Source organism: Melopsittacus undulatus, chromosome 3, assembly GCF_012275295.1.
Source record: "Melopsittacus undulatus isolate bMelUnd1 chromosome 3, bMelUnd1.mat.Z, whole genome shotgun sequence".
Taxonomy (NCBI): domain Eukaryota; kingdom Metazoa; phylum Chordata; class Aves; order Psittaciformes; family Psittaculidae; genus Melopsittacus; species Melopsittacus undulatus.
Genome location: NC_047529.1, coordinates 117229972 through 117374150, shown reverse-complemented (window position 1 = coordinate 117374150; position 144179 = coordinate 117229972). Strand labels below are relative to the sequence as shown.

Here is a 144179-nt window from a genome sequence, read left to right as displayed (position 1 = left end):
CGGGAGGTTAACGTTTTTAGCCACTTTAAAACTTAAGTCTCTGAAAGTAACAAAGTTATGTAAAATAATGCCTATTGTAATGTAGTTCAGCACAAGTGGATAACACATTTGAATGCACAAACATCACGTACAGCCCTGTTTTCAATCAGCCTTTTCAAACTTGTAGACACTATCATTTAATTATTATTAATGACAAGCACTCAGACTTCACCACATCAGCAAAACCCTTATTAAAGGGGGTGAGAGGCAGAAGAAACTCACCCTGAAGACAGGTTTTCCAGCAACACTTATCTCAGTGACTTGGGAAACCTTTGCTGGCATGGATGGTGCTGGCCTCTGTGAGACAGGGCACGGGACTGGGCTGGATACCTCTGGATACCTCAGTCTGACCAGTTTCCACTCCCCAGAGCACAGGTTGCAATGGTTACACTACAGCATCCCTTTTTGATGGCTAAAGGTGGGGAAAGTGAAAACACGTAAGATGATGTATCCTCCATCTCCTGCTTTTATCAAGCCAGCTTTGGGGAACTTTTACACTCCTACATGAGGATTTAACAGGAATTCTTGTGTTTTCCGTTAGGATTTCCCTTTTTCCATGTTGGGTTTCAAAAGGTTTCCATCTTCGCATGAAAATAAGGGAGGGTTTAAACCAGCCAGATCATGTGAATGATCTGACAGGGGCCATTCAAACCAACCCAGAAGACTTTGGTGTCCTCAGTGGAGGCAGGACAGATCCCTGGCAATCCAGGATTAAATTAAACAGAACACAGTGTATTCCAGTTGGATTTGAACCCAAGAAAACCCTCCTGACTGTAATGGCACAGCTACAGTTCTATTTCCCTTTCTCCCTTTCATTCCTTAGTTCCCCATGCCAGCAACTCCCCACCTTGCCCTCCAACACACAATGCTCTTTCTCCACCTCAGCCTCAGTCACACAAGTTGCTCTGAAAGGCAGGATCCCCAGGCTCACATGAAGCTCCTGCTGAAGTTAACAAGGTCTGGCACAAGATCTACCTATAGAGAATGATTTCCAAGAGCAACACCTTATTTACTATGGGAGACAACACAAAAATCACTTCTCCACTGACAGTTTCCATCCTCAGCTCTAATTTTTACCCCGGTTAGGAATACTTTTTGCTTTCCATCCGACTTGACAGTTATTAATACTATTGTGAGTACATCCCACCTGACTTTATATGATTTGGAAAGGGGAGAGAGAGCAAAGATAACAGTTTCATTATAAGCTTTAAGTGCCCATAAATCTTCCTACATCAAGCCATTCCTGATCTCCCAAGAGGGACTCTCCAAACACTGCAGCCATGCCTGTTTGGCAAGGCCTACAGACAGGGATTTCATTTTAGCCTCCTTCATCTCTACAGAGGGCAAAAGTCTTGGATAGAAAACGTTGGTCCTTTTTCTTTCCCTGCAGCAGTTGGAGGCACAGGGATAGTTTTAATGGAGCTCTCTAATGACCCTATTGCTACTTTTTATGGCTATTCCTTGCAGTCATAAAGCAGCAGAGGCAGCAGTACTGAATCCCTAACTTTTCTGCACTGAAGAAGCCAGTGTAATGACTCCATAAAGTTATTCTCATTCAAAGCCCAGTGCCCAACACATTCCAAGCTCCTGCAGAACACAGAGGCAAAAACCCCTTCTCACTTGTGTGCTCTTCCAGTTAACATCAATGGGTGAGCTCGCGCTGTGCAGCTACTTGGGGGGTAACTTCACTTCTGTTCTGTGATACCCCAGTGACTGTTCCTTATAGAAGTGCAGACTGAGACTGGAAGACCCATTCAGCAGCTGGGAGGTAAAACACAAGTTCCACGGAAGGGAACAGAGACAGCAATGACTGGAATTCCACTCCCACTTATGCTCCAATGGCCAGATTTATTAACAGGAGACACCCCAATCTAGTCAGTAGAAAACTTAGTAACTTTACAAGAGTGTATCTAGAATCACTATCCCAACCAACCACATCTGAACACACGTACATCATTAACCAAAACCAAATGGGTTTTCCTCTACAGTTCAGTTCTTGCTGCAGCTGTAGCTGTGACATGGCTCTGTGCTATGCTGTACTCTAGGCAAGGCATGGCAAAAATGCAAACTGAAGGGTAAAATCATTTCATTCCCAAATACAGAAGTGCCTTGAGCCAATACCAGTACACAAAGAGCAGGTATTTCCAATTGAGGGACCCGCAGGGAATTGGTTCCTCACAAAGCTTCAATTAGCTTTCAAATTATCTCCCTCACAATGTGTACAAATACCCCTAACCAAACCTCACTGAAAACTGGATTCTCCATGCTCTTATTTACCTAATAGTTAATGCAAGGATAACAACACACATGCAAATGTAAAACAAAAACATATGCGGGGACTTTTTGCCCCAGATAAGAATTCGAACCAGATGTGCTCTTTTAACTGTATTTCTTCACCCAATGCTTTTCTCTTCACTGTTTGTGTTTTCAATGTCTTTCTTCTTTTCCAAAGGTACATAATAATTTATTCCCCCCTTTTATCTGACAAGTGTGGCTTTCAGATAACATATTCTATCTCTACTTCTGGCTGGTGTAATTCCTATCACCCTGTGTTTTGCATACAGGGAGGTGACTGCACTTCAACTATAAGCAGGGAGACCATTTTCATTAGAACTGTATTCAAAAGTCACCATAACTGCTCCCAGCTCCATGAATTCAACAGATTATTGAAGACATCAAGAGAGATCTCAACCAGGAAACAGCAACTTGAATCCCTGCAACAAAACATCTTTGGGGTTTCTTTTATAACAAGTAATACAACAAGTAAGGAGTGACAGCACTGGGCTGGTGACCCCAGCCTGCTTTGTCACCTCACTGGGGGGACTGGGAGGCTGCGTTGAGACCAGGAAGGAAGAGGAGTGTGACTAACATCAAGCCTGGGGAAAGGGGATGAAAGCTGCTTCCCTGAGTATTGAATTGCCTTTTTCCCCTCAATATATCAATAATCCAAAGTTTATGTCAATTGGCAGTAAATGAAACTCCCCAAACCAAGATGCTTTTGGCCAGGATAAACTTAACATTTAGGAGAATCCATATCTGCCCTTTCCAGTGTTTTCCTGTGTATTCCTTATGGCAGGCTCTTCAGCTGCCCAGCTGTAGGACACCTTTACCACCAACCACTGCCACATCCACCACAAGTGATTTAACCACCAGTGATGAGAAAATGTCCACATATGACAAGGAACTTTTCCTTCTTCTTTACCATTCTTACTCCGAATCGTATGGAAATCAGAACTGGGAATTGCCTTGTTAACATCTTCAGTGTAATAGCTTCAAAGCACAATATCCAAAAGCATTTACCACGTGGCAGCAAAGAAGAAATCACTTTGGTAACAGCTGAGCGAGCCAGAAAGTTGCAACACCCAAGCAATGGAAATGCTTCACATAATTCATGCTTTACAAGCTCAAACATTAATGAAAAATAGATTTGAATTCTGATTTCTGAAAAGAAGTGATAATTTCATCAAATAAGGTCAGGGGCTTTTATGGCGGATGCCAAAAGACACATTTCTGGCCCACATACTGACACCTCTGGCTTTGTCAGGCCTCTGATTCAAAGCATGTGGCTACAAATACTCGGTTTTAATCCTTTTAATACTTAGCAGTTAAAACAGAATTGAAAGCGTCTATTTCTTCCCTTTGCATTACTCTGAAGGATGCTAGAATAGAATGCTGGGGTATTTTCTGTCCAAGGAAACACATTCTGCTTGATGCAGACACCTTATTTAAACCTAACAGTTACAGTCTGGCAAAGCTGAAGTGACTGAAATAGGGTCTTATTTCATAGGGTCTTACAAGAATAGCTTTATGGAAATGGATAGAAGAGGAAGGCAAATTTAGTAACAGGGGAACTTAGTAGGACCAGGATTAATTTGGATACCAAAGAGTAAATTGGAATGTTTTAGGAGCTTTAGCATCCTTGAAGAAGCAGAGTTTCACAACAATCATATAGAAGGGGGAAAAACAGGGCCATCTTGCAGAGCTGGCACATCTCACTGAAGGTTCCCAATAGGAAACCAAGCTGCAAGGGCCCTCATCACAAAACCCTATAAAGCCTGAGGCTGGGAGATGGCACTATAAAAACCATAATCAGATGCAGGAACCAGGCTGAGTGAATTACGTGTTGGCCTTTGAGCCAGCAGAGAAATCCAAGCAGCAATTGAGCGTTGACCATTGGAAACGAAGAGCACCAGCAATGCACTGAGTTCTTACAGTGAACTCGAGGCAAGGCAGTAAAACACAGCAATTGTTACCATCCCACCATAACTACAGGTTTAATAATGGCTCATAAACGGGAAGCATTCGGAATTCCCATGCTTTCGGTTTGCAACACACCCATTTTCACACTCACAGGCAGCAGGAAAGCAGATGAGGGTTTATTTTTCTTCTGATAAAGAAGTTAGGCAGATTCTGGCAGTTTGCCACCCATCTGACCCCATCTCCCACCTTCCCAAACGCTATCAATTCATCTTACACTGGTTGAGGGTTAAAAACCCCACCACTGAAACTCTTCCAACACACAAGCCCTTTGGCTGAACCTCTCAGGGGCATACCCCATGGTGACAACCTTCAGTCTTGACTATCTCAGCTGGCCCCTTCGCCACAACTATGCCTACAGAGCACACTTCTCCCTTTAACTCCAGTTCCATTTGCTCTTGATATTACCATCAACCACAACCTGGACTAGCTGCTGGGCTTCACACAGACACAGCTGCAGAGTAACTTTGCTCAGCTGAAGTCACTCCACGTTTCCAACTATGAAACCTCAGAGCCTACAAAGTTAGTCCCACAGATTAGCAATTAAATCCAGGGCTTAGGCAGGGAGGAAAGAGTTTCAGTTGGGTTTGAAGGCAAGGCAAATTAGATGAAGATTTCTATAACATGTTTGCATAGAAATGAATATACAAACAGTGAACAAACAACTCAAGGGGACTCCTACTTTACACACAACATAGAAGTGCAATGCACAAAGGTTATCCTAGGCCAGATACTGATACCCCAATCTTTCTCCTGAAGGTTTAACCATTTCTCTTCTTATCATGATTCTGCAGCAGTTTCCTCCAATGCTAAATCTCCACTTTCCTCACTTAGATCCCAACATGATTTTTCAGGACAGCCTGAAAATGGAGGTAAGTTCCAGCGTTTCCATGGAAGTCTGATTTTGGGGGAACAAAAAGCTGGTTGTTCCATCACTCCATGGAAAAATGTTTACATTGGCTCTCGCTTTAAGGTTACAGTTCTCAGGTCCTGCAAGTGGCAGGAAACATGCAGAATCTAATCAGGAGATAGTCCACGAGGCTTGTGAAACGAAACGTTAAATAAAGACCTGTTATGAAAACAAAAAGATGCAGCTCAGGAAATGAACTTGGTCATCTCACAACTCTCTGCTGTTCCCCAGCCAAGCATTGGCTAACATCAGATGAGCATGATAAACAGCACACGGGGGGAACTGCATTCAGGATTTACCCCTAGAAGTAAATCTGAAGAGCACCAAAGTGACTTATGAGCCTCAGCCTTCTTTTCAGATCTGTCTCAAAAGACTAACTCAGGTCTTAGTGAAAACCAGGGGATGTCAGCTTCAAAGTAACGCACTTTTGAAACGCTCACCTGAAATCTAGAGTACAGTTTCAGGCGCGAGCCAGAAACACCTGCAAGAAAATGTATTTACAAAATGGGACCTCATATCCACGAACCTGTTTTCCCATGGAAGAGGCTTTCTTTGAGGAGGAAACTGGCCTTATTTTTCAATGCAGAAGGTCAGTGTTAGGAGGAAATAAATAACATGAAAGAGGCGGAAGGGGACAGGGTGAAATGGCTCTGTAGAAGCAAAACAAAGGACACCGGTCACAAACTCCTCATGAACTCCTGAACTACCAAGTTACCCAAGGTAAACTATTGCTGTCCTCCGTATTTGTTGTCCAGCCCTTCTTCCCTTGCATTGTCCTCACTGCTGTGGCTTTTGCACATCTGTAAGGGTGAACTCTGCATTAGCACAGTGGATGTGATCTCTGAGTTACCAGTGTGGTTCTCAAACCGGTCCCCATCAGTTTCAGAGCAAGCATTCCTTCACATCACACAAGTGCAACAGCAGTGCCTTATATGAAGATTGTTGCCTCTGGTTTTATTTGACAGCATGATTGCATTTACATTTGGGGGAAAGCCTGTACAAAGGGATGGCTTTTGATCCTGGCTCCTGTATGCGCTCCTAGCTCCTAACAGGGTGAAATTAATAGCTATTTTTATGTCATCTGGCAGGGAGCTTTGCAGCCAATGTAGGATTGCATCTCCTGTGACCACAGGGTTTCTCAGATTTCCCAGCAGTTTAATTGCTCTATGCTACGTGAGGCTGCATTCTCAGAGAGAGCAGGAGCTATCTCGTGCAGCCAGAGCTCTGCAAACCAGGCAGCATTCTTGAAACCCTGTTCTGTGACGAGCAGGGAAAGCAAATGAGAAATGTTTCATGGGATAAAGGGCCTAATAAAGAGCTTATGCTTAGGAATTCCTATCCATCAGCCTGATAAAATTAACCAAGGAAGTGAAGTTTAAAGCAAAACCTGACGTTTTCAGTGAAAACTTGACTGCGATGGAATGATCTGTTTAAGTGTCTTCACTATCCTTCTTGCTGACATTAAAATTCCATAACCCCTTAATTTCTACAAGGGGAAAGGAGAGAAAGGGGAAAGGAGAGAAAGAAAAAGGCAACCAAGTGGGTTGGTTGCCTGGACAATCAAGGAAACCTGGACAATGAAGGAAAACAAATACTTGGTTTGTTTTTACTTTCCTCTCTTCCTGAATGAATTAATGAAACTGCTGAACTTTGGCCTCTTCTTCAGGCTAGGGCAGCAAGGGGACGGGCCCACTTCATATCCCCCCCAGCAATGCTGATGGAAGATTCTAATGGGAGAACTCTGTGTGCTCCTTTGGCATTGCATTCCCTGGAGAGAACCTGGTAGACTGAGTAGAGATTAAACTTAGCTATAATTGGACATTAAGAAACACATACTTGTTGCCTCGGTAGTGAAGAGTAAGGGAGGTCACTCTATACTCGGTTTCCTTTGTAGGTTTATGATGCCTTCGCTTTTCTCACTTCTTTATTTCCTTTTTATGGCATAATTGTTGCATAGACAACCATTTTGTCTTTCTCAGTGATGCCAGTTAGACAACATAGGAAGTCAGTGTCAGGAAAACAGACCTCTCTGAAGCACTCCTGAAGTCCTTTCAGCATGCCTCATAATTGAGTTCAAGTGCCTGATGACAAGCCAGGCCCTGCGACACAACCTTCCTTCGGCTTCAAAATCAGATGAAGAAGAATTGCTGCCATAGGGAAAATCACAACTTCAGCTCTTGGGTGTTTCTTTTTGGACATGGAATGCCACTATTCAGAGGTATCCTCAGGCATTGCACCAGCTAATAACAACACAAAGAGAGTGAGCTGCAGCCCCTCTTTGCAGACAATGAGAAGGCTCGCTGTTATAGTGCGGTGCCAACAGCAGTTTCAGGTCACTTCCCAACTGCCTTTTCCTGTCTGGTTTCAGAGTTTTGGCTCTGTTGACAGTGCAGGTTAAATGAAACAAGAAATCCAAACAGAAGCCACAAAACTCAGCAACTCGGCCTTTTTGATCTACCTAAGTGGTTTTAAGCCTGCTCATCACCATGGGATCTAAGTGCCCTCTTTCACATTTCCATGTTTCCAAAAGGGTCAAGCCATGATGAGACCACAACGCTTGAGTGGTTGCTGCAAGAGAAGACTGCTTTAGGGAAGAAACAGGTCCTCTGCTCCAGAAATAAGCCTGAACATGACAAATTAAGGGTGGAATAGGACAGAAAGGAAAGGATTGTTTCTCCCTGGCAAAAAGATCAGTAGAGTTGGCAGCATATGGAAGCAGAGCTGTAAAGAGTTGGAAGAAAATGCTTTCCTCTAACCTTCAAAGGCAGAGAGGTCACAGTTCTTTCAAAGGGCTTCCCTTGGGATAACGTGAATATGGAGCATCCCATACTTCTCAGATTGAATAACCATCTGAAAGTACAATAATTGGAGATAAACTGAGATTAGTTCCTTGCATTGACATCTGCTTCGAACATCTAGCACGAGGGTCATTTGGCTTGCTACGTTAATGATAACACTGCCAGCATCCAGTACCAAAACAATGAGTAATTTGTAAAGATTTGGCATATTACATCCTGCTTAATAAATTCAAAGTTTTGAACATGACAGCATATTGTAACGTAGTAACCTAATAGTGTATGTTCACAGAGCCAGGTTCAACCCCTAAGCAGGCCCAGAGCTGATTTCAATGTACATACTCCAAACTGAATGAATACCCTGAACACAGACTTGGCTGAATAAACCCTAACCCCACTATATAAGCAATGAAAACAATTTATGCTCCTTCTTTCTAGTCATTTTATATAGTCATGCAATAACTGTACTGTTTCCATACATATCTTCATCTACATTTCAGCAATGAGAACAGTATACATTTAAATGCAAGGCAAGATAATTGGTCTTTGAAGACGTGGCAGGCACACTTTAAGTTAACAGAAGCACAGGGAAGGCATTCGTTATAAAAAGGCACAGTGGCTTTGGGGTGAAGGGAAAGGAGTCAAATGAAAGGCAAGACCTGCTTGAGTCACCCAGTATAGCCAAATAATAATGGAGAGTACAGACTGGTCCAGGGGACAATGGAGAGGACAGGGTAACCAGTTATCAACATCAGCACAGGAACAAACAGGTTAGTATCAATTGCTTGATTTCCTCTAGCAGGTTTCTAGCCTGACCACCCACTAGAGAGCCTAAAAACCATCTCTCTGTCCATCTTACACTGTTATTTTGGGATTCCTGACTCTGGGAGTCCCATTGGCAAGATTTTACCATACATCTTTGCAGCAAGAGGGAAGTTTTCCATTATCAGAGATGAAGGCATTTCTGATGGGACAGGCTAACCACCACTGTCATCTCCTTCCTACAGAACACCTGATGAGCTCATGGTCAGAGTGGGAACTCAGGTGGAACGGCTGCCAAGTGGGAATAACACCAGATAATCCCTATGCTTCACAAGATACATATAGAGAGGCACAAAAGAAATGGCCATAGATACACAAATCCTGTTAAAAGAGGTTAATTTGCTGCATGAAGAGTGAAGGTTTCCTCTAGTAAAGTGCTAGTAAAGTGGTAGTAAAAGTGCTCCAATGCTATTTTACTATCCAAGACCCAAGTGTGCCTCTTTGGCCACGTAGAGAGAGCAGAGGGGGAAGCTGGGCAGGGAGGAGAGACAGCCCCATTAATCCTGGGAAGAGAAAAAGTGTTTCATGTCACTCAACAGCATCTCCACAGGGCAGTTATGGGAGAAGCGCTGACAGCCTCTGAAAGGAATCACATCCAGTCATCCTCCAGCAGGAAGAGGTTGGCTCTGACACGATGCTTATAGGGTGGGTGAGATGAAAGAGGGGGGAAGGGACCTCTGAGCTCCATGCAGGATTTCACCTTCCTCCGCCCCATGAGGAGACAGAAGAGGAATGCATTAGCAGTGCCGACTGCTTTCAGCTAGCCTGTCCTTTCTGACCCCTTCACCAAGCAGGTCAGTATCTCTCTCATTCCCCACCTTTCAAAAGCTAAACTCACCCCACTGCCAAAAACACAGACAGAAATAACATTAGGCTTGAAAGCAATTTCAACGTAAGGAAGAGCTGCAGACACCGAGCAGGGATTCTTGCCATGGAGTACATCCCAGACCGCAACACACGCTGATAAGTGTGTTTTGCAACCAATTTTACACACTCATCCTGCTTTTCCTTAGAACACATTTAGTCTGGTCCTTTCAATCGTGGGGCACTCAAATGATTTTCAGCAGTACAAGAAGTAGATAAGTGTAGGCAAGGAGGTGAAACATCTATAGAAAGGATGAAGGCAGCCAAGCCATCACAGGGCTAATACACCTAAATCATATAATAAATGTCTCTGTTGGTGCAGTTACCCTCTCAGAAAGCACACAAATGATGCTCTACCTAAGGGCAACAGCTCTTTACTGGGTGAATGGGATCCACCATCCCCACCACCAGAGCACCTAAATCCTCCCCAGAAGACACTTGCAGTCATGTTTTTAAAACACAGAGGTGTCCAGGGTTACAGATGGGCATCTGGGTTTTTACACTAGGTATGCTTAACTGTGTAGGAGGTTTATACAGTGTCTTTACTGCCATTCCCTCTGTGGCAACAGCCACACATCCCTCCCAGAGACCCTTGTCTTTCTCTTCCAGACCCCAGAAACCCCTCTAAAGAGGCAATAACTGTGAAAGTGAAAATGTCTTACTCCTGATGCTGAATGACACCACAGAGAGCAGCCACACACCATCAGTGGGGAATAAACTCCAGAAGTTTGGCTGCTCCTTTGCTTCAACATCCCATGTTTCCCCCTTTGGTGGATTAAAGCTGAAAGGCTTTGGAGGAGCCACGTCTGTTACAGTAATGTAAACAATAAATAATAATAGCAAAGAGAGAGACTGATTTATTGAAGGCTATTCACGTCTATAAAGTAAATAACACAACTTTCAATTTAAGAGGACATTTTTACTACCCAATAAATCTCCTTGCACAGATATGAGAGGAGCAGAGACTTCACGTAGTACATGGAACAAAAAAAGCTAGAGACATCCAGATAGTGCAAGTGAGCACATAGAGCCAAGCACTTTATGGATACTACTGGTTTACACCAACCTCGGATGTTTATCTCTTCATCTGCCATTGAATGCTAATATTCCAGTGAATAGAACAGAGACCTGAGTTTCTTATCTCTCTGAGAAACATTCAGGCCAGAACCTGGGTTCTCCTCTTTACTACTCAGCTGATTTGTGCTCTGCAGTTTCCATACAGTGCCGGTGGTTGCAATAACACCATTTCCTCAGTCTACATCAATCTATGGCTTAGAGAGAGGGAACTTAAAACCTACCCCCTGAATCTTCACCAGCCCCACTCTCTTAAACTGTCCTTTTCCAATGAACCAAAGCTGGTTTCTTTTGATCTCATCTCCCAAAAGGTCAAAGCACAGCTGATACTCCTTGAAGTAGCATAACAGAGATTGTGTTTCTTCTACTGATTTCCTTGGGTTCCATTTACTTCAAACACTTAACTTGGAGGCTTCTTCTGCTTGTTGCCTTAAAATCAGTAGTCCTTGCTTTAACAGTGAAGAGCTGGTTGAAATTAGTCTTTATCCAGGTACAAATACAATGGGTCTTTTTTATTCTTGGCTGACCTATTCAAGAGCTCTCCCTATTTTGGGACCACAAACAACAAACCCACTTTCCTGTAGCCAAACTAGAACTCTTCTCTAGGCTTAGAGCAGGCTTTGAAGTCAGAGAGTCAGAGTGGCTAAATTAAAATGCAATAGGACATTAGTTCACTGAGTTCATGTACCAGCAAAAATCTGTTTAAAGATTGGAAACTGAAGTTAAAAGCACAATAAAGATCCAAATTCCTGCTAATCTGAACCTTTCTCTTTCTCACCTTGTCATAAAAGCCCTTTGTGCCTGTAACCACAGCCCCTTATCTACCCTCCAGACTCTGCCAAAAGGAAGCTGACACCTCATCAGAAGATATCTGGGGGGAATGGTACTGCTTGAATCCTGCCTCTATCTTCGGAATGACATTTTAGTCTTCAAGGGATGGCAAGGGATTTCCAAGGGCAGATGGATCAGCAGAATAAGTAACCCCACAGCTCATAAACAACATGTCCTCCTCATAACCAGCTAGTCGGTTTTCTGTTTCATGGTCTTACTGTCAAGAACTCAGCTGTGACTGTATCCTTGCCCAATACCTGTGAATTTCATTTCTTTAACTGTTACCCTGGAATTAGAACTGATTTAATAATTGCTGTACATGAAAACAGGGTTTCCCTTCACTCCCAATATGGTAGATGCATAACTTTACAGTATTCAATGTTAGCCACCCCACTTAGCAGAAACTAAGCACTAGAGTTGCTCTAAGAGATCAGAGTAGGCAAAGTCAGTCACTGCTGGGTGCAAGAGTTAAGCCCACTTAGGCATCGAGTGGTAGAAACCTGTACTGCCTGTAGGACCTTGCAGGGTAAGGCCTGGCAGAAATCAGTCTCTTTTTACTGTTTCCTCATTCTTTAGCTATATCCCATTTTCCCAAGTGTTCACATAGCATCTCCCAAAACCAAACTTGGGCTTTAAAGACTTTTGCTCAGTCATTGCCTTTGCCTGTTACATCAAAAAGCAACTTCTCATTGATGCCCCTTGACTACAGGTTTTGCCTCAAGACAAACAGTTCAGCAGGGGTAACACCGAGTACAGAATAATGGGAAATGAACAGTAACGATCTTTATTCAAAACTACCTCTTATTGTGCCTGGTGTAGTCATTAAAAATACTGTTCTCCTAAAGACTGAGGAAAAATGAGACTCGGAATTAACAAACCATTCAAGCATGTGCTTACCTTTAAGCCTGTACAAAGCCTTACAAACGTTAAGTGGAGTAGTCATGTGCTTGGAGATAAGCATGCTTAGAAATACTTCACTGGACTCAGAGCCAAAAGCTGCTTGCATTATGGTTTGGGAATAGCCAGAGACAGAGAGCAAAAGGAACAGCTATTCAGAATTTGGACAAATAGCTGTAAATAGGTTTTGGGTATTATTGAGCCGATATTGGCTCTGCTCAGAACACACTGACTGAACAGTCCTAACAATCCCGGCTGAAAAACACAGCCCATGGACGTTTATTGGTTTAGACAAGATCACTCCTCACAGGAGAGTGAGCCTCTAGTTTTACAGACCTTTTAATTCCCTGTACACCATTCCTTTCCCTTTTACAAATCTCCTGCTGTGAAACTAATGCACTCTTGAGACACCAGAAATCATGGAACTAACTCCGTAAGTTGTGCATCAGCCAAAAGAGGAAGCAGCTCCCAAGACCAAGGAGCTTAGCTGTCCTTATCCAAGCTTTTGTCCAAGGAATAAAGCAACAGTCACTATGTACGCATAGAAACCAAAATGCTGTTGCAACAGAGGTAATAGCTGCATATTGCTGTTGTTTCTAATGGTGTTCTTTAGCCAGCTCCCACCACCCAGAAAAGGTACTTAGTATCTGGTGTGTCTACTGGCCAAAACCTCATTTCTCATTTGAAGCCAATCCAACATTGCACTCAAATGGAAGTAATTCCTGCAGTACAAGAAAGTCCTTTCAGGAAACACTGGACTGACTGGTATTATGGGAAAGTGGAATTACTAGAGTGATATAACAAACAAAACAACTCTGGAAATAAAAGCCATCCAATGCAATGCACACTCAGTAAAAGGTATAAGCAAGATTACCACACATCCCCTATCTAACCCAGAAATGCCTCTTTGCAAACGCTTGAGGATCAGGAGTATAGCAACAGCCTGCACAAAACACCCATGCCTACACTTCATGAGCTCACCAAAAGGGCCAGTTTAATCCCTAAACACGGGCTTTGCTAGCACAAACCTCATCTATCAGTCAAGCCCCACGCAAGCCTGAAGCAGAGACCTCTCTCTGGCCCTTCTCTTCATGCTGAATTTCACCTCTGAGCACCATGTGCCCCTGGTTTTGAAGGCAGACCGTCAAGGCCACAGGGCCAACTCATTAACCTACCCCCCAGCAGCCCCATCTGGATGGGGGGATCTGGAGGAATGCAGGCGTTCATTTATTTTTGTAACCACCGTTTGTGACAGAGGTTCTTAAAAAGCAGACTCATGACTTATGATTAGCACATGGGCAGGTCAGAGCACGGGTTTATTTGCTGTTAACCAACATCCTACCATGCTGCGTTTAAAATGTCCAAAGGGACTATGAATAGGTTGTAAAAGTAGGAGGTTGAATTCCTGAAGGTAAGAGCTTGCGATGGGACCACTGTCAAAGTGAGTCATATGTTGCCCTGATAACCCACGGAAACTGCTGTGCAAGACAAGGCTTTCATACACATGTGAGTTCCTGCCAATTCCCTGTTTTAAAGGTGCTTTGATGGCTGGTCTGTAATACTTCAGCTGCGCCACTTAGGGACAATGGGAAAATAAGCAAGCCTTAAACTTGGATCGATCCAGTAAAGGTAAGAGACAGGGAGAAGCTGAGGTCAGCAGAGAGAGGAAGGGAAAGAGGAAAGAGGGAAAGGAATATTCCCACAAAAGCATAGGCAGCAGAATTCCTGCAGGCTATTAGGGAGAATAAACACTTCCATCACTGTTGTCAGGGGCAAGCCCCAAGCACAGGGATGTGACCTGCAGGATAGTGGTGGGAATGCTTGGCAGATCCCATTTCCTACCCAGGATGTCTATCAGATCCTAGGCTATTCAGAGCTCACACTCACCAAAGTACCTGCATTGACTTCTTGTGGACATCCATTGCCTGCACACAGCTGGACACCACATCCTAGGAAACTGTTCCTAATGGAAGCAAAAATACAGCATCACCTCCAGAAAAGATTATGCACTCGCTTGCTTTCATCTTGTGCAGAGCACTGAAAAGCCTGGAAAGAGATAAATCTCCCATGTACAGGGATTTACACATTTCAGCCAGACTATTGCCTTAGATCTCCAGCACGAGGCCAGAATTGATCATTTATCAAGTTAATCTCCATGATGCCTCTAACCATAACACCTTCAATTGCTTTCACAGTCTGCAGAGCACCTGCTAAGAATCAGTATGCAGTAGACTGTAGTAACAAATGCTGGCCCTGATCCTGCAGATGCTGAGCACCGGTGTGAATGAAGCTCCAGCTGGCTGCCTTAGTGGTCTGATGATTGTCTGTTTCAAGCAAGGACCACCTTCTTCGTTCATGCAGAGGCACGCAGAAGGATTAAGTGCTCACTGTGGTCCTCCATTTCATTTATCCGAATGAAAGGAAGGAGCAGTGAAGGTAACCTGATTACAGCATTAGCTTCAGTTGTTAGGATATCCAGCAGCTTCCTTTCACCACTAGTACCTTGATGTTTAATCATCACTAGGGATCTTCTGTTCCCATTGTCGCTATTTATCACACTGCTGCCAAAAGCAACTATTGATACCAAGATCACAGCTCAGACATCCCTCCAGCCCCCATATACAAGTCAACTTTTTACATCATAAGCTATTCCAGCTAGTGCAGAGTCAGAACCTTATTTGACCATCTTTAAAGCTAAATCAGCCATTTCCCAAAGCTCTGCACCTTAAACTTCAAAACTAAGCATTTTTAATAACTTTTCTTCCTGCTAAACAAAAGTACAAATACCAGAAAAAAGACTCAAAACTCTATTTTGGGCTCAGAACACAAATCCTGCTGACTTCCCAGAAAAATGACGTTCCTCAATCTCATATTTTCAGAGCTTTGCCTGTTTTGTAACTGACACTGTCAAACATTAACATTTGCTTTGCTTTTCCAGCTCTCCTTCCTGTATATTTCATCTACTTTCTTTTTCACTGGCTCTGAACTGGGTAAAACATTCCTTCTTAAAAGCAAAGGGTCCTGTCTCTGCCATCCTAAGTCTAGGAGGGTGGACCTACAGGCCAGCTTCTTGGCCGGCTGTAACCACCCCACATCAATAGGTGCTGACTTACAACAGCACTCCATGCTGAGGGGAAAAATGACCCCTTAGCTCTCTAATTAAATCAGCATCTTCCCCCCTGTCATTTGATGCCCACTTCCATACCAGAGGGAGGAGGGGTAGTGTTCAACCGCTACAGGGGGTCAAGCACAGGAATGAAGAAGGCTCCTTGGGTTATTTTCCAGCCCACATGTCACATGAGGTGATTCTTCATATTGATTTTGTACAACACCTTGACAGCACAGAACGCTGCTTAGAGACAGGTTTCCTGTGACATAGGAATTCCATTAACAGACTCGGAGGCCACTGGGGTTATCCTTGGGCATCACTATGTGAACAGTTGGTGTGCTGTAGCTCTACAGTCACACATCCAGAGTAGTACAACTGTTTCCATTGCAGATGTCAAAGATTGAGGTTCATACATTGAACAACTGTAATGAGGGTTTTAATTACCCAAATGAATGAGACGATCACATTCAAAATCATTGCTGCATGCGGTGTCTAAGCTGTTCTTAAACACACATTTCGCTTTCAGTTCTGTAAGCCCAAGCATAGACCATAAACGTGTGGAAGTCAGAAACTACAGGGGGACCAAACCTGTACATCTTCACTTGTGTTTTTTTTAACTCTCTGGGGTTAGTTCATTACCTCCAAATAAAGAAAAAAGAAGGAAAATCATGAAGTCAGGCTGAAAACACACACATCTGGGTAGGGGGAGACAGTGCTAGTTTACCCCTTTATACCCCAGAATGGGCTTTCCTTCAAAATGGGGAAAACCCCTTTAGGATCAGTATTAATTACTAGCAGTTTGACCAATAGCCAGAAGCACAAGGCAGGCTATGCAAGGCAGATGAAAGCTACTTTGGCCTGACTTTTGCTTTCTTTCCTGAACTGCTGCTTCACTAAGTGGCAAGCAGCAGAGGTCAGAGGCCAACCGAAAAGGATAAGCGTCAATGGGAGGCCCTGTGGTGTGACACAAGTGCATAGTGGTAGATTGTCCACAGCCCATGAAGAACTTGTCAACAGCTCAGTGAGGATCCCTCAAAGGAGCGTCTATGGTTTCATTGCATCCTGCTCCCCGGAGGCGGTGGCAGATACCCGAGGAAGGAACAGCTATATAAGCAAGATGGCTCTCCAGGAGCTCTGCTGCCTTCTAGGATCTGGGTTTATTTGCCAGCATAAAGATTACCAGTAGGAAAAGCTTCCAAATACATGGAAAGGTCTCTACAAGCAAGAGTGGACAGAACCGGGTTAGACTAACAGTTCTGCCTTAGAAAGCTAGATGTGAAAAGTAAATCCAGACCATATTTGCTAAACTGGCTCACGTTACATTAAGCCCCTGCAAAATCTTCTTGTGACATCCCAGTGTCTGGTCTTTCATTCTCATGTAAAACCTGGATTTACCTATGCAGCAGAGCAGACTTAGATGGAGCACAATTTCCCACAAGGGAAATAGTTACTAAGACATAATGTCCCTTTTGGGAAGAACTGATTATCAAGTTACCCTCTGAAATGCAACCTGTTGCAACAGGTCAGCTCCCATTTCATTTGTTCCCATCAATGAGGTTATCAAGGCCAGCACGGAGAGCATCTACTGTTATATGGTAATGGTCAGACTTTGCAATCCCTATATACAGCTAATGGAGTTGAGCAGAAGAGAATTTGTCTCACTGTTAAGGAAAATCCCTGCCTTTCTAGAATAACCAGTCCAAAAGTATGTAATACACACACACACATTGCCTTTGTTCTGGTTTTACACAGCTCCTGGAACAAGAGGAAGAGCCCAGGCTCTGAGGTCTAACATAATGCAAGTAATAAATCCTCATCCCTATTCTGTTCTGAAAGGAAACCAGGAAATGAAATAAAGAACCTTGACTTGTGTCTGTAAGTGTGAAGAGGTTCATCAGGGAATGAGATCAGGGGAAATTAAGCAGCATCTGGCAGGGGGGCTGGAAGTAGGTGATCTTAAGGTCCTTTCCAACCCTAACTATTCTATGATCCTATGGACATGCAGCCAGGTTTACTCCTACAGAAACAACAGGACTCATCAGAAACTGAAAGTATGAGGGGAAAAAAGCAAAATGAAGGAATATTTTGTTCTCTTGGCAGTAGATTTTAAGAAGCCACAGCTTGTGTTTCTATCACCTCTATTACTCCAGATCAGCTCTCTTGAAATAAATGGGACTAAGGCAGCATGAACTGAAACACCAAAGTGAACCAGACCCTTGCACTGTAAATGTGATGCCACTTGTGGGATGCAGTGTTGCATGTTCCCATCCACTGCTCCCAAGGCCAGAAGAGCTCAGGCTCTCCCACTGAGCACCAAGGGTTTGGAGAAGTGACTGGCAAGGAACCAAACCATAACTCATAGACACTATGAGATGGGTTGTGCTGCTCTGAGTAAAATACTGCCCGGGTTATATGTAGTAAGATACACACCTTATGATTGTTGACAACAACAGTAATGTACAGCTGTTTAAACATCTGGGGGATCTTAAAAACACTGGCAAATACCAGTCAGCCAAGGCTGACAGTATCCTATACCTTCAAGAGACAGGCATAGACACTAGAAGCAACATTTTCAACCACCCACTTGAAACCAAGAGCATCCAACTCGGATCAAGTCCTGCTATTCAGCAGTAAGGCCACCTGCATCTCCTGCAGATTCCAGCAGGAACTGTGACTGCTTCCAATCGATGGAATTAGGGTTTCACACCCAGCCCAAAAGCTGTCTTTGGCTCACACCTCCTCTGCTCCAAGCAAGATACGGGCATGCTTATGTCAGAGCTGAGATGCTCCTGCATTGACAGGCTATTATTCCTCAGTCTTTGGCGCCTGCTACAACTAAATGTACAACTTCGTGTTAGAAGCACTCAAAAACCCTTGGCACAGTTATCATGAAGTCCCACTCTTTACACTAAGCTAGCCTAAAACCAAGCAGAGACTAGAGAGCAGCTGCCTGCTGAGAGCTGCTCACCCAAAGAGAAGCACAGGCTAGCACTCAGCCATGCTGCTGCCTTGGGAAAGCAACTGAATTGGGGTGCATGTGGAGCATATTGTGTTCTCTGCACAAAGCCCCACTTTGATCAGCTCCCTTAAGAAACCCAGAGGAAGCCCCTTTTAAATACAGTATTTGAACACTAGGTAATAGGAAGGTTTTTGTCTGAAGGTTTCCCAGTAGGATCCAAACGCTTGGGAAATCACAACTATACTCATCCTTGGAGGCCACATTTACCATTCTTGTCTTGTGAGCCCAGTTCCCATTAACATCAACAGGAGACAGACATGGAAGCTGAAGACCTTAAGGGATCACACCACTTTCCATACCTTACTGCTTGAACCCTTAATAAAAAGGGTACCTAAATGAACCAGACACAGCAAATCTACCTGCAAAACTGACTTTGGTCCTGTTCCTCCCCTCTTCAGGGCCAGAAGTGGTCCCATTGTGCCTGGCTGCAGTGACACAGCAGCACACCATCATTTCTTACAGGCTGTGGCATTCAGAGTGTTAATGGAAGAAAGGAGGAGGAAAGCAATAGAAACGGTCATTCACAAACCTCAGCAACTGGTACGGGATCACAATAAGGAAACAAGAAACTCTTTGTGGAAATGGGTGGATTTCTCTATGGAAAACGGACAAGAATGGCCTTTAGAACAAAAGGATCATTATCCAACAGAGAAAGTTGGCTGACATGAGGGAAGACCCACACAGCTTAGAAGCACATGCTAAACTTCTGCTTCTCTGCCCAACCAATGCTACCCAGCAAAGAGCTGACCCTGCATCACTGAAGGCAACCTGACTTTGTTGGACGATGGGTATGATAAGGAGATGCAGAAGGGAGAGTGGCAAAACTGCCCTGAGCTTTACTCATAGACCTGCTAGTCCCTGGACAACCGCAGTGTGGGAAACCAGCCTACCCCACTGAGCCCTACAGATGAGAACCGTGTTGAAAGGACTGAATGTCACTGTGAGATTGAAAGATAAACAGCATCTTTCCCTTCAATGGCACCAGTACCGTGTGACTCGTAATAAACTATGTGAAAAGAGATTTACAGGCTCATACCCTAAACTTATTCCTGCTTTGATAAGAAAACATGCAAACAGAATGATCTGGAGAAGAAAATTAAATTCCCAGGACTGGATCATGTTCAGAACAGAAACAAAGAGGTTCTTCAAAAGCTAATCTCTCAGAAGTCTCAGTACAACATGATACCCTCCCAAGGTGCAGATTTCTTTACCTTGCTGCTTAAGTCTGCTTTACTATGCAGAGCATAACAATAAAGGGCATTCCTTTTAATTTAGTTAAAAGGTAACAAACTATCCTAAATAACAAAAGAAGAGAAACAAGCCTCTGGAGCATGAAATTAGAAGTGGTAGGGATCAGATTCTCAGATAAATACAGCGATGTCACTCTGATGATTGGCTATTAGATATCTTTAGCTATTAGACATCTATATTTTCATATAGATGAATATCTAGCAGTGTTTTCTCTATCAGCTACTGCGCCAGACATTCCTGAATGAATACATTCAGACAGCCAAAGCAACCCCTCCAATGGAAGGAAGTGAACTTCATTATTCCCCTGACCTGTAAACAAAGCCAGTGCCAAGGGTGCTGCAGGGAGCATCACCCTCATGAAACCAGAGCTGGCAGTCACCTTCCTGCTGATTTCCCAAGACCCAGAATAACATGAGCTGTCCCATAGGATGTACAGACCCTGCCTCTCCACTCACACCCTTGCACTCTGCTTTCAGCTGGACAAACCATTTCTGCTACCCATAAACTGCTACAGGTGGAAGCAGTGTAAAAGCCAGTGTAAAAGCTTCCTCAGGTAAGAGCCTGGCACAGATCCTGGCAGAACAGGACACCACATTCCAACTGATAGCTCCTTCCCTGCTGTGGACCATACTCCTTCAGAATCACTGCCCAACCACAACTCCAGGCAGCTCAAAGAAGAGCAAGGAAAGAGCGGATGTGGTGCATATTGACTATACCTTTCCTGTGATCTTTGGTGTGGAAATTGTGCCTCCTCTACCTTTTACTATCAGGTGTCATAGTGAAGGACCAGTCCTATGAAGTGCTGAGATTATCAAATGCCTTTTGACTTGGTTCTTCAGGCATTCACAGAGTAAAGAGTCTGCCCTGGAAACCTCTTGACACAAGATCTATATGTTAAACCCATGGTTTATTGCCCTTCCTGCAGTGTTGCTTTCCATCCTCCAACATTATCACAAGAAGGTTAAAAGGAAGCTTTAAAAGTATGAAAATCATCATAAAAGATTAAATACCCAGTTCCCAGACTAGCTGCTTCCTACAGATTTACATGTGGAGCAATCCCAATCTCCAATTCACTGAGGGTGACTTACATAGGCATATCTTGCATTCTGGAGGCATCAGGCCAAGTACATAGCATCACACAATACTTTGGGTTGGAAGGGACTTTCAAAGCTCATCTAATCCAATCCCTCTGCAACACCAGGGACATCTTCAACTAGATCAGGATGCTAAGGAGCATCCAGTTCTGACTGATCTTAACCCAGCTGGTTACTTTAGACCAGTTACAAAAACACAAACAAAATCCACTTGAATAAGTACAAAATGGCAGTGTTTATAGATTAGAAACGTACATCTTTAACACACTCAAACCTTCTTCCATTGGGCCTTCGGAAAAGTTAGGGTATGTAAAATATCTGCAGGCTGACATCCCAAATAGGCCACACACCTGCTTTTTACACACAGATTGTTCTTCAGGAGGCAGCCACTAAATATTGAACACTCATAGTACTAAAAACTGGGTAATTGGGTAAATGTATGAATCCAGAAACACTGAATTCCTGTTATTTCTATATGTATGGGGCTACAAGGAGGAAACTTGGGGCGTTTTATTATCTTCAGTTGGACTTGATGATCTCTAAGGTCTTTTCCAACCCTGTTGATTCTATGACTCTCTCACATCAAGTCTCTTATATGTACATGTACCAAAAGCTCCTCTGTTCTGGCACACACTTCAAAACTTCACCTTCAAAAGATAAAACTGGTTTTTGACATTTCCTTATTTATCTAGTGCATTTATGAGGCATAAGCCCACATTGTTCTAAGGCATTTCCCAACTAATGAAACATGACTGGAGAGGCAACTAATACCACTTGTATCGGTTCAAAGATAGCAGAGCACACACATGATGCAGAAAAATACATTAAGTAATCCAGTGTAAGCTGGATAACCATTTCAAATGCACACTCTGAACCCCAAATGTGTCAGCCCACAAGCCCACTTCCTATGGGTTTCTATCTGCAAGATCTGCAAGTAATTTCTTCTTGTTTTCACAGTGCAAAGACATTCCATTTGTTTACACTAGAGACAAATTTCACTCAATTGATGCAATTCCATTGATTAAATAATGGCTTTCTTCCTCATCTGGGGCAATTCCAGCCTTATATCATGACATGAAAGAGGTAAGTGATTGTCATCTGCACTCACATTATGTGACGGGCAGATTATCAGCTCTGAGCCTTACTGCCTAATGACAGCACCTTTCCAAGGACTGATTGGAGTCTGAATGCTCATAGGCTGCTCTGAAAACCAGGCAGAAGATTAAATACGTGAACAAAAGGGCAACTGTGAACCAACTACAGGTGATGTAACTGGGGGGACCTCTAGCAGGTCTAGTGAAATAAAACAGATAGCATTTGTCCGACTTATGCATTAAAAAGCACTGGTGAAAACCAGTTTCTGTTTATCTGCCATCTTCATCACAACCCATCTTTAACAAGATTATTGGGCATTCAGGTCCTTTTACAGATCTCTGAAAGGGAAAAAGCATATAAATGGCTGCATGTTCCCTATGAGCATGGAGTTTTGTCCTAGAATAAACCCCACACACTCTTCAAAACCTTAACATGGAGCACAGGCTCATTTTCTGGTCTTAACCAGGAGACAGGCCAACATGGGATGTCTGAGGAGAGGCAGAACAAGCCATAGAACAAGAGCAGCGCTGAGGGATACAAGCACAAGTGATGATGCTCACCTGTATAGCTGGTTATCATCTCTGGTAGGGATGATACACAGGTATACATACATATATACCTGGACCATATATACAAGGAGCTACCAGAAAAGGCTTTTTAAACCTTATTTCAGTGAAGTGCCACTGACATCTAGTGGACAGCTCTTCTCCAGTGGTGCATCCCATGGGGCAAACCTGGGTAACTTTCCTATTTCTTTGAGGGAGGTTCAAACGGAGATTGGGAGATTTAAAGGTTTTCCAAGTCCATGTCCCTGCTCTAATGCAGAATCAACTATGTCCGTGTCGTTCCCAACAAACACTAGCAAAAATGGATCTTGGCAACCTTCTGTGATAGGGCCACAGCTTCCTCCTGAGCAATCCAGCAACAGGTTAGTGAATTACTTGCTGCATTGTACACCCCATCTTTCCCCTTCTTGTCCTGCTGATGACAGGCGATATCTTATTCCAACAGGAAAAGCACAATCCCCCATTTCCCAACCATTTTCAGCCATAGTTTCACAAACAGCCTAATCAAAGTGCTCTGCTCACACTGAAGCTTTTAGCTCCAAAAGCAGACATGCGCAACAGTAGCAGGGGTTTTATAAGGGACAATACTAGGCAGTTGTACTTCTAAGTACACCTTACCTGCATCTGCCTGTATATAACGTATCAGCAGCTAATCCTTTCCCAAACAACACTGCTCAAACGATACTTCATTTCTCAAGCCACAGTACGGACTTGTAAGGTTTCAGCAGTAATTCCCAACACTAAAACGACCTAAAAGCCGTAAAACCAACAGTAATTTATTTCCTGCATAAGATTCCACATGGGCACTTTCTGGACACTCCCGAAACCTGCTGGAATAACACAGGATCCAGCATCCAGCCCCGGGTGGTTTGCACTGCTGCGTGTGCTTCACACCACACAGCACCATCTGCTAGCAGTTAATCCCGAAAATGGGAGACTGTCACCACAAAACACAGACCTTTTCAAATAAACACCAGGAAAATACTACCAAGCACAACTCAAAGGGCACAATAAATACAAGTGGGTGGTAGCGAGAGGGCTTTGTAACACAGCAAACAAATCACTGCTCCGGGACTGCCCACCACAGTGCTGCTTGCAAGGGGCTGCTGTTGTCAGGCAGAGCTGGACCTCGCTCTCATCCTGCCTTTGCTGTTCCTTCCCATGTAAGAAGTCCTGGTTATCTATTTATTTCCATAGGATTCTAATAGCAACAATATGAACCTCAAAACCTAAACTTCCAATGGACTCTGTCAGCAAGAGGAGCTTGGTCTTTCTTCTGTATGAACTCCAGCTATAAAGGAGCAGAGAGTACAATCCCTCCCAATATGAGATGAAATCTGGCTGGAGTGCTACCTAAACAGTAATAATAATGCTATCTATATAGTACTAATAATAATGCTATGTAAAAAGTCATACTATTATTATTAATAATAATATTACCACCAGCTGAAATAAGCTAATTATCAGTTAGTAATAAAACCAGCTGAAATCATTGAAGACAACATCCCTGCTGCAGCCTTAATCCCCTCTACCACTGGTTTGGGCCATAGTAAAGCTGAGCACATGGATTTAGAAGTCTCAGATAACTTCAAGATCATCACCATAGAGAAATCAGCACAAAGAGAGATCTTTACATATCAAGGCTACTTTGGAAGCATACAGGACCCAAAAGCTGGCAAGAAAACATGGAATAATAAAGTGAGATGCAGAATAACTGTTCATTCATTCAGGGAGTGCTATCCATCCTGTGCGAGGCTGAGCTGCCCTCAAAGGTGCAAGCTACACATGAGCAAAGAGAGCCTATTCTGCAGTGGAAACAGGCTTTTCACACAGTCTCAAGCCCTCTGAGTTCTCTGGCCCCTTGGGTCTAGCAGGAGCTACAGGACATATTATTCCCTACAGCAAAAAGTTGGCTTTTGCAGGCAATTGAATGCACTGCAACTGATAGTACCCGGGTCAGATGTCAAAGGACTGGTGCCAGAAGGGTGATATATGGCTGGCATGAAACGGCTTGGGGCGTCACCATCACCTTGCATCTGAGGATATCAAAGACACAGCCGGACATGAACAGATAACATCCACTCACACTTGGAGAAACAGGAATTCCAGTGCTTCCAAATATTTCTATCCCCAAGGTAGTCCCGATGGATTAACCCCTGTAGAACTGGGAAGAACACAAGTATATTTGGTCAGGAAGCTAGAAACAGGAAAGAGCAAAGGAAGATTCTCAATGAGGAATGTCACTGTCGGATCTGATGAGGTATATTAGCCTAAAGGTCCTCTTCCTTCAGTAGGAGCAGATCTAGAGGACACAACTCTCTCTTATGGGGAACGAAAGCTGCTCCTGCCATTCCTCCCTGCCTCTAGGCCGTCTCTATACCCCAGACAGCCCTTGATGAGCCAAGCCTGGGTTAACCATGTTAGACCTATGCTGTTTCTCTGCTTCTGTTCTTCTGCTGCTCACCTATCTGCATCCTTTTGCTCCCAGGTAAGGCAAGGTCAGAGCATAACATCCCCCTTGGGCCACAAAGGCACTGGAAATGCTTCCAGGTAGGAAGCTGCTGTCAGACCAAAGGGGACATGCAAGAAGCATGTGAAGTGCTGTAACTGACATAGCCCGTGTTGAAACTGGCAGGCAGTGATGGAGACACACACACAAGTCAGTGGAGCTGTTGCTGTTCAGCTTCCAGAGCTGGTTTTTATGTGTGTCACAGGGTGTCTGTCATCACTTGGCTTCAGAAGCCCAGCAGGGCATCCCAAACAATACCAGCCTTGCAATGGGGAAGGAGGCTCCTTTCTTCCCAAGGTTTTAGTGGCAAAATCTCCAACAACAGAGCGAAAAACACTGTGTTGCAGAGCCCCAGATGGAGCAATACAATAACTAACACATAAACCTACCCACCCATCCATAAACCAGCTTTTCCATCCCCCTCTTTGCCGTGAACCCAAACTCTCCCTGGTTTATGGCAAGCACCGTGGAAAACATAAGATTCTTCCAAATTAAAAGACCATATGTCCCAACCACAGCTCCTTTCCAGAGAAAGTCACAGCAAACCCTCCTGCGTTCCATGATTCCTGAGTCTATGATATCTCATAGTGATTCCTTTGCAGTGACTTGAGGCTGGCTCAGCAAAGCCTCTTCATCAGGAAGACTGAGGAGCATCATATTCATCTGTGGGCTCCTAATCCCTTCAGACTAAAGACTACTTTCAAGAGGTTGGTCAAATCACTTCCAACTTCTCTGGTTAGGTCTTGAATGCACAGAAGATCTTATCTGAAGCCCAGCATGCAGTGACCCTGTTGCTTCATCTCATCACTGGTTTTGGGGTCACGTTATTAGGGATAATACTGGGAATTACAGGATTATCTCAGGCTTCCAAATACATTTCACATTGACTAATTTATTCTGTCTTCCCTTTCATTAATGCAATATAGAAGACAGAGTTTATAAGACTCTAAAGGTATTAAGCATTCACCTAATGACTATGGTTTGAGGTCCGATGGAAACTCAGCCTGCTCTGCAGCTGGGTATTACTGGTGTCTGACCCCAGCCATGTGATGGTACATTAAGAGTGCTAGTAAAGTGTCTGCTTAGCAGCTTCGTGAAGGGAAAGTTAATGAGCTAGTACTATACGTATGGTGCTGTGTAAGCGCTATCTGGCTGCCATGTGTGCCCAGAAGCAGCTCTGTCTCACAGCATGCTGAAAAGCTCTGTCACCACAAGTCAGGCGCACCCTTGATGCTTTTCATAAGGCTCCAGAGGAAATTAATGTTGGTTCTTCCAGGTTATAGCTTTTGTATGATAAAACACCAGCTGTATCATATGGAAACCAGAAACAGATCACAACAGAGACAGGTAACATAACCCACATGCAACTGATAATTCAAGCACAGGTCTGATGTTCAGCATTTGACAGAATGATAAATGAGGGTTTACCTCCTTCAAACATCCAATAGCAGTGGGAGGAATGAAAGCAACACATAAAAACCTGCAGCCTGATCATGACTGAAGGCGAACTGTAAAAAGGGAATAATTGTTATTAAAGGTGACCTTTCAATCTGTAGTAAAGTCCTTGCTTATTGCAGTGGGATTTACGCTAGGACATACGTGACCAGCCTGCAGGTATCAAGACACTTTCTGTGTATCACCAGGCTCTGAATGATCTGGTCCTGAAGCTGCAGTGGTCAGACAACAGCAACACACACCCTACCCATATCAGAGCTGCCAGCTTTATGCACAGGACTGAAGGAGGATGCTCAATCAATACCTCAGTGAGACATAGAAGTAAGCAGCCTGGAGGTCACCCCATGGTGTTACATGGATATGAAACTGGGGTGATGCAGCACTGAGCCAAACCTAGGGCATAGAGACCAACTAACGTGAGGGCTCCTTTCCTGACATGCTGCACATGAGCCTGGTGAGAGCATCAAAGTGGCCCCTGCAGACAGGATTTGGGGTGAATCATCCCTTCTACCTTTTAGTTACTCACTCGCAGCCCCTTTCTGTGGAGTAAGGTAAGACAGGTTGTACCTACAGACACAGCTGTGATTTATGGGAATGGAGGAGCTGTGCTGACACTGAAACCCATCCTATGCCCAAAATGCAGCACCAGATTCTTCAGTGATTGTCTGCACCAGTAGTTTTAAATGCACCCCTTGGATCTTAAGTTAAATGGTACAAATATCCAGGTACAGCTGTACAGAGTTTGTCATCGTCCACACAAAAATTCCTCTTCAGGATCCATCATTTCCCCTTAATTTGCTGTTTTTGTTACCTCTGGGTTTGCCCCATCAGAAGAATTCTTCTTTTAACCTGGTTTCACATCAAAGCAAGCTCTGTCTTCATTGGCACACAATTTATCACAGAGAGAATGAAGATTTACAGCATCTTGTCTGCCCCAAACCAGGGAACACTCAACCAGCACAGCTCAGGGTGTCTGCAACTGCAAACCCCCTGACACTGGTGGTCCTATAGAATCACAGATGTAGTATGTAGGATTAAAGTGTTTGGCCTCAAAAAGGAAGAGGAAGCACATCCGAATGAAACCTTGTATGGAACAGTCAGTGCTGTCCTTCCCTGCTTAGCAGTCTGACAATGCTGCTCCAGCTTTAGCTGCTTTCTCAACTTGAGCTGCACTATGACCCCAGATGCCCCAGACTGCTATGAGCATCTGATCCAGTCCTAAACAACCAGGGTCATTTTCAGTCAGTGCTAAATCCAACCTGACCTAGATAGGAAAGCCCTTACATCCCATTGCTAATCCCTTTGGATCTGCCCAAGCAGTGCAGCCTGTGAGCAAACACAGCACAGGGACTTGAAGGAAAGCAGGAAAACAAACCCTGTTCCACAGAAAGCTGAGTGCTCAGGGTTCTGGAGATCACCCCAATAGCAGCCTCTAGAAGCACACATCTCTGCATGTGAATGCCTGTGATGGAAAGCAGATTCCATCTTCCTTTGGTGCCTGCCTCTCTGGGACCAGACTGCAGCAACAATCCATTCATTATCTCTTTCTGCCCTTCTAAAAAGGGCCATTTTGCATGAATCCCTCTAGAACTTACAATAAAAGAGTTACAATGGTAAAATATTCCACATTCCAGGCATTCCACTTTGCATTTTTCCCTTAAAATCGCGATTCTCCACCACAGCCACTTCATCAGTACAGAAATAGCTGCTTTTCCCAGGACAACAAACCTGCACTGAGATGGTTCCATTTCATTGGAGCCAGCACCTACTGAGCAATGTGGTTTAGGTTGCTCTAAAGCACCAAGGAATGTTTCTCACTATGATGGCATCACAATCAAAGCCTCTGCATCCAACCCTCCACCTCCAGATCCAGTGCCAATAGCGGATGGATTGGAATTGGAATACACAACACAGAAGCAGCTTCAGCCTTTCCCCAAAATGTCAACCCAATTACCTCTGTAGCAACACATTCCCCACCTGCATCAACCGGTCCCTGCCTTCCACATCCCTTTCCAAACATTACATGGAGAGAAAGAGGGAAAGACGGATCTCTTGACTACAGTCAGCACTGAAATTGTTCCTTAATTACAAACAGGACCCCCTTAAGCCAAGAACTGAAGAGAAGGGCAATCTATATGACCTTTCCCCATCATTTTGCTTTGAAATATGGGGTAGGCAGAACCAATTGATGTGAACAGATTTAGTAAGATAAACACCAGTGGCAACTCTCTGTATTTAACAACACCAGGCCTTCTGCAGGACAAAGAATGAGAGTACTTGTTATGTATGTGTCCTCTTGCAGGCTGGGTATTGAAAAAGAAAATGTTTGCTTATCACTTTTGCGGCTGTATAATGTCAAGCATACAGCAGCTACATGGTATTTTAACCCTACCCCCAAGCTACAAGGAAGTTGAGAAGAAAGCTGGTTTTCTAGTGTCTTAAAGTACCTAATTTGAATGAGCTTTAGGATATACCACCATAGTTACTGGCCTTATGATCACACACCACAGTTAATGTAACCCTATTTCCCATAGAGACCGAGAGACCCAGCACATCCTGCACACATTTTAGCCACTGTGCTGGTGACAAAGGGATGCACAGGGGCACTGCAGTGACCCAGTCCCTGTCCCCAGCCACACTCCAAAGCTGTCCCGACACCTCTCCCATGTCCCATCTCAATGCAGCACCATTCACAAGGACACAGGGTTGGGATTCATGGGATAGAACATCACGAGCCTCCTTCCACCATCATCTTGAGCCAAAGCCTGTGCTACACTTCCAACAAACAATAGCAAATGGATGTTGGGGTGGGAAGATCTCACAGTTAATGGAGGTGTAAGTGCCAATTTGAATATTAATCTGATATTCCCCTATTGTCAACTCGTGATACTGTAGTTTTGCCTTCAGATGTGATGAAATCCCATTTAACTGAAGGTTTGGGTGCCCCCCCTGACTTCCGTCAGCTCAGGGTTTATTGTGCACCAGTCACTTCCCTCACATCCAGCACAGAGTGCCCGTAAATCTCAGGTTGATTAACTCACATCTGGTTTTGCACAAGCAGAAATACCAAGTGCTGCAGCCAACTGCTCGTACTGGCTAAAGGGCTTTGTGCTCTCGCTTGTTTGGGGATGAAACCAGGGCATCCTTGATTCAAACTCTGTATTCCTCAAGCCTGATGCCCTGTTAGGAGGCCAAGGGTTATTAATTTCACAAACAGAAGGGAGAGTTGAATGAATAATGAATAGCAGCTGTTGGAAACAAATCTTTGTAGCCCTGGGACCCTCTTTCCCTATGTTACAATTACACTTTGATTGACCTCAACAATAACCAGCAAGCATGCCCAGCTGGATCATAAACCAAGTACATACTGTGTCCAGATAGGGTGTAAAGTTTCACATCGCTGTCAGTCTGACTTTGGCCCATCATATGTCAATCAGACTTACAAATAAACTGATTAGAGCCAGGACATGCATTTACCTAGGGGAAAATAGAGCTCTTTAACTAGCAATGGGGACACAGTTCAGAAAGCCCACGAGTGCCTAAGGGTGGCTCTTCCTTCCATCCTGACAGACCTGTGGGGTTTGTTCACTGTGTGGATGTAGAAGGGCTTTAAGGAGAGGCAGTTTTCCAGGTTGCCTAAGCCAGTTATAGCCCCATAGCTGAGAACACAGCAGAACATTCCATTTGGGCTGATGGAGCATCTGCCATATCTTCTCTATGAAGGAATGTGCTGCAATGGGGTTGGTGCTTTGGGGGGGCCTGGAATCCACTGGGGGTTCAGTGCCAATCTGCTGCAAACAGAGCAACACCTGAAGTGGGATCTGCCTAAAGATATGGGACTAAAAATGCAGGGACAAGCTGCTCGTACAGGCAAACCCAAGGAAAACCGGTTTGTGCTGTTGGGTGATGGATTACTCACAGTTCTACATCCTGTCTTATCAGACAGGAACCTTGGGCAACAGCCAAACAACATTAGGGATGAGCCACAAGTGAATAAAATACTCCAGCATCAGGATTTATATATACTCTATAAGACCTTATCCTCCCTCTCCTGACAGTTCCAGGTGAAACAGAGAAGCAACAGCTCTTTCTGTCATCAAGTCACTGGATTTCTCCAAGGCTTCCCATTTAAAACAGCCAGGCCTTATTATTTATTCCTGTTGTTAAACACAAGAAACCCATTTGCCACCATATCTTCCTGTCCATGGAATGCACTATTCCAAACCCCAAATAGTTATACAGGCACTTTCTTAAAGGGCAGAGCACAGCCAATCAAAATCCCTGCAATGCCCAAATACCCCAGGTCTGGTCTTCCATGTCTTGGCATGTCAAATCCTGTTATCAGAGCTTCCCAATCTCATCCGTCTTTACATAGAACTTCCTTATAGATTCTTATCTGATGGCAAAGCTTTGCTCAGGGGAACAAAACCTAGTACCAAGGAATGAGTTGTGTATTCCCATTGATTTCAATGGAATCAGAAACACAATTAACATGCAGCTGGCAGCACAGTATCATTTCTAAAGCAATAGTGTTCTCCCTAGCCTTTTGACAGAGCCCAGCCCAGGTGGATGGATTCGGAATGTGAATTCCAAAGCCGAGGGCAAGAGTCTCTGCCTGATCCCAAGAGCCATAGGAAGGGAAGCAGCCTCCTGGGTAACCATATGGGGCTTTATAGGTTCAAACTAACACCTTGAGTTCTGCCCAGGAACTCATTAACAACCAGCAGAGCTGATGTGAAGTGTTCTTGGCACGAAGCTCCACATTGTGCACCAGCTCCAGTTTCCAAAGGTCTCAGCACACGGTCCCATAAGGCCAGAACATAACACAGCACCAAGATGTCAAAGGCATGGATAACTGCCACAGGGCTCCTCCATTGGGCAGGAATGGCAACACAAGGGAGGAAAGTCATGGATATGCTGTCAGAGGCTTTCCTTTTATGCCCTGGACACCACTAATGGTGGAGCCCTTATAAAGGCTCCATTATGGAGTTTCCTGAGCTCACCCTGATGGAATGAAGCCATCTGGGTGTGAAAGCAGCATGGGGGGTCCCACCAGCCCCAAAACTCCTCAGGTGGGAAGATTACCTGGGATCTATGGGGGAATTTCAGTGGATGAAATGTCCTGAGCTTGCTTGGGCCATGCCCCATTGAAGGCTTATGGAGGTCAGGTCACTCTTCCCTGTTCCCAGTTCAGGACTGAGCTGTACAGAGGTTGGAAACCTATTTAAAATCCATAGAGCTGAGCTGAATTTCTCCACATTTCTTCTTTTGATACCTTCTTTCTGACTGCAATTATACAAACAATTCAGATTACTTTAGGACCAGAGAGGAATCCAACGTGAGGCCTCATCCTGCTCTAACAGATTGGCTAGACCAAAAGCAGACACGAGCAAATACTGGAGATTCCTCTATATGTAAAAGCAATCTGAGTCTCAGATAGTCCAAATGAACAGCACAAAGTTGAGGACATGAGCTCTGGCACATGCAGACTGTGTTACTGATTTACGGGTCATGATATGCAGCAGGGATGCAAACTAGTCAATGAACTGAAGTTATCAGATAGCAAAGGATGATCTTAGTTTATTCTCCAGTCACATTTCCTCTATGATTGAACTGATCTGTGTAACTAGGGGGCTATGAGCTGAGTTACCAGGAATGCACCAGGTAGTTGCAGTTCAGCATCTCCTTCCTAAGTGATGAGTCAATAACATAAGGCCAAAGTATCAAAGCTGGCCACAAAAACAGGCATCAAAAGAGCACTTCAGATAAAAAGCTTCCTAAGAGAAAGGGGTCAGAGGAGACAGAAGGAGGGAGTGACAGATCCTGAGTGGGAATATCATAACCAGGGGCATGAAGGAGAACTGGAGCATCCTGGTACAAAACTAAAGGACTATTTCTGAAGCAAAAGGATTTGAAAGCAAACATATCTTCAAACATGCATGTCTGCTTTAAAACCCATTTACTGTGCACCACTTGGCTAGAAGAGAACTTCAGGTCTTCCTCCTGCTCTTGAAAGGAAGCACAATGAAGGGCCAGAGTTTGGAATCATTCCACAGAAATGGCTGCACTTAGAGTTGAAGACCCTTCAAGAGGGGAATGCTTTTACTAAAGGTGAAGGTTGTACTAAAGCGAGCTCCAACTACAATGAGGATTATGGCTAAATCACTGAAGAACCTCACAGAGCTCACCATCACCCACTCTCAACTGCATGGAGGTGACTGTTCCTTTGGCCTTCACTCCAATAAGAGACAAACCACTTTGGGTATTATCTGAAGGCCCTGAGCCTGTAGAAAGGCAAAGTCTTTCTCCTGTTGCTGTTTATCACCTAACCAGAACAGCCACAGATATTAGGAAAGGAGAGATGCCTCCATACACCACAACCAAACCATACAGAACACCCATGGAATTTACACTAAATACACCTGTGAATCTCAATGTCCTTACCATAAGATTTATCCCACTCCTATCCTGACAGGCAAGTGCTTGCTCCTAAGTCAATTAGTACTTTTGGTTTATTTCAATAAGTAAAATCCTGTCTTCATCAACAAATACTGAGACAATCCAAACACAAAACCTATACATCCTAACGTGTAAGCTGTACTAGCTGCATCAAACCCTGTTGAGATGCACCTTACAGATACAGCCGCAATAGGAATGCACACAAGGTTCGTGTTGTAGTTACAGCTCCACTGCAGAAGGACCTTGGTTCTGACTGTGACTGAAGGAAGCCCAGAGCAGAGAGGTGTAGGAAATACTTACCATGAAGTTGGAATCTTGCCTCCATGGACAGCAGTAAACTTCTGTACATTAAGTCACCCATTTAGACTGTCTGGGGACCAAACCAGAATGAGTTCTTCTTCCATGGAGATACTAATAACTGCTCTTCAAACTGCATCCAAAGAGTTTGAGGAGGGGGTTTCACTATGCAAGGACTTCCCTACAATAAAGGTCCATTTACTCCAGTCACTAGAATAAACCACTAAGTGCAGGAAATGCTACATCACAGCATGGAAAGCATCCCAAGCTACCTCCACATGAAAAGAAACCAGAGGTCAGATATGAATCTACAGAACAGCGAGTTAATAAAGCATCCTCCTCCGAGCTTCCAGAAGAAGGGAAAACAGAAGGGGGTGTTAAATCTTTGCATAAATCCCCAGTAAAGACAGCCAGGAATGATGCTGCCCTCGGCCACATGAAAGGGAATAGGAGGATTTCTCTTTTTAACTTGCTCTTTACTGTGTGCTTTGTAAACCGTCCCTGCATATGGTATTTATTAGGGTGAAATCTTCTTCCTGCTCCAGCCTCTCACTTGCATTTGGTGCTTTCTGTTTATTTATTATCCCATCTCTCCATCCCATCCTAAAGCCATCTTCTCACAGCTAGGATGGGAACTGGAGCCTGCAAGGTTCCCCCTGTGCCTCTGTACTTCACTACTCATACTCCTTACTGTAAAGCCCAGAACCATCCCATTAGGAACTATTTCAGCTCTCCTACAACTGGCCAAGCCCTTTCCGAGCCAACCAAACAGGCAAAGCCAAGTCACAAGTGACACCAATTCACCTCCCCACCGAGGCCATGAATCACATCCCAGGAAGCCCAAAGGAGGATAAACACATTCCTCACATTCTCTTGTTCCTCTTGGAAACTGACCCACGTTTGGTTTGAATTAAAGACTCCTCACACTGAAACAAACGACTAAATGGAGAGATACGAGGCCCTTTGAAGAGCCTTAAATCAGATTTGGGTGATAATTAGCAGCAGACAGTTGAACCCTGCTGTTTATTTGCACAGAACCTGATGTTACTGAAGCACAGCTTGAATTCGGGTCCATTGTGAACCCCATCAATGAGGTTTCAGGAATCCATTTAACAGTTTAATAGCTGAGGTAGAAACAACCATGCTTTTAACACAACGAGACAGATGTACATGTGCTCAGAGCCGTTATTCCAGCTACTGTGCCCTACTGTACAACCAGGAATTCTCCCCCCCCCAAATGGGAGAGTGATGCACAGGGATGCCATAATTGGGAAGGAGAAGAGCCGCTCGCAGTGCAGTTCTAATGAAGCATCACCTCCAACGTCTGCCCAGCCTCATCCCTGCTTGTTTAACTTGGTTTGCCAGGAGCATAAATACATGTGTCAGTGGCTTCATGCCTGGCAAAGCAGCAGCAATCCCTCTGGATGGGTTTGGCCACAGGAAGCACAGTTCTGCAGCACAAGGAAAGAGGAGACAAATGGCTCTGCAGTACAGAGTGGATGAGAGCAGCAGCTCCCAGGAGGTGGATTTGGCCAGGGCACTGCAGGGAAGCTTTGGTGCATTTATAGGTTTATCTGGGGGGTCACCAGCAAACAGAAGAAGGCCTCATAGAGATTTAAAACCTATTGCAGGTGATGGCATCTTCGGGATGAAGGCAACCAGCAATTGGGATAATGAACTATACAGGGCAAACAATGCTGTTGTAAGCTTTGAGACACAGATCTTCCTGGAGCACGAGAATGGTCCCAGTCTGAGCCACTAAACCCATCACTCCAAAAGGAGGGACAGTGTTCACAGAGTCACAGAATGGTTTGGGTTGGAAGGGACCTCAAAGCTCCTCCAGCTCCAACCCCTGCCAGGGGCAGGGACCCCTTCCACTGGAGCAGCTGCTCCAAGCCCCTGTGTCCAACCTGGCCTTGAGCACTGCCAGGGATGGGGCAGCCACAGCTTCTCTGGGCACCCTGTGCCAGCGTGTAGGGTACATGGGAGCATTGCCCAACTTGAGTCCCTTGCCAGTAGTGAAACAGCCTCTAGAGAGGAATTGGGGCTTGGTCATCAGACTGATGTACTGCACTAACAACATCACCATCAATCAGCTCAGTCTTCAGTAACAAACCCTATCCTTTCAGCTGTCACAGAGCCCAGCAAAGCTTGACTCCTAGAAACCTCTTTCAGTGTGGTTTATATTAGGGTTATTTAGTTTGTCACAAGCAAACACATGGAAGGGAACAGAGACCAAACCTCACTTGAAGTAGAGCTGCCATATCCAAGCTGCTAGAAACTTCACAAGCTGGATGAGTTATATCACAGGGAACAGCAACCAGAATCAAGAAGGAATTACAGCCCCAGCTGGCAAGGCTATGCTAGAAGCAGCACAATTGTGTATTGTGGCAAAACCAACCTGTATATTAAGGAACTAGCATAAGTAATGCAAGTAAAGGGAAAATCAAAAGAAAGCATCACCTAAACCTATCCCCATCTACCCTTGCCCCATAAGTAAAGGCTTTGGGGCACTGTAGAATGGAACACCCTCCTTTATCTGTTTAAAAAGCAGTTTACGGGTATGTTCCCTGTTTCCCCTTGTTTGTCAAATCTGCCCCTTCCTCACCTCCTGCTTCTTCCATACCTCACAGTGCTCATAGGACACAGCAACAAGCAGCTCACAGAGCTACCCTTTTGTGTAAGCAAACAGGCCAAATCCAACACAGGCACAGTGCATCCCTTAGCTCCTCAACACTCCTTTCCAGCCTTCCTTCCAAGCAGTTTACTATCAGCCTTCAGTTCTACCCCTGTGTTCACTCACTCTAAATGACCTTATAATATCATTGTTCACTCATTGTAAATGACCTTATCATACCCTATTCCAACGGCACTTTATCCTGACACACCAAGTTAGCTTTGTGCACCTCAGAAACCACCTTAGCACCGCTGAAACACATGAATGCCTTGAAAAACAGCTAACACGAGGCGCCCCAAGAGGACCATAGGAACAGAAGCAGGTTCTGCCATGTGCAGATGAGCAGTAACAACAATCTCTTTCCTTTCCAGCTGAATTGAACACTAAAACCACCCAACACTTCGGGCTGTGACACTTTCCACGCAGGCAAAACCCCAAATCAATTGGACAATGGGGTTTAAGGCAAGGGAAGGAAACTGCACATTACGTTGGGCTCGGTTTTAGCTGCAAGGACTGAAAACACAAGACGCAGACACAACAAGCTCGACGCTGACTGTGCGAGGTTAAGTCCTTCAAACCCCACCACGGGCAACAGTGAGCCTGGAGCTCGGTGTAAGTCACACTCTTAACCCCAAGCACCAACCTTTATTTGTCCTACTTGTATTTCACCCATAAAGAACACCGGGTTTGCAGTGAATTGGTCCCTAGGGGTGAACCCGCAGCACCGAGAGCCGGGGGTTCCCCCCAGCCCAGCCACGCACCGCATGCTTCCCTACGGGATGCAGCCCTTCCTATGGGAAAGCCTTTGGGATCACGGAGGAGCCCCGACCCTCAAACCCCGTTATCACTGCTCAAACCGAACGAACCCTTCAGTACCTGGTCCTGCAGCCTCCTCCCATGCGGGCAGACACGCGGCGCAGCCCCAGCACAAAGCGGAGTCCTCCACCTCGTGGAGAGCCACGAAAGTGATGCTCAGAGCGCAGGCACCGATGGGCATCGAGCACAGGCGGTCGGGATGCAGGGAATGCCCCGTGCGCAGCTCAGATCCTGTTCTCCTGCAGTTCATGGTTATATGGAGCTCTCTGATGCACCGGTTGTGTCAGCTCCTGTTGTGTCCGGTTCCCTTTCACTTGATACCTTTGTAAATGGACGGAGACATGTCCCAGTTACCCCTCTCTCAACCCTCTTTGCTATGGGTTCAGCAAAACAGAAATTAACACTTCATTACAATTAATTTAAGCAGAAGTACAAGATTACCGGCTTTTCTTGGCTTATTCCTGCTTCCATAGCCCCAGACTTTGTCCTTTGGCTGCCCCTTATCTTAAAGGGATGTTTTGATTGAAGTGTCCATATTGACACCCAGCCTGACACTAAGCATGGCACCAAACAGCTGAGCTAAGGGAATGTATTAACTGGGTGTTAATTGCCCAGCAAGCAGCAGTGAAATTGGGGTTTAAAACCAACACTCCATTAAGGCAGCTGGGAGGAATTCACACTTTGCAGCTATTGTGTCTGTGTGCTCACAGCATCCACACGAGCCGGTTCTTTCCAAAGAGAACTCAAAATGACCACTGCTCCTCCTCCTGTCGCTGGGCACCACTGGAAAGAGTCTGGCACCATCCTCCTGACACCTCCTTTGGGATCTGTATTGATGGGATCCCCTTTTAGGCGGCTGTTCTCTGCACTAAGCAGGCTCAGTGCAGGCTGCATCCCAAAGCAAGGCAGGCTCCAATGAGGGCTGCAAGGACCCTGACCGCAGAAGGGGGAACAGGAATGTGCATCAGGGTTTTGCATGAGCCTGTACGTGCAGCTGCACTGTTCCCATTAGCAGGGCTCAGTAAGGGTTTCACCACCACCTCTGCAGGCAGCATCCCACTGGTTGGATTTACCCTGTACCTGCATCCCTGGATGGCAGATTGCTCTCTGGCTGGATCCATTACAGCTCATAGGCATTAAGTAAAGAACACATTTTGCTCACAGGGACTGAATGCACAAAAAGCAGAAGCTCAAATGCCCATTCCCAAGCTTCCATCTGTGCTTGGAGAGCAGTTGCCAGCATTGCTTTCACCACGAGCTGAAGGAAGAGATGCAGACTGTTCTCAAGGGGAACTACTGCAGTAGTAGATAACAGACTAGATAACAGAGGCTGTGGATGAGGTTGGACATCAAACACTTTCAACACTGGAAACAGGCAAGCCTGTTAAAATGAAGAGCACTGGCTCCATCCGCAGACGCTTTGGGAATGCCTGCCTGGAGTTAGGTAGGAGCTGCAGCATGCAGCAGGCTGCCCATCCTTGCAACAGTAAGACACGCAAATACACATGCAAGTCTAATATTCCCCAGGCTAAATTCATTCTATTCTATTCATACCATCTATTTTCACAGAGGTGCAATGGGGAAAACACACAGTATGTTTAAGGATCTAACACAGAAATGGACATGTGCAACTCCCTGTGTTTAAATACATCCCACGCTTCCAAAACCAAGTTTAGTCATTCAAATCTCAAAGGTTCCCATAAAACCCATCCTACACAAGCCTACTTACCCTCCTGCTCGTGCCTTCCAAAGCCTGGAGCCTTGTTTCCTTCAGCTTCATCTGCATGCCCTGCTCCATACCCAATGGTTTCTGAGCATGCCACATCCAGCTCTTCTCAGACACAACAGACTAGGCTTTTATTTGCCCCTGTTAATAGGAGCCTTCCAAACACCTGATTAATTTCACCTTGAAAACAAGGTGAAACTGAGTAGTTCAACCTCAGTAATATTAACTACATGGATGTTTCTTCTGTTTGCCATTCATCAGCCTCAGGCACACCCAGCACAATCGAGCTGTGAAATGAACCACAGCAGGTTTCCAACAGGGTCTCTGTGGGTTGTGTTTTGGAATGAGGCTTTGGAAGTTCTGAGATGGAATCGCCTTCAGATGGAGCTGTAATCAGTAATAGTGTGGCACTATTCTTGCTTGCATCAGTTCAAGCACTCTAGAGAGATCAAAGCAGGCATTTATAGATGTATTTTGTCACTGCTGGCCCAGGGGCTGATGCTACTGGGTAAGAAAGGCATCTCAAGACCTTGACTTCCCACAATAACCACTGAAGCCAGAGTCTGAGGTCTCTATGCAGACAAGTACACGATGCAAGCAGAAGAGAGTAAAGCTTTGAATTCTCAGGACAGAGCAGGAATAGTCAGTTTATAATGTTCAGAGGGAAGAATAAACCAGCAGCCTGCTTGTATGAAACCATTTTATTCCATCACCACCCCAGGTAACACCATTAACTCAGTAATACTACCTTACCTAAGCGCCGAGATGGTCACTGCTGGCCAATCGGAGTCCTTGCATCGCCTTCCACCCCAGGGTACTGCATCAATTCAGTTTCAAGCATTTTTAATCTCTATTTTCTATACAGAAGCATTACCACCATCATCTTGAACTGAAATTACCTTCCCACTCGTTCAACAGACTGGGGAACAGGCCTTATGTGACATGTGTCTAGAAAGGAACATCAGAGTTAAGTCTATGTTGCTTCCAACTCACTGGTGAGCAGACAGTGAAGCTCCATCAGGGCAAGCCTTTTTGGGTATATTCATCAGAATGAAACATGTAGTAAGTGTGTGACAGTGAGCAACTCCCACAGCCAAGGGTTCAGGGTAATGTTGAAAACGTGGCTTCTGGTATGACTGTGTCTTTTCCAACCCCAACTATTCTATGATCCTAAGATAATTTACCTCAAGAATACCTCATTTGACTCTGCAGCTTAACCGTTGGACTCAATGATCTCAAGGGTCTTTTCCAACCATAATGATCCTGTGATTCCCAAGAAAACAAACAGAGCTGGAAAAAATTCCTCAACAAAGCCCTGAAGAGCAAAAGCAGCGATGAAGACTGAGCACTACATTCCAGAAAGCAGGAAAAAGCAGGGTTTTAGGCTCAGCACACAACAGGGCAACTTCAGAGGCTTTTACTTGTACACTAGAACCATGTTCTGTCCTTTTACCTTTTTCTTCCCTAGTGCAGCAAGCTTCTGCTTATTATTATCCATAATCATGTGTTGTGATAGGTAACAAGAAGCTCCCTGCTTGCTGCGATGCATGATTATGGATGATGTTATTCCAATTTCCAGTACAATGACTGGTTGCAAGACCAGGAGCACAAACACCAACCCATCCATTGCGAACAAGTCATTCAGAACACCCACCACTCCTGCACTGAGATCTGTGTGCAGTGGATTGTATGTGCCCCAGAGCGTGCTGCTTTGCAGACCTTCACCACATCATGCTCATGTTCTGAAGCCCTGCCCTGGATGTTGGAATAAACCTAGCAATCCCAACCATCAAAATGCTATGGAAAGGCAACACACCATCTTCTTGTCATGGAATGATATTCCCAAGTGAAGACAGCTGCATGGTAAACTGAACATCAAATGTTTCCCAACCCAGAAAGTTTGCCTGCTAATTCTACAGGGATAGGAGAAAGAGTAAAACCAATCCAAGCTGTTCAGCCATCCTAACCCAGACAGAGACCACAATAATACAGGACTGCTTTTATTGTGTTGCTGTCTGAATCCGTGTGGGAAGTATTCAAAAGGCATGTTTATTTTATAGTCTCATTGACAAAATAAATACTAACTATGAAGTTTTCTACCTTTCAACACTGCAGGCCCTAATCCCAGTGGAGAGGCAGCGCGCTTCAAGCCTTCATTCTCATAGCTTCCAAAAGTAAAGTGTTGCTGTGCCGGCCATAAGAGCTTTACTACAGCAGAACCTCTGCATGCTGTCTGAAAAAGTCAATCAGAGCAAGAAAAGGGTCATCACCCCTCACAAGCAGGAAGCAGCATTATATCCCCAGCAACTGTCATCTCTTCCCACAGCCAAACAAGGAAGGAATCTTGCGAACGCAGGGATCTATAACCAAATACAAGGGGCACAGCTCTAAAGCTTGCAGCATGGATCAGGTGGCTGGGTGACTAACACAGCCCCTCCTGTTTCTCCCATCTTCCCAGGGTATCAGGAACGCCTGTACCTTGTGGAAACGGGCTACAGGAGGAGAGTGTGTCACAGCAACCTCACCGTGGCAAGATTCCTGATGGCAAAGGGGCAGGACCACTGGCAATCTTGTCACCTGGAGATCAGCGTTACTAGATGTAGTTACAACACCACGTGAACTGAATCCTAAGAGGGTATGTTCAGGGAGATTCATGAAGCATACGAGAAGTTGGCCTATTCAGTGTTTTATAACAGGGCTGCCATTAGTAAAAGCACAAGAGGAAGAATGTTTTGCAACCATATAACTTCACCTGAGAACAAACCTCCTTTGGACGTGTAAATATTCCCCTTGGTTAAATCAAGACAACCACAGATAGACATGTTTTTCCCAAATCTTTGGCTGTATTGCAATGGTTGTTTCAATTTGTCATCTCCAACTAAACATTTCCTATCCATGGATTAACAATATATTTACCGACTTGTGTCTTTTAACAGTATTTCTCCAACATAACAAAATAAACTGCAATTTGTTATACTTCTTTTTTTACAAAACATTTTATAAATATTTTTACAAAATGTATACAAAGCAATTTCAAGTGAGACATACTTTACAAATGAAGGTATTGAAGCAAATAAAGTCCATACCACACTGACAATAAGTGACACATCCTCTTGAAGTGAAGTCAGTCTGTAAGGCCTCCCTAATCTAACAGATAAATTATCCTCAAATCTTCAAAATGAACAGAGTTTTCTTAATCGCCAGTTGAAAATTTGTCTTCCTATTAGGCAGTATTAAATAACATGGAAATCACAATGCGGATCCAGCAAAATAATGACAACATGTTGGAAATCATGCACATTCACAGGACTTTGCTGGACGTGAGCCCATGATTTATAAATCCGTATTTTTCTCTTTGTAAAGCACCACAAAAATACACTTCTTTCATTTACTGCTTCACCACGTACCGGGATTCCCTTGGAACTGCATCCAAAGGAGCGAACAACAGCACACTAACAAATCTAACATGAATCTTGCTCGGATTGTTCAATGGGTTCCTCTCAGACGTAGTTCAGAGAAATGTGTCTGACCAAATCAACCACGATCACTACCTGTAATTTAACATTGTCCCCCATCCCCAAATGAGATCCAACAGAAGACACATAGCCTGAGACTGCAATGATGTATTTGCTGTCGAGAGGCTGGAAACCCCACGTACCCATCTGGGGGTGGTACAAAAAGCAAGTGGATCGATCCATGTGCAACTTGACTCTTTTTTGCCTTTTCCCTGTAAAAAGAGAACTGGAACTAGCTCACACAGAGCTGTGTAACCTCCTGTTTGCTTTCCTAGACAGTTTAGAACAGATCAGCTTCCAGAATGACCAAATAAAACACACATCAGATACACAGCCATGAGCATATGTTAGAACTAAAAAGGCAACAGGTGAGACTTCTATGGTCAGTTTTGCCAATAAGAAAAGAACTCTATGCCCAAGAGCCTATTCTATGGACATCTAACTAAAATTTTAAAACTGGCAATACTTATGTTTCCTTGAATAGTTCATACAACACTTGGGAATGTTGGGTACTTAAAAATTGGCACATTCTTTTTTAAATGGCAATCAGTAACACACAAACCCAGTATTCCCATTCACGTTGAAGGGCAAACGGATTTGAAGGAAGTTCCTCTTTCTCACATTGCTTTTGAGATCTGGTTTCCTTCAGTGGCCTCACAGCGGAGTGCAGCTCCATACTGAGCTGCACTGTAATCTTCTCCTGCCACAGGGATCTAATCCTGCTTCCTCCCACGCTATTCAGCTGGACTGAATCACACAGCAGCGAAACCTTTGTTTCCTTTCCTGGCAATCTGACTGACAACCACAGCTTGTCAATGAGCCTCTCTAACAGGAAAGGTGTGATCAGCAAGTCTGGAAAGTGGCTGGTAATTCTTCTAGGGAACTGTGGAGGCGATCTGGGGGAGAACGTGAGCATACCTTAGAAACCACAAGAGCTAGATCCTCCTGAGCAGACACATGTATGACACGCACGTGACTAGCGTCAGTGCACAAAAGCACTCGTGACCAAAGTAAACGAGGAAAAAGCAGCATGGGCAGCAAAAAGTCATAGATTAAAATAAATAAATAAAATAGTAAGGTTCTATCTTCACAACATGACAGCAAGCCAAATCCAAACCACGCAATGGTCTCCCTTGGCTCTACAGATCTGAGTGAGTCACGACACACTCGGCGATATGTTTCAACACTGGGATTGCTGATGGACTTTGGTCTGTACAGCTCTTGATCGTGATGACTGCTACGGTGGATGGGTTAACATTCTCTGACAGCAAAAAAGCAGAGAAATAAAACACTGGCCTTCAAATTGAATCAGAGTAAGGCTAATGTCCTCTTCAAACAGAAGCTACAAATATCAGAACAGTTCTCAAAGAAAAGTGCTTTTGACACTTGGTCTAAAATAAAACAAACGACAAACAAAAAAGAACAGTTATACCACTTCAGAAAGACTCGAGGCTGACTACATCCAATGATAAAACGCAAAGTCTTTTCCCCAAGAGTTAACATATATATGTATTATATATATAAATTCATGGCTCTAGCATGGCCTCATCCTGTACACTTCGCCATTGCCTGGCTTCCATTCTACCTTCCTTAGTCAAGCATTTATTAATTCATATCATGCCACTGTGACTAAGATCATATAATACCATCCCACAGACTAAAGATACCTACTACAAATATATCAAGTACTAGTTTCTGCTCAGAAAGCAATAGAAAAGCACTTTAACTTATGAAGCCTTGTAAACACACTGGCGATACCCTTCCGACTGAAGAATCCTTTAATGCAGATTCACCAACAAAGCAAATCTTCTGATAGAGGTACAGTGGGTTTCCAGAATAACTAAAACTGGATGACATGTGGAAGAGAAGGGCAGGGGAGAATTGTTGCTTCCATCACTTTTTAGAAACACTTGCTTAATAAATATATCCTTTCAAACGACTGTGATTGTCAGTATACTACCATGTTACCTAGGGCCGAACGACCTGCAACCTTCTGACGTTGCAGTACTGCACGATTACCAAAAGCACTAGCATCATAATACTTGAAAGAGTAAGGCCCTAACAGACTGCATTCTACCAAGGATTAACTTGACTTGGATCTCTCACTGTAACCACAATGAGTATTGCTCTCAAACACCAAACAGAATCTAGTTTAGAAAGGTTAACCTTAAATGCATGTCAGGCTGTACTTGTGGTGTCATTCACATTTGCTTCTGCTAAGAGAAACATCGCTTGTCCATGGTACTGGAACTATTAACACTCTAAGATACTATTTACAGCGGCTTCTAAAATAGAGTCAGTTTCTACAACACCTTCACTGTGGTCTGGAATAAACTTTTCCAGGCAGTTTTCCTGCGATGCAATAGGTGAAAAATTGGGGAATTCTAATTCAACTGAGCCACTACTCGTCGCCTCGTTCTGCGGCTGTCTCCCACCTCTTTTAAGTTCCAAGATGTTCTTAAATGTCGTTTCTAAACTCTTACTGAGCAGTAAGTCTTGCTGGGGGTCACCAGAGCCTTTCCTGTGATCAGGATGTAAAACCTCATTCTTTGGAGAGCTCCTCAGAGTTTTGTCTTGGAGGGAGTTATTACACGTTACCTTTGAGAAAGACTGAACTGTGTTCCTTGTTACTTTGTTGTGTGTTCCAGGACTGGCTCGTGACACGCTTTTGGACAAGTCTTCAGAACCCAAAGAATCCTCAGTGGACTTGGCAAGATCCTTCCCAGCCAGCTTCTCTTCAGAGAGGGCCACGTACTGGCTCTCAGAAGAACAATTAGCTTTCTCAAACTTTAAAGCTTTAGTGAGGCTCTCCGATCTCTTAGTAGGAGCTACTCCTTCTTGTGGTGTCACAACGTTGTTAGGCACTAGAGGAAGTTTACTGTGGTTTGTGGACTCTGCTGAGCTGGGTTTTGGTCGGTCTCTGGCTTGGGTTTTGGTAGTCTGACTTCGAGAAGGTAATGTTTTGCTAGGCTGATGGTCGCTTTTACTGGACTGTGCTTCTTCCACTGCTTTGTCAAATTGTTTGGCAGAACAACAAAAATCAGCCTGGTAACCATCTGAAAAGCAAGCAGCAACAGTAAATTACCTACACATCAAAATAGCAGGCACTCTGGTGTAGCTTCTGAGTATTAAATTCAAGTAACACCCAGGACCTACAGATTCATGCCTTTAAGAGATGTAACACATGCTTAAGTATTCTGCTGCATCCAGCGGATACTATCATCAAATTAACCAGCACACTATACACATAAAACCTGACTAAGGGCACTTCCCTGCATTCTAAACACGCAAATAAGGCATCTAGAAGGCTAATCCTTTCTTCAATCTGAATAGCTTTTCAAATATGCAGAATACGCAGAACATTTAAGTACCTGTTATCTTACACGAAGAATGTGTTTCTAGTTGCTGCGTTCAACAACAGCCTGGTTAAAAACGCTGCCATTTAAGTGGCTATGCCATTCCAAAAGCAACTCTGTTAAGATGAGCAAGAGCATTCATGCTTCAGACAGGGGTGCTCTTTCTGCCTGCCAGCAAACTGACAGCTTCTTCCTTACTGGAACTGAGACCATGCAGGAGTCGTGACTATTGGCAAAAGAAACTCAGGAATATTTCTCTGCTGAACAGGCCAAATGTATGTTTTCCCCCAAATAAATCCCTTCAATTTTACAGTGTCTATAAGCTATTGCATCAGGCAGCTGTTAAAATCTCACTTGCAACTGCTTATGTGGTATTTCAGCTACTGGAATCCTTAGCAGTCAGTGCCTCGCTGTAGCCACAACTATTTGTAAGCACCCCATACTCAGGCTGCTTTTGTGTTGTTCAGAAGGGAACCCTTGCTTACCAGGATCCACATGTGCAAGACGCTTCTCCCGGGTCAGAGATGCCCTTTCTTCCTGGTTAAACATCCTGTCAATCATAACCATTTCTGCAGAGGGATTTATCCGCTGCAGAGAAGGGGATAAATCTGTAGTCACTCATATGTCAGTATCAAATCAAAACCGTTATAGTTTAGTTGCTTCTTCAGAGAAAAACAGATGTTCTGTCATTAAAGAGATGAGGGGAATGTTCACAGTTCCACAGCATCCTCAACAACCCTGACTGCGACCCCAACCACTACAGAAACTCAACCCTAAATGACTATTCCCATTTCATGGCACACTGTATTTGTTGAAAGATTGTAAGCCAGGGAATTATTGTTCCAGTTTTAAGAACTGTACCTTTGCAGGACCAAGTATGTTCACCACCACGCACCACAGTTTCTTACACCATACAGTACCTTTCTCTTTTAGAGAGAAAACCTTGCAATGGGACCACCCTATCATCTTGTTTCTTCTCTGCACTTTTTCTTCCATCATTTGAACTAGTTAGTACTGAGCTGCATTTTGCCTTCAAACCAGGTGAATCCATTAATCACAAAGTTCACTGGCTATGAACTCAGGCAACTAGATCCAAACCTGAACGCACTGTGACAGAACCTCCTCAAAATGACCAAAGGGGATTTACCATACAAAATACCAGATGCTAAAAGAACAGATTTTAACCTCCATCCCTGCTTTACACCTGCAACTATCTGCAAGTATTTAATGGTATCTTTTAATGGCACTGCTAGATTCCAAACCAATATTAATTCTAACACTTGTATTATGTGTTCGTGTCTCTAAAGCAGAGTGATTTAAATGTCTATTATAATCTAATTCAAAAATGTTCCAGGCTTGAAAAGTAACATGTCTAAAGCCACAATGGTATTTCCTGATCCTTGAAAATGTATTCTTACAGTAGCTTCTGTCAGTTTTGGTTTCACCTCATGCCTGGGATTGTGAAAGTGCTTTAAACCAGATGCATTCCTTATAAAACCTGTAGGCTCCACCTAGCTCCTAAGCAGAAGTAATGACTGCCTAAACTGTAATATGATTTAGCTCCAATTAGAATATGGCTGCAGGCATCTGAATGGAGATTTTCAACATTCTTCCAGGGTCTGTCACCTACAGAAATACAGGGAAATCACCTGCCTCACTACCAGAAGCTGTTAAGTGCAAGGGGAAAGGGTAAGCAACCAAGAAGTTTATGTGCCTTCAACATCTATGCGACTTATATGTAACAGCATCCTTCCTAGGGCAGCATGTGAAATACAAACTCAACCCATTTCATCAATTTTAAGATGTGTTCACACACTTCAAAACACAGCTTGGCCACTGACATTGCTGGTGCAATTGACAAGTACACTGGCTATATATAAATATATATATATATATATATATATATACAAACTTTCTGCATATTCATCACCTTCCTAAGGTGATAAATAGTAACAACAACATGACTTGTAATGCTAGCTTTCACCTTCCTTTAGATGTATTCTTTTTAACACACCGAATCGCACCCTATAAACACAATGTACCTGGGTTACACCACTTACCATTGCATCTTCTATAAGCAAACACCTGTATTTGTTCAGCATAGCCTGTGTCCTCTTCAGAAGCTGTGTAGCTACAGTTTCAAACTCACTGTCCACTAGAAAGACAAGAATACACTTTCAACCACTGCTCTTCAGCAGCCTGCACAGAATTCAGCCTGTGCCCTTTCTCATCCCTTCAACTGACACTAAGAATTCTGTCCACAGACTGCTTACAAACCTAGCACCTGTTTTTAGGGGAAAAAATTACCTTTTCTCAAGTCTTCCTCTGTTGGCAGCGATCCCTGGCACACATGGTATGAAAGGAGTCTCTGAACTGCATCATTTAATGATCTGAATGGGCTTTTATCTGGTGTCACAGCATGCATCTGATCCTTCTGTAACTGCTGGAGGATACTAGAAGGAAAATTAATGATACACAATTAATTAACACATACTCTGACGGGAGTCTATACATTGACAAAAACTAACACGAAATTCAGGTTAGAGGAAGCATCTGCAATAAAATCACTTACAAAGCGCCTTTAGTTAACTGCTTAGCAGCAGGCCTTTTCTGTCCAACCAAATGACCGTCCACCTGTATTCAAAACAAAAGACAAATTACAACGTATCCCCTCCTTTGCAAAGCCCAAGTTTCAGCATGGATTTTGCCAGTGATCACCAGTAACAAACTGTAACAACCACAGAAGCATAAACACTTTCGACTATCTCCTATTTCTCTAGGGCACTGTATCAATGCAATAGGGAAGCCACTTCTCTTCCACAAATCACAAGTCTGTAATGTTGTTTGTAGGCAGACCCATATCATCTTCTCCTTTCCTCAGACGTTTATGAAGCCAAGGTTTTTCAAAGGTACACTGTCCTAAGAGGTGAGGCCTCTAAAATGGTAAAGGCTTATGTTCCTACTGTATGAGAGGCATTACTGCTATCCAAGTACTCTGGAACAAAGAGTCTTTGGCTAATACAAAGCTGTTGGGGTCTTTTTTAGTCAAAGCTAGTCTTATCAATGAAACAGGTCACAATGCTACTTAGGATTTAAAAGACAACTGCATGAAAGCTCTTTTGAACACAGTTACGAGCAACAAAAAGGCTTTATGGCACAGAGCATCCTTCTTAGCAAAGCAGGACAGCATGGAGCAGACACACTGTAATGGTGCTTGCTGGCCCCAAAGTCTTGAGCTTCACAGTGTAAAACATATTCACTACCACAGGAGAATGAACACCTAACCAACAACTACAAACCAGGCTGAACTCTGAACTGAGTACTACTTTATCTTCTGCCCTACTTGTTTGCTAGTAAGAAAACATTCATGTCAAACTACATCGACCAAGATATTTATACCCCTTCCCACCCCTTCCCAACAGCTCGAGTACAACCATGTTGTAAGCAGTCGTAAGAGCAGGTCTAACTTCTGCCCAACTTAATGAAGAATTACTCCAGCACACAAACATCTCTTCAGAAGCAGGGCAGTCAGAATCCACTGGCTGAATTACATCTCAAAGCAGTATGCACAGTATCAATCTGCACAATACTCAATGTTCATCAGATCAAGGGAGAACGTCACAAGCTTGGGTGATTTCATGTACTCTGAACAACTGCAAGGACTCCTAGATGGACTTGAAACATCCCTAACAGCACTAGAGTTTTAAGGCAAAGGAAAGCATATAAATAGAAGTATTCTCTACCTGTATGCTCTGTTGAACTGATGATGATCCTATTACTTTTTCTTGGGGCTGTGCTGTTCCTAGAGGCTGCTGCACCATTTTTCCTCCAGAGTCCTGTCCTATAAAAGATATGTTAAAAAGACTCTGTCACCCTAAGCAGGAACACAGTCATTTCATGTACCTATCCTGATCATTTTACCTGAGTTTTAGGAGAAAGAGACATGTTTTGTGCTTAAAAGAGTTCGTGTAACTACCCTGGAGAGAAACTGGCTCCTAAAAATGAAACAGGACTGGTATTTTCTGCTGCAAACTACAAAAATCCTCACATACAAATCATCCCCATCCACAGTACTGCAATGTAAGAAGCAATTCAGGTACCATAAGTAGAGCATCCCAATGATATACTGAAAACCATACAGTGCATTTCATCAAGCTTTTCAATACTAACCCTCCCTCAAGCATACAAACCCAGTTTTTCCAGGGCTTTTTGGGAGGTTGGGGTTTTTTACCTCTAGATTTTCTAGATGGCCAGACTTCCTCTAACTGCCTTACACAGGAATTCAAACAGCATCTTACCAGCTATGCCATGTCACAACCAACACAACACTTCTTTGCCCCCAAAAACCCCATACTGTGCTCATTGTAGAGAACTGCCTTGACAGCTTACACAGGCAGTACAGAATGAAAGATAAAGATGATGGGACCTTGAAAGAATGTGCAATTTGGGATTTGATACAGGGGAAAATGATTGCTTGTAAAAATTCAGCCTTTCACTGTACAAAATGGAAGGGCCCTGGTAGGGAAAAAAGAAAAGCATGCATTCAATACAGAAAAACGCAGTTTAAAAAGGAAACGTAGCCTAAAAAGGAAGTTGGGATACCCTCTAGGACCCTGCCAGCATGACCAGCAATGCAAGTGTGACACACTGAAGAACCACCTATTTCTGTTGCTGGGGAAGAGTAAAGAAAATGATTTTAAAAAGACCTTAGTTGACCTGATAGTGTGTTGCTCAGGAGACTTGTGAGCTGAGGCTGTCTCAGATTCTCCTGTGTCTTCGATGCAGAAACCGGTGACGTCTGGTTCAGAGATTTCTTCTGTGCCACATGCATTAGGGGAAAAAAAGAAGTCGGATATTTACTAAAAGCTTTAATAAAGAGAGGAAAAGGCAAAAAGGCAACCGACATTCAGCTCTGTGCATGCTTGTGTAACCTCAGACTCCATTTCAGGCATCCCATTCCCTTTTCTGTTCAAGAATTTGATGAAGTGAATCAGGGAGGAACATAAATGCCACTGAAAGTACAAATCTGCACCAGTTCTAGCCCAGAAGATCCGTGAATTACCACTACACATTGGTAAAAGCTCAGCTTTTGAGGTTCTCAGAGCTGCAAGGTGACTAAATAACCTGTCGCCCAACTGAAAATACACAGTGGCACCAGCCACCCAGTGTTTAGGGAATAAATGATACACGGCTTATGTACAATAGTGTAACATTTAAAGTGCAAGTACAGACTAAAATGGTTTTGGTTAACAGTAGAAATTGTACTCTCTGGTTCCCATTTTCAGCTGGTCTTTTACAGCAGTAAGAAACAGTTTGCTTTTGTAACTGCTAGAACTCACTGACCCAGCACATAACCTATAGATAGGAAGGTGCAGACACATGAAGAGAAAGTCAGATGGGCCTGAAATAACTCACGTGCAAACAGAACATTACAACTTGCACTAGCAGTCTGGGCCAGGAATAAAAATGTGGTTCTACAACATGTTCTAAATACACTTCATTTCCTAAGACATGTTTGGTCTTGGTTAAAAAAGTCAGTTAGAGCTTTGGGAAAACAGAAAAACCCAAGATAATCAGTGCAAATGCATTCTGAGACAGTTCTTATCAGTATTTTATAATGACAGTGAGGGGAAAAAAGGCAGAAAAAGGACAGAAATGGAGTAACTGTGTGATAAGTCAACCTGGGTGAACATACAGCTGCATCCACTGGAGGAAAATAGCCCAGTTCTCCCCTTTAGAGTACATTCACGAAGCTTTGTCCATTATTACTAAGTAAATCTCTTCTTAGAGAAAGTATTTTTTAACTGGTATGCTTTTACAAACTGCTTTAAAAGCTATTTCCTTTTAGGGATTCTAAGGAACAGATCTCAAAAAGCACAGTTTTTAGTGAGGCCAAAAGACTTCTAAGTACTCAGAATGTATTTAAGCCTTCACATCGAGCTCTCCAGTTAAGATTTTCAGGGGAGCTCACAGTGAAATATTAGAGCATCCATTCCTTTAAATGGAAGCAGTCTGAAAATATGACTATAAATCCTCAGCAAAATCTTCTGCACTAATGGAAGTGACAGACTCATTCACTCAGTAACTAGGAAATACTGAGTGAAATCATGACTCTGGCTCATGGTAACGTTCAGCAGTTCCACAGTAACACCACAAACTAGCAGAAGTCATGTTCTCTGAGTTAATACCAAGTTGGATCCTTATTTAGCACAGCTTAGAAGCATTTCTTTGGCTACATTCTCAAGCATCTTTCATACCTGACCAAAAGCAAACTGCTGTTGCGCTGCCGTGTGACTGAAGGTGCTGACAGATTTGGAAGAGGACGCTGGAAGACGATGTGATGCACTGATGGGAACTTGAGTTCTGCTCTGCGGGAGCTGATCTCCAGTGAAGTTTCCTCCCGATGCCACAGACTGAACTGATGGTCCCAAGCTGGGATGGACTGACCCAGAAGAACTTGCCACAGCAAAGCGGTTTGGAGCTGACATGTTGGAGACCGCAGACTGCCCGGGGGACATGGTGGTAAAACTCGATCTACCTTGATTAGCTTGACTGGGTGACAGATGCAACACGGTTGGTGATGCCTGCTGCAGGGGTACCTGTCCACCCACAATCTGTGAGGTTCCATGATTGACTATGACTTGGTTTCCAGGAGCTGTGAATGTCTGGCCGGAAACAAGCTGAACAGCCGTGTTCTGGTTATTCAGTATCTGCCCTGAATACGGCTGGTTGCCTCTTAGCATGTTTGTAGAGTTCCTGTTGAGCATGACGTGCTCAGCAGACACTTGGCTAGGAACCAGCTGGGAAGGCTGAGTCTGAAGAAGTTGTCCATTTATGGCCTGGACGTGATGAACTGAATTAGAATTAACAGACAGACTTGTGGGTATGAGAAACTGGTTCTGAGGTGCATGAGGCTGTCCCATAGGAGAATGGATAACGATACTACCTCCAGCATTGCTGACTGTCTGAGGTGTCACTGATTTCCTCGTGTTCTGTTGGTTAACAATATTAACGGACATATGAGGACCGACTACTGAACTCTGAGGTGAGTTTGCAGAAGCAAACGGAATCCCTTGTTGCACGTGATGCTGCTGTATTCCCAAGTTATTCACATTGTAAGCAGTCTGCTGACCCATTTGGACAGGCTTTGGTTGGATATTAACAGGTACTTTGTTGGAGTTTGGTGCCAAACCCCTTTGAATGATGATATTATGGACAGGCAACGATGTCTGAAAATTTGTGCTGTTAAACGGAACAGTTACAGGTTGTGCTACGGGACTGGAATTTGAGTTCCCAAACAGCGAATTACCATTTGGGGTTTGTCTATGAACCAAGAGGCCACTACTCATGTTTGCAGGTGTTTGCTGACCATTGCCTTTCAGTATGATCTGCGATCCATCAAGGTTATTAATGGTCATCATGGAAGGCTGATTACTGAATGAACCAATTAGCTGGATCTGCCCAGAACCACTGATCTGGCTGCTATTAGACAAATGCTGGCTGGGAACACTAATTCCAACGTGTTGCATAAAGCCATGTTGCACACCGACTGTATTGCTTGCAAAAGATGCTCCAACAGGTTGCTGTACCACCTGAGTAACTCCTATAGGTTGCAACGTCTGACCTGAGTAATTAGAAACATTAGAAGCCTGAGTAAAGGATGCTGATGAAGAAGGATGAAGCTGAGCTTGTGCAAACTGTTGGCTAGAACCTACGCTGGCATCCAAATATGCCTCTTCTGCCAAAGTCTGTTCAGTAATATTGGCCTCCTGCAAGGACTTCTGAAGAATATCAAAAGGCTGATCCTCAGTAAGGTCAGGTAAAGGAGAAGATACAAGTTCATCTTCAAGAAACTGAAGGCTACTGGACAGCTGCAGTCCATCACTAGGCCCCTCTCCAAGCTGACTGCTTACACTTTTCACAGACGACTTAGGATCAGTGTTCTGAAATGCAAAACAAGAAACACATCATTGCAGCTCTACCCAAGCTCTACCCTGTTTCTTCATTAAGCTTTTTCATGCAAACCTCCTTCTTTGTGTAGTATGTACACAAGATGACGTTCACCCTAGACACTGGGCCAGCATAACCATGTGTGTCACATCCCACCCATGCCCTCATATCAGACTGCTGGGGACCCCTTCCACTGGAGCAGCTGCTCCAAGCCCCTGTGTCCAACCTGGCCTTGAGCACTGCCAGGGATGGGGCAGCCACAGCTTCTCTGGGCACCCTGTGCCAGCGCCTCAGCACCCTCACAGGGAACAGCTTCTGCCTAAGGGCTCATCTGTATCCACCCTCTGTTTAAAACCATTACCTTTTTCACCTCATGCAAACAGTGTGAAGATGCTGCAAGCTGTAATCATCCCATGCAATCACATCCCCCCACTTTCAGTTCTCAAACATATTTATTCAGTATTTTACCCCAGTCTGTTTCGGAATCATCCTATGTGTTTTTAAATGAAGCTTCACTCACATTTTAAATGATTAAGATACACTTCTTAAAATTAAATATTTTCAAAATGTAATTAAAAATTACAATAAAACTTTTTACATTTTGTTAACAGAAGGAATTAAAACTGGAACTGAAATGTCTCAATGTGTGCACGTCACCATCCATAATCACAGATCAGGTTCTCAACTGTCCCTAGCTACCATGAGGCAGAGTAAAAAGAAATCCCTCCCTAGGGCTCTGTTAGGACTCACAACTGTCAGGTTCCTGTGCAGAACTCCCTACCGCATCTGTAACTTGTCTCCAGTGACAATGACCAATCTGGAATCTTTCACAGCTGTGTAATTTAGTGGGTTCCATTTAACACTATTCCAGCTAGTACCAACAATACAATTATTACTACTAACAGTCATTGTAATAATATATAGGATAACATGCAATCAAGATTGTTTGAAACTCTCCCACTGGAATGACGAATCCCATGTTTCACTCCCTGCTCCCAGGACTGTTTAACATCCAAAACCAATTTTATGAGCACCAACTGGAAGCAGGGACCTTCCAAGTCTGATCTGCATCCCTGCTGCCCCATTCACAACAGCCACCCACAACACCAGACTGGTTTCAACAAGAAATGAGTGCTCTGCAACTTCATGTACCTGCTTACCAAGAAGAGTCTTATTTGTGCTGACTCCATACTCTGCTCTTTCAACCTGTAGTACTACAATAGGAAGGTGGAAGCAGTCACCAAGTACAGCTGGGTAACAGGGCAACAGATATGGAAACCTCCCATGAGTGCCCAAGGAAACAAGCCTGGAATCACTAGAGGAGGTAAACAATCACTCAGTTTGGGGAGGTTGGGATCAGTGCAAGAGAGGAAGAGCAGACACTGCTTTCTTGTCCTTCAGCCAGCAGCAACTTCACCTTGTGCACAGAGTATTTTCACTGCTGAGCAAGCTGCTTTACAGATTGACACAGCCCAATAACGCAGCATCTTTCAATTAATTCCCCACTGAAAGCCCAATGAGATACTTCCACATCAACAGCAGGAGATGGTTCTGTGCTAGAATTCAGATTTACATATGAAAAAGGTCAAAATCCACATCTAAATCATGCAGTTTCCTAAAGCCAAGTAAAGCCATACAAGAAACCTGCAATCTCAAGACAAGTATTATTTATCTCCTGAGCACTTACATTGGAGTTGGCAAAAATGGAATTTGAGTTGGCTACAGAATATTCTGCATTAGTCAAGTCTTCATTGCTCTGGTAAAAAAAAAGACAAAAGGCATGGTTAGGAGTCATATACTCACTGAAGCTTACGTAGGTCTAACAACAGGAATGCTACTTACAGATTTACTGCTAGGCCCATGGAGGAAGTAATTCAGTGCCTGTGGGTCCCTTAAGGGGAGAAAAAACAACAAAGTAAAAGTTACCACTTTTAGGTAGCTGTATTCTAGGCATGAGGCTAGTTTAACCAAAGTACTATATCCAGATAGATGGGGTTAATGGTAAAAACACTGTGCACTGACTGCAACACAAAGCTGTATCACGGGAGGATCTGTGTTTCTGTATCAGCACAGTTGGCAGATGCTGACCTGATTCGCATTTCAAGCGATAAGCTATGTCCAACATAAAATTTTAGTTCCTTTCTACTTTATTTCTCTCTATGAGTGTATTCCTCATATTCTCTTCAAACACAGAGTATGAACACATAGAGCACAAAACCTAAGGAAAAGACTACCACCAAATAACATGAGAACTAAACCAGGTACCTTCTCTTCTACAGAGATGAACCAGAATGCCTTTTCAGCTACTAAGTCAATAGCGTATTTACAGACCTGACGCTTTTAACATGTTTTCTGCCACCCTCAGTGTAAGTTAACAAGCTTAAATCAGCCATAAAAATAACTGATTAAATATTGGGAAATACAATTCAAGGCCAGGTTGGACACAGGGGCTTGGAGCAGCTGCTCCAGTGGAAGGGGTTTGAACTGGATGAGCTTTAAGGTCCCTTCGAACACAAACCAGCCTGGGATTCTCTGATTCTATGCTTACAAGCTTTATCAATAAAATAACCAAGCTGTTTAATATTAATCACACTCACTGGCTTTAGATAATGAAAACTGCCATTAAAACTGAAGAACATTTCTTCACCTTAAATACTGTCTTTAGTAAGGAAAGAATTTTGGAAGGCACTCACCACAACCAAAGATCAGGTGTAAAAGAAAATGCTGGTTTCCATTTCTCTCCATACTTAAGACAGTAACTGCTGCCAGCAGCAGGCAGAACACTGTGATTTCTCACACAAACACTCGCCTCTACAGAGAGCACTTAATTTTCTGGACCACCTGTGAACTTGTACCAGGATCCTCATGATTCATGCTCATGACGGAGCACTTCATTGTCCCATGCAGTCAATTATCACCTTTATGTTCCAAGCAGGATGTGGTTTTCACATAGCTACAATCAGTGATCTTGCACAGTCCATCTCTGAGAACAGAACTGTGAGCCATAATTGGCAAGGCTTTGCTAACAGCATCCACTGAGCAACTCCATACGACAGCAGCCACTGTTGTGATACTTGGGGTTTTCTGAAGTGAAAGCTCTCACTGGTTTCGCTGTAAGCTTTGACTGCATGAGGAAGGTAAAGACCTATTTATTTACTACATTTAAGACTGTAAAATATGCTTATATAAAACCAAGATGATCTTTTAGCAGTTGCTCCAAGACTGATGTCAAACCCATTTCTGGCAGAGCTTGAATGAACTATCATATATGAAGTGTTCCATTTTCTCCTGATGTTTTTAATGCATTATAGCATATTATCTGTTCTTGAATATTGACACCAGTGTTAGCCAAAGGAAGGGAACTTGTCACACATAATTCACCCATATTTTGCTCATGTTTTAGCAATCCTCATCATTTTTAAGGTTCCCAAAAGGAATTATAAACCTCTAAAGAAATCTGTTCTGGAAACAACGAAACAAGAAACACACACACCCCCAACAAGCCAGGACCAGTTAAAATCCCTAACTGCTGATGAATCCAACCTCCATGCTCATTCCCCAGCCCCTCCTCATGAGGATGCCTGCAAGTGGATTGTCAGCTAGTTAGCACAGACTGGGACTGAAGGCTCTGTGATACTCACATCTCCACATGGAGTTAAAGCATAGCTGTTTATGTGATTTGCAGGACAGCCACTCTTGAGACAATACTGAGACAGATTCACCTTCTGCTTTTCCCCACTTGTTTGGAAGAACTGCTTAAGGAAAACTTACCCAATAAGATCAAGGAGACAGGATTCATCGTCGTCATCATCCATGACAACTAGAACAAGAAGGGAGAAGAGGGATATTTGATACATATTGATCACCTTTAGCAACAAAACCAATTCACACCAAGTATTTACTGAACTATTTCTGAAGTTGACAGGTCTCTCCTACTGGTGAAGTTCTTAAACCTTCTGCAGAGGTGCACTGATGAATCTCAAAGTCAATTCCATGGAACAGTACACAAAATCCCATGCAATGCTTTACCATTGAGGGCTATTTACAGATTTCAAACTGGAGAAAGGCAAATGCTTAAACCGTACTGGTTAAACAGAGCTTCTGTGACTCAAAGGAAGCAGTAAAATAATCACCACTGAATGTCATCCCAAGACTCCAATCAAAATACTCCTACAGGAAGGTACTCCCAGCTAATCCCAGTGAAGGAATAACCAAACACTACACAACCTACAAAGACTGCTGCAAATGAATGGCTACAATATTTTCCAGCCAAAAAGGTGAACAAACTTAGGTAAGCATCATAACCTAAATGGTATAGGCTAGAACCAGAACTGCAGCCAAGTCATCACAAAGCATTCAAATGAGCACTATTCCTAGCAGACCTTTCCTAGCTATTGCGATGCCCAATGGTGGGCTTCATCTGCATTAGCCAAGCTGAGCATCAGCAGCCATTCACTAGGTGCAGAACAACCTTAGCCTCACAGTAGCATGAAAACCAACACTTTAACACGCTGCATACTCCATCAGGTGCTGCCTGTGCAAACACATTCCATCACTGTCCTTTCAAAGTTTCCATTTGCACATCCTGGTTCTCCTGTTCCCTTTAACTCTCACAATGTCATCTGAGTCTCTATCTTCTCCCTTTTCTCTGTCAGTAAGTGTCAGATTCTCTGTCAGTGACTCTCGGGACCACTTTGTCCTCCCTTATTCTTTCTGTAAAGATGCCACCTAACCCACCAGTTCATTTAAGAACTGCTGCTAGCATTTCCTAAACCTTTTGGTACCCTGTCTTCTATTGAGTTATCCAGTTTCATCTTCAGAGTATCTTCTAATCACATGAAATTGGCCACTGTGCATTCCATGCTTGGGTGTTTCCTCAATTTCCCTTTAACAGTCTGCTATCACATTTATCCCTTAAACTTACTAACATAGTTTGAGCTTTAATTCAGTCTGTACTGTCTCTTACTTCTTGCAAAACAGAAACTTACTCTCCCTGACCAGATCTACAAGGGCCATTCTCCAGGTTCTCCCGCATACACATCTCCAGTGTGATTAAGGCAATGAAGGGACTGGAGCATCGGTTATACAAGAGGCTGAGAGCACCACTCACTGTAAGGATGCCTCAGTATGACCCCTGTGGGAAAGCACAAACGTAAAGCACAGCTACAATGAACCACCTCAGATCTCAATAAAATCAGTTTTCAGGAGGTGATCAAACATCCTAAGGAGATTATTCTGCCATGAGTCAGTATTACATCTGCTCACTGCTGGATACAGCCACCAGCAAGAGCACTGATCGTACAACCTTACGCTAAGCAAGTAACAACATTCTATGTCACAACATCTAAATGTGCAACAGGAAGAGCAAATGAGTAAGTGCTTAGCATGAAGCCACAAGCACTCTGCTTTAACTGCACTGTTAGCACAGCTTCCAGAAAGCTGTGATCTCCTCTAACAGCTAAGCAGCACACCCACCTCCAGAGCAAGGTTACAGACTCCAACCTAACCAGAAGGAAAAATCAGCTCTATAGAAAGTGAACATGATCTTCATTCTCGTGCTGCAAGCCTACTGTTGAAAATCCCATCCCATGTGTCTATGGCACTACTAACATTATGACTCAAAATTAACACATCTTTGCTTTCCCAAACCAAATATTCACTGTGATTATACCACAATAAGGGTTCAACATTACCCAAAGTGAGCAAACAGGATTCTGTTCAATCGCTACTCATGTGGCTATTAAAACTACCAATTCAAAGCAGACACATTTGGTACATTCACTGAGTTCTTTAAAACCTGTGTGTACAGAAAACAAATTGCACAAACACACCAAGAAGACACAGCCTTGATGGTAACACATAACACATAAGCTGAATGCACAGCTGGCTTTATTACAAGCAAACTCATTTGTTGTGTCTTACCATTTCACAAACATGATACAAGACAAAACTACTCAGCCCACTGCAAGCACCTGCCAGATTACAACAGATAATAAAACCCAAACACAACACACACCAAGAATCACAGCCAGGCCATTCCACAAGTGCATCTTCCCATAGCTTTAGCAACATTCTTGCCATCGCTAGCAGAGTCTCCCTCTCTGGAGCTATCCCTGTGTGCCCTGCTCTGGGTGGCCCTGGCTTAGCAGGGGTTGGACTGGATGAGCTCCAGAGGGCTCTTCCAACACCAACCATTCTGTGATAACCACACAACCACATGCTGGTTCAACCCAGCAGGCAGCTGAGCATCACACAGCCATCCACTCACTTCCCACACCCTCAGTGGAACAGGGAGAGAGGAAGAAATAAAGGTAAAACTCATGGGTTGAGATAAAGACACTGTAAGAGGCCAGAAAAGGAGGGGAAAACAGTAATAACTGTGAAAGAACACAAGTGATGCACAACACCATTGCTCACCACTGCAACGCCCAGCCAGTGTCCAAGCAACAGGCAACTGCCCCAGCTTCACTGCTCAGCATGACATCACATGGGATGGAACGCTCCTGGGGTCCCCTATTCCAACTGTGTCCCCTATTCCAACTGTGTCCCCTCCGGGCTTCCAGTGTACCCTCAGCCTGGGGTGGTGTGAGAGATGGGTTGTCCTTGCTGCTGTATAAGCTCTGCTCAGCAACAACTGAAACATGGGTGTGTTACCAGCATTAACCTCAGACTAAAGCCAACCACGGCACTGCACCAGATGCTCTCAAGCAGAATTAACCATGTCCCACCTGAAACCAGGGCAATCTTTTCAACTGATCCTGATTTTCAGTGAGGATTTGTCACCTTCAGAACAGAACAGAGGTGCACAACCAGACTGAGCCCATGCACACCCAGGAGCAACAACTCCTTAAGTCTGTTTAGAAAAGAAACTCCAGCAACACGAGACATTGACAGAGATGATCCCTAACAGGTTTCGTAGAGCACAGCTGCCAAATGAGACTGATGCTTTTCTTGCTGTCTCTTCAGGTTTTCTATACCGAAGTTGTGCAAATTCTGTCCTGCTCACTGTTAACACAGAGTAAGCCAAATCAATGACTGATGTATAAAATCAATATAAACCGTATTAAAGCCAAGACAGCTTGAAAATACAACTCAAAACAGTGCATAGAATTAAAGGATTAGTTACACAGCCTAGACCAGTGATCTCAAAGTCTGCAAGATAATGAGATACTGGGGTGAGGGAAGAAGATCCCAGAACTTCAGTAGTACATACATGTAACTGGGAAATGAACACACACATAGCAGGGGTGTACACCCCAAAGCCTTTTAGTACCACTGGCCTAGACCCACTTCAGCATGCAGATCAGCTAACAGGGCCTCCAGTCTGTTGGAAGAGGTGTTGGTGAGGTCTGTCCCATTCATAAGGACCCATCCCTGCAGCCAGGGCCCTGCCATAAGCCCACACTAGAAATAGCTGAGGGAAAGCAAGTATCTAGTTACCATCAATACTACCTACCCTACAGTGTAACCATGTTCTCCAAAGTAGGCCACACTCAGCCCTGCCAGTGCATCCCATTACCCTACAAAGGGCAATCCTTACTCATTAGTCACAGCCCAGCACGGATATTCCCTGTTACTTGTTATTAGCAAACATCTACCCTTTTATTTCATACCCCTGCTACTACACCGGTGAAGCCTTAAAGCCCCTGCCTCCCTTACAACACTCTCAACTACTATACAGTGACCAACAAAAGGAGAAGAGAGCAGTGCTGTGCCCCCCTCATCCATGATGCCTGAGTCAGCCCAAGGCTTTGAACAGTCAGAAAACTGATCTGACAAAATACACTTCTCTGTTTCAACTTGCATTAGCTTCCTCATGTGGTTCTGGCCTGCCATGAGGCTACAAAAGAGCTGCTAGTACCAGCACAACAGAGGGAGCAGGGTGGTTAAGTACAGGGGAAGCAGCAGTGCTTGAGGCAGCTTAAAGCAGCTGTCAGACTGTAGCTGCATATGCACAGCTCACTTTAGCTGCTGTGCAGGCAGCAGGTCGATGGCAGTGATTACTCCCATGTACTCAGCACTTGTGAGCTCCCGTCTGAAATACTGTGTCCAGTTTGCCACACACAAACACACCCTCAATACAGAAAAACCCAAGAATCCTGCAAGTACATGACACTGAGTTCCTAAAGCCTGAGGGAACCTCATTTCTTCAGGCTGGACAAAAAGCAGCTAACCCAGGTACTACCTGCAGTCCACCACTAGCTAAAACAGGTACTGAGATGAGCAGAGCCTCTTCCCATCAATGCGAAGCAAGACACAAGGCAACAGCCAGAACACGTAGCCCAGAAAATCCAGCCATACAGATGGAAAAAAGAAGCTCACAAAGCAAAATGCTCAAGCAAAAGGGTGGAATCACCAAATGGTGTCAGTACCAAATGGTGCTGACAAACCTGTCCTAACTTCAAAGCCAGTTCCGCTTAGAGCAGGGCCAGATAACCTCCAGCAGTCCTTACCAGCCTGCGTCTTTAATCACTATGCCACACAATCCGCAGTATCATGTAATACACATAGGGTCACCTGCACAGTCATTACAACTGGATGTGTCCAGACACAGTCCAGCTGTTCATACACTGAATGTGAGTTTTATAACTTAAAAAAAGGAAGTATTCAAAGCCACTGTAAATCCTGGATTTTAAATTCAAATTCTATTCAAGCTTGTCACAAAAGAATTATTTCACTTTCTCATTTATCATTTCATACAACCTTAATACATAACTTGAGATACACTGCAGTAAAATATGATTCCCACCTTTGTAAAAAGCCTTAGAAAGAAGCTAGTTTAGAAAAGCAACATTTAAAGCCAGAAGTGTGACACCATCAATGCAAAAGCTTGGGAAGCCACAAGTAAATACATTTATCTGCAAACTGCTGGAAAAATCTAGGCTGGTAACTTGCATGCAGCTACATGGGATCAGCTCCTGAGTGGCAGCATGACTTCAGAGGGTGAACACTGACCTTTGGAAATCAGTGTCTTAAAGCCAGGCAATGACTGCTATAGTTACAGCTCTACAGTGGGAGATAATCAAACCCGCACACAGTAGCATATACACCACCTGAAGCAACTACTTCAACGGTCATGAGCAAAGAGATGCCCACTAACCCTCCAGACAGTCCCAACTCTTTGTAACGGATCTGAGCAATCACGTCTGTACCTCTGCTGCTCTACACCATTCTCCAGACTTTCCATCTATGATCCCAACATTAGCAGGAACCTCCTATGGAACAGCTGAAGAAATACATTGTCACTGTACCAATAATGATCAGAACAACAAAAATGGAAGCAAGCTACTGGAAGTCACTGTAGAGAATGAAACTTTTGTGAACATCAAACAGATGCCATTTTTATCCCTTATATCCTTTTTCAATGCAGATGTAAGAGAACTCCACTAACACACCACAAGCATCCATCCCTTGTTCCATTACACCCAAGGATCACAGATTGCAGAGGCACAACACCCAGTGAAGCCCTTCCCTCACACACATTGCCACCACGACTCCCATTCATTTTGGCAGTGCTAACATTCTGCTCAGTGTGCTTCTGAACTAAGGGAATCTTAAAAAAGGCTATTTTAACATGAATTAGGTAACACATGTAACTTAAGCAGTACACACTTCCAGTTGCTACGGTGCTGTTAACTACTGCCTTATGCTGGCACTTATGTTTCAGGCTCCTAACAAAGCAGCAGCCTTGGATTCACTGAAGGAACCTCACCTACGCAGGAACTAGTAGACCCCATTTGCATTCTCTGTCACACAGGAGCATAAGAAAGGAGTACAAACTCAGACCCTTACTACCATATATTGTGTTCTTACATTTCAAGTCCATTCTACTTGTGAACAATCACAGTGGTCAATTTCAGATGCTTGTAACTAACCAAGCATGTGGTCTATGATCAGCTTCAGAGCTGCTCATCCCCTCAAGCCTTTTATCATCAAGAAGCTGATTTTTACAGAGCTGGAACATAAAAGCCTAGCATTAAAAGGTATTTCCACGTCTCCCATCATCAAAAATGAGGTGCTGTGGTACAATGACATGGTATTCAATGGAAGAGAGGTAAGCACTGAAAGACTCGCCTGCAAGTTAAAATCTCACTCTCCATTTTCACTCAGGCAAAAATACCAAAGGCATCATTATCAATGAGTTGTCATCTCAGGGCACCAGGGGTAAGGAAGCAAAGTCTATTTTAAAAGCATACTTTGTGAAACACAAGGATTTAACTACTCACTTTTAAACCATGTTGTGCTCATATTCTACAACGTGCGATTGCTCCATATGAGTATTTCCTGCTCCAGACTGATCCACAAAAAGCAACTACTATACTGTTGCAAAACCTAGCAGGAACTGCACTCGAAAAAAGAGCTAAACTAGTAAGAAATTTGGGATTCCAACCTAGTAACACATAACGGAGTGCAATACGCAAGTGTGAGCTTTCTGTATGTATGAGAATGTGTTTTCATCCCAAGATTCTACAGCTGAGTAGTACTTCGAAGATGAATTTTGAGTTTGGCAAATGTGGAAACTCAGCAAAAACTTGAGTAATTCCCAAAAACTACACTGATATTTTAATATATTAAGGAAAAAATGGGAATGTGTAGTTGAATTGTTAACAGTCTCTACAACAGGAAAGGTTAACCCAGCTACAGTCAAGCATACCAAGTGCCTGTGTGGCCCCACAACGCAGCTCCCTAAAGCTTCACTCAGACACATGAATTCAGCATCAGCTTTCTAAGTTATTTAATACATTGTTCTTCCTACTGCAGGCAGAGCTGCTTTGGGTAACACCTGTACTTTGACCAGACTTTCACCTGGGCACAGAACTCTTTAAAGCACACAGTGAAACTGGCAGCCTGGAAGTCACGATGCTTACCTACCACATGGGATTCACTCGGCTTGGTCCATTTTCCCAGCAGGGACTATCCTCATTACTATGCTTATGGCCTATTTTTGGCTCCGTCTGCATACACCAAAATCCTTCGGGAATCTCAGTATTCATAAACCAGGTCCTGGTTCCATCCCAAAACAGGAAAAGGAGGAGGCATCATCTCAACAGTTCCTTAGGAAAGAAGTATTTGCCTGCCTGAAGGAATTAGATGCTCTGAAGTAGTGCTAGTAACCAGTGTATGCAGTAACATATTAGCAGATGTCATTTGTGCAACAGGATCTTCAACAAATGTTGAGTCACTCCAAGAAACGTTGAGTCATCTGAGTTCTTCAGATGTTCCTATTAGAGGGTACCTGTGTTATTGTGCTTCTTGTCCTGGGCAGATCAGTTCCAAAGATCCTGAAAGCTCACTTCTGCAGTCTGAGAATGTAACTTCCTTATGAACTTATAATCATTTCTCAATGAATTCTGAACCAATGCCCAATTAACCCCTTTTCATTGCCACTCTAGTCCATAACAGTTTAAATGGAAGATAAAATGGTAATAAAAAGGTTACCTTGCCACAGTTATGGTTCCCACAAGTTAGTCATCAGCTAACAACTGCCAGTAAGTAAAGCTGGACAGAGGTTTATACTCCTTTTGGTTGCTGTGTTTGGGAAATCAACTGGAATTTGAACAGAATGAACTGACACAGGTGTAAGTAATTCAGCAGCGCAGTCCAGATCAACCACCCCAAAACCAGGCTGAAAATCCTCCCCACTGCCCATCCCATCCTTGCTGAAGGAGATAATGCCACCTACTTCACTGGGGGCCAAGATCTCTTCTGTAGCTGACACACCTTCAGCACGCAACACTGGAAATCCACATTCGGATGAAGTTCACACACAGCAAAACTACTGCAAGTTCTACCTGAGACAAGATCAGCCCTCAGATTTCCTCTGTTCCTTGCAGCAGAGTTAAAGCCTTCGCCCTGGACTCCCCCCTCTTCACCACCATTTAATACCTGTGATGAAGGAAAGGCTATTCTATTGACAGTGGTTTGCTCACTTACTTACTTGCTCTTTTGTTAAGCATTCTCTTACTCAAAGTAACGTGAGAAATGGCTCTGGAACATTTTAATAGTAGTGCAAGAAAAAGAAAGCAATAAAAAACCATTATCTGTTGATCATGTCAGTTTTTATTTTGTGTAAAACCTCAGTGATTCTCAAAGCAAAAACAACACACACCCAGTAGCTGGTTTTCCAACAATGAAAGCAGGGGCAAGGGAACATTTTAAAGCATCGTTTATCTACATGTGCCTTTCAAGCACAGATGCAGAACTACTGGAAGTAATGATGCCAGCTTTCTGAGCAGGATGAGCTACATTATCAAAGCGGCTCTTCTGCCTGGACTGCATCTGTTACTTAGGTTTGACACACTTTCACACTCTCACTGCTTATACATATGCTAAAAAGCATCAGCCATTAGACTTCTCACAAGCCTAATGCAGCATGAAAAGGCACAATGGTTGTCCATTACATATGCAGATAAACTTTGCTGGGAACTCTGAAGATACACCCAAGAGTACAATGAATGCCCAAGGAGCTGATCAACACATATGTGCCTGCAAAGCTCTTCAGCTCTAGACTACGGACTTAAACCTCTGTCGCCAGACTTTATGGAGGCCACACATATCCTGAGAGTATTATCAACTCAGTAATACAGGTGTAAGATACAAGGCAACAACAGAAACCTTTAAGCTCAGAATGGCCGAAGAACAACGTCTAAAAAGAGCTAGTGTATTTAAATATTACCCATCAAATACCTCAATGCAAGAGGAGGATATGGTTTGTTTTGATGCAAGCAGGTCAGAGAGGATACCCACTCATTTGGCAAGTATTAAGCCCTGGGAGAACATAAAGTGGTCTGTTTAATCCCATTTTTGTCATTTCTTCATTATTTTCATGAATTAATTAAAAAAATCCATGCTCTGCCAGACATTAGTGCATAATAATTTTACTGTATAAAACTACAGCACCGTTTTGATCCCAAGACTACCGTTAACCAATATGTGAAATAATAGCTTCAAGAAGGAGCAAATACGTTGTAATAACATCTCTAAAGTGCGTGAACAAATACTCTGCTCCACACTCAACAGATGTTTAACAATTGGAGCTTCAGCAGATGTATTGTTTAAAACCCTACCGTGTTAACAAGGTTGTCCCCATTAAAGTCTTTTGAAACGCCAGTTTGCATCCAAACAAGCAATAACAGTGTGTATTTCCTAAATAGTCGTTTTAAACCCCTCAGTTCCAACACGCAAGGAATTGAAAGGGTCTTAGAACTAATCCCAAATTTGAGGAAGCCTCCTGCTTCCTTCAGGAATGAGCACAGGGCATGGGGAATCCCTGCTCTCATCCCAGCATGAGCAATGGAATGAGCATCCCACATCCTCGGTGGGCACTGGTCCGACAGCATACTGGCTATGCCTCAATCCAGATGTTGATGGTGTGAAACCCGGACCTCAGGAGCATTGATCAGATGATGCACAAATGGAGAAACAAAGCAAGAAAGGGGAAGTTTTGATCACAAAATAGGAGACCATTTTCAACACTCTCCCTGTAAAACCAGCACCAAAACAAAGCACATCGGCAGAGCTGCCAAAATGGGATTATTTGGGAAAAGGATATAAAGGAGCGAGAAAACCCTGAAACAATGTGAAAGCAACAGCAAAAAAACCAGCCATTTACACACGCACCAAAAAGTTTCTTACATCTTTATTTCTGCCAGCACTTCTAAGGGTATTGGAAGCTCTGTAATGACCATGACTTTGCCCTATCTGCTCCATTACAGCATCTTATCTTTGTTGAATGACACTGTATTTCCCACCGAGCAGCAGATGATGCTCTCTCAAGCCCTTTTCCTTCCCATGTCAAGAAACTGACATGAAATACACCGCAGGAAACAACCCAAGCCGGGAGGTGTCATTCACACCGTTTAAACCGGGCCCACCTCACCGGACCAAGCCCCGTATTACCGGGGGTAAGCCTAAGACGGGGCCCCCTTCCCAACAGCCCCATCCCACAGCGCACACCGCCGTTAACCCCTGACGGCAAACACAGGAGGCAATGGGGAGGAACCCGACACCCAAAACGCTTCCGAGCCGCCCCAAACCCGAACGGGGCCCGACGGCACCGCCCCGTGCGGCGGCGGCTGAAAGGACCCTAAGATGGCGCCCGTGGGGGAGGAGAGACGGAGCGAACTGCGCAACAAACGCTGGCCGGGAGCCAGGCACCGCCATCTTCCCCCCGTTCCCTTGCTCCCTGCTCGGCTCGGCCATGGCCGGTGACCGGCTCCTCCGCTCCTCCTCAGGCGGCCGGTGCCGAGCAGCGAGGAACGGGAAGGCCTCCGTGTCCCGGTCCGGTCCCAGGGATTAGGAACCGGTTGTGGGTAAACACTATGGAAGTCCTTTAATTCGGCCCCACTTTCTGCCGTCAGTTTTGCAATTAATAGCAAAAATGACAATTTAAAGCGCTGACGCCCCACAGTAACCCGATAAACTGGGAGGAATTGGGGAAAAAATCCCCTCCACAACCACCTCCCGGTTTAAGACGTAAATAAAACCGACTATTTCTAACGCATTGTTTCTTGTACGGAAACTCATCCCAGCAGCACAAAGGATGCGCATCCACTCCACAGCAAAGCCAAGCGGGTTACTCCAGAAAGAGACGGTTTATTGGTATGGTTTAAAAAGGCGTTACAATAAAAACACATCTCCAAAAGAAGGGAAAAAATATAAAAAATATAAAAAACACAAAAAAGCGTTAAAATCGTTCCGAAAAGGAAGGGGACAAAGCACATCAGCCCCAAACCTACCGCGCACCCCCAAAAAGCAGCCCCGGTCCCATCGCTCGGAGCGGCCCCGAGGAGCCGGCCAAGGAAGGCTCAAGCGAACCGCATCAGGATGTGAAGCGGCGGCCCGAAAACGAGGAAAAGCGAAGAAATAGATCCGCAGAAGGCAGGAATGGGAGAAGGAAACGGCGAGGTGAGGGTGGTGGTGAGCGGATGGGGGAAAGGGGTGAAAAACAGAGCCGGGAATGGGGGAAAAAAGGGGGGAAAAAGGCAAGAAAAGCTCGTTCCCCGGCGTGCGGCCGGGAGAGGGACGGAGCGTCTCCATCTTCCCGACGAGGAGGATGAAGGAGTGCTTCCCAGAGCGGTAGAGGAAAGCGAAGAACCGAGGGGGGAAAAAAGAGGGAGGAGATTGGAAAAGATTATTTTTCTTTCTCCCTCACACACTCTCTCTATCCCCCTCTCTCACTCTCTCACACACACACTCCCTCCTCTCCTCATTCCATCCCTCTCCTGATGGCCGTCAAGGGGGCGGAAAACGGAGGGGGGGGGGGAAGACAACAACAACAACTAATTTTAAACCGGCTCAATCAATGAGTCATTAGAAGAGATTTTTCCTTCCCTCCTCTCCTCAATTTGCATGGCATCAGCGAGAAGGGGGAAAGAAACCCACACAACCCACCCCAAACCTCTCCCCTCTCTGCAGCTATCAGCCTGGACCTGAAACCTTATCTCTCTATACACACACCCCCCATCCGCCTTTATTTTAAGAAACTACTTTTTCCTACGTGCCCTCAGCAGCCACCACCACCAACCTCGCGGAAGAATAAATATCTATATGGATATAGTTCATTGCCATGTGAAGCCACATCTGCCCAAACAACAGCCGCCCACAAAACATCCCTCTTCTTCTTCCTCCTCGTCTCCCCTCTCGCTCTCTCTCTCTCTCTCTCTAGATATATATTTATATACATAGCCCCAGAGCCAATAGCTCTCTGGGCTGAAACCTAATATCCTGGTTTTGGCAACTCCTGGTTGTTAATTTGCTCCCTCTTTCTCCTCTGCCTGCCTGGAGAGACATTTCCCTCTCCCCCCACCCCCTTCTCCGAAGGAAGGAGCTTGTGTGGGTTTTTTTCGCCTTGAAATTTTTATCACAAAATTATAATACACTCAAAGGGAAACTCACCGTCATGAAAAAGCAGTGCCTTGTCAACGGGGTTTCTTCGCCATCACATCAGGGGCTGGCAGGGGAAGAGAGAGAGAGGCAGAGCGGCAGAGCGAGGAGGGAGGGGGGAAGAGAGCGAGAGCGGCGCGGCGCGGCACCGCGGCACGGCACAGCGCGGCCCCGCTCCGCTCCGCACCGCACCGCAGACATCCCCATTGAAGTTTACCTCTTATTGTCCCCTTTTTACCTATCCCCTCCCGTTTGGGACCCGGCCGAGAGTGTTGGGAATCGGGCTGGTTTGGGGTGGGAAAGTGAAAATACAACCGGCTCTTTGCGTGTCTTCCCCCCACGGAAAACAGCGTGAATTCCAACTACCCGGCTGGTTTCCTGCGTGTTAAAGTTGTAAACTGCGACTGGCTTTGAGAAGGGGACGCAAAATGCAAGGTCACCTTGATAGAAAAGTTGCCGGGTTTGGGATGGTTTTTAGACGCATTCTTACCGCTGCGTGGAAACAAATGACACCGGTTTCAGCCGCTTAAAGAGAGCTGGGGGTAACCTGAAATGCTCCTTTGCAGAACGAGCACTTCAGGTTAAAATGCTCAGTCGGAGGCAAAGCTCACAGCACTGCGAGTTCATTAATACAGTTGGACAGTTTACTGTGGCTAAACGCGTGGATACGAGAGTTTTGGTCAAAGCTCTTGGGTTCTACAAAACTAACTCAAAATACTTTATTCCTTAAATACATCACTAAAACAGTCTCCGCTCAGCTGATTCAGACAAGCCTAGTTTCTTAAACAACATTTTGATTGAAAACAGAGTTTCTTAGCAGGTAGAGGTGTATATATATATATATATGTATATATATATATATATATATATATATAGTAATGCTTTTAAAACAAGAAATCTCTTTGAGACCTTTTCCCCCTAGTAATTCCCAAGGACTTACGCACAGCAACCTTCTCTGGTTTTCACAAAAAGTAACTTAAAGAACTCCCTAGAGCCCAGGATTTGAAGCCTCTGTGTAGTAGCTCATGCTTCATTAGCTTTACAGTTCAAAAAGCACTTGAGGGTTTGAGTTTTTAAAGGACAACCAAACGGGTACAGGCAATGTACTAAGTGGACCTTACTGAAGGAGTGGACCAGACTTTCTATGTTTAAAGCAAGTCAGCACCTCAGCATTGTTTTCAGTTAGAATCCAGTTATAATACTGAAGTAATCAACCAACTCACATTAATATATGGGAAACAAAAGTTAAAAGCCTGATTCCAAACCTTTGCCAAAGCCAAGACCTGCAGTTGTTGTTTACACGTATTCCCATAGTAAAGTTTCAAATCATTCCCTAAATGGAAGGGTTGGGCTTTAGCATGAGCACAAGAGATCCTCAGTGCAGCGCAGACACAGCAAACACAAGCATGGTGCTGCCTACCCCATCATCTGAAATACTAACTACACTTCTCATAAATACAGTATGAACCTGACTTAGCCAACAACACGGACAGAAACACCACCTGCCAAAGAGCTCCACATCCTAATGACTCTTACAGCCCGTAATACTCCCAACAGTAGCATTAGAAAATGGAAAAGGCCACACTTAAAGGTCCCTAACTTCAGCAGATGCTTCCGGGGACCAAACATTGCCCTGGATTAAAGCTCACTCAGCATCACTGCACTGCTGAGAACTAGAGAACGTTGCTAAAGTAGGAACTTGTGAGCTGCAGGGCCACCACAAGCATTGTTCTGATTGAGTTAACAGGAAGGAACTTTGTTTCAGAGGTTACAAGGCAGGACATCTGATCGGTGTGTTATTATTAGTCTCCCAGTCCTGCAAAAACCACAATGGGAAGTAAGCAAGACCGAGAAGGAATAGGAGGAAAGAGGACAAGTGATTTTCAGTAGCTTCCCTTCCTATAAGCAACATGAGCAAGCCCAACTAAATCGTCCATGACTGCACCGTAATTTATACTGACTTTCCCTGAAGGATGTTTTAAAGGCAATAACCTGACTAAGAAGGAACAGTACAAAAAGGGAAGGAGAGCCAACACCTAATAAAGTGCCCTGACACCACTAGATTTCTCCAGATCTACACAAAAGGGTGAGTTTAAGAATGAAAACCCTTTACATGGCCACTGAGTGAACAAAACCATGCCAGAACACACTGTACTCTCTGCAGAATATGCATGTATTTCTACCTTTGGTTCAGAAACAAAACTGGCTCAGGTAGAAATGGGTGGATGTGATTTTATAGGTCAGACCGAAGGACACGCTTAATGTTCAATGCTAAAAAGCGTGGCTGCAGTCTTCACTTGTGGCGTTCCCACTTTCTGGTGTACTACAGCATTTTCCAGACCACATTTATAAAGAAACACTGCTTTTTCCTATGAGGAAAAATGCTTATTTTTAAAGGGGATCGCATGGTGTTTCTGAAGTCAATGTCACTCCCCCGGAGGCTGCCCCTCTTCTCTCTGCCTAACAGCATTAACACCAAAACACCAACCCATCCAAATTCATCTACCCCCAGGTCACCTGCCCAGAGCTGCTGCCCTCAGCCAAAGTCCTGGTCTCTGACTTGTGTACAATGCACATTCAGCTCCTGTCTCTCTTTGGCTTCCTCGATCACATTAAGTTGTGTTCTCATTCATTTTCCCACAGTTGCTTTGGAAGGAGTAAGGGGAAATAAGCATGAGAAGAAAGGCCAGACCAATGTCAAAAAGGAATAGGAGAAACCTTTAGAAAACAGCCATTGGCATCATAATTCTCAAGCAGAGCTACAGGGAACATCATGTGCACCCAGCACACAATACACCAGTCTGCTGCGTTCTGACATCAGCTGTCAAACTGTGACCATGCTGTTTAACAACTACTGCTCTCATAGGTGTGGAAAGACACCAAGTGACATTTGGAGCGAGCCAAGGCACATGGCCCTGAAATGACAGAAGATTGTGCAGAACTAAAAACTGGGCTTAGATACTGAGAGGGAGAAAATAAGGGGGTATTAAGCATTCTCTTCATTCTGCCTCCAGGTTTCTCTCAGATCAAGGGACTTTACTATTACTCAGCCCATTCCTCCAGGTTTGTATCACAAGCATTCCAGTCCTTGTGCAACCATAAATTAATACTGCAGAAGATCAAGGACAGCAGATTCATAAAAAAGAATTTACAGACTGGCCTATTTGCATTAAAGGAATAAATTCCACAGTATCCCAAGATTCTGCTTGAATAGCTGCTTTGTAACCTCAATTCACTGCATCCTCTCTGCGGTATATCAGATGGAAAAGAGCTGTTTACTGCTGCCTTGCTTCCCCAGACGGAGTGCTTCAGCTCTACGGATGGCACTTCTTTATCTCTCCATCACTTAACCTGTTTCTTGTGTCAGCTCATCACCAGACACTATTTATCCAACTACATACCGCTTTATTAATTACTGATTTAAATAAGAATAAATAACTCTAAGCTTGAAGGCACAAATAGGTCATCATTGAAAGGCAACAGCAATAGAAAAGAAGGAGTCACAACACTTGAAAGGTAATGCACTCAAATACAGTGGCATGAAGGGAGACAAAGACTTTAATTTGGAATATAAATGCAACATACACATGAAAAATTCAGTTCAATATGTGTATCAGTATCAATACAGACACCAGTATCAGGACCCTCTCAGTAAGAATTTCCTAAACATGACAAATTTCAGCTTGCACAAAACTACTTACAAAACCAGGCTTGTAATTGCATGATGTAACCTCCAAAGCTGTATGACTCCAGTATCAATCTCATACCAAACACAGGACTATCTAACCAATACGTATCTTAAAGGATGGTTGGTTATGATACAGGTAGTAAGAGGAGGTAACAAAGAGTGAGCCTCAGAACAAGAGACTTACACCAGTACCAGGAGACAGACAGGTTTCTATGACTGGAGATTGTGTGAATGCCGACAGGGCTGTTCTGTGATGAATATGAAGAACAGCTTTTGCAGAACTGTGCTGCTGTGAGGTGTGGATTTGATGTATGGAAGACAAGTAAAACCAGCGAAGATGTGGTGACTGGGCCTCCCATCAAAACGAATGACAATGCAAAATTACTACTGAAACAGATCAAAAATAACTTTCATGCTGTAGGTTATTTAAATAGAGTTGTATTCTTAGAGTACGTTAAAAAGGAGAATTGAGTTTGAAAGATGAACAGCGCTCACTTCCAATTTAGAATAGTCTTAAGATAGTAAGCCACTGAAATGTATTGGGGAAAAACCACCTCTGCAGACAGAACCTTACTACGGTGTCTGGAGAAATACTCTTCAATAACTTACACCGCCAAGGTTTATATAAGCAATTTAAACTAAGAATTATGGCAGAAATTGGGAAAAGCCCCTATAATATTCAGAGATGAATGGGGGAAAAAGCCCAGGTAAGTCAGGCTATAGAAATACATTGGTAAGTTACAAGGAGATACACAAGAGTTTGCTGTGTTTGTTTTTTAAAGCAAAAAGAGTAATAACAAAGTAATTCAAAGCAGCAGGTGGGCCTTGAAACTAACAAAAGGACCATTCCTAATACAACCGAGGGGCTGCAGATGACTTAAAAGGCAATAAATAAAACCAGAAGGAACTTAGACAAAAGATAGAGACCTAAAACATGAAATGAGGCATTAGAGGGGAAATAGAAACAGTGGAATAGCAGGTTATACCAAAACCTACAAACATGCTAAGCTATACTTGTACAAGGACAAGACAAAATGAGCATTATGAATGAAGCACCATCTAATTCCCAGCTTTTGAGAAAGAATGGTTTCACTTGGGTATTTCCAGGACCCTACTAGCAACCAGCTGGGTAAGATTTGGGTATGAATAAAGATTGCTGAAAGATAAGTCTTAATATTACCACTGGAAAGTGTATTGCCACGAATGGAATTTATTCTCAGACTGAGCCTGAACAATAAATGCTAATAACAAGAGGAGGCAGTCCTCCTTCACAAGGAGAGCTGACAGATACTGCTCATGAGATGAATAAAAGGTAGAGTAAGGTTCTTAGTATTCTTAGCTTGGTTACCTAAAGAATATACTACAGGAGAGCTAACAGGAAACCAGGAAGCTTGGCTATAATGACTTCAAGTTATTTCTATATAAATTATTCAGGGGGAAAAAACAACTGAATACATTTACAATTAGGATCCACAGTTCCCAAACAGGAAATTCTCTTAGGAGCTCCAGGACTAATAGAATTATTACTTCAAAGGAAGAGTACGTAAGACAGCATCTGCAGCTTACACACTTGGGCTTCGCAATTTAACTGCCAGTTAGGAAGTTTAGGGTTCTAAATACCCATTACAACAGGGCCTGGGCCAAACCTAAGTGCTCTTCTGCTCTTGAGCTTTTGTGATCTGTGTATTCCTGTCTTGATTTGTTCATCTTGAGGTGCCCCTTGTCATAAAAGGTTATGCTTTAAAGTCTGTCCCTGCTTTTGGAGGGGAGCTCATTTTCCTAGAAACGAGTTTGTTTCTTCACCTCTGGCATTGGGAATACCGAGTTCTCGGAAGGGACCTGCTCAGACTCGTTTCCCAACAAGTGCACCTTGCCTGGTTGGCATATAATTAGTATCTTAAGCTTTCCCAAGGATTACATTTCAAAGCTTGTGCATTACTCACAGCAATTAAGATGCACCGAGTAAGTTTCACAGTTGTAGCTCTAACTCTCTAATTAGTGATTTAGAACACACACATTTTACATTGTCTTGCCTTTCCATATGGCCAAATACATAAAGCACTACATTTTAGTCCAAACCAGTATGTCAAATGTAATGGTAAAGAAACTCATCTTCTTTTTCCAGGAGAACAGCAGTGCAGTGACTTGACAGTCACTTTTACTGCAGCCCCATTCCACCGTGAAAAATGTAGTGCCCAGTATCTTAAATGGTTCATACTACAGCTTACATCTTTAATGCCTGATCACAGTGCCAGAGGAGTTCAAAGAGCCCTTGCTAAAACCAGCAGTAGAATGCCATGCTGGTTATACAAGCCACTGAAGTACCTGCTTTGCAGCCAGAAGTAATTATGTTCATGTGCTAATCTCTTCTGGAGAATCTCAATGTAACAGCAGAGATCCCATCTCTATCAGATAAGAAAGAGCTCTATGCAAGACAAAGGGCTGGTGCTTGTCTTGAAAACACAGCTAAAAGGCAGACCAGCAGTTTGTGTGTGACAGCACAAGGTACATGCATTCCACCCTTTGGAACTGAAAACGTCAGTGCTGGGAACACAGATTGATGATAAGGAATAACTGCATCTACTTCCTTTGCTTGAGAGAGCACAAATCTGCACCTCAGGGCAGTGCCACGACTATGAGGTTCTTGACTTTGCAAGCTTGGGAACCTCAGCTTTAAGAATGCACTGCTATGAGGCTGGAAAGACAGTTGCCTCTGTAGACCTCACTGTTACTGCCCACTTAAATTAAGGATGGAATGAGACAAATCTTGAACCTTCACCTGAACTATGCAATACATCTCACTTGCAAAGCTTATAAGTTAATGCTGTTGAGCCAGTTTAAGTCAGTACAAAACATTTCAGATAGAAAGCATTCAAGAGCCATCACTATGGGATATAGATTTAAGCATGGAAGCACGTGTAATGGTGCTTATGCTCTGGAGTTTCACAGCACTAGATCCAAGTTAGCAAGTGCAAGCTGCAGCTCCTGGAAAACAAATGACTCTGTGCGGTCCAAGCAACGGCAGAAGGTCTTAGTAAAATTACTACTATATGCCTTCAAACCAGAGAGGAGCTAAAGTAGGGAGTGAGGGGGGAGAACAGGAGGCAGGAAAAATTGTGACTTGACTTCTATCTAATAGCCTCAGATAGCTGAACTGCTTACCAACATGAGTCCAGACCTGAGCGAGAAGGCTTACATGTTACTCAGGTGGTTACTGTTTGGGAAGTTGTAAATCCTCTGTTCTCTAAGGCTTGTAAGAGAGAACGCTAAAGAGCCTTGAAAGCTGCTGCCATCAAAGACAGGAAGAATACTGTATTTGTATTACCACAAAAAGATAAATATACACCAATATCAATCACACCAAAACCTCAAACTGTAGGTGTAGGAAATAATTTTGGAACATCAAGATGAGATAGTTGGCAGAATTTTACTGCTTCCTTTTAATCTTTCAGTACACTTCACCTTATCTGGGGTTATTTGTGCACATTAGCAAGGTGAAAAGATTCCAATCTCTCCCAAAAGCCCCTATTCACAAGTGTATTTGGGCCTCATTAATTTAAAGCCAATACAAAACACTTTCCAAAGCTTTCTAAGTGCCCAGATGTAATAAAAGGTTATCATTATACTGCAGCATTAAATACTTAACATTTATTTAGGCTGTGCACCTTACTGTTCTACTGTAATCTTTTCAGGTATAAAACTGTTTTAACCACTGCAGTTCATCTCTCAGGCCACATTTATGTAACAACACCACAGCCAGTAACATTTGTGCATACTGGAGAACAGCAAAAGCCTTTTGCTGTCTGTATTCTCATGTACGGGATAAACACGTATTACCTATGGTGGTGGGAGTGTGAGGCAAAGAAGCCTGCTATGTAAAACAGAACTCAGATCTGTTTCTTAGCAAACAATATGGAAGTAAGGATTTCTTTTTCCTTACAATGAATTAACAGCACCATATTCTCACCTGATGCAGCATTACTGCCATTGCTGCAGAAGGGGTTTTCCCCCCATCCAACCTGCTCCTGCATAACAAGAGCTGTTACACAACAACCCATTGAAAACCCTCGGATTTCATCCTGTAACCTTTACAAGGAAGGAATATTCTCTATTTTAGCACAAGTACTTTGTGCATTATGAGGATTAAGGTATTTCACCATCCTCCTTTCATCATCCCAACTGCTGGCATAACTACATAGAAGATTCAGGTACTCCCTACTAACTCTAACAATGTTATGTCCAATATTGTATTTCTCAGGAAACAGAAAACAGTTGCGACTTTCCAGCTAAGGCCACTTCCAAATGCTGACCTTCAGTAGCATAACAATCTGCATTTTCCAACAGGAAAATTAGGACAAAAAAGATCGATGCTATCACCCTATTAGAAGACAGTAAATTCGGAGTATCTGCTTTAGGTTTACCACCTTTTCTCTTCCACTGATAGGTTTAGGTCCTGATTTACCATAGGATACTTTGAAATACAAAGGGATAGGAGATGGTATTTGCAGAAGTGGACGGGATTTACCTTAAAAGAGTGCTTTGTGGTAACTTTCCTTGCAAAAAGCAACATTCCGTAACATAGAAGCACAGTTCTCAAATACATCAGAAACAGTCACTTTTCCACTTGGGACTTAAACCGTGTACAAACTAACGACTCCTCATCCCGATCGCACGCAGGCCTGTGTCTGTCTCCCTACAGCACATCAACCACCGAGCTCCCTTGGGAACCAAACGCTCCATAAACCCACCAAGGAGCCAAGAGCCAACACAGCCGCCTCGGCATCACCTCCTCGGCTACCTCCGAGCCCCGGACACCGGCTCCGCACACGAGGAACCGGCCCGAAACACCAGCCCCGGAGCTCCGCACCCACCAGCATGGCAAAGGGGAGCGCATCCGCACTCCGCGGCCCCAACCGCACCCGTCCACCCGCAGAAGGGAGAAGGGGCGGCCCAGGAGAGCCGGCTGGATGCACCAACAACCGGGAAGAGAAGGAATAGGATGGGAAGCAGCCGGTAGGGGGTATTTATACCCCGGCTGCCAGCCCGGCCCCGCTCCGTGCCCCACCGCACCTGCCACCGGCACTCACCCCATCCCTCAGCCGGGCGCCGGCCCCTTTAAGGCGCCGCGCCCCCTCCCACCGAGCCGCGCTCCGCCCGCCAATCAGCGGCGCCGACGCAAGCGGGGTGTGCCGGCAGCCAATGGGAGGGCCGCTTAGTGACGGGGAGGAGAGCCAGAAGCAAGATGGCGGCGGCGAGGGAGGTTGTGGCCGGCCGTGAGGAGCCGGGAGCGGCCGTGGTGCTGCCCGAGCGGCTGCAGCGCAGGGAAGCGGAGCGGCAGCAGGGGCTGGAGCGGCAGCGGCAGCGGAAGGAGGCGCAGGTGGTGGAGGAGGAGCGGAGCGAGTTCTTCCTCGCCGCTTTCGGCCGGGAGAAGGAGGCCTTGGAGGGGCTGCTGGCCGCGGGGCTGCTGGAGGACGCGGCCGCCCGGCTGCAGGGGCTCCAGAAGCTGCTGACCGAGAGCGTGCGGTTCCTGGCTCCCTACGAGGTGCGGCAGGGGCAGGAGGCCGTGGCCCGGCTCCAGAGCGACCTAGCGGCCCGGCGACAGCAGCTGCAGCCCAAGAAGAGGTTCACCTTCCGGAGCGTCAAGAAGGAAGCGGCTCCGGGCGGCGAGCAGCGCCCGGCAGAGCCCGTCCGGGCCCCGGCCGCCTCCGCTGCGGCCGATCCCGGCTACGGGTCTGCCGAAGGGGAACCGGGCGGGCCTCCGCTGTGCGGCTTCAGCGGCGTGGAGGACGAGGAGCTGGAGCTGGGCCCCGCCGAGCTGCTGCAGCGCGACGTGCTCCTGTCCGGGCTCCGCCGCTGCCGGGTGCGGCTCCGCGGCAATGCCAACACGCTGCGGGTGCGCGACTGCCACGGCTGCACCGTGCTCTGCGGGCCCGTGTCCACCTCCGTGCTGGTGGATGGCTGCAGCGACTGCCTCCTGGCGCTGGCCTGCCAGCAGCTCCGCACGCATCGCACCCGCAGCAGCCGCTTCTACGTGCAGGTGACCAGCCGAGCCGTGATCGAGGACTGCAGCAAGGTCTCCTTTGCTCCCTATAGTTGGAGCTACCCTGGCATTGAGAGGGATTTCGAGTCGTCGGGGCTGGATAGGGACAGAAACAACTGGAACCTGGTGGATGACTTTGACTGGCTGGCGACCGACAGGCCTTCACCCAACTGGAGCCTCATCCCTGAGCAGGAAAGAATCAGTTGCTGGGAGTGACCGCAGGGGCAGCTTAGGACCGAGCAGGAAATCCCGGTGTAAATGCATTGACTCAGAACTGGGGGACTTCACCCCGTATATGCCATTAAATGATTGCATTCGGTATTTAGATTGCCAATTGAGAGGTGTGACCGGATTTATTTAAGCTGGAGAATACCGGTCAAATACAGTTTACTGTCCTGCACTAGATGCTGCTATAATCCTTCTGTATCACTATGGAATTTCCCCACTGCTGCAATACCCAATTGCAGACTTCTTTTTTCCTAATTAAGGTGGAACAAGAGACACCAATACACAAATGAGCCTTTTGGAGCTGTTGTGCTGCTTCCACTCATCCAGAGCCCGAATTAGCAGCAAATGGTATAACGTTTGCTGGAATGGAAAGATCAAATTTGTCATATTTCAGTGGTTCTCAAGTTGCAGGCAACAGTATGCTACTTTATGAGGAGCACGGGAGGGGACATTTGGGGAAAAAATGGGACAAAAGAGTAATTTCAATGAGTTTTTGCAGGTGAACAGTGAAGCAGGCTTGAGATGAGTCCTAAGCCTATGCTATATTTATGAGCCAAATTCTGCTGGTAGGGGTGGAATCTGAAAGTTTTCTTTAGGCCTTCAAGTGAGAGAAACCTAAAGGTAGCAAAGTCTCCTAATGAACATTTCATGCTCTCCTTATACCTTGATTGTTTGAAATTAATAAACCTACAGAGGATGTATAAATACTAAACTTGCACAACCTGAAGAGAGTTTGTGAAGGGATGCTCCTTCTGTAAACACTTAACCTGGGATGAATGAAATGAGTACTTCTAGGGGTATACAGCCTACAGTATGGTAGTATAAGTACATTACAGAAGCTGGGTGAACTGCTGTGCTGCAGTCCAACTTCAGAAGAGGTGTTCAGGGACATCCCCTCACTTCCATCTGCCTACCAGGTGTTAGGCTTTGGTGCTGTGATTACAGCACACTGCTACTGTGTAGGTGCAGTGTTGACAGAGGGAGTCGCTAAAATGGGAAGTTGAGGTGCTGTGTTTCAGTTCCCACACTGGATGCTATCTGGCATTAAGTGCAATGTGATTTAAGTCCCATTTCTTCTCTCCTGCTAAATAAAAACGTAGCAGCAGCAGCATGGATTGCAGTGCTTTTACAGTGCCCTGTTAGTGATGGTGAAGTGACCACTCTCCATACATAAAGCATATGCAGTAGTTTTAGGTTTCCAAAACCACTCAACTTCTGACATATTGCAAGAATCAACTTAAGAGTTCTATTTTAAAACTGCAAAATATTTATTCTGTATGTATGTGTGTCATGTATGTGCCTCTAATAAAATTAACACTGGCTGGACTATGGAAACTGCATTTACTGCCAGGAGAAGTACTTGAAACTTCACTTGAGGACTTGACTGGGTTTGAGTAGAGCATATTTAATTTAAATGGGGAGGAAAAAGAAGGGAACTTTTGTATATTCCTTCACAACTTTTTATTTACTTCTGTCAATGTATACTTCTTGACTGAATTAAATTTTGCATTTCAAGTATATTTGCTCTGATATCAGTTGTTCTTTCACTGATTATTCTTCTTTGCATCGACAGGGTCATAAAATTATTCAAATAAAACCCCTAGTCTTGCTTTCATGTACGTAATTTTTAATGTCTGGTTAAGGAATGTGATCAGAACTTTGAGGTTAATCTTTCTCCACATACCCTGGTAGTGACAAATCAGTGCCCTTGGCATCCTGGATTGCAAATTGTGCAGCCTGTAAGAATGACAGAAATGCCTTTGCTCTGCCAAACAAAAGCTATAAAGATGTAAGCTTACTTACCGTGTTGGTAGACACTGGCTTATCTAGAAATGGGGAGGCTGCTGCTGATATCAGAGATGTGTGCTGCTCCATATGCTTCCAACTGGTGTGTAACTCTATTAGCTGTTGGTCCAGAGCAGGCAGTATTGCCTGAATAAACAGAGTGTGACTCAAAACAAGGGAATTTAGACTTCAGTTTCAGCCCGAAAACACTTCCTTGGTGCTGGCTGTCAGAGGTCAGTTACTGACTTCCCAGTTCCTTTCTTTCCTCCGAGTCCTTAACCTTGTCAAGCCAAAATCATCAGGTAATACTCTTCAGGAACATGACTTAAGAGGAGGCTGCTAAAGATGTTCCAGACAATTACTTGCATGTAAAGATTTACCTTTACCTTTGTAATACAAGACCAGTAACTGAATCTTGGCCTCAAGCATGACATGAAACAAGAGAACTCCATCTGAGAGCAGCAAACCTACAAAAGTGTGCTCAGGCAGATGCTTCTGTGTGATTTATAGCTCTGAACGTGCACACACGGTTGCACACGTTAACTCCCTATTGGAGAATCAGGAGAAAGTCAAAACTACTCTGAAACAGAAGTATGTGAACACAAGTTACACACTAGAAAAGGTTTACTAGCATATCCATAGCCTCTAGCAGTATAGCAATTGCAACTTACTAAGGTCTGTTAGATTCACCTCAGCGTTTCCATCAGGTTATTTCAACAGCACTACAGTATTCTTTCATTAAAAATCCATATGGAAAAGGAAGTCATGGTCAGTATCAGCACATGCAGGCTGTATTGGCTGGTATCCCATAAGTGCAGTCACTCATCTGAGAGCCCATTGTCCACTCAAACTCACTCGCAGCACTGTGAGTCTGTCTGTGCAAGAAAATACATAAGGAATCTATGGCAGAAAACTGCCCATGCCCCAGCACCACACAGACCTGGAGTACCTGCACTGGTGGTAGCTGTGAGAGGTTGCATGGACCAAAGCTTGTCTCCAGAGAAGCACACAGTGAGTCCATCATCCTACCTGGACATCCATCACCACAGGTTCCCAATGGAGTCCAGGCCTTTCCTCCCTCTGCCTGACCCCTGCTTCTCTGAATACCAGGAATTCAAATGGAGTTCTCTCTTTATCCAGCCCTATTTGGTTTAAATGGATTCTGCTGTGGGCTCTAGCCGTACCAGTTGCTATCTGAGGGCAGACTTGTTGCATTTGAGAACTGTCTACAGACAAGTACCTTTCCTTACCTCCTTTATGCATCATCCTTTCACACCTCAGCCCTTTCCATCAGGCACTCCCCACCTCTCAAGTCTCCAGCCTATTTTTCCACGTAGCTTTCCCATTACAGCCACTGGATCTGCACAGGAGACCTTGTGCCCATGTTGTAAAAAGCCAGGAAAGATGCAAATAGCAAGAAACAACTGCAAACTGTGCAACTTGCAGCATTTCCATTCACATCAGGATCTGATTTCTCTCACTGGAGGATCTGTTGAGCTGTTTTCCAGCAGTAATAACTAGTGTGAGCCTTTTGTGAGCTTCCTTCAATTCCCAACACACTTCTTTCCTGTATCTACAAGCACAAACATTGATTTATAACTTTCCCTGTTTCCTTTCATTTCAGCAGGGAGCACTACACCCTAGGCATCACAATCACACATACTCATAATAGTATAATAGTAGTAGTACAATAATATACAAATACATGCTCACAGTGACCATCCTGAGGGTCAAATAAAGGTGTTTTCTGAACATGTTATACTGTGGATAAGGATGGTTGAAATGCTGGGAGCCACCCAGAGCAGAACCATGCGATGCTGTCTCCCCATCTGCCACAGTGCAGTTTAGGAGCCATAGAACCAGGGTCAAGACAACCTTCCCATGTGTCCAACAGCCCCAGCAGTGAATTTAGTGGCTTGCCTCTGTTTCCAGCCTCAAGACCTGCAGGACAACAGCCTTCCAACTTAGTGGGGTACATAGGAGGAAAAAGGAAGTCATCAATAAGACTTGTTTAATCATACAGTGTGGTACAGCATCTTATCACATTGTTCCTGAGGAGCATCCTTGTGCACACCACATGGTTACTAATGTGAGCAAAACCAGGAGATACAGGGCATAAAATCCTCTCCTATCTGTACACAGTAGCTTCCTTCATCACAGGTAAACCCAGACACCTTCACTCTTACTATGAAACCTAACCACTTCTGAGGAAAGGAAACAAAAAAGAGCCCAAGAAAGCCACATGTTTCACATCACAGAGCAGCATGAAAGAGAAGTGGGGCCGGGGTTCTATTTTGTTACCAACTAATAGCAGTTCCGTAGTTTAGGTACATAGGACATACCTGTATAAAGGGAATTTGCCTTTTATACTTCATATTCTCAATAACAGTTGGTCCAGAACTGGGCAGCAGATTCTATATTCAAACCACCTTTGCTTTTTAATCTCAAGCCCTCTTCCTTTTACCTCATAGGATTCTTCTGGCACCAAAGCTCTTTTTGTGCCTCTGGGTTTTCATATTGTGCCCAGCAGCCGATCACAAGGAGGTACAAATCTACTAAATAGTAAAATGAGGGATTATTTCCACTCATCTGTTGACAGACATGTCTCCAAATTGGATCAAATGATTAAAGGTATTAGAGTGACGTCTGCAGATCCAGAGCACATCATCTGAAACCTTGGGACAGTTTCTCCTTCGCTTGGAAGGAACCACCACCGAGAGCCGGAGGTGCCGGTTGCCTGGTTTTCCTCACTCATGTGAAGTTGTCCATTGGGATCTTTGTGTATTCTACTTGCTCTACCCGAGCCCAGGATGGAAGGACCATGCAGTGGTTTGCTTCCCATTGAGCTGGTCAGGGTCTCTTCCAGTGCCTGAATGGTTCTTCCTCCAGTAGCCTCCACCGAGAAGAGGGCTCCAGGCTGTGAAACCTCCAACGTCTCCCATTACAACGATGGCACTGCTGAAAGTCAAGTTCAACCAGAAGAAAAGGGTAAAACTCGCCCAGGGCCTATGGCTCATGAACTGGTTTTCGGTGTTTGCCGGGATCCTTGTGTTTAGCATGGGATTGTTCCTCAAAATCGAGCTCCGCAAGCGAAGCGAAGTGATGGACAATTCTGAAAGCCACTTTGTGCCCAATTCCCTGATACTGATGGGTATATTATCCTGCGCCTTCAATGGGTTTGCTGGCAAAATCTGTTACGACTCTCTGGATCCCACTAAGTTTGCCAAGTGGAAGCCTTTGCTGAGACCTTACCTGGCTCTCTGCTTCCTCTTTAACATCCTCCTCTTCTTCGTTGCCCTGGTTTGCTTCCTCATGCGGGGCTCTCTGGAGAGCACCCTGGCCCAGGGGCTCAAGAATGGCATGAAGTTCTACCGGGACACAGACACACCAGGAAGATGCTTCATGAAGAAGACCATTGACATGCTCCAGATCGAGTTCAAGTGCTGTGGGAACAATGGATTCAAGGACTGGTTTGAAATCCAGTGGATCAGCAATAGATACCTGGACTTCAGCTCCAAGGAGGTGAAAGAGTAAGTGACTCAGTGGGGTTTGTACCTTTAGTAGTGTTGTTGGGCAGATGTTATAGTACAGAAAGGTGACTGGAGGATGCAAATTCATGGAATTCTAGAACCAATTGGGTTGGAAAAGACTTTTGAGATCATTGGGTGCAACCAAGTTCCCTTAGGACATAAAATATAAGCACCAAAATGTAATTCTCACTGTCAGTGTGATGTAAACAGGCTTAAAAATCACCTTTTTTACTGTCTTTTACCTGTTATAAAGCCATTCCATTGAACCATACATACGTCCTCCCCAGATCAACAGGGAAGCAGCAGAACTTCCCTAAGCCTAAAGCAGATTTCAGTGCAATTTATTAAGCTTCTAAAAATAGGCTTCCCTGGCTATATTCTATTGAAACCACTTCTAAACCTCCACCTAGATGCTGGCAAGCCATCAGTCTCATGGAAACCAATAGAACCAGTAATGCTTTGCCAATAACTCCTGTGTTTTGAATGCTTAAGGTGCAGAGTTTTCATTTTCTATTCCCTCAATGCACTGCTGTGAAGAGATTGAGCATCAACACCCGTTGATGTTCTGCCTTCACACAGCATCCCTTGGAGCCAATGCGTTTTAAGTTCTCTGCTTTCTAAAGCCATGTTCTGTGTGTATCCTATTTGTGTGAAACCTGACATGAAAACTAGCTTCCTCTATGCAAACCAGAGCAGATTGTTGAGCAGAAACACCTTAATGGCTCTGATGTCAGTGCCCAAAGAGGCAGTAATCTCCAAATCAGGTTAGGTGCTGTAAGCGCAGGGACAAGATAAGCATGAGAGCAGATGCAAAAGGAGCATTGAGCAGAAATACCCCAAACCTTTTAGAGAACTCAGCACTGGGGGAAGAGGTCTTTGTTCAAAGCTCTTTGGGACCATCATTCGCTAACGTTCCTAAATGTACTGCCTATGTTAAAGTGGGTGGTGAAATGTTGTGTCTCTCTTGGGATCCCTCTCTGACTGTGTAAACGCTGTTTCACTGTGTGTCTCTCTGCATATTGTGTTCATTGGGGTGGTCTGGTTGGGTTTGCAACCCGGAATCAGGACTTTAGAGTGAAAACTGTTCCAGGCTTAACCTATGGCACTGGGAGGTTGTAACAGATACATTTGCTGTTTAAGAAGGGAGTATTTGCATTGCAAAGGTATGCCCGTGGGTATAAATAACTGCTTCAAAACACCTTGCCAGCATTATATGGAGATTTGAGGGCTGTAACTTAATCCAGCAGCAGTGCAAGGGCAAAGCACAGAGGGAAAACAAGGTTAGATCGTCCTTAATGGCTTGTTTGGGACTGAGACTCACAGCAACTTCTTTGTACTACTGAGGCAGGAAATAGGCACTAAAAGTCCACAGATTGATGTTAATTCAAGGTCTGAGCTACACAGTGGTGCTCATGTTCCTGGTAGGCTACTCAGGCCCCTTTGAAGCCAATAGCAAAGATCTCCTTAATTCCAGAGAAAGTCCATCCCCTGCAATATGATTGTTGTGTTATTTGTAGGGCAAAGACCTGACCCGATCCGTCTGAAACTGAAACATTGACACATCCATGGGAATTAGACCCAACTCAGAGTATACTTTAAACCCAGACATAAAACCTCAGCTGCATTTGGATATATGTAGGTCATGGCTGCAAAGTGGGATGTTCTTCAGCAGGCCATTGCCATCACCTCTCTGTGACGCAGCTTTAAAACACCCATATAGAAGGCTACAAGTGACTCTCACATTCTCTTGCCACCTTTCTAGGTCACTGGGGCTCTCCATTCTGTCATTCCTAAGCAAAATGGTATTTGTTAGAGTTGCAGTCCTGTTACTATGGTCTGTTTCGCAGTGCCAGTGGAACCAATTGCCTTCTAAGCAGCTCTCACCTAAACATCCCCTAAAGCAGCAGATTACATGGTTGTTTATGGAGAGTAACCACAGTCTCAAGTCAGCAATAGATGGAGAGCTCCTCTAAGGACTTTAGAAGCATATTTCATGTTTTAGACACTGATCACCTTGCTGATCTAGCCAGTATTTAAGCCAAGAATAAATGCCTAGCTCCTTTTTGGAGCTGTTAGGTTTGCTGGATCAGTGGTCTAGCTGGATATGATGGGCCCTAAAGCTGCTGTGGGTGCTTCTCCAAGCTCAGGCCACCTCGGACATCTCCCTTCTGCTCTGTGCCATGATCACTCCTGGAAATCCTCAATGCCATTTCCTTGCCTTAAAGCATCATTCCTCAAAGCCACCCAAGAGGGCACATTCCCATCACCCCTTATAGACCCAGTGCATCCCTGACATCAGAAAGGACTTCAGAGGGGAAAACGAACCCAAGACACACACCATGACATGGCACAATGGAAAATCCACATTGCTTTTGCTTGATGATCTGCCTTTAGCTGTGTATGTACTCACACTCCCTTCTGCCCATAGCCGCATCAAGAGCAACGTGGACGGCAGGTACCTGGTGGACGGTGTCCCCTTCAGCTGCTGCAACCCCAGCTCACCCAGACCCTGCATCCAGTACCAGGTCACCAACAACTCCGCTCACTACAGCTATGACTACCAAACAGAGGAGCTCAACCTCTGGCGCCGCGGCTGCCGGGAAGCCCTCCTGCATTACTACAGCAGCATGATGAGCTCCATGGGTGCTGTTGTCCTCCTCGTCTGGCTCTTTGAGGTAACCCTGTCCCATCCACCCGCTTGGCTGCAGCCCAATGGGTACCCATTGGATGGGTTTGGAGTCATCTGTTGTGTGGCTGAGGGAGCATCCCATAGTGAACAACTGCAGAAGGCCTGAAGGGTCAAAGGCATGGCTGGAAAGTGTGGGGTGGGATTGAGGTTACAGACCAGAGCCTTGAGCATCCCACAGCATAAAGGGAAAGGGATCCGTTTTGTGCCCAGTGCAGGGTGCTGAGCAGCGAGGGTTGGGCTGAGCAGATGCATTCATTTGATGTGTGTCACCCTGACTGACACAAAGCATTGGGATAAGATAGCAGTGATGTATGGGATGAAAAGCACAGGTAAGGGGTTTGTGTGCTGATGAAAACAAGCCCCAGGGCTGTGCATGGTGCCCAGCTTCAGGGTAGCATCAGCTGAAGGTCCTCCATGAGTCCATGGCTGTTTCCAGTCATAAGAAGTGGTTTAGGTGAAGCAGATGGATTAATTCTATTGGCTCTGTGGGCACCAGAACCCAAATACATTCATTCCATGGAGGAAAACGTGTCCTGCCCCTGTGCTGTGTGTTGATAGAAGCACTGAGCTACAACCTGCCAGGAATAAAGATGCTTTTCAGGAAAGAAACACCTGAATAATCCATGAACTAGAGAGAACACTCACTTTACATAGTCTGTTTTAAACGTAACTCCTCTGCATGGCAGGAGATGCACAACCTCCTCATAGCTCCGTTATTCCAGTTAGGAAAGAAAGAGGAGCTCATGTCTTAGCCCTGGTACAAGCAAAAAGGTCTTGAGGAGAATCCCCCTTTGCAACCTGATGTGCCAAACGGGAGCAGAGGCTTCCCATGAGTGACAACCGGTCATGAGGGTGACAAGAAAAGATCACCCCTGCTCTAGCTAAGCTGCCTTAGGCTAAACCCTGGTAACCAGATGGGCTGTGCTGCAGAAGGTCAAGCGGAGCACACTCGATGTCTTCTTGACCTGCCTCAACCAGCAAAGAGATGGGGGCTCAAGGATGCCCTCAATGGAGCTGTTCCCAAGTGAAGGGAGGCAGAGGATGGTCCCCGAGGTGCTCCAGGTCCTTCACCTCTATAAACACATGGCTCTTGGTCAGTTATGGGTGCTGCAATGGCCAGGACCCTGAGATCCATCCCAGCACTGAGATCAAGGGCGATGGGGCAGGAGGTGCATCATGCACTGGAGGGTGAATCTGATGCATTGATAGGAGTGAGCTCCCAATAACCCCCATAGCAGCACAGTTTCAGTTTCAGTTTGTGCCCATGGCCTCTGGTCCATCTGAGCATCATGATGGCATCCATGCCACTGGGCACCACTGAAAGAGCCTGGCTCCATCCTCCCTTCAGGTACTTGTATACATTGATGAGGTCCCCATGGAGCTTCCCTTCTCCAGGCTGAGCATTCCCAGCTCTCTCAGCCTGGCCCCTTGCTGGACCCCCCCATTACACCCCACATCTCTCTTACCTTGGGAACCCAGCACTGGACATGGCTCCAGCACTACCAGTGCTGAGCAGAGGGGAAGGACCATGCCCCTGGACCTGCTGGCAGTGCTTTGTCCATGCAGACCATGGCACCATTCCATTTCCTTGCCTCAGGGACACATTTGCTGGCCTGTGTTGCATGGGGTTTCAGAATGGGGTTGTTCATTCAGGACTTCAACAACGCTGATGGTCCAAGGCTCTGTGCTGCCATACAAGAGACAGTCCAAATGATGAGTCCAAGCCTGTCAATATTTGCTTGCAACAGCCATTGTTATGGAAGGTAATAGACCCGTGGCAGAGAGCAGCAAAACTGGGATTCAGATGGAAAGGAAGATGTCAAAGGCTGTAAATCCCAAGACTGGAGTGATGAGATTGTCACTTCTTGTGACTTCCATAGAACAGGGTCTGAACTGGTTTAAGTCATCATAATATTCAACTGATTTAAGTCATCCTAAGACCCACAAGAAAATGAGACTATTTCCAGACTCAGAGCCAAAAGAAACCTCTTTGAGGACCAAAGTGTTGTGAACCATGTGTTCCTATGTTAAACAGGATGAAAATTTGCCTATGGGAGTATTTGAGGAAGGTTGTTTCTTTGGCCAATGCTTTTCCCTTTCTGGTCCTGAGTAAAGGCAAAGAAACATGGACATTGAGAGTAAGCAATGGTAGCTTCAGTCTCCCAAGAGTCTGGAAGCACTGATCATACACAAGCAGGAAGACCAGGGCCCATAGGCTAATGAATGGTCCATGGAAGTGCATCCATGAGGAGTCCCATGAGCCCAAAAGCCACATAGGAATTCTGCCTGAATCCCAGCCTCAGATCAGTGCTGTGATCCTGAATGGCAGCTTCCAAACTCCCCCCATCTCTAGGGCAAAAGCTCAACAAAGAGATTCATTTGGGATGGAGCCAGTGAGAGCTCAGGTCACTGCTGCCTCAGTTTCCTTATTGGCACATCCCTATCTATAAGCAAATGGCTCAGGTCCTGGTGCTGCTCTGTTCTGCACAGGTGCCCATTCATCAGTATCTCCTTGACCACATTAATATACCTACCAAATGTATTGAGGTCAAAGCCAAAACATGGAGAGTTAAAAGCAAGCAGACGCTGGCAGTGCTGCACATACAAACACCTCACATATGAGCATATATAAGAGCTTACATGTGAACACATAAGAACAGTCTCACATCAGACACCTGTACAGAGGGCTATTAACACCTGTCAGGAGATACAGGCGCTGGTATGGGGTACATGGGATGCTCCTGTGCCATGGCCACCCAAAGCCATGCAGCAGCCGGCACCTTCTTCCTTCCTAAGTGTAAGCATCACTCATTGCCCCCCAAGTGCCACCCACTGATTGCAGACCCCCACCTTCCCCTGCTGGGGATCTGCTCTCACAAGGAGCATCCTTGGGCTGTACCCGGTACCTTTGTCATGCTGTTCACCCACAGCCGGGGCTGTTGGTAGCAGAGGGGTATGAAGGTGTGCCTGATGCTCTGTTTCCTATGGCTCAGATGTCGGTGATGGCTGGCCTGCGTCTGCTGCACACCTCCTTGGAGAGCATCCCAAACCCTGAGGATCCCGAGTGTGAAAGCGAAGGATGGATCCTGGAGAACAGCCTGAAGGACACCCTGAAATCTGCACTGGAGAGCTTGAAAAAGCTGGGTAAGTTCAACCAGGTGGAAGCAGAAGGAGAAGGGGCCGAAGGAGAGGAAGGTGGGAAGACAACAGCCATCACAACCGTCAGTTGAGCTCCTCTCCGAGGTGGACTTGTTACCAGAGAACAAACAGACTGAGAATTGTGCATATCTACATCACAAGCTACGCATCGACCATCAGAATACACAGTTCTACACATGCTTTTGTATATGGGAGTACACACCATAGTGCACCTGGGGATAACACATTGATCCCCAGTGTGAATGCACCCTCTTCACATCTCACTGGGGGAATGACCCCACTAGGACTGGTGAGATCCTCATCAGGGACAGCTAGTTTTAACCCCACACAGTGACCCATCCCGTCTGGTTCTGAAATCACATATGGAACTGGAAACGTTCATCTTCTCTTTGCTCAAGCTGGTTTGTCAGTGTGTATTTCATGTGCTTCAGCTTAGAAAGCAAACAGGTTGGGTGTCTGGGGAGTACCATGTTAGAAGGCAAAGGAAGAGGATTCCCAGAGCTGTATATAATGTAGGATACAGGTATTTTGTCAAACCTCTCATCTCATGTGGTTTTTGTTCATTAATGGTATTTTTCCTGCTGTGTTCTTAAGATGTACATAGAACAAAACGCAAACTTGAGCTGAGATTTTATGTCCTAAGCAAAAGCTGTGGTTTAATGAAGCAGCACAAATATCATGGGAGCATCATTAAGGTAAGAGCTATGGGGTTTGTTTCTCAGGGGGGTGTCTTGATACTTGTCTTGTCCATAATACTCAGGTCCAACTGGTTTTAAGACAAGAAAAAACCCCAACAAAACAGCAACAACAATAAAGAGGCCACTTAGAACTAAGACTAAATGTTTCTGGGGTCCTGGTGGATGGACACCATTCATCCACATGTATGTCAAGCCTCAAGCTTTAAAGTAGGTTTAAATCAGCCCCCAAGAGATCAACTGTTACAGGTTGCATTTTTCTCTGTCAGGGATAGGGCAGCTTTCATTGCAGCTTTGAAGTCAAAGGGAAGGCACCTTTTGCATTTGCTGCTGCATCTCTCAGGCCCCTGTTCTCATAGCCAAAGATGGAATAAGACACATAAGGCACAGCCTCTAGAAGGGAAGGTGATGGGGAAGAGGAGTGATGCTCTAGAGCATCAGCTTGAGTGCAAAGGGAAAGAAACCCCATAGAGCAAGCCCCAGGCTCCTGCACAGACTGCAGCATCTCAGGTACAAGCCAGGCACCACATCGAGTGTTTTCTCCCCCAGCTTTTCTCCCTGGTTACAGCAATGAGTTTAGTCACAGTAATGGATTAAAAAGCCAACTCTGTTCTTTTGTGCTAAGACTGACTAGAAAAGGGGCACTAACATAAAAGCCAACTTGCCACTCACCACAGCCTATCATCTATTGCTCTGCATGGCACAACTGTATGAACCAGACCAGCTCCTTCCTTCTCAATCAGACAGCACTGGGGCCAGTTGCTCCTCTTCTCTCCTCTCAGCTGGCCCCTTAGGGAAGAGCAGGACTGGGGCTGGCACATGATGTGGCCACACATATAAGAGAAGAGCTTTATAGGGAGTCACATAAGGGTAGGAGTTGCCTGGCAAGGATTAACCATGGTTTTAACTTGTGGGGCTTCACTGTGCTGTGATTCATATAAGGACCCTCCAGTTACCTGTGGTCTCCCTGTTTCCTTTCAGCCTGTTGCTAATGCAACATCAAATGGTCAAACTCCTCTTTCATCACCACATTACAACAGCCAGGTCCCAGAGCAAGGGTCTCATGGTATGAGGTGGGTAAGACACCATCTGAGACAGGTTTATAGGACTGGAACCAGGCTTTCATACAAATAGTGTACATGCTAATGCTGTCTCAAAGCCTCCTGGTTAATAAGACCTTTGTCACACTGTTACTATGAGATTCTAATGACTGCTTTGTAAAATATCACTTGTAATATATCCTTTTACCATTTACTTTCTTGTGATGTTGCAAATGCTGTTTAGATAAAAGCATCTCTGCTGCCTGCAAATGTGACTTTAGGTATTAAAACTCCCCTTGCAAGTAAAGACCTCCTGAAAGAACATGTTTAAATATCCACAATTTAATACAGATTTCTTTAATTTGCATGACTTCTTGCTTCTGAATTCATTTCTTGGACCTGTTTCATGCACCTGTATATGTGGGAAAGCTTTCCCCCCTACCATAATGCCCTAAGAGAGAGCAAACCTTCCTCTTCTCTATGCCCTGCTAAGCCCAGGATGTGCAAGCAGACCCCTAAATGACTGCCCTCTTACTACAAATAGAACTTGCTGATCCATTTTAGTAGCAGCCTCTTGTAGTACACAGGAATTAAAGCATCTTCATAAGCCTTAACTTGCAGAGGTGCTCAAGAGGTGAAACCACAGCACCCTCAGGCTCTCTGCACCTCTTCTTTCCCACCCATTCCAATGGAACTCACCGCTGGCATTCCCAGGAACTTTAAATACAAGCCTAAAGCTCAGGGGGCCAAATCTGCCCACAACAACCCAACAACGTCCAGAGCCGAGCCCTGGTTTTCAGCTAATAACCTTCCGAAGGACATGAGCTTAATGCATGCAAACCAGGGCACCCCTTTAGGGGTACCTCCGTATGGATATACTGGCTTCAACCCAAGTACCCAGATCCCAGAAGCCTTGAGGTGCTCAGAAAACCCATGTATTCTCCTAAAGAGATGCCAACGGGAGCACTGACATTCCTTTAAGGGACACAGAACGTTCACTAAAGTGCTTTAGAAGAGGAAACACAAACAGCTTCCTTAAAGCTATTAATTCCTAAGTAGCCTTAACGCAATTAACCGGCTTATCCTCTGTGCATTACATGAGCCGGGACACTTTAGACCGGCCAAATGCATGTGTGCAGCTTAGCGAGGAGCCTGGGGATGCTATATCGGACAGCCGATGGCCAGGATGGGTGTTCAAGGCTGCTGGGATGGAAAGGAAAAGCATCCCCATCAAACCCCTTCCTTCCCAGCAGAACCAGTTTGCTCTGTGAGGAACCGAGCGCTGCTCTCACTCTCAGCGGTGTGAAACGGGGACACATCACAAGTGCTCATTAGAGGCAAAAAGAAAGAGCATTATTAGGGATTAGTTAATTAAGAGCTAAGGGCAGGAAAATAGACCGGAGCCATGTGATAAGGGCCCCTGCGGGGAGATGAAGGCTTAGACACTTATTTCTGGTAACAGGAACGCAGCTTCCCCTGCTGGGAAGCGATGCAGACGTGAGGCTTCCCTTTCCATCCCTGCTTTAAGCGGTACCAGCCCTACCTCCGCCTCCCAAAGCACCTGGGTCATTCCATGGGTACCACTGAGCTGTGAACCAAAGCACGTTTATGGGGTGGGAAAGCCGGAGGGAGCCTGGAGCTCTCCTATGGGAGCTGCTTTTTGCCTTCCCAGCCGCAGGAAGCACAGAGGATGGCACAGCTCCGCTTCCCAAAGGGGGGTCCCGTTCCCACCAGTGCTTCCTCCAGTAAGAGACCGAGGGGAAAGGTGGCAAAATACAGGTGGGAAACCCAAACAAGAGCATCCTCCGCGTTTAAAGCCATGCAAGTACAGACATACATCCCATATATGATTCCTCCTTGAACCACCCTTTGGTTTGCAAGTCCCTAAAGCACCCAGCAGCGGTGGGCTCAGATGCCTCATCCCGAGCTCAGTCTGTCTCCAACCCACTGTGGAAATGAGCTCACTCTTGCCCTTTCTTAGCTTCTACACCCATCACACTGCAAAGCTCTTTGTATCCCTCTTCTGTTTGCCTCTACGAGTGACAGATCTCTCCATCAAGACACAAAGGTGTTGGATTTGGGCTCCTGATGTTTGCATGTGGGGAGAGGGGGAAAGGGGGCAGAAAAGCCCCAGAGGATGAACATGGAACAGCCTCAGGATAAGGACATGCAAAGCAGCTCTTACACTTAGCACAAAGGCCTGCAGAGGAAACGTTAAAATGAGTAAACTATGGAAAGAAACATCCATGCATGACACAGGAGCCTTGTGTAGATAAGCAGGAGTGTGACTGACACCAATGAAGGGGGGAGGTAGATGCTGAGCAAGGTGTTGCCCAGGAGGTCCAACACACCCTTCCCTGAAGCAAGATGGTTTAGTACAAAGCTTCCACCTATCACCATACATACTCTCAGGGCCAGCTGCTTCAGTACAACCAGTGACCACCAACCCCCTTCTCCCTCTTACTGGGAATAGCTGCCAAGAGTCTGAAGAGCACAGCTCTGTGGGGCTTTCCAATGGAAGAGCAGAGCTGGCTCCCCAGACCCACAACTGACACTGCAGCACTTACTACAAAGCACAAGTTAGGAGATGAAGATGCATTATCCACACACAGCCTTGAACCAGGCACTATGTGATGGAGACTTTTTGCCTTGGCAATACCAGTTTGCAGTGTTCTTAATGAATGTAGCCCAGAAGGAAACCAACCCCTACTCCTTCCCATCCCTCTGAACATTCACAAAGAACCAAATACATGGATTCATGGTAAGGAGAGAGGTTTTCCCAAGGACACCTTGGCTCCAAGACTTCCCATGGCTGGCAAGCAACCTTCCTATGTGCCTGCCCCTCAGGTTATGTTGAAGCAGTCCTATTCCATGTGAGGAGGGGGACAGGCGCATGGGGACATGCTGGCTGTGCAGGCAGAGGTGGGGTTGGCAGGCTCCATGCTTCCTGAGCACCATAAAACCACAGTCTCTGTACAGCAAATGCCTGCCTTTGGACAAGCTTTCAATCAGGCATAACCTAGGGGCTTACATTCAAGCCAGAACTGTTTAATACTCCTGCATTTGACATGTAACTCAATAATCTCAACAGTGGAATGGAAATACAGAGCCACTGCTGAACAAAACACCAAGTCATTTAGCATAAAATAAGATGCACTTAGAGGAAGATGCCAGGGCTGGAACACCAAAGGACAGAAAAGGGTCTGTGCAGCTGCATGTGCACTGCCCCGTCCCAGTAGGAGTTGTTAACCATACCGTACAGCAGCACACTGAACCCTTCAGTCCAGGCTGTTCCCAGTGGTAGGGTTGGAAATGAGGCAGGGATTTTACTTGCTTAATGATCAGCATGGAGACTGCTCTGAGGACACAGGAAGAAGCTGTAGGAAACTGTGGGAGAGCTGAGATGGAAACAGGCTGAGAATCCATGAGCACTGCAGCTCAGCCAACAAATTGCCCTTAACATTGAGATGAAGCAGGTAGAGAGCTGTGGGAGCACAGGTCAGAAGGCAGGAGGTGTTGTTTCCACTACAGTAAAAGTGAGCTTCCTATGGCAGCATGGGGGGACTACAAAGCAGGAACACAGTGAAGACATCAGTGATGTGAACCTCACCCCTCATCCCTTTAAAAAGTGCCATTTACAATCCTTTAAGACGACGACTGGAACCCTTTGGTAGAGGTCAAGAGAGGTTTAGCTGACTGAAGCAAATGACACTAATAATATAATCACCTTACACTTGTAGCCAGGGAACTGCAGATGTTGCACATCCAGGTATTTCTGTTAGCTTGTGATTAACAAGGTGACACACTTGAAGGAACAAGCTCAGCAAAACTCTAGAAGCAACATTTAACAGATGCTTATTGAATGCCAACACCAAAAGCATTCAGCTTTGGTTTGTATTGTGTTAGGATGGGAACTCTGGGGGGTTTGGGGTTGGTTTCTTTCCTCCCCCCAAACAGACAATGCATTCTAGATTGTACACACAATCCATACATCTTAAAGTTATAGCCAATTTATTACAGATATTATTTCCCTGATACTGAAACAATGTTATATATAAATATTTCTACATTAATATAAATACATGCAAAACAAATCAGAAAATAGAAGTCTCGAGTAAAGAATGACTAAATTGCAAAAAAATGGGAACTTGTGTACTTCGCAGTTACTTATGGTCATCGTTTTACCAACCTACTCAACCTTGCAGACTCTGATCCCAGAGGAAGACAAGGAATAATCCTTCTTGCTGCCAGTGTTTTGCTCTGCACAGAGAAATCAGTCCCATCAGTTACCTTTGTAATGTTATGCTTACAGGAAAAGAGTTCTTCAATGCAGCTACACGTTATCTGAAACTGTGGCACACAGCTTAGGAAGCAGGACTCTCCGCAAAGGAATTGTCACGTCACCAAAGGAGTGGGATTTATGGGTACCATGCACAGAGAACTGTCGATAGGTCAACCAGCTTCAGTAGGGGAAGGCAGAGATGAAGCATTAATGTCATCCTGCAACTTCTGCACGTCTCTATCAGAAGAGACACAGCAACACACAAACGATTCCATCTACAACAGGCAGTGGAGACACGAGGAGTCTGTACCGGTTTTAAGAAAGGAACTCAACGTTGGCCAAGTTTCTTTATTTCATACTTCACATCTTCACTCAATACTGGTACTGAACGTTTGAAAAAGGGTCCTGTACACCATGAATATACAAAATTGATCGGAAGCATTAAGTCTGTAAAAATAGAGACAATCCAGTCAGACCAAGTGGAACTGAAGACGTGGTGGACAGTTCAGGGGCTGAAGACTAAAAAGAACCACAGGTTACTAAGGAAACAGAACTATGGACGTTCAGATGTCACTCGTTTGTCAGAAGATAGGAAGGTAATGGGCTTTATTTTCAATCAGTAAGCAGAATGTCACTTTTAGAGACACCTCGGCGGTCTAATTCCATACCACTAGACATCCTCACTGCCTTCAGGCACCCTCAGATCAAGTGCAAATCTGCGCAGTTATAGAATATATTTATAAAATATACTATATGCAAACATCTTTACAGAGCTTTAAATCAAGCCAGAAAGTAAATATACTTGATGGGACAACAGAAGAAAATAATCATGAGCCTATGCAGAAAGGTGGGCAGTGGGATTGGGGCCCTTCCGAAGCCAGAGGAAACCATTCCGTTTGTCTGCAACAAAAAGGAGATGGGATCTGCACCTGAAAAGTTGACTGTTACCAAAAGGGATGAAAATAGCCTCTGTGCTTCTGCAAGTTAACACAGAATGAGCAAATTCACATGAAATACGTGACGCTTTACGTAGCATCACGGTCTTAAAACACCTTCTAAAACACAATGTCAACCCTCGGATACCAATAACCAATCATGTAATTGAGGGTGAAAGGGTTTCCTGGATAAATCCATATGACAAACTACATCGGTCTAAGGAGTGCAATGCTCTGGAAACAGCTTGAAGTTAAGTTATTTTACTTGTCAAAGCTAGTGTTAGGGGTTTTCAGTTTAAAACAAACCTGGAAGCAAGAGAGCTGCAAGAGTCCAAATGGCAAAATCATTTCAGATACACCGAGTGAAAGAATGAATTATCCACTGATGCAGACAGAAACATCCATTTGCTACATTATTTGCTTCCTTACTTCATTCCATTGCATGTACACACAGCTTAAGTATTAAAATGCAGAGTAATAAATAAAACGGCTCAGATTACTAGCAAGGGGCAAACCACAATCCAGAGTTGTGCTCTATCTGGTTTCTGTTTCAGCAGTCCTTTTCTCTTGCAGTTTATAGGAAAAATCATTGTCAGACTTCCAAAAAGAGTCATTCTTTTTGTGTGTGTGTATCAGAAACTCAAGTTTGGGTGCCCGGGTTTATAACCCAAGACCCTTCTGTGAAGGAAGCACAGTGCAAATTATAGGACTAATAAAACTTGCTTACACAGAAAGTTTACTTGATTAATGTTAACTGGTATCTTTATGAAATACATTGTAAAACGAAGATTAAATAACAGGACTGGGTTCAGGGCTGGGTTTTTTTTCCTCCTCAGACATTTTTTCCTAATCCCTCTTCTGAAAAGCTTACTGAGTTACAAAAAGCTTAATAAAGTTCCAGTCTTCAGCAGAGAACCATTATAAATGCTGCCAGTCGATGCCAACTAGTGTCTGGTTTGCTTCTTGTGCATGTCCAATCTCCTCTGTGATACTGTGCTGCTGCCACAGTTTCTGTATCTTTTTAAAGCGCTCTTTGCACAGATGTAAGGGATTCCCACGTCTGAAAAGGAGAGAACAGTTATGAGGAGTGAGGAAACACTGCAGCCGAGCACACACACTCACGTGTGACATGGTATGTATCAGATAACCCCTTCAAATGTCACAGATGTTTAGATGCCCCTTTAACAGTATTCTCTTGTCAGAAGAAATCCAGGGATTAGGAAACTGGAGTGCTACTGTGTCTGGTTGCACACCCTCAGTGCTCAACAGTCCCCTCCAGCCTCTGGGAATCTCATGTACAACCCACACAAGCCTTGACTGGAGGCTTCCAGCCATCTTTCCATGCTGAACCAGTTCAGATGCTATGATTTTCACCCCAGTTTCAGAAGCAGCAAGCATTAACAGCATCAAAGCCCCAACTACTCTCAGAGGAAGCAGCGACAGGAGCTGAGACAAAGAACTCCCACATGAAATAAACTAATCTTGTAGTATTCTCACTTGTTATTAAGTTAACGTAGGCGATGCAAATAAAGGCACTATATACAAATAAGATTTGCAGCCTTAGTTGCTAGGCAACTTCTATACCTCAGGACAACTGCTTATAACCTGGGAACGATCTCCCATAGCTTTAACTTAAAAACACACATTGGCATTAAAATGGTTCAGCAGCCACCTCAAAACATATCATTAGCTATGTAATTAAAAGATAACATAGAAAGTGTATGTTACAAACCAGAGAGTATCAGAATTCCTGTCTTTCAAAGATGTCTTTTTTTCAGAACACTTACCTGAGTCCCTGATCTGTCTCTCCATAATCATCAAGATAAGGAGGAGGATAGAAGCAGCCCTTTGTTTTTCCAGCTAGAAATAGCACCTGACATTCTCGTACTCTAGAGAAACAGAAGAGATTTTGGGTATTGAGTTTTAGGTGAGCAGTTTCTCACAGTTTGTAGACACTGCTTTTCCACCTCAACCTTCATTCTGTACAATCTGCAGGCACACAGTTTTAAGGATACTTCTTGCTAAATAAAGATGTTATTCTCTTCCAGTTGTAACTCCTCAGTAGCAGTTACACACGGTAGGTTCACGCCATATTATCTGCACTCCACATAAAGTACTCAACACAGGAGAATAACATGATTTCACTCCTCACTGATCTTTGCCAAAGGAAACCCAGACATTTCCTAGCCTTTCACTTTCTGAAGATGACAACTAAAATGAATGTTCACGTTTTCAACAGCAGCAACAAGAAAATGCAGGTGTTTGCCTTCAGCATTTTGTAATACTCGAGTGGAAATAAATGCACAGAGAAAACAAATCCACTTTAAAATGAAATTCAAATTTTCTATGATACCTTATCTTCAAAGAAACAGCCTTGTATCAAAGCATAAGGAAGGTAAACGCTATAGCTTTTAGGCAACCCTGCTGTTGGCAAACCACTCCTCCAGTTATATTCATGAAACTATTGATTTCATGTCTACACACACCATCTAACCTAGCGATGTAAGTAGAGGTGTTCAGTTCCTTACCTAAGGAATATGCCCACTCCAGACCCACAAGCATATGTATGTGCAGTACAGGCTCCAACATCTTCTCCTTCTAATTCAGTCTGACAGCAGTAACTCTGAGAACACAGCATGGTCCCACACACAAGGCACAATGTTGGGGCTCTGCTTTTATCACCACCTGATTTCGGACATCTTTTAGTAACCAAAAAATAAAAGAAAATAAGGAAAATACTTTGTCAGTATTAAGTTCTAGATGGTAAAAAGATAACATTTAAATCTACTTTTGAACACTTATGCTGTTAACTGTTAAACAAATCCTTGCAGTTCCTACTGCGCTGAACTAACACAGCAGTTTTGCTGGAAGCCACGACAATCAGCATGTACCCCATTAACGTTTTGAGTCTCTAAATAGCTTTGAAGGCTTTCAGGTTAGAGGGTTCCCAGTTCATGCAAAGGAGCAGAAGACTTTAGTGCTCTGCACTATAATGGCATACAACTTACGAGAAATTGGATGCTTGGTTAATGAGGCAGCTGTAGTCATCCGGAAGGTCTATTAGTTTGTTGGATTCTCTTGCATAGCTAGAATAAAGCAAGCAAATTAACTACTCACACTTCAGTGAACAATACAAAGTGATATCAAACTCATTCATGTTTTCCTGACTCATCAAAATAGCAGCTGGGAATAATGACATTAAGTTTTCCTCTTTCACAGAGTAAAAGGGTAGCGCATGCAGAAGGAACACCTATCTCTCCATTAGACCACCTCCAGTTTCTTAGTCATGGATTCATATGACATGCAGAAAGTTGGAAAAATACCTATGGTGTATGTATGCTTTTAGCAGAACTCATGAGGAGGTCATTACAGGTTTCACTGAGTATTTGTTCTGCTCCCTTATCAGTCTGCTTTTTACTTCCTTGGGTGACATGGTCTGGTGTGAGGTGTCCCTGCCCATGGCAGGGGCTTAGAACTGGATGATCTTAAGGTCCTATCCCACCCAAACCATTCTAGGGTTGTATTTTCCTTTTGCCACTAATATTGAATGGAAAACAGCTTGACTGTCAAGGTCAGAGAACTTGTATCCTGAAGAGCATAAAGTATTCATGTACTGAAAAGGATCTATTTAATGCCAAATATTTATGTCTTTAGAAGTAACAGTTAAAAGTTAACTTTTTGGCAGATGCTATATATTAAGTTTCAATAATCTTCAATTCTAGGAATAACACAAATTTGACTGTGACCTGTAAATAGAGGTTTGTAATGATGCACAACAACATACTGAGAGGAAAACAAAATCACTGTCAAGTTAAACCATCCTGGGAAGAGCAGTTAAGAATCAGCAAAAGGAACACATGGCAATAAAAGGCAACAATCACCCAACAGGAAATTAGTTCTGCTCTTCTTACTGTATAGGAAAGTCTGTTAACAGCCTGGTATTTAACAGAAGAAGCAATTAACCCTTATTTGTGTCACTTTGCCTTAATGTATTTACAGCACAAAGATTGACTTTATGTATTTAGCAGAGGACATAAAATACAGGGATATGTTTTCTGATGACAGCACCATCAGCCTCCATTTATAATTATTTGGATAATTGATAACCACTATTTTTACCCAACCTTCACAAAGAAAAACACCTCAAACGCTTCTCTACACCCACTGAGCATTAAATGTTTTCTGAATGCAAAAGAATTGCTTAGCAAGTAGAAATGCATGAAAAGCAAATCTTCCTTTTAGCAACTGATGCAGTGTTGATTCCACTGAGCAATTTGGATTCTTTCATAAGGGAGTTTAAAAAGCTCTTCAATGCCTGGTATTTTTAAGCAAAGGTTGTAGATGTCTTTTAGCAACAGCATCTCTTTAGAATCAGAAGGTACAAATCTAGTATAGCAAGCACAAAAACAAATGTCACAGCCTCTGATTACTGCAGATCAGTCTAGATAAAACCGTAATATCTAACTTTGCTTTAAGATATGCTAACTAAACAATATTTCACTTTTCTCACAGGATTCTCCAAATCTCTTTGCTTATCCCCTAGTATCTTTGTCATTCCACAAACCAGAAGTGATACTATGTTATTATAAGCATCCTTTAAAAGAACTATTTGGAGAAAACTGCAGCATTAAAGTTTCTTCCTTGTCTCTGCTTAAAACGTGCCCATGTTTACCTGATAGCATGTCTCTTGCCTTCCAGATACCTTTTCACTTCATTGTTACTGCACCAACTACAAGAAAGAAAAGAATTAGCTTTTAACTCCAGTAGATGCTACTTTCCAAACCCAAATAAGCAACAAATCCATGGTACATCTACTCCATAACCTCTACAACCAGAACGATGGCTTTCAAAACACTTCTTCCACAATTGCTTTCCCAATTCCACAATTCACTTCTAGATAGGCACTCCTGGGAGAATAGTTCCATGACTCTCGTGCAGGATTCCTTGTGTTATTGAATCTAAGCATATAAACAGGACTTACCTTTCTATTAATGTGTTCAGAATCTCACTGTTTTCTTGAAAAAGGCAGGTGAGGTTGTTTGGCAAGGACAGATAGCTACATAAGTGTTCAAACTGGTTGGGTCCGTTGACTGAAAGAAAAAGGATGCTCATCATTACATTGTCTTAAATGGTATTATCTACAATAAATGAAATACAGCTGTAAATAATGGGACACCTATCATTTCCTTTGTTTTTTTCTTTTAACTGACTGCACAACCCCCAGTAAAACATCAGAGAAGAGCAAAATATGCAAGAGAGCATAAATGTAATTTATTTGCATTGAAAAGCTGATTTAACACAAACCAGATACTACCTTGAATTTCTGAGGGTGCTGGGACTCCATTTAAGTAATGGAAAAACAAAGCAGAACATCTCAGGAAAGGCATGATTCCAGCTTTTAGATTCCTCCACAGGTGCCAGCCTGAGGAAACTTCTTTCAAGGCACTTAAGAGAACAGAGTAAAAAATCATGTCACTTTGAGAGCTGTATTTAGTAAGTCTTCAGTCATATTTCATATTGAATTACTGATGCTGGGTGCCATGGTTTAGAAGGAGGTGTCCCTGCCCACAGCAGTGGGGTTGGAACTAGATGATCTGAAGATCCTTTCCAACCCTAACTGCTCTATGATTCTATGTTCAAGTGGTGCAAGCATTATACCAAGTGTTTATTTCACAGCTGACTCCAAGACAAAGAACAGAGACTCATAAAACCAAAACCAACTGGGACAGTAAATTAAGGGGAATTGTGCACAGACATTTCAGATCCCACCAAGTTTTCTGTACTCAGACACTGTCAATTCCAGACACTACACACCTGCAAACTGACTAGAAAAACTGTTCCAGAGCATAATGCTCACAAGCAGGTATCTTCATGAACATTCATTGACAGCATTAGTATACGGAATTAGTCAGTAGTTCATGTTGAGTTCAGGAGGGGGAAAGTATTATGAACTGCTATCAAAACATTGCACTTTTACCTTCCTGTACACTGGCAAAGAAATTTATACAGTGTAAGCACAGCTACTTCCTCTTCACTGTTGGTGTTTTCTTGATCCATGCCATTCTCTTCTGAGGGAGAAAGAAGCAATAAGCAGGTTACTTCATATATAAGTGTTTCTACACCAAGAATGTATTTCTTAAAGTTTTGACAAAAAGGCCCAAACTAAGTGAATCACTCCACTGGGCTATAATATGATGTATTGGAAAGAGGTTTTCAGCTCACATCTTCTGTGGTAAGTTTATGCAACTGTCAACATCAGAGACGCCCTGGTTTACATGTTCAATCAGTTGGGATTCTCAATACACCTGCTTGGAGTTCTTTGCTTTTGGCACATCACACCTTACCCAGTTCCTCCTACCAGGAGATACATGGATTACTTTGCTAACTGCAACTCATGCATCACACAACGCCTAAGCCAAGTCTTAGCAATACTACATTGCTACATGACTTGGAAAGCTAGGATCCATGATTAGTTATGCTCCAAAATACCTTCAGTGCTAAGCAATAAAGACAGAAGACTGAACTTTCATGAACAGAGTTTATCAGTAATCTGTGACTATAAACTGCACAGATTTACCCACAGCACCCTCGTGTTTGCCAAGTACAGAACTGAGGAATCATGGCACTGAAAGATGGAAGAATGTGGCATTACCTGTTGATGAGGTAAGTAAAATCTGTATGATGTGTGCCATCGTGACAAGATGAAACAGGTGAAGATCTCCAGTGCCAAGACTAACCCCTGAAAATTCCTGACAGTGTATGGCAGGGAAAGAGAGCACCAAGCTTACCTGCAAAAGAAAACAAGACACCTGGAATATGCCTTTCCTTTTGAATCCACCTATTTTCTCTGCTCATGCTGCAGCTCCCCTAAGGCTAATTTTGAAGTGAAATAAACAGCCACAATTTAAGGTAACTATATCAGGGGTTCTGGGGGTGGTGTTGAGGTTTGGTTGGTTTTGGTTTGCTTTTGTTGCTGCTGTTTTGTTTGGGTTTAGTGGTTTTAGAGCTGGGTCTGGGTTTTTCTTTTGCTTTAACATTCAAAGAATACACATTCGGCCTTGTTATCCCCATTTATATTTGTAGGTAAGAGTACTTGAAATGAAAAAGAGCCTTTAAATTCTATGAAGTAGTGATAAAATACCAACCCCCTGAACATTCTGAAAGGTTCCTAACCCAGAGTAACGAGGAAGTTTCCAATTCAATTTTTACATAGTGCCTACTGGATCAAAGCATTCTTACTGGATCTGATGGAACACTTACCAGTAAGTGAAACATGTCAATATCAAGTATGCAAGGAAGACTTCCATTTTGTTCATTAGGCACCAGTGCTGAGTATTTTAGAGAGAAAAATAAACTTATTAATGGAACATTCAGATATTAAAAGGTTTCTTAGTGCACTTCAGTTATAAAACAAGAGCCATCTCCTTGGTTTATACGCTTTAAAGCACTTGAAATACAGATGTGCCCATCTGGGCCAGAAAATCATGAATTCAAGAGGTTTTCAATATTACTGGAAAAGATTTTTGCCTTTTTCAGTATAAAGTATTGAAATGAAACAAACCCAAAGCAACTATCACAAAACAAATGCTGCCAGCCACTATACTCATAGTGACTTCTCTTTCATTGCTTTGGTTTCTAGTGGGAGACAAAATGAGACAGTATCCCAAGCTCGGATCCAGACAGCTTGTGACTAAACAAGGTTCATACCTCATGTAACTCATCTGTGTGATAAACTCAAAAATACATTGCTAAAGAGTCTCTTAAACTCTGCTTCCTTCTCCTCTGCTTTGGGCATCTAAAATCAGCAACATAAATGCTGGGAAGAATCAACAGAACTCCTTCACAGCAAAATATCCATGCTTCTCTTGAAATGTGAGAATACCACCTCTTGGTTTATTACTTAAAAGCAATGCATAAACCAATCTTCTTGTAATCATGACTACATTCCATGAGCATTTTTCTGTATCTCCTTGTAAAAAACAGCATAAGGTGGTGAACTTACATGCTAAGAGAGTACAAAAGTGACCCTGTACTGCTGAAAGAGATGAAACTGTCCAGTGAGCTGCTGCAAATCTTGTTAATGACTTAAGGCAGTCATCCTTTAAAAACAAAGAGACACGGCCACAGTTAATGCAGTTCCTCAATGTGAAAAGGTTGTTTGACTTACAGCATTTGAGCAGACCCCTCAAACCACCCCCATCAGCTACAGTTTAGTGTCTAAATACACAACAGATATTGATCTTTAAGTATATGTGCATATGTATGTTTATACAAGTTCCCTTCAGTATCCTTATTTTGACTGTTACCATGAGAAAACTTTACTAAATTATGAATTTATGGCAAAATAACCCAAAATATAATGGGTTTGCTTGTTAAGATTTGATTGTTACATAGATGAATAATCAGATACTGACTCCAACAAATAAGATTATCAGGTAACCCAAACTTAAAATTTAGATATTCTGCATTAAAGCAGCATAATTCCCTCTTTTTTCCACTGATTCAGAGAGGAATTGCTACTTGATCCTTACCTGTCGACAAGGTAAGTGACCAAACAATGGTTTATCTTCATCAGCTAAAATCCGTTCTGGAAAAAAACAAGCCCACAATGTATTTCAGCAGTGTGAACTTAACTAAATCCCAAAATTCAGACAGAAAGGAGCAAAATGAAGACGTTAATACCTATAGTCTGTATCGTGTAAGCACAGCTTCCCCAACACATTACAGGTACACGAGGATCTTCTTCATTTGGATGAACCTTCAAGCCTACTTTGTATGTTGCTGTACCAAAAGTTGTTAACATCTCCTTTATGCTCTCAGAATAAGGATTCCTGAAATGAAGAAGACAGTATTACTAATTCATTATTTTCTGCATTGGCAGCATAGAACTTTTAATGATGAGCATTTACCCCACAGCTGAACACCTGATTTTTCAAGCTTAAGTGAGAACTCCAATACCTTTGCTTGGATCTGGGATTCTGTAACCTCTTTCCTGTGACACATACACTCCCCCAGTTATTTTTTCATTATCTGATTGGAATGGATCTCATTTTTTAGTATTAAGAAGAGCCAGTCTTCAAAGATAATATAGTTAGGGCTAAAGTAAAAGCATGGGGTGTGACTGATCCTCAGTCACATTCCCTACCTGAGGAAGGGTAGGCACAAACAAAAGCACCCCATAACAGCTGAAATTACATACTAACATACTCTCCATTTCATAGTCTTCAGGTTTTACTTGTGGTGCTGAGCTCCAAAAGGGCTCTTTCATCCAGTTACAAGTAATATGGAAACAAAGCTTAATCCTGATGACTACACAACTGCAGCATCTCTGCACATCCACCTCTGAAATTCTACTGCATTATTTACTACTTGTGGGTTGGACTTCAATATTATCATAATAATGAGGTCAACTTTTCTAATTAAAGCAAAATCCATGTATTTTCCTTAATGATTGAGACCTTATAGCACAGGAGTCACATTCTGTTTTCATGTTACCATTTCATGATTCATTTTTCATGATTTATTAAGACAGAAATACATACTTGGGTTTGAAATCTGGTCTAAATCCTTCAGGTAATTGCAGCTGATCCATTTTTTCTGAATGGCCAGAATTGCCTGTACAAACAAGAAGTAATAAACCACAGATTATCCACCTATGTGTACTTACTACAGTATAAAAAGGTGCAGGAGAATATAGGCATAAACTGAAATTCCAAGCTGTTCTGATCACTTTCACAACCATCTCTCAACTGCACTGTGGCAGAACCACAAGACTTGGTCTTTTCCATGAATATTGTAACATTCTCCCATACAGAGATACACATCAGACTTACCTGCACCATCTTCATCTCGAAGTAAATGCAGCGCTTTTATTTGCTGGGATACTGTTTTGATCCACTGAGTTAGGTTTGGTTGGCTTGCAAAGTTTAACCTGTCCAAGAACATACACAAACAGAATATGCACATGAGTTAAAAACAAACTATATGTTGAATTAGTGTTTCATAGGCATCCCATGTTCTTGTGTTTCTCAACAATCTCTGCTGTGCTACTTCTCTACATTCAGTTCTTTTCCTGCAGGCCTTACACTTTACTCTCCCTTCACACTCTAAATTCCATACTATTCAACCATCAAGTCCATAAGCCAAAATAAGGAGGCAGGCAATCCATTTGAGATGATCAAAACAGAAGATAACAAACACCTTGAAAGGGTGTTTCGGGGTGTAGGATTTTGGTTTATACATTTTTGGGGGACATCTCTAAAGCCAACAGACCTGTTAAACAAAACCCTCGGTGGAGGAAGCAGAGGAATAACGGTGTTGCTTAAGCATTCACAAAGTGGGCAAAGGAATTCACCGTTTTCTACATCGTAACTTGTGTGTACTCGTAACCTTTGTTGTCTTCGTTGCTCTTTTGCTTGGACAGCATCAAAATACCTTTAGAAAAGAGCAAAGTATTAGTGGCAAATTATAAGAACATTAACATACAGATGAACAAATTCCCATCAAGGCTCTCTTTTGTCTTTCCCAGATATACATAAAAGAGTTATCACAAGGAGAAAGTTCTATCCTGTGACTGATAAAGCATTACTAACTGTAGACTAAGGTTTTGGCAAAACCCCCCGAAGTGCTGAAGGTCATTGGGCTGTTAGGTCTCAGCTATAGCAACTTCCATTTACAGTAATAAGGGTAAGGGGAACAGGCAAAAAAAAGTTGAAAGCTCTCAGTTTCACATAAAGGTTTTAGGGAGAAGCCAGGAGCATTATCCCTGCGCTTATTCCATTATATACCACAAGAGAGCACTAACTGGAAGAAATGGTGGCTGATCTCCAAATCTGTATTGGATTCACTGCTTTGTTAAACCTAGCTGCTATTCCTCTGAGATGGTTTAGAGCATGTCTGACAATGACCCAAAACTGGACTGAACACAGGCACCTAAGGACATTCTCAGGAGTTAACAGCAACCACACAGGACTGTACATGACCTACACAAGAAGATGCAAAACACATCTCCAGTGAGGAGTGGTATCAAAGACCACGATCCTGTGCATAGTTACAGCCACAGGCAAACTGATGGCATGATGTGCCATTTAGACTAAAAACTTCTATAAAGCTTTTTACCTTTGCCAACAATGAGCATGCATAATATGTCCACAGCTCCCCGTGTGTGTTCCACACGACAGATCTGGATGCATGAATAATGGGTCATACTTTTCTGTATTTGAAATAAAACAAAACAACCTTGAAATAAAGAGTTATCAAAAGATTTAACTACAGATAAACATAACACATTTACGTTATTATTAAGCTTTATTATAAAAGTGTAACTCATTTGATGAGGCATAAAAGCTATTACTAATCCACAACATTTAGACCATTTACGAGCATCACATCATTTTGTTTCGAGTGGAAACGGCTGAGGGACCTGGGGGATTCAGTCTGGAGAAGGCTCAGGGGGGACCTGATGGCTCCCTACACGTGCCTGCAGGAGGATGGAGCCAGGAGGGGCTGGGCTCTGCTCCCAAGGAACAAGGGATGGGACAAGAGGAAACGGCCTCAAGCTGCACCAGGGCAGGTTTAGATGGAGCTGAGGAACAATTCCTGCCCCACAGGGTGCTCAGGCATTGGAACAGGCTGCCCAGGGCAGGGCTGCAGGCACCGGCCCTGCAAGTGTTCACACAGTGTGGAGACGAGGCCTCAGTGCCATGGGGCAGTGGTGGCCTTGGCAGGGCTGGGAATGGTTGGACTGGATGAGCTTAAAGGGCTTTTCCAACCTAATTGATTCTGATTCTGCATAGAGACTATAGAGGAACCTTTGTAACAATGTTCACTGATCAGTGTGATCTGTTTCACCAAGTTAACTAAATCCAAGTGTTGTTTATTATCACTAAGAGGCATTTCAGATCATGCAACTGAGGGGAAGGAAATGTCTATCTCGTGCTTTTGCAGCACTACATCAAGACCTCCTCTCTCTATAACTTTAAGGGTGGTGTTCAAGAACAAACACTTCTGCTTTTAAAGGGGTTTTTAAACAATAAACCATTTATTTCCAGTTATTCATGGCAGAACTTTTAGATAATGCCTTGAAGTGATTTAGAACACACATTCCTAATTCACTAAATATATGGGAGCTTTACCACCAATCATAATGAAGTCATTCACAATTACACAGTTAACACAAGAAAGTGAGGCCACAGGTGGTTGCTGCAGTGACTTGACATTCCTTAATATTAAAGACAACTCTAAATACTACTTACCAGGGTCTGGAGTACTTTTGCTTCTGTTTTTAGACAACACAGTTGACCGCTGAATAAATGCTGCCAAGACCATAGCCCTGCTGTCCACTTTAACTTCTTGCTCCTCCTGACACAATATACACATCACAACCTGTCTCTGTTCAGCTACTCTAGTTTGCTCTGGTCCCAAGGCTGTGAGTTTGGCATCCGAAATCACAGGGCTGGAATATTCAAAGAACACCAGTGAGCAAACGGTTTGAAAACACTGCAAATCAGAGCATGATTTACATGTGATTAATGAGCTTCTGAGCTTCATGATAAATGCTCCCTGACAAAAAAGACTTTTGGCATTTATACAATTCCCATGTCCCCAGAAATAGAACATATTTACCAGAAAAAATTCCTACCCTCCTAATAGTATGACACAGTTTAACACAAACTGTGTCTGCAGCCCTCCAGCATCACCAACTTACGAATGGTTTTCCATCAAGACCAATAAAACCACTTTTTAAAGCAGCCACAACAGCACAATCTGATATCAGAGTTACAGGAAAACACAATGTAAATGACATTCCTTTACCTATTCTCATGTACCCCAGAGGTTGAGGTATCGAGCTCTTCCAATGTCTGCTGAAAGAGTTCCTTGTTTTCATTAATGAAGTGCCGCTGCATCTCAGACATCTGGGCCATGATCTTCTCCCTGCGCAATCTGGCAATCTCAGCTTTCCTCTTCCTTTCAGCTTTGTCTTTGTCGCGTGAGCTCTGAAATCATATTGTTCACTGGGTTACTTTTTACACCTGTTGCAACAGACAACTCTTAACTACTGCTATGTGTAACTTGTACTAACCTCCAAACAAGGAAAATCTCAGAAACAAAGACAAAAAGCTTATTTTGTGCTCCCTTTTGTGCAGATCCAGAAGGGTACCTCTCTCCCTCAACCTTTATGTGTGGGTTTTATTTCTTTTCCCTTTTCAAGCATTTATAAATGTGACAGATAAAAAGGTAAGCAAGTGACACATCTTGTTTCTAGCACTGCTCTCCATCTGTTCTAGCCATATTCCTACATCCACTACAGTGCTCCAAGGTCTTTGTGTAGCATCTAGAAGGTCATCTCGAGCTAAATGATTTGGCAGACCTCATTTGGAATAAGCATGGTAAAAATATACAGGTACCATTTCATTTAACTTCCAAAGGAGGCTGAAATTACGGGAAGAGCAGATTCATTAAATGCTGGGATCAGTACTACAGACAGTCCTAGGGAGGTACACTTGCAAAAGACTTAAAGACTACAATCTACAAAAGGAAGGAAACAGTCCAGGGACTCTCCCAATAGGTCTTCCAAACAAATGAGTTTGATCTATAAAGCCAGGAGACAGAATTTCAGGAATCACTGATATTTCCCATATCTGAATTAAAGCAGCAATTAGAAACACAGTGCTTTGCTAGTCCTGGATCAGCTAACTGTTACAGCTTGCTTTTACCTCCTCCATTATATTGCCTTCTGTCTCAGCCACAGGACTCGTAGAAGAGCTTTCTCTTAGTTTCTTGATAGTATTAAAAGTCTGTAAGAGAAAAGCAACATGTATTTGTTTGTGACATGTGTCTGTAACTGCCTAATGCTGACAAATAACAAACAGCATTGGGATTCCAGGAGAGGAAGAAAGCAGGTACACAACAAACCAATGTATGAAATAAGGAAACCTTCACAACGTGATCAGGAAAGTTTCAAACTCTCCATGATTTTCAGCAGTTACATAAAACAGAACTAGAACAGAATATTTACCTTCAATATCCATCTGATCATGTCCTTATGCACTTCCAGATGAGGTGCATTTTGCAGTGTTTCTAGCATAGCAAGTATACTAGGGGAATTACTTGGTGCCTCTCCTGGTCCTGAGAAAAATGACAATCACAATTGATTATCCTGTCACCTGTCAAACGAATCATTCACTAACATTAAAAACAACAAAATCCAACCCCCAACCCTTGGGTATGCTCAGCAGCTGAGGAATTCCTTCAACAAATAGGCACAATGTCTAACTTCCATTCCCCCCATTGCAAGTACTTGCATTAATACCTTCTAAATCCTAAAAGGTTAGAGGAAATAAGTCTCAAAAGCCTTGCTCACTGACTGTATTATCATACAAGACATGCACCCTATGTGCTGCCTGGCTGCTTTCATCTTGGGAGCTGCCATGTACAACTTCCAGTATTTTATTCCCATCTATTTTAAAGGGAAGAGTCTTAGCAGCTTTTATGTCTTAGCAAAACTAGAGGCACTAGTCAGAAGAAACAAAGGAGAGTCAGCATTAAAAGACTGATGAAGAACACGACCACAGTAGTTGCACTTTTAGCATGTGATCCAGTACAGCAATATGCCTTGAGATGCTACCTACAGATATTAAGAACCAGATTTACTAGGAATTATTCAACTTTTGGATTTCTCCTCTAGGAAAACCTTATTTGCTATACATCTGAAAAGAAAGGCATACATACGTGATATTTTCTGAGTGAAGGTAAATGTTACAACATTCTCCTCAGTGGCATTCTCTAGATGTTGTTTTTCTTCTTGTAGTGCCATTCCAATCAAGTGCAAAACCTAGACAAAAATTACAAGGTTTAGTTCTTAAAGAATCCATAGAATCTCTTCATATGCTTTGTGTAATTCATTAAGAGACAAGGAAATCATACACAAAATTACAAGGCAAGAATACAGAAGTTATTTCCATATGCAGAATTCTCCCCTCTCCTGTGCATTCCATTGGAAATTTACCTCTATCTTCCATTTACTTCTAAAACTAGACTGCATTGCAGGCAGAGGGGCTTCCCTAGGCTCGTGTATCAGAAAACACAACTTTCTTCTCATTCAGAGTATTCTGGGCATGTTAGATACCAAGTAAACAACCCAAATCTATAAACCCATGCTAAAAGCTAATATACACATTCCATCCTTTAGCACAGCATGATTTAAGTGAGGAAACATACCCTTTGCAGCATGGACTCTGACCAGGCATAGCCATTATGTTCTACTGCCCACTGCAGTATAGTTCCCATAATACACAGCATGACATCAGATTGCAGAATATTCACCAGACTTGCAAAAAGTGGGCAGAAAGCAGGAAGAGCTGGTGGGGGAAGTGCTGAAAGGGAAATTTGTGGGACATTTCAGCATCTCTCAAGTTCGAGACACACATATAACATGGATGACTTTAGGGAGCTTAAGAACTTAAGCCAAGACAGTATACAGCTCCTTATAGAATCACAGAACTGTTTGGGTTGGAAAGGGACTTAAGATTTTAAGATTATCCCATTCCAACCCCTGCCATGGACAGGGACCCCTTCCACTGGAGCAGCTGCTCCAAGCCCCTGTGTCCAACCTGGCCTTGAGCACTGCCAGGGATGAGGCAGCCACAGCTTCTCTGGGCACCCTGTGCCAGCGCCTCAGCACCCTCACAGTGTTGCTAAACAGTATTACAGATAACAGGCTGCAGCATTCAACATGGCTTGCACGTAACAGAAAAGCCAAAGGAGTAAGCCCTTCATAAGGCTGTTTTCATGATGGATGGGATTTATGTCTATAACCAGGGAGATACAACAGAAATTGCTACATTTTAAAGCAGTTTCTGGCTAGCCCAAGAACAGGATGCTAGTCTAAATACTGGGGCAATACATGCTTTGGTAGATGCTTCCATCTTCTCTCAAAGAGAATTAAATACCTGTATCTTCTCTGTTCTGTCTTCTTAACTTCCGTTGTGCTTCCTCAGCCTGAAATAGAATGATATTGACAAAAACCTATACAAATCCAAAACTAATCAAAAGGCATTCATGCTCTGCTATGTTGTTACTGGTTTTCCCCCCCTTTTCCTAGCCTTAAATAAAATAAGAAAGCTTCCATTTCTTCAGATCTACTTGTAATATAGGGTATGCAGCTTCAAAATTAACCTTTCACTTTGATACTAGCCTGGTATCTTTTTCTAGCCTAAAATTGCAAGGCAAGTCTGACCTAAAATGGCATTTTCCATCAAGGTAAGTGAAAAATACAGACTTGTTTAAATACTTTCAGTAAAATAGGACTTAAAAGAACCCTTTTAAAGGCGCACTGCTTGCAAGAGTGCTGTATAGGGCACAGAACCTGGTGGCACAGAAATCACTGCACAATCTTGGGCAAATTTTGTTAACATTCTCAATTAAGTTAACTTTCAAAAGGTAACTTTTAAGCAGCTGATAATACTTCTTCACCTCACACTTCTTCAAGCTTTGGATAAAAGCAAACCCCAAGAAGACAAACCGAACCCCAGACAGTTAAATTATTAGTTACCTTTGATTGCTCTGCCCTTGAGAAGTGATAGAAATACAGATTGAAGTTCCTGGCACATTCTGGTTTTAATTCATACAGCCCTCTGCCTGTTAACCCAGGCTTCCTACAAAAACCAGAAGAACCCAAACAATACATTCATTGATGGTTAACATGGGACCATAGATGGTTAAGTAAAACAGCTAAAAAACCCACTGCTCAACAGGCATTCTAGAAATCAAACAAGCAACAGTATTAAGCATGATGCACATGAGTAAAGCCATGGGAAAGCAACATGACACAGCCCCTTCTTCTACTCTCTCATTTTCACTGATTTAGATATTCCACTTTTAAGGTTGAAAGATTAGAATTAAGGGAAACATACTTGAAACATGCCACTTCTTCAATCACATTTTCCATTCCCGTCTCTCTGTTCTCCTACAGTGAGGGAAAAGACAAGACAGTGTGTTACTGTAGTGCTTGGATAAAACACATTCAAAACCACACAACACTAGTTAAGTACATAAATGGAATGTAGTAGGAAGACATTTTATAGGCACTGAAGAGGACACAAAAGCATCTAAGGTGAAAATACATTCAGGAATAGCAGCTCTGCAAAAGTATTGTTTAAATATTATGTATTAAAGGCTTTTTTTCTTCTGTTTTATTTTTGTCATAACAAACTTGGATGCCACAATAACAGAAGAGAAACCTTTAAGTTAGTTTATGTAGGAACATTTCTAGCCCTTTAACATGAAGCTGATCTAGGAAAGCTAAAAAGACCCAATAATGTAAAATAGTAAATGGTAAAACCACCACAAAAGGTAGCAGGAGAAATAAGCTCAAATATGTACAGCATTACTTCACACACACATTAACTGTTAATATTCCCATCCCCTTCCTGCAATACATACCCACAACAATTAACAGGCTAGGGAAAAAGTACTTAAGACTGACAATGCAATTTAGAACTCAAGCTTAAATCCTAGCTTGCTCTTCCATTCAAGCTTAAAGTGTTTTTAAAAACCCATAATGCTCTCCTACAAAACCCCTCATACCAGAATTCAGATAAATGCTCCTGTCCATGAAATGAAACATTTCTGTTCCACAAGTCATTATGCTCTCTCTGAATTCACGGCTTTTCAATTATTGTTAGGCTTTAAAATATAACATATATTTTTGTGTAGCTCTGACAACCCACTTCCATACGTCTATTCATGGCTTATAACCAGACTGCAGACACTGCCAGCCAGATGGCCTGATAAGAGACAGTATTAAAAAGAGAAAAGAGCTGAAGCAGCTCTCAGGTTCCTGCCCATTTCGTATGCTGTTTCTTCTTCTATAGCTCCTTTCTACCTTCTCCATGACAACTGTTAAACTGTACTCACGTTAACTTTGCTCTTAAGCATAATCATGCTGCTCCCATTCTAATGGCATAAGATTGTGTAAGAAGAATTTCCAGCCATCAGTCTTACAGGGTTGAAGTTGGTTTCCGCCCCCCACAAGTTACTTACATCTTCAGGTAATGCCTTCACCAATTCACTGTGAGCCATTGGCCTAATGCTCAGTTGATGGATAATCTCTCGTTTGATTTCATCTGTTGCATTTACCTGTCCTATTCCAGGACTGAATCTTTCTCCTGTAAATGTAATAAATATACATATAAAAAGACTGGAAAATAAGCGTCTTCTGTGAAAACTTGTGTTCACCCCCAGTGTTCAATGATTCGTTATGTTAATCTAAGGAGGTTTGAAGGCTTTTCAGCTGAGAAAGAAATCAGAACTACAGGAAGTTCAAAATACAACTGAACTTGAGATGCCAATGAAGAATGCTCATTCCAGACCATTAAAGAAACCAAACTAAAACCAAATAATGAAAGGTATTCTGAGCTTACCAACAATCATTATAATGAGATACAGCATCTCTTCTATAAGAGTGTTATTCTGTTGAACAACATCCTGCATTAAAAGAAAAGAAAGAAACCAAAAGAATTTACATTTTCCAATCAAGGGTAAAAGAATTATTCCATATGCTGAAAATATTTTTTCAGTGCTTCAAAACATTGCCTGGTTTCACCCTTAGCACTCCCAAATTAAGCCATGTTGAAATGCAGCCACAACTGACTTAAACTGCTTCAACAACGCAAAAGGGTTTCTGACATTGACCAGTTGAGCAGGTGAAAGGATCTGTACATATCTCAAACTGGTCAAACAAAACTGAATAGGACAGGTTTTGCACAGCCTTCATACAACAGCACACAGTTGCACATTTTCTCTTGTAGAAATTAAGGTACCTTGTTCGTATTTTCTGAGCTAAATCTTTTGCCATAGTCTGGAGTACTAAATATCTGATAAAGCTCAAAGCGACTCAGCATGATCATCAAGAAGTGATTTGGATCCATCATGGACACACCTGTCTATTAAAGAAAAACTTTATTAGAAACAGAAGATACAACAACAGGGTGTTGTTATAGCATATTTGTGTATTTCTATACCATGCTCACGGTATATTCTTTATGACATTCACTCCTCTATCCTGGGCATGAAGATTTAGTTACTCAAGTCTACTCTCTTTGGACTCTAATAATACAAGTGACAGCATGTTTGACAAACAGGATCCTATGCTCCATCAATAGTTTCTGAAGCCCTGAGTATTTTACACTTAAAAGGGCAATTTCTTCTATCTCAAATACTCTACATAAAATTTGATGAAAGACACTTGGTTGGTTGGGTTTGTCTCTACAATGCTGTCCCTGCTGGGTCTACATAATATCACTTAGTGTATAGTATATAAACAGTTTAAAAACAAATCCCACAAATAATGACTTTTTTCCTTGTCATTAAAAGATTCTGATGGAGCTAAAACGAAATGCAAACATTTGATCAATGTGCAAACTGGTACATGTGGTTACCTGAAGCATTACTATGTCCTTGTCAAACATCTCCCTCCTGCACTTCACATTATGATAGTAATAAATCTGAAACAAAAGAAAACCAAACCCACAATCGTTAACAAACTGATTTAATCAAAACTTACTTTCAGTCTGGAAACACTGACTTTGTTCTACAGTATTAGCAAACAAAATATGAATCTGTGTCTTGAGATATAATGATACAAATATTCATATGCAAAAAGCACTTTCACATGGCACAAACAAAGCGCAGTTGCTGGCTGGGTTGTGCTGATTTAATGTCTAGATTGCATATACTTAGAAGAAGAATCTTGTGGAATTCCTTGGGCTTCACTTTTAATCCATCCAGTTGTTAAGCAATGAACTGTTTGAACTTCACAGGAGCAAAAGCCCTTGCCGAAAAGTTCCTTCTTTGCTCCATAAATTGCTCTTTAATTATCTGAGATGAGAGCTTACAGGAATTGCCAGATTCACAAAGTGTTCATATTGTGACAGAACCATTCTTAAGCCAAAGCGCGCTGCAAGTGAACTCGACATGGACACCACCAACCAGTGGCAACACCACAGTCATGGCACTAAGATGTGGGAAAGACTGAGTCTACCACAGTTAAGGGAAAATAAAGAGGTTCCACCTGGAGCAGGGAATAATCTTCAGCATGCTGAACTTTCTTCTAGAGACACATTATTTCTCACCAGAATTACACGGAAGAGAGGTAGGCATGTCTCCCCTCTCCTCCCCACACTAATAATCCACACATACAGATGCCTATTCCTATCTTCTAGGAAATCATCCGAAAGAAACTGGTTGAACTTGAGCTCTCCATAGGCAAAGGAAAAAGAAGGGACTTCCAGACTATGGGAGCTGTATTACCTAAGCTAAACAATGCTCTAGACTTCAAGATGCTGATGAGCAGGGGAAATGAACACAGCAACTTATTTCTCCATCAAAAGCTATGCTGAAATATCGATTTGATGTATGCCTATAGTAATACAGGCAGTGCTGTAACTGTACATAACTAGACCTCCTTTCACTTTAATAATAACAATAAAGGACATCACCTTATTAGATATCCTTTTGGTTAAGAGGCAAAAGTGGCAGAATACATTTGAGAAGCTTAATTCAGTCTCGTAGTACACAGGCAATGCAACTCTCTAGTGAAGATGAGGGCTTGTGGGAGGGAAAGAAGTTTCTTGCACATAAATCAAGTTAACACCTCGCAGAACCAAATCCTATTTCTGTTTTAATCTGTGTCTCACTAAGAAAATCACTTTAGACGATCACCCTGGTGGGTGGCACTGACACTGCAGCACCCATTTTATAGCTGTTGTGCTTGAAACACCTAAGACCTAATTTGTACACACACAGAGAACATAAGTTTAGTGATGGATGGAGCAAGCCTTCAGCAGCACAAAGGAAGTATGAGAGGTAAAAGCCAAGAAACACTCAGTTCTGTGCTGGTTCCAATAATTCTGTGTGGTCTTTGGATTCCAATTACTTTATAAACATAGACAGTAATAATCTTAATTGTGTATATTTTCATATTTGATACACTTTGATGTGATGGTGGTGAATGCATTACTAGGGATGCACAGATTAATTCTGCGCTTCATGTTGCTGTTGGACAGTACACAGTAAAAGGGCAGTAACTGCCTTATACTGAAACTTCTTTATGCACAGAGCAAAGTTCACTGAGCACTGCTGCAGCCCTTAAACAAGAACTTCTGACTAAGAAATCAAAGGCCAGTTTAAAATCACCAATATACAAATGATGTGAAGGGAGGCAGAAGTGCCTCCCTTGCATTGCCTTCCACACGATTTACATGAGTGAAGTTTGGATCCAAAATGATCTTGGGGGAGTTAACAGAAAACACTGATTCTACACCTACTACGTACTTACCTGATTAACAAGAGAGAACCCATTTCTCCTCCACATCCCTGCATGCACTTGAGCACAAAGGACCAGGCATCGTAGAGGATGTTCTATTAGCATAGGTGGGCTAAGTTCACTCTGCATGAAGAAAATGCAGTATTTTGATATACACAGAGAAAATAAAATGGGAAGACTGAGGATATTTGTGAACAATAAATAGTTGGGCAATACAAGAGAGAAGCAAATCACACACCCCCCTTATAAAATGTGTGTTTGATGAGCCTATTCAGAATCTACGCATGTTAATCAACCTTATATTCTGTCTTTACTGCACAGAAGTCCTTCACGAGGGCTTTGGTTCATTCTTAATGAACATTATCAGTTTAACAACACAGTCATTTGCTTTCTCTCATTCAAAGGTTAAGTACTTCTTTCAAAAGACACTGAGATTTCTTCTCCCAGTTATGTTTTCTCTTTTAATTCATCTTATTCTTTTTAACCTCCCTTAAAGAAACAGCGTATCAATAAGAGCATGCAGGAAACAAGGTACAGCTTGGGAAGAGAACGAGAACCCAGGCCAAGGAGAAGGAATCAGATCCTGCCAAGAGTTTCTGCTACCAAGAGAATGTAATGCATGAAGAACAAAATATAAACCTTAAATACAAATCTTAAGTTATTTAGGGAAGCAATACCAATTGCTTATGCTCAAGTCATTAATACCCATGTATTCATTTTTAAGAGGTAATTTTATCTATTAAAGAGAGTCTCTCTGAATAGAAGGCATAGCAAAAAGGTCCTTTGTTTTAACATCCTACACTTACATGACCAATTCAACATTCAGCATTAACTGTATTTAATGAATATGCTACATTTAATTACATACCAGGGGTAGTAGCTCTGGAAACTTATATGCCACTTCAGTTTTACTCAGCAAAACATGCAAGCCTACATAAATACATGAAACAAAAGCATATATAATATTACACACAGTATTTTATATCATTTGAATAGGGCAGCAGAGGTCACCTCATTTACTAGTGAGCCATTTTCTGCACACAGCAACAAGTAAGGCTGCAGATTTATCACCCTGCAGCTATGCAGCTAATTCCATATTACAAAGCATACATTTGAGGAGAATGTCACTTTCCCCATTGTATCTGTGTAGGACCTGCAGTACCAGTGAGATTTTTGCCTCTCTCCTCACTCTGTCATGTCCCCTCAGTGACAGCCAAGAGCCCTTGGGCTATTAGGACAAATTATCATAACTGATACCTCATCCTTTCCATCAGTCCTTATGATATAGGACTTTTCCTGTTTGACAGAGGAGAGGCTGTCAAACAGCTAGAAAAAGGCCAAAACGCATCCTGTTCAGTCTTTAACCAACTGCTGGGTGCTTCCTTAGGGCCACACAAAAACCAAATCACATATATACAACATTTCCTAAAGCATTTTGAACTAGTTCATACCTGCAAGTAAACGAGAAACTGGGAGATGAATGCTAACTTTTTCCTGAGAAACACAGTATCTGATGGTCTCCACTGAATGTCCACACATACTGAGGACAATAGGCTGTTCTCCATCAGTAAAACCACTGTGACACTGCATCAACACATTCAGGCATTTCTTGTAAGCTTCAATTAACACTTTTTCCTAAAAGAAAAAGATTACAGTTTATAGAGATTAGGGAAAAAAACAACTTTCGGATGTGTGACAGAACTCACTCTATAATGTTTTTAAAAGAGCTTAACCACCTCCTTATGAACTGGTCAGTTCAAGCCATAAAGGATGTGCTCAAATACAGAAAAGATTTGCCCTTGCTCAGAGAAGTTGATTTTGGCTTATGGTGTAGCTATGCATTAAGCTCAAGTGTTACACATACTAATGTTTGTGGGGTTTTCCCCTTCGCATACCCACATGGAAAAAGAATTCACAAGGAACTTACATCTAATGCACACCAGTCCTGCATCATTGAAATAACAAGTGTTAATTTCATTTGCAACGTAAACGCCGCTTCCCATTCTGGTTCCATTTCTATGTGCTGTCCTACTTGACGAGTTATGGGATCCATACCCTAAGAACAAAAGGAATTACCCATTTCAACAATATATCACTGAAATATGCTGACAACATCAGCCTAAGTGGGAGACAATGGTTACTTGTCCTTACAAACATATCGTTGTTACAGCAGGAAAAAAGAAGCTTGGGACCATCTGAAAAAGGAATTATACACACTGAAAGAATAACATGAAAATGAATCAGGAATTGGAAGAGGAGAATACTGGGACAAGAAGGGTTTCAGATTTCAACTCTCTTATTAACATCTGAAGAGACTTTAGTATTATGAGTACAACAGTGTTTGCATACATATTATCTTAAATGTGGGGTTTTTTGAGTATATTTTCTAGGCATGTACTATTAAAACGCAGTGAAGCACTGAATAAAGACAAGTGCTGTGGTACCCGATCAGTTCTTGGCATAAGAAGAAATAAAACCAGCACAGTCTGAGGAATACAACATATTCAAGAGACAATCATAAACACACTAAGCCAAGCATTGAGGAAAGTATACTACTGAAGGACTGAAAAACGGGAGTGATTCTGACATATACCTTACTGATCATAAGGCCAACTTGTCCTCATAAAAGATGCACTGCTTTTAAAATACCCCTCTTAAGGTAACATAGCATGTGAAAAGGATGGGAGTGGGGGAATAAAATACAGTGAAAAGATGTCTTAGTATGTCAGGAATTATTATTCTTCAATACACAGAGCAACTCTGCTGACACTGGAATAACTGCACTGTGAGGGAGAACAGCTGGTTAAGATGGACCAGACTTCACTCACACAACTGTGTCTTAAGCTGCCTCTAAAACTGCACAATAAGCCCTAAATGCCATTTTTCTTTTTGAACTGCTCTTCCTTTTTACTGCCCTCTGCAACAAACTACATTGAGAAGAGTTAGGTGAGATGTTATGTTTCAGGAAAACACGATGGCTCCAGAATTTATAGCACACTGGTGATAAAAGTGAGAGGACATGAAGTTCCTTCCACTTTTTTTTCTCTCATGACAGCTATCTTACTGCTTTAGTTTTGCAAGGGTCTAGAATTCACAGATATACATACCTGCATACACTTGAGTAATTCTAAGAAGGCATCAAAACCCTCCAGGAACTTCTGCCTCAAGTCATCCGACCACTCGGTTGGCTTACTTATCAACACATACCTGGGTACATCACAAAAGATGCAAGTGTTAGTTTTGGCTTTCTTCTGAAGTCCTCAATTGATCAATCAGCACATAGTTAATATGCAAGATACTTACTTGAGATCCAAAATAAGGCTCTGAACACGCCTGAATTTGAAAGCCTGCAGAGCAGTGTAACGTTCAAACTGAAACCTGCCTTGGATGTCACGGTGCCTTAAGTGGTCCATAAAGGTTTTGATGATAGTGGTCATGAGATTTTCTTCTGTTATTAACATTCGAGCCTATGCCAAAGTACATTGAAATTTGCTGTAATTAACAGACACAGCTAACAAAGAGTGTCACACTGCACCATGAAGCTTATCGAATACAGGAATTTTCACCCAAAAGAGTTACACCAATAATGAAACCAGAACATACTGAAAGCAAATCTTCCCAACATTCACAGAAGAAAAATGTCACCTAGCCAGAAATAATCATAATCCAGATCTCTTTCTTCAGATCCCTTCTGTACAGAAGTTTGACTACGATTAGGGCTCCTGCAAACCTATATAATTATGACACAAGGCATATGTTATTATGTGCCTTATAATTAACTTGTACCTCCCTTTAAGTGTGTGCTGTCTCCTCTCTTATAGTTGAAGCATGACCCCTTTAGGGAAGTGACAACTCTATTCACAAACCATCAAGCCCCGCAAAGCATCTTCCAAAGTACTAAGGAACTGTACAGTGCAATTTCCACATGGAAATTACATCAAACTACTTAGAATTCCCCACCAAAAGCTACTGCATACATCCATGTTGTAGGAAACAGGCATCACAAAGCCTGACAATCACCTTCCACATGCATTCTAATCCAACCCAACCTGACAACAGAGTAGGGGGCACTAAGAAGTTACTGCCACCTCCTGTTTGTGAGCACTTCCAGAACTCTCCCATACTGTTGGCTCACCAACATTTAGTGTGATGAACCTTGCAGTTATTGGATCTCAGGAGGATTTTACTGGTAGATTGAAGGCTGGCCACTCTGATCAACCTCAATGACACCATGGTTATTGGCTAGAGCTTCTGGGTCCTACAGTTGGCAATGATACTTCAGACACAGTTTCTAAAATGCTACTGTGGGGGTGGGTGGGATAAAATCTAATGGCTAACATTTCCCCACACAAAATCACCACCAATACAACCACCCATCCTCTCGCAAGCCAAAAAGCCTGTTACTTGAGAGCTCAAGCACTTAAATTACTGAGATCAGACTGAAAATGTTCCTGCAGGCAAAGGGTGGTTTTACATTCTTCAACTTATTCATTAAGAATGAATATACATATCTAAAACATGTATAAATAAAAATAATTCATGTGGTAGGAGCTTATCATCATTATTTTCATGTCATGAGTCTATTATATCCTATGAAGCAGTCAAAACCAAATTGGCTTTCCTGTTTTTGCATGTTTTTGAAATAGAAAACATGTAAAGGGACATTGCAATTATTCTCCTCTAAGGAAACCCCTTTTAAAAAAGCAATGTATCAATGCACATATTTCACCACCCATTTGCCAAAGGAAATAAACCATACCATAACTGTTTGAGTAACAGTTGGCTAAGTCTAACTGGAAGTCTGAATATGGGCAACATTCTATTGGCAGCATGAAGATTAGAAGGGGTAACACAATATTGCCCTGACCCATGGAAACAAAATCTTGACGGCTGTAGGATGTATGGATAACATCCACCCGTAGGAAACTTGAAATCAGCTTTGCTCAGGACCATAACTGCCATGGGATCATAACTGCCATGCTACTATTGAATTGGAGAGCCCAATTAAGCTGAGTTGATTTGGCAGGATTCAGAAGCATTCATTTTTGAAACAATTCTGGCTATGAAATCAGACACTTCTTTCCAGTCTAGCTTCCAAGCTTCATTTGCTCAGTTTGTAAGACAAGCAAAGAGACTTATTGGAGCCTGGAGCAAAACAAGGAGAAGCTGGTGAAAGAGCAGCAGAGTTAGTGAGCTGCCAGAAGGAACAGTGCCTGAAGCACTGTAAGAGAAATGAACTAGAAACCTGAAATAAGGCATCGTCCAGGTCTAGAAGTGCCACAGGAAGTAGGAAATACCATGAGACAACTGTTACTTGCACTGGTGTTGACTGGTAAGTTAATGTAAGGTTGATCATGTATAAAGCTGCCCCAGAATGGTATGCTCTGAAACCACGATATGCAAACCATAACAGACTTCTATAAGCAGTAACTGTGGCTTAGTATGATGAGGAATCTACATGTTTGAGTGTATCTAAATAAACATTTAAGTATCTTCCTAGAAAAAGGTAAAAGAAACACATAAAACCTCAAACTACCCAGCCTGCTCTGGGAGCTCAGGGTCAGACTTTGCCATGTTGAACACTTTAACTGCTAAACCATAGTAATGTACGCAAACAGTCTGAGTGCTGGGCAGCAGTAGTGCCTTGCATCTCATAGACGTTTGGGCTGGAAAGGACCTTAAGTTCATCCAGTTCCAGCTCCCTGTCACAGGCAGGGACACTTCCAATTATCATTCCACATATTATTACTTCCAAAGCAACGTTACAGAAATCTGCAGTCTTGACTCAAGAACCTTGAGTGGCTTTCAACAAAGAAAGATTTCCTTTTTTGGTCTTTTAGTACTTACAAGAGAAGGCACTGTGAATATCTGTATCGAGAGGTCAGCAATTGAGAACTCTCTGTCGTGGTCATCTTTCATAAAATCACTCTGCAATCGCTCATAGTTCTATTAAGAAGGAGGCAAAAAAAGGCAAGGAGTGCCAACTATCAGTTTTTAAAAGAAAGACAGGCACTACTCACCAGAGTAGGTACAGTGAAGAGTTGGACAGACAGAGCAGCCACCGATACTGCCCGTTCGTGATCATCCTCCATATAATCTCTCTGCAACTGCCGGTAATTCTAAACAACAAGGGGAAATTCACCTCTAATCCACACTGACCTGAGTTTTGAATTTAAATGTCTGCTCTGGGAAACTTTAATGCCATGATAAAGGGAAGAGAAGCTCTTAGGGATTATTATATATGTACTTTGTACAAAGAATATGACAACTTAATCTGCTCGCATGTGAGACCTGCTCACTCTCATTTTCACAATAAATGCTAATGCTTTCATTTCTACTCAAAGTGATTTGTCTTCAGCAGAGTGAGTAGAAATCTGCAGTGCTCATTTAAAGCACTTCAAATACTCATTGCTGCAAAAATACTGATCAGCATAACTGAGTTTCAGCACTATTTCTGAGTAGTGCTCTAACAGCTTACACAACGAGAAGCGATTAGCTCTTGAGAAGCAATGGCCTGCATAGTTGATGGTGAAGACAAAAACATCTGAACTGCTTTAGCTCTCGAGAGCCTGGAAAGGCCATTTTCTTCCCAGGAGATTAGATGCCATTATAACTAATGTTTTGAAGACAGAAACAAGGTAGTCAGCATTACATTTCAACTCTTCATTTCAAAATAAAGGGGAAAAAGTTCGGATAACAATGCATTTGAGGCACTGGATGCTAACTAAACCCTCTTCACTGAACAGCTTAAGCACTTTATTGGCTCTTTTTGAGAGAGATACTTACTCTTGCAAAGCGAATAGCAAAAAGTTTCTTGTATTTCAAATCCATAAGCAGGCTGCTCATGAACAACTGGTGATACACATTTCTTGCTCCTGTCGAGAAAAATGAATGCAATATTGCATGTCACTGTTTTGTGTCAACATGGAAACATTCAGAAAAGATTTTACAGTATGAGGTAAGGAAAATCTTACAGGAGGAGGTGTGTGCTTTTTGGAGCACAAACTGCTTTGATTAAGTCAGGTGGTAGCAAAGGATGGGGAAGAATACACATGACAAAATTCATCAAGCAATGTTCTTTATTACACTAGCATGTGTTACTTCTGCCCTATGCCTTAAAGAGAGGCATTTTGGTTAATATGATAAAGATGCTGCGTTCCTATAAAGCAGGGAAACCCAAATCATGGAATCATAGAACGGTTAAAGGACCTTAAGATCACCCAGTTCCAACACCCTGCCCTGGGCAGGGACACCACTCTATTGTTTACTCATTTTCCTTTAATGATCACTGTCATCTGTGTATTCCTTCCCCAGGCTGCCCAGGGCAGGGCTGCAGTCACTGTCCCTGCAAGTGTTCACACAGTGTGGAGACGAGGCCTCAGTGCCATGGGGCAGTGGTGGCCTTGGCAGTGCTGGGAATGGTTGGACTGGGTGAGCTTAAAGAGCTTTTCCAACCTGGCTGAGTCCATGATTCTAAGTCAGGCTTAATTTCAGACTCATTTGAACAATGAGATTTAACACCAACCACAGCTACAAATGGTCTCCCCATGTTCTTGTCTTTCATCTATTTGTAGTGCACCATGAAGGGACAGATTATAACAAGTCAGGAAATTCTGCCTATAACACACCACAGTAAAAATGACTGAATAATAGCAGCTACAGTAAAGGGAAAACTTCCATGCACAGCATTCTTTAGTATTTTCCAGAGGCTTGCAAAAACTCACCTTTCCACAGCTTGGAATCATACAGCATCAGCTTATCCACAAGAGAAGAATTTTCACCATCCGGCCCCTCTTGTAAACCAACCTGACACAGTATTCGACGAAGGCCATCTTTAATGAAGAGAAATGATGAAAGTTACTTATAGTTGGACACAAAATTGTGCATTTTGACATACTGGAATCTTCTTAAGACACGGTAGATGCCATAGAACCCTCCTTTCCTTGCCAACACAGTAACACTGCTCAGATTTTGCCAGGAGAAACACACATATTTTATACCTTGCAAGTTTCACACTAATCTCATGGAACATTTGGAACCTTGTGAAAATTGACAACCAACCATTTGTTTCAAAGTTAGCAAATAACATAGTGCTTTCTTCAAAGTGCTGCTTGCTTACTGATAGAATAGTTATACAACAGGCTAATTTTCTAAGGTATTTTTCCTGTTGAGAGTCCTACCAAAAGGAAAATAGAATTCATACATGAAATGACTCGTACACTCATGTGGGTTTTAGCTTACACTTACTAGCTGCTATTATTTTAAAGCTCTTTTATTCTACTGGAAAGCAGTAATAATTGTTATTGTATGACCATGTAAATAATTATATGCTTGCAAGGAAGCCTGCCTCTGCAACAGAACTCAACACAGACGTGTTCAGAGAGTGTTCAACCTCGCTTTGTGCTGCAGGTGATACGTATTCACTGACACAGCTCCAGGACTTACATGTATCAGCCCTTATTTCTGCTCTCTGTTGAGCCACCTCAGCTTCTCTCAGGCTGACAGTGGCTTAGTGCCATGTGTACCATACGATGAGCAGTTCTAGACAGTCTGTAAACTCCTACAGCAGTTTGGGGGTTATTTCTGCCTTGCAGAGTTCAATTCCAACTACTGTTACAAAGGGTAACAAATCAATGGAAACTACTTTACTGTACAACAGATACTTATTGCTGAAGGACTGACTCTTGCTAGAAAGAATGTGCTAGTCAAGCTTGGGACAAAGGTCCATAGTAAGGTTTCTCACTTTATTCAGACTTTATTCAGGCCTCCTCCTGATACACGCTAGGATACTACTGGCCATCCTGGCTACAAGTGCACACCAAACAGTAACTGAATCTAGAGTCTGGGGGCATTTGTTAAAAAGCTAAGGGAAACAAACTCTTGTAAAGAGTGGATTTCACAAAACCAGGCTCCAGAGAACACTGCAAGTCTGCATCACAAGGTGTGAGGCAGTTCAAGTAGCTGAGCACGCAGGTCACAGACAAAACGTAGGCATACTGCTTACCATCAAACCTTCGTTTTGCCCTTGTGAATCATAAAGGACAATACATTTAATGAAGTGAACTCTGCAGGATTTCAGAAACACCACACACACAAATCAAAGCATATACTCAATGCTTTCATCTGTACTTTGATACTCCATTAACGTATTCAACTTACTTTTTTACAGCTGTAATTTAGTGCTGAAAATTAGTGACTTTGACATGTGGCACCAATGACATGGCACAAATCTAGGCTTAGGGAATATGAGAAAGACAGTGCCTGCCTACACTTTACACTGAAAGGAAAAATTACCTTAGAAATTAAGTATCTTTATGTCACTCCTTTCTCTGAATACCTATTATCTGCCAGCAACACTGGCAAAGAGTTGAACAAGCTGCAACCATAACTCTCCAGGAGTTTGATTTATCTTTAAAAATAAGCTTACACCAATATAAACTACTTATCTTTCAAAAAAGATGACATAATTCAGAGATCCTGCACCTGGAATCCTGGCTGGTTTTTCAGTTATCAAGATAATAAAACATGTAATCTCTGAAGAAACCTATGTAGAGCATATATGCAATATCACAGCTGAGCATGCTTTTCTGATAGTTCTTGTTAACACTTACAGGTGGAATACTTCTGAATAGCTTTGGTTTATCTAATCAGGTTATTTTCAGCTTCCTGCATCCATTTCAGAACAAGTAGGGACTGAAAAAACCAGCTCGTTGGCATCCAACATTTAACAGTGATTCTCAGTTCCTGCTCAACAGCAGCCAAACATAAAACAGTACCCGAGAAGACCAAGACTGGAAGTGCTTTCATATGGAAGTTAGAGCTCAGAGCAGCACTCCAGCAGAAGAAAACAGAACAAAGTCTGACAAGTTATTAATAGCTTTGCCTTACATATTACACATCTGAAAGAAGCAGATTAAACTGCTTTAGGAATTCAGTTTGCCTCACAAATATTCTCTAACTTATCTCAAGCAAGTTCAAGTTTGCCTACCTGAATATCCAATAACACTGCCAAGCCACGTTAGGAGCTTCAGACCAAAGCTCTGATGGGCAACAATAGACGAATGCATAACTTGTACTTTCAATGGCTTTGTCTGACGACTGGTATTTCTCTTAAAAAGAAAAGGCAAAGGGATGTAATGCATATTTAAGTGAGGACTAGCATACATTTTACATAGGAACACAGCACTCAGATGATTAATTTCAATATTTTAATATCAATACATATACTAATTACCAACACCTACATAGGGAAGCAACAAAACCAAGGAAGTCCAAGCTTTATTTAACCTATTAATATTTCAAAGACCTTATTTTATGCAGTATCAACATATTTAGGCCAATCCATTTTCCACTCTTGGCCTCTTATCAATGTACACACTGCTCTGCTGCGTTTTACTGATAAGCAGGCCCATGCAACCTAACACAGCCATGCACATTTGTTCCTCCTGTGACATGCAAGTCACACACCAAGGAAAGGAACTGATTGCCCATGGGCTATTTTCAAAAACACAAATGAAATACACAGAGGTAAAGCAAGAAAAAGCATTTCCCCATATCTCTGTGTTCAAAAGTTTAATAGTTGGATATTACACATAAAACCCCTTTGTTCTTTGCATAGGTGGCAAGTTAAAAACATTGCACAACTTTATCTTGACAGATATGTTAATGTCAAAATAAGCTTAAGGCCAGTAACTAGTTGCAGTACTTGTTTTTCAGCAGTAGTAGTATACAGAAAGCATTTCTATTTCATGTGATTAAGTACTGCACTGCAGCAGCTCAAGAAAAATTAAGTGGAAAACATTCCTGCCATGTTCTTCCATAGAAGAACTTTGTAACGTACACATATTACACACACATACACACACGTATAAATACACACACACAAAATGAAAGGGTATTTGTAGTTTCACACTTGGATTCAATCAGTAGCAATTTCCATTACCTGTGAAAAGACACAAATAACTTCATGCTATAGGAGTAAAACTAGAAGAGTTTAACTTCGCTGATTTGCACTGACATGCAGCTCTGAAAGATGACATTGGAAGTTCCTGATCACACTCTGTTTACTGATGGGGAAAGGCATCTAGGAACTTCTTTTTAGGAACTGATTTTGGTTGCAGCGTGGACCAGAGTAGACAAACAAAACCAGAGCCTCAACCTGTATTTTGATACCTCTACTATGCATACTGAGGCAAAGATGAGGCAAACAAGTAAACAATTTTACTTACCACTATGACTGATTTTGCTTGATCGCAGTACTGAAAGTCTCCGTACCGAACAGACCTACGTCCCTTGAAATGTGTAAAGGAGTAACGTTACCACCAGGTTCTGAACAAGGAGTTTAAATGCTGTTTTACATGAGTATAAGAGATACAGTAACAGTTTCAGACACACGTTAACCACTCTTTCTTTCACCTTCTGCGTGCACTAAGATGCAACCATCACACATTACAAATACTGAAAACTTATCCTTAGTACTAATGTATCAATCATTAGTTCGGGCAGAACTTAAAGATACTTTAGGCATTTCAAAGCTTTTAAAAAGCAGATACTAAAGCTAACTGGTCTTCTAAACATACAAATAAAGCACCTGATTTATTTCCAAACTGAAAGGCTTCCCATCTTTCTATACTGTTAGCACATACATTAAAACAGTTGACTGGATTTCTAATGTATTATAGACAGAATAGCTTACTGAGATTTTAGATCTGGTCTGATGCCAAATCATTGTTTCAGGCATAACCTTCTCATTTCTTTTAGATATGTACACGTATCTAAGGATTCATATTTAGGATGAGGGCAGAGACCACCAGAAGGGAACAATCTCCAAAGTGCATCCTACAATCCACGGCACATGCTCAAGTCAGCACATCCTCAGAGATCAATAGGGAATCTTTTGGTTACTGATAGCACAGAGCAGTGGTAATACAAAACCAAAGTCTAGTTCAATGTTAAATGATATAAAGTGGTTGTATTTCCTTTCCTACTGACATCCTTGAGGTAATTTAACAACCCAAAATGGCAATTCTCCTTGCCATTTTGGAAGAGCCTTCCTCCCCACAGCAGCCCCCCAAAAAGGCACAAGCCAACAAAGCAATATAAAAAGGCCACTCACTTTCAGAGCAGCTGCTTAGAGGCCTATGGCACAAATAACAAGATGCAGTTGTCCCCAGAAATTGTCCCTTTCTTGGAAAAAAGGCACACAAGCCACAGTGCAAACACAGCTGACACCAACATACTAGTTAAAATTACATTCAGCATGTAGTGATTCTGAACTCATTGTTCTTGCTAAACACTGCATGAAATGTATTATCTCTTCCTGCCATTCTCATCTGACAATGATGAAAATGAAATGAAAACCAAAACAAACACAAATATTTCCATAAGCCCTGGAGCAAAAGCAGTCAATTAAGGATTTAATCCCTCAGAGTTGACTGGTGTTATCCTGAGAAGCATTTCCAACGCTCAGGAGCACATAGAGGGGCTCTTTCAACATCAGCTCCCTGGTGTACAGTAAGGGATGAGCTAAATCTGCTACCTGTCTTTTACACAGCAGCAAGATACACCCTGCTATCTACACTCCCAATGCTTACTGGTATACGGTTACACTCAGTAACACTGAGATATACTCAGTATTAGGTCTGGTTTGGATTAGCCAATGAGTTAATAAGGTATTTCAGGGTGACCTGACACACAGGGCTCAAACCCATTAACCACATTTTGGGAAAACAAACTAAAGTAAACATAGTCATATCAAATCAACATTAGGGTAAGTGTAATCACAAGTTCTAGCAATACATTTACTTACATCTCTATCTACTGTTGTTGCAAAACCAATAGCTTCCTTCTGCGTGCAGTTGACAGCCTTCTGAAGAGTATAAATAACTTGTTCATAGGTATGGACTTCATCATTGAACAGCATGCAGTAGTAAGTGTCACTCTTCTCACTTCAAAGTAAGGATTGAATTTAGATAATTCAAAGTAATGCAATTTTAAAGACAAACTTCTAGGTTAACCAAGTTTTCTAACCCAAGCCTGAGCTTCCTTTGCTACACTGGAACATATCTCAATCTGACAACCCCTAACTTCTACAGGAATGTGCATCTTTCCTGCAGAATTAAGTCCCAAATGAATGAAAACTTAAGACAACACTTAAGTCTGAGTATTATTTGTCAAAATTTGTTGATTATGACTTGATATTTTCCTACTAAGAAGAATGCTTTGCCTTCCAGTGCAGCTGTGCTCAATGCAGTCCCCATAGCTTCTGAGAGATGTCACCCATAGTGGTGTTATTTTACCACACCTGGCTCCCTGTTATGGCATAAAAGTACTATTAGACAACAAAATGTTGGCAGGCTCTTAAGAAGCTGAAACTCCACAATCCTCAAAGCCATAACTTACTAAGTTTACATAATTCAGTGCAATCTTTTGATTCCCATCCTTTAGTTACACAGCATTCTTACACAACACAAAGATAATAGCAAATGAATCAGTGATAACTGTGATGCTACAATCCACTTAAACAGTCTGAATGCTTCAAAATCTGTCAGTGGATCACCAAAAGTACAAAATCCTTTTTCCATCAGAATTTCAGTAACTTGGACCATTAAAAATTAACCTGCCACTTCTTTTACAGTGTTGTATTTTTTGCTAGTACTTCCCTTTCAATGTTAAGAAAACAAAGGTATCACAAGGATATTGTTTCATCATCAGTATGGAAAGAAATGAGCTGCATCATCACACAAAAAATACAAGAAAACAAATTATTATGATTATTTTATTTCATTGTCTGCAAAATATTCCTGACAATTTAGGAAAGGCAGAAAAAGTACTTAAAACTGCATCTGCTATTGTTAGTATTTGAAAACCTTTAAGAGGCAGAAGACAAGGACTATACTTACAGCATATCTAGGCCAGGCAATTCGTTTTCCTTTTCCCATGTTAATATATCTACTGCATATTTAAATGTGATGGCAAAAATATTATAAGCTCTTGCTACCATATCTTCTGGTAAGTGCACAAGAGGGTCCTGGAAAATAAATAAAAAGAGCAATTGGGAACTTAAACGAAATTCAGAACCAAAACAGTCACATTTGCACCTCTCTGTCAGATGATGCAAGCGTCTTCAACGACTTGCTCTAAATGACTTCACATTTGAAAGAAATAGAGTCAAGAATCATCCAGTTTCCTTCTTCCAGTTCTTCACTGACAGCTGCCAAAGCAGTAATCCAACATTCAATACCTAAATGTTAATTTGTCTCTAATCACTCAAATTTCCACTCACTTCTCCATTTTCGCTGTCTTTGCTCCCACCTTCTAACATAGTTCTGAAGATCTTCTAGCCTCAGCTGTAAGAAAATCTGCTTTTTCCACAATGTCTTCAAAACAGAATCTGAAATCACTGTATTTTGTCCCACTTACCAATATTAGTAAACTGCTGAATACAGCCATATATATTATATATGTATATTATATATGTATATATTGCCTTGTTTTATATACATGCATTGAGAGGCAAGAAGTATTATCTATCCAAGTTTCTGCAACATCCAGTACACTGGGATCATGACGGATGCTGCACATCTCTAACATGCTGTGGTATATGAATAATAGAATGCCTACATATATCTATGCATTTCATAATCATAGAATGCTTTGGGTTGGGATAATGATCTCCCCATGTCTCAGTCTCATTTACAGCGAGCTGTTCCGCTTTTGTATGTGGACTACTTGTCTTTGTGCTGCACTCTCCAGGGTGCTCTCCATTTGACATCAGCAGCAGCCACTACAAACTCATCCTCCTCTCTCTGCCAGAGTAGAATTGCTGCTGCTGCAGGTGGGGAACTGAAGTGAGGAAGGGAAGGAAGAAGAGTGCTGCCTCAGTCTGCAAAGCCCACTTTTTGGAACAGCAAATGAGAACCACTGCCAACTCTGATGCAGGTAGAGTACAGGTACTACTCTCATTTCCTTCCAATCCATTTCAATGGATTTGTGTGTGAATAAGAAACATTTAAAAGTCTCCTCTGAAAGGATTATTCTTCTACTAGTTCAAATGTTTGATGTTCAGAGCAACTAGTCCCTGTTGTACGAAGCTAGAAAGGGAACACTGCGTGCCCTGCAGGTCACCTGGCATATACTGGGTCACTGACTCAATTCCTCATTTGATATTTTGAAGTATGTGTAACTGCTAGCCAATTAAAGCGTTTCACAGTAGCCCAGTTCCTGGTTTATGATTACCTAGGACCTAATTTTGTGTTTCACCACAGCTTCTGTTGTATAAAAATGGTCACAACAATCTTTTCAGAACTTCAGTCTGCACAATCTCCAGGAGGCCCTTGACAGTCAGCAGTTCACCTGTACTAGCACTGTTGTCTATTTACCTTCTCCACCACCAAACAAGCTTTTATAGACCTCTGTATCTCCATTATGGCTTTCATTTAACAGCAAGTAGCTTTGATTTTAAAAACCTGTGCACTTGGCTTTGGTAAGAATCAGAACACAAATAGCACAGACAGCTTAACCTGGCTTCTTCATGCACATGATCACATGTGGATGGTTTTCATCACGTGGCAGACTCCCTTCACCTTTCAGAATAGGACAGAAGAACAAAGAACCAGAACTAAAGCTGCAGAGGCAACCAAGAACATACAGAATGAAGCCTTTAAGTAGAAAATGTAATTCTAAATAACTCTTTAAGTTAGACACTAATTTTGTCTAACTAACACAGCAAGGTTTGAATACTACTGCTCAATTTCTTCCCACCTCTTGTGCATGGTATACGAGACTGAAAATAACTTCATATGAATGATTTATATATACACATATATATACAGAGCTGATGTTTTGAAACACAATGCCTTGACTGTTATTACCTCTTCTTCTGCAGTCTCCGAAGTGTTAATTTCATGCTTTTGACAGTAAGGACCTTCTTTCCAAGCTTCTGTATCACCACAGTCACAGAAACCTCCTCCACCTGATGTTGTCATCTACAATTATTTTACAACAAAGCAGTTCATGTGAGTATGCATACACATACATGCGTAGTCATACACTACATGTGTAGTCATAGCTAAACTACAAAAGCATGACGAAGCTTTAGTCAGTACCCTATTAAAGTAGACCAGTGGAAATATGTCTGCTTCTATAGTGGCTGAAAGCTTTTCTACTTCATCAGTTTGCTTATGCCAAAAGAAAAGAAAACCCTACAAAAATCAAACAAAATCACCCAAACTTCCAACCCCTCCATGCTGCCCCAACTGAGGGCTGTGGGGCTCTCCTGGATCAGGGGTTTTGACCCTATGACTTGCAATGCCATCTGCACTACTCCAGATTCTCAGTTGTAACCTGAACAAAGCTGAATTGTTTCATATAGCACTATTACACAGCAAGCAAAAGATGTGCTGCTTTGAGTGAAAGGAGTTTACAGACAAAACTCACACTGTTCACATAAGTCTTTGCAAGCACAGAAAGAAGTATCTGAAAACTGTAATGATATATTGACATTGTTTTAGTACCATTTATTTTAAGGCTAAGACCACCTCAAATTAACAAGTGTAATAATACTTTTTTTGAACCACAACTATTAACTGATTTATAAAGAATTCCACTTGCACCTATTTTTGCCATACAGGTACATTCTGTATATACAGGTACACCCTACAGATGGGCATTGGAAAGAACATCCACTTGCACTTCTGGATGCCACCTAGCCTTGCTAATTCACTACACTTGCAAACTGAAAACCTACATCCAAGAAGCGTGCCCATAGCAGCAAACTGAGCTGGGTTTCTTGTTTGGGGTTCTGGGTTCTGTTTTTGTTTTGGGTTTTTGTTTGGGGTTTGGGGTTTTGTTTTTCCCTAAACCCTAAAGCTCAGTGTAAGCATGCAGTGATCAGACTGACATTAACAGCACTGCAGTATTGTCAGAAACTGATCTACAGAAAGGCTGCATTGAGTTTTCACTCAGCTTCTTAGTTTAAAAACACACCAAAGCCTTCTTAGGTATTCTTTGCAGGGCTTTTTAAACTCATCTATACTACTAATAGCAGTACTAAAATAAACAGCATCTACAGTTTTAGTTTTCTATTTTATGTTCAAAAGCAAACAAAAACACTGCTATTGCACAGATTTTGGTAACAATTCAGATGTTTAAAAGCCCTAGTTTTAAGTAAAAGGTTTCTTATTAAAAGTTTTTCAATTCCTTTAAAGACAGTCAAACATCACACTGAAATCAAGTAAAAAACCAGCTCTAATGCTGTATCCAATTCACATCTTAGAGATAACACACATCTGTAAGCTTAACTGGTGTGCATAAAATGCAATTGCTCAGTACTTTCAAGTGTCAACTTTCAGAACTTACACTCGGATCAAAACACTCAAGTTCTTGAAAGATTATTGCAGACAGAATTCCAAACGTTGTGTCCATCCAACATTTTGGAATTCTACATTCTTAAATAAGGAATTTGACACACATGCAAAATTAATGACTACAACACATATTCCAGCAGTGTTACTAACCCTGTATCGGTGTTCTCTGTGAATACTTCCAAGAAAGCACTCCATGCATAGCACACAAGTTGGGTCAACTGCACAGTCCCTGAAAACACCAAGAAATGAACAACAACAAAAAGGCAGTGTTAAACAAATGGGTTTGCCTTTAATTACACTTTTTACAGCAGGTAATTTTCAAATATCACCAATAAATCAAAGAAAACTGTTAATGCACAACAGGAAACATGAACAGTCTTACATCTGTGTTCTGTCATCCAAAGAACACGAAACTCTACCTTGATAAGAGCAACAGCAAAAATATTTTGTAATGACTTTTGAGCCTGACTTGAGCAGAAGATTGGATAAGATGGCCTACAAAGACAGCCCTTCTAACCACAACGACATTATGATTATTTTGCTGTATTTAAATCTTTTTTCTACTCAAAGACCCTCAGTATAAATAGTATTCACTCATTCTCTAAATTCTACACCAATGGCTTGCACCATTCTGTTTTCAACATACCTGACAGTATTCCCAAGGATGATATATTGAGTTGTTTGTCTTGAAAAAGCAGGTGTTTAAAAGAAATTAACAGAACTCCCACAGTTTTCATTAGTACATATGAAGAGAATTCATTCACTAACATATTACTTCTAGGCTGCAACTTGACTTAAATGAAAACATTAGTTCTGGTTTTCCAGTTCTTTAGGACCAGATTTCATAAAAAGGTACTAAAGAAGCTCTGGAAATTCTTTTTATAGCCTCTTGAAAGTCTTCATCCTCCCTACCCTATTCTACTTGAAAAGGTACCTTACCAAGTAAACCACCTCAAGTCCACCCTGAAACAGAACTTCAGAGAGAAAGGCCAATAAGGTATGACGTTTCTGGAAGAGGAGGCTACTAGACAGCAAAATTTGCCTAGGATCATTTCCATCCCCTAAATGAAGGGGATGAAAACCCAGAAAAACAAAACCTTGCAATGAAACAGATACAACCCTCTCTCTGCCAACCCACCAAGTGTTCAAGTGTCTGAAAGAGTGGTAGAAACCACACACAAAACAAGAACAATCTGTGGCAGAGAGGGTACAAACTAAACTTGAACTACAGGCAGATCAGGAAAGAGAAGATAAGGTAATGGATATACAGCTAGGAATACACTGGCTTAAAACTGAAGGGTTTTTTTAACTATTTGGAATTGGTTAGTGGTTTCCTGTCTCCTTTCAAGTCAAATGGTATTTTTTTAGAGAGACCTAAAGATAGAGGTAGGGATGAAACAACAAGCTGGTATTCCCATTTTAGCATCCAATAGATTGGTTGAACAGGTCATGGAAAATGGTCAAAAATACAGGATCAGCTCTGACAGCTGTTATTAAACACCTCAATAACATGCACACAAACCTGCCCACTTCTGATTAATGCACTTAAATCATAGAATCATGGAATGGTTGGGGTTGGAAAGGCCCTTAAAGCTCATCCAGTTCCAACCCCTGCCATGGGCATGGACCCCTTCCACTGCAGCAGCTGCTCCAAGCCCCTGTGTCCAACCTGGCCTTGAGCACTGCCAGGGATGGGGCAGCCACAGCTTCTCTGGGCACCCTGTGCCAGCGCCTCAGCACCCTCACAGGGAACAGCTTCTGCCTTAGATCTAACCTGAACTTGCCCTGTTTCAGTCTGAACCCATCACCCCTTGTCCTATGGCTGCAGTCCCTGATGAAGTGTCTTCCTTTTTTTTTTGTACAGAAAACACTCAATATTTTGCTAATTCATATTCTTCCACTTACAGATCCATAGTGCATTCGTTTTCCCCTGGTTCCAGCTGTCATGAAACACTGCAAGGTTACTTTGAACTGCACCAGCTACTAAGAAGGATAAAAAATGACTGCTCCTGCTAAGCCCAGGACACATGAGGACAATGTACTCTTGTTGAAAAGCATTCCCTGAAATCATAAATCCTCCAAATTCCAAACACTTCACAATGCTCAACCGACCTACCTGCAAGAATACGTAGGCTCTCCCACTTTAAAAACACGGCCACAGAGATGGGAAGGTTTGTTCGCTTGCTCAAGCTTTGGAAAACCAAATGCAGGATCTTCACCACAGAGGTACCACTCCATTGGTCCCAGCAGAACGTGTTGTGCCAGCATGTCTTCCTTTTGTGGGGCAGGGTTAGGCCCCCTGCAGTAAATTTTTGGTACATAGTAGGCCAGATGCTGGTATACTTCTTTCTGAAGGTCATTTGCTTGCAGCCATTTCTTTCAAATGAAGAGGAAGAAGAACACAAATTGCTTGTTAATAAAAATACCAATCACAGTTCTAGCATCAAGACTTTACAGCATCATGACTTTACAGTTTCTAACTCAATCTAAACAGGCAATGCAAAGCTAGAAAGGCACGCTTCCTTCTACGTGTGAAATGTAGATGATCACAAAGGCATTAAGAAAGGAATCATTAGTTTCCCTGCCTGCACATTTTATCCTTTTGACACACAAAACTCTTTGCAAAACCACAAGATTTAAGAGACCAAATTGTTACACATTTTCCTCTGGGATGCATGAGCAGGAAAACGTCCAAGATTAGCAGTGACTGTTAGGATAGGGCCCGGACTATGCTGGTTGCATTTCTCTGGAGTGCAGACTGATGCTGCCAGCTGGGGACACAGGAGGAACAGAAGCCTGGAGTTGGCAAGGAGCAGGCAAAGACAAACGTACAAGCAGAATGGCAAACACAGCATTAGGTACCGGTCCCTCTCATTGAATTTCAGCACATCACCTATGAAAACTAAAGGGACTTGGTTTCTCCTACCACCGAAATAACTTATCTGAATTCCTATTTCAAGTGTGATGTAAGAACCATGAATTCCTGGACTGGGTTTGTGTGGCCCCAAGTTTTAGTAGCAGGGGGCTGCAGAAGTGGCTCCCCCTAAGTCAAATAGAGCCAGTGCAGCTGGATCCAGGACAGACACCACAGGCCAAGGCTGAGCCCATCAGTGATGGTGGCAGTGCCTTTGGGATAACAGATTAAAGAAGGGAAAGTAAGAAAAACACCTGAGCAATTGTGAAACAGCTCTGCAGACACCAGGGTCCGTGGAGGAGGCAAAAAGGTGCTTCAGACTCCAGAGTGGAGATCCCCCTGCAGCCCATGGTGCAGCCTATGGGGAGGCAGCTGTGCCCCACAGCCCATGGAGGTTAATGGGGGAGCAGATTTCCACCCACAGCCCATAGAGGACCCTATGCCCGAGCAGGGGGATACCCAAGGAAGCTGTAATTCCATGGGAAGCCCACAGCAGAGCAGGCTCCTGGCATGACCTGTGGACAGAGGAGCCCACACTGGAGCAGCTTTGCTGCAGAAGCTGTGACCCCAAAGAGAACCCACCCTGGAGCATCCTGTTCCTGAAGGATGCACCCCATGGAAGGTACCCAGGCTGAAGCAGTTTGAGTACTGCAGCCATGGGAAGGACTCATGTTGAAGTTCATGCAGGAGCTGTCTCCTGTGGAGGATATGGAGGATTCGGGAGTGAAGTTGAGCCTGGGAAGAAGGGAGGGGTGGGGGGAAGGTGTGTTAAGATTTGGTTCATTTCTCATTCCCCTGCTGTGGTTTGCTCGGTAACAATTTAATGTCCCCCAGTGGGGTCTGTTCTGCCTGTGCTGGTAACTGGTGAGTGTCTCTCCCTGTCCTTGTCTCAACCCACAGCCTTTTGGTGTATTTGCTCTGCCCTGTCTGGCTCAAGAGGGCAGTGACAGAGCAGCACTGGGGGGCACCTGGTGTCCAGCCAGGACCAACCCACCACAATTCTCTTAATCAATGAATTGTAAAAGACAATGTTGACAAAGGTTTTTAAAAGCCAACAGACAAAGATTTGCAGCTGCCATAAGCCACTGAAAAACTCCCTGCTCTTGCCAGTAGTTGTTTGGCATTTCTTCCCCTTGAATATACACAGAGTAAAACAACCCTCTAGGACAACATTTGTTTTATGTCTGCCTTATGGATTACAACTTTATAAAGGTTCAAACTGTAAATTAAGGTTGCAAGGCTTTTAAAATAAACAACTGGGAGCAAGCCCATAGTGCAAGTGTGCACTGATTAAATCCTGTGTTACATAAACAGCCTTAGTCTGCCATTTCTCATTGTAAATATGACAACCAGATACCCCCTGGCAACTTCAGAACAAGAATTTGGAATCAAACTAAAACTGTACATGGAAACCAAGAATTAATTAGACCAAAACAAGTGGGTTTGGTAATCAAATGTTACAGCCTGATTTACTCTGAATTATTTATGACTTACTCTAAAGAAGTTATGATTGAGACAATGGTTGTAGTAAGTTCCTTAGGATACAGCCAGAGGCAGCACAGCACTTAGCCCTTGGTTTTTCTTTAACATATTGTTCACTAATATTAATTTCATTACTGATCATTAATATTAATTTACTGAACTACATTTTCTAAAGCAGAAATTGACACTAAAAAAACTAAACAACTTATTTGTAAGCACAGCCCTTAGTAGACTAAGATGCTTTCCTCTCACTTCTCTTTCCTTAAGTTTGAATCCTTAAAATCCTAAGCAACCTACTAAACCTTTCTGTATTGATCAATTATTTTTATTCAGCCACCTGTTTTCCAAGGAAGTCCATGGGAAAAGGTTGCCAAAAAGCCACATCCAGATAATCTCACCAGGACCCAGAGAATTCCACACAAATGAATAAGGTTTTCACGACTGCTTTTCCCCCAGCTCATTCATTTTTCCCTCTCCTTTCACCATTTGTGCCAAGTGTCTCCTACCACCAGGAACCAGTTAAACTGAGTTTGTCTCTTCTATGTTTTCCATTTCATAAGATCATTTTTAGATTATTTTCTCGGGCACATGTTATTACACCTGCATTTTCCTCAGAAAAAAAAAGTACCTTTAATTTCAGCTTTTAAGTTCAGCAATACATGACTGAGCTCTACCTAGAACATCCAGCGTGTACGTTAGCTACCCTACAAGCTCAGACAAATACCTAGCCAGAGAAAAATCTTGTTCCTCGGGTAAACAGCTTTCCCATCCCCAAAAACCCTGGGAGTAGTTGCCTAAAGTTAGGTGTGGCAACACTGAAAGTCATCACACCTAAACTCTTTTGGAGCCAGTTCTACACACATAACTGTGTGTAAAATCAGCTCCTGGCTCAAGGAACATCAGAAGGAAGTACAAGCTACTAGGACAAGGAAACAGGAAGGTAAGACAGAAGTACTGTTGTGCATGTAGAATTGCCTGTGTCTGTTGTGCTGCCTAGGAGGCATTGGGCTCCAGCAAAACTACTCAAAACGCAGCAATCTCTGCTTCAACAAAAGCATTTTGTATTCAGGCAAGCTTTCAATTGGTGTTTGTCTCCTCTTGCAACCTGAAGTCACACGGAAGAAAAGCTAATGTTCCACTCTCCCCAAAGAGGGAAGTGTATCCCTTGTCACTTCCTCTCCCCTCATTCTCCTGCAGCAGTTTTTGACCGCCCTGGAAAAGTACTGACCAAATGGTCCATCAGGGCTTCTTATTAAATCCACATCTAAAATAAAGAGATACTAGGAGAACAAAACATGTAATACAAATAAGCCAATTATAGCTTGTGCTAGTGATAACAGAGGATAAAAATGAGAATGAAGTGACCAATTTTAAGCTGGTGCTTGTACCTGTAGTGAATTCCTAAATGTGCTCCACTTTTGCACATTTGCCTTGGGCTTATCTATAGTGTGACCCAAAAATAACCTGCTACTCACAACAAGACAGTCTGAGCTTAGTTTGGGCTACTTTATGAAGTGCTTCATTAACTATTTGGCTTGCTGTTGAGCAGAAAGAAGCCTAATCCTGGAGGTAAACAAGCTAGGATATAGCTAAGGATGCACATTTGGCCATCTGATCACACCTCTGTCTGCAATGTAAAGATACTCTAACACAGCACAGAATCATAGCATGGCTAAAGTTGGAAGGGGCCATTGGAGATCATCCGGTCTAACACTATCTTACATTTTCTTCTGGAAAGCACTCACTGTAATTCACATTGAAATCCACACAGGCAGTTCTTCACGTTCCTAACCTACAGATAAGAACATGAGCAGTCCCAGTGTTTTAATACATAAACCCAGTTCCTCAAATGCACAAATGTCAAAGAGCTGGCATCTGTGCCAGAAACAAAAGTTTCTCTGAAAACTTCACCCTTACTTCACTTTCAACTACTCTTTATAGAGGCAAGAGAAGTATATTAACACCAGTAGATTACTTCAAACATTACGTCAATTTCACTACTATTTCCTTTACAAAGGCCCCATTCCAATAGCCCTAAGCTTACCCAGTGCAACCCTTTGTTAGGAGAGCATCCAGAATACCCAACAAGAAAGAAGAACACTATAAACTCAGCGCTACAAAACCTTATTTTCGGGCACACATCGACCTCAATAACCTGCGGAGGGGAAACCTTCAGACACCAAGACACGACTGAAGCGAACAGACAACAACCGAGGCATGAGGAGCGAACATCCCGGCTGCTACACAAGGAGACCAAGCGGAGGACCGAGGTGCCGAGCCGCGGCCTCGCTGCCACCGCGGCCCTGCTGCCTGGAGGGTACCACCACACCAGGAAGAACCGGCTGTGCGCTCCGAAGGACCCCACTGCCTCCACACCGACACCGGCCACAAGACCGGGCCGAGGGCGGCCAGACGCTGCTCGGCCCTGCCCCGGCCGCCGGCCCCGCGGCCCCCGGCTCCTTTCCCTGTCCGCCCCGAGCGTTCCTGTCCCCGCTTACCACAGCAGTGTCCTCAGCGGAGCACTCCAGCAGGCTCTTGTCAATGGCCGGCACCTCGGCCTCCAGCTCCGCCGCCATCTTTCCCCCCCCGCTCCGCCGCCGCCGCCGGGGCAGGGACACCCGGAACCGGGCCCGGCCGCGCAGGCAGGGACACCCGCTTCCGCCCCGCCCCGCCGTGACGTCACGGCCGCGGGGGGCGATGGGAGGTGTAGTCTGGCCCCTGCGGCCATGGGGGGACGGACAGACACACGGACAGACGGACGGACATGGGCCTTGGCTGCTCCAAGCCCCTGTGTCCAACGTGGCCTTGAGCACTGCCAGGGATGGGGCAGCCACAGCTTCTCTGGGCACCCTGTGCCAGCGCCTCAGCACCCTCACAGGGAACAGCTTCTGCCTTAGATCTAACCTGAACTTGCCCTGTTTCAGTCTGAACCCATCACCCCTTGTCCTGTGGCTCCAGTCCCTGATGAACAGTCCCTCTCCAGCATCCTTGTAGCCCCTTCAGACACTGGAAGCTGCTCTGAGGTCTCTATGCAGCTTCTCTTCTCCAGCCTGAACAGCCCCAATGTTCTCAGCCTGTCTCCATACGGGAGGTGCTGCAGCCCCTGAGCATCCTCTGGACTGGGTCAGACAGCTCCATGTCCTTATGCTGAGGACACCATCACTGCACACAGTGCTGCAAGTGGGGTCTCAGTAGAGCATAGCAGAGGGGCAGGATCACCTCTCTCGACCTGTGTGTTTGACTTCAAATTGGCAACTACAGCTTTAAGACAAATGTTACTATAGTGCAGAAGCTATAAATGCTATCACCCTGCTTGGCTCCTCCAGGGTCCTGCTCCACCCCAGCTGAGCCCTGCAGCCCAGCCTTGCTCAGTGTGACTGTGCTTCAGGTCTGCGAGTTGGCAAAACAGTCACCCCTCACAAGGCAAACAACCGCCCTCCATAATTTGTTTCATTATGGCTAATACAGGCTCTGCTTCTGACGAGGTCTGTATGAAAACCTGTTGTACCACTGTTGTCTGTGTGTCAGCACCGCACCACTGTAATTACAGCCGGGCCTAAACCACACGGCACCCGAGTGGCGGCTTGAGCCATGCCAAGGGCTGAACACCACATCATCCTTGGGGGATTGCTGTGTGGACCTAAGCATCGCACACAAGCTAAATGCTGTTTCCACCTTGCACCCACCATCAGCCTTCACAGAGTTGAGGACCTACCCTGCAGGAGCCTGTCCCAGCAAATCCTAGGAGGAAGT

General features: G+C 43.2%; 4 protein-coding genes across 8 annotated transcripts; 2 read left to right on the top strand and 2 right to left on the bottom strand.

The window, feature by feature from the left end:
- Nucleotides 1-41389: 41389 nt before the first annotated feature.
- BICRAL (BICRA like chromatin remodeling complex associated protein) lies at nucleotides 41390-69353 on the bottom strand. Of its 2 annotated transcripts, none has more exons than XM_034060859.1 (12): nucleotides 69281-69353; nucleotides 57155-57203; nucleotides 55226-55274; nucleotides 55071-55139; nucleotides 51691-53376; nucleotides 50150-50249; nucleotides 49177-49274; nucleotides 48006-48067; nucleotides 47741-47886; nucleotides 47494-47588; nucleotides 45919-46021; nucleotides 41390-45133 (listed from the first exon to the last, which is right to left on the bottom strand). In XM_034060859.1, exons 2-12 carry the CDS (start codon nucleotides 57196-57198, stop codon nucleotides 44331-44333), a joined length of 3255 nt encoding a protein of 1084 aa, XP_033916750.1. In that variant the 5' UTR covers nucleotides 57199-57203; nucleotides 69281-69353; the 3' UTR covers nucleotides 41390-44330. The 2 variants fall into 2 exon arrangements, with proteins under 2 accessions (XP_033916750.1, XP_033916751.1); XM_034060860.1 differs by having other exon boundaries at nucleotides 50150-50246.
- An 8845-nt stretch (nucleotides 69354-78198) lies between these two features.
- Nucleotides 78199-80052, top strand: TBCC (tubulin folding cofactor C). Its single transcript, XM_005144603.3, has one exon. The coding sequence runs from the start codon at nucleotides 78199-78201 to the stop codon at nucleotides 79210-79212; it is 1014 nt and encodes a 337-aa protein (XP_005144660.2). The 3' UTR covers nucleotides 79213-80052.
- Nucleotides 80053-83698: 3646 nt separating this feature from the next.
- On the top strand, nucleotides 83699-90458 carry PRPH2 (peripherin 2). The gene is made up of 3 exons (XM_034061037.1): nucleotides 83699-84539; nucleotides 86968-87214; nucleotides 90222-90458. The coding sequence occupies exons 1-3, from the start codon at nucleotides 83959-83961 to the stop codon at nucleotides 90456-90458; spliced, it is 1065 nt and encodes a 354-aa protein (XP_033916928.1). The 5' UTR covers nucleotides 83699-83958.
- Nucleotides 90459-96116: 5658 nt separating this feature from the next.
- Nucleotides 96117-143055, bottom strand: UBR2 (ubiquitin protein ligase E3 component n-recognin 2). Of its 4 annotated transcripts, none has more exons than XR_004549449.1 (49): nucleotides 142925-143055; nucleotides 138147-138406; nucleotides 136181-136259; nucleotides 134537-134650; nucleotides 132566-132693; nucleotides 131473-131611; nucleotides 129893-129955; nucleotides 128653-128773; nucleotides 126389-126496; nucleotides 125451-125539; nucleotides 124685-124783; nucleotides 124512-124610; nucleotides 121968-122131; nucleotides 121772-121871; nucleotides 120592-120720; nucleotides 120116-120299; nucleotides 119533-119594; nucleotides 118677-118787; nucleotides 116779-116844; nucleotides 116161-116283; nucleotides 115762-115825; nucleotides 115382-115506; nucleotides 114253-114305; nucleotides 113892-113994; nucleotides 113290-113338; nucleotides 112559-112713; nucleotides 112070-112172; nucleotides 111357-111466; nucleotides 111055-111135; nucleotides 110153-110334; nucleotides 109594-109793; nucleotides 108458-108551; nucleotides 107612-107773; nucleotides 107173-107270; nucleotides 106882-106954; nucleotides 106022-106170; nucleotides 105871-105926; nucleotides 105342-105438; nucleotides 104600-104667; nucleotides 103992-104127; nucleotides 103317-103407; nucleotides 102654-102784; nucleotides 102321-102429; nucleotides 102012-102068; nucleotides 100348-100425; nucleotides 99868-100038; nucleotides 99127-99228; nucleotides 97646-98399; nucleotides 96117-96851 (listed from the first exon to the last, which is right to left on the bottom strand). XR_004549449.1 is itself a non-coding variant. In XM_034060461.1 (49 exons), the coding sequence occupies exons 1-48, from the start codon at nucleotides 143000-143002 to the stop codon at nucleotides 98258-98260; spliced, it is 5355 nt and encodes a 1784-aa protein (XP_033916352.1). In that variant the 5' UTR covers nucleotides 143003-143055; the 3' UTR covers nucleotides 96117-96851; nucleotides 98211-98257. The 4 variants fall into 4 exon arrangements, 3 of the variants coding, with proteins under 3 accessions (XP_033916352.1, XP_033916354.1, XP_033916355.1); XM_034060461.1 differs by having other exon boundaries at nucleotides 98211-98399; XM_034060463.1 differs by lacking the exons at nucleotides 96117-96851; nucleotides 124512-124610 and having other exon boundaries at nucleotides 96928-98399.
- Between the last annotated feature and the right edge of the window lie 1124 nt (nucleotides 143056-144179).

Excerpts from the sequence above, each read along its gene's own strand:
- BICRAL (XM_034060859.1), bottom strand. The coding sequence starts at position 57,198 with ATGGATGATGACGACGATGAATCCTGTCTCCTTGATCTTATTGG. Across the intron at positions 55,140-55,225 it reads ATGGGCCTAGCAGTAAATCT|AGCAATGAAGACTTGACTAA; the intron begins GTAAGTAGCATT and ends TTTTTTTACCAG. Across the intron at positions 46,022-47,493 it reads TGCTTATAGAAGATGCAATG|CGGATAAATCCCTCTGCAGA; the intron begins GTAAGTGGTGTA and ends CCTTCTCTGCAG.
- TBCC (XM_005144603.3), top strand. The coding sequence starts at position 78,199 with ATGGCGGCGGCGAGGGAGGTTGTGGCCGGCCGTGAGGAGCCGGGAGCG.
- PRPH2 (XM_034061037.1), top strand. The coding sequence starts at position 83,959 with ATGGCACTGCTGAAAGTCAAGTTCAACCAGAAGAAAAGGGTAAAACTC. Across the intron at positions 84,540-86,967 it reads AGCTCCAAGGAGGTGAAAGA|CCGCATCAAGAGCAACGTGG; the intron begins GTAAGTGACTCA and ends TTCTGCCCATAG. Across the intron at positions 87,215-90,221 it reads TCCTCGTCTGGCTCTTTGAG|ATGTCGGTGATGGCTGGCCT; the intron begins GTAACCCTGTCC and ends CCTATGGCTCAG.
- UBR2 (XM_034060461.1), bottom strand. The coding sequence starts at position 143,002 with ATGGCGGCGGAGCTGGAGGCCGAGGTGCCGGCCATTGACAAGAGCCTG. Across the intron at positions 136,260-138,146 it reads GAGCCTACGTATTCTTGCAG|GGACTGTGCAGTTGACCCAA; the intron begins GTAGGTCGGTTG and ends TGGTGTTTTCAG. Across the intron at positions 104,668-105,341 it reads CTTTTGTACTCTCTTAGCAT|CACTGGTGCCTAATGAACAA; the intron begins GTAAGTTCACCA and ends TAAAATACTCAG.